Genomic DNA, 144,179 nt, shown 5'->3' with positions numbered 1-144,179 from the left:
TGGCTGGTACCAGAACAGATATTAAACTGATCCCCCATTTCTTTTGGCAGCTCCCAGTCCCTCTGTTTTTGGTGCCTCCCACCTCCTTCCTTAAATATCCTGTCCTAGCCGCACCCAAAGTCACTTCTGAGACTTCCCCCCGGAACTGCAGACCAAGAGGCCTGAAAGGCGCCCCTCCTACTTGACTCCCTCCAGGAGGAGGGGAGAAAATATGCTCTTGGTCTGGAACAGAAAGGAGGTTCACAGGGAAATAAGAAAGCTGTAATAGAAAAGAAGCGAGCAATGAGAGGCCATTAATAAGGCCTCTTATCTTAGTGCTTGAAAAATTATGAGCCGGGGCACAGCAAGTCCCATTACAATCAGTGGCAGGGTTCAGAGAGGTGCCAATAGACTGACAGGCACCTCTCCTGCCCCACCCCTCCCGCTTTTTGTCTCCTCCGCTGTTAGCTCTTCAGCGCACAATTCACTACACGAAAACCAGATGCACATCACAATCAGAATGATGTCCAGAGGAAGGTGCCATAAACAGCCTTCCCCTCTAGTCTCCCATAGCACTTGTCTCTCTGTTTTCTCTCCTAAATTGTCAACCCTGCTTTCCCTCCTAAACTCTATGCTCCTTGCAGATTGAGACTGTAATGAGAAGACAGCACAGCATACTGTCTGCCATTTCCTGACAGCATCCTAATTTTCACTCAGGTGCTTACTCTCTGGCCTATTAGCTTTGGGGAGAGATGACCCCACCCCCCAGATAAAGAGGTGGGTTTTTATTGCCTAAATGGTATGCCCGTGCTGCTTGCCAAGGCAATTGTCTTAGGCCTGGGTTTCTAAACAGTCAATGCATGACATTTCTTTCCACATGGGGATTGGTTTTGAAAGGAGCATGTGACCCAGGTGGACCAATGAAAAATGAGGTGACCTTTGCTAGGTGCTTCTGGGAAAGAATTGTCTTTGTCTTTCTAAGTGAACCTCCATAGAAGTTTTCCTCTCTTTTGTAAATCCCAGTGTCTAGAAATGCCACTGGCCACAGTCTGGGAAGATAACCCAAAGATGAGGCCAGTAGACAGAAGAGATGACCCAGGAACCACTGAATTAATCCAACCCCGAAGCCTGCCCTACCTCTGAACTTCCAGTTACACAAGCCAAAAAAAATTGCTTATTAAATGGGAGCCTTGTTCTCTGTAACTTGCAACATGAAGAGTCCTAACTGATTACAGGGACTCCATCTTCAACTTTGTCTCCACGGTATCGGTCAGATGTCAGGCGTTCAATAACTGCATGTTGGGTTGGATGAGTCCATGATTCTTTCCTCCTGGCTCCCTGGAGCAATTTTCTCCTCATGAGTCCCCACCAGCTTCCCTCCTCATTTGAGCTTCTAAGAGGCATAGGTTAATTTCTAAAACTGAAACAGAGCTTTCTGAATTGACAGGAACATTCATGTCCATCCAGTCTCACTGTCTCAGAATTTCTCAATGAGCACTGGCAAATCTGAACTCACAGACTCTCCTTTTTCTAGACTTTGGACTGCCACATTTTGGATCGCAATTGTACTTAACATTCCAACACACTTTCATGAAGTTTATATTTTTATTGATTTCAGAGAGGAAGGGAGAGGGAGAAAGAGAGAGAGAGAAACATCAGTGATGAGTGAGAATCATTGATCAGCTGCATCCTGCACACCCCACATTGGGGATGGAGCACGAAATCCGAGTATGTATTTTGACCAGGAATTGAACCTTGACCTCCTGGTTCATAGGTTGACGGTCAACCACTGAGTCATGCCAGCCAGGCATGAAGTTTAAAGCTTATAATTTCCTGGTGATGACTTTGGAATCACCATAATCTAATCAATAAAAATCTGTCTACAAAACACATTTTGGGTGACTGTTATTAAATACTTAATCACCAAGTACTTAAGGTGCAAAGTCCCATACTATAGAATGATAAATATTCTAAGAAGTTTTCTGTTTATTTTCTTCATTTCAAGAGCTTATTGTCAGTGAACAATATTTCTTGACTTGAATGAATATCTTATCCTTTGTCTAATTTCCTCTTGTCTCCATCATTTTTTTAAATGGCACTCACCTATTTTAGGGACAGCATATAAGGCCAAAGTTGGTACTGATCATGAAGGTCCTACTAACTGGATCATCTCTCAGAGATTTTGAATGTGATTTATAGAGAAGAAGGGTTACAAATTGAAGAGTAAAAAAAATTAAGCTAAGCCACATTAAAATTTGGTATTTCTATTCATCAAAAGACCAATTAGAGAGGAAAAAGATAAGCCTGCATGTGGGAGAAAATATTTGCAACATTATGTAAATTATTAATAGTTACATAAAAGAATTACTAAAAATTAATATGAAGGAGACATATTGGCTCTATCCAAAACTTTTGAATAGGCACAAAAGGGAAAATCCAAATGGCCAATGAACTGTATGAAAAGATATTCAGCCTACCTCATTAATAGGGAAATATTAATTAAAACCCCAACAAGACACCATTTATACATCTACCAGATTGGCAAAATTAAAATATCTGAAAATAACTAATGTAGACAAGGTTATAAGTAGATGAGTGGATTAAAAAAAAAAAAGCTCTGGTACGTTTGCACAGTGGACTGCTACTACTAAAAGAAGAAAAATCTTACCTTTTTTGACAGCATGGATGGACCTGGAGATTATTATGCTAAGTGTGAAATAAGCCAGTCAGAGAAAGACAAATACCATTATGATCTCACTTACATGTGGAATCTAATGAAAAAATAGAAACAGAAGCATGGATACATGGAACAGATACATCAGCGGGGAGGGGATTTGTGAGGCTGGATGAAAGAAGGTGAAGGGATTAAACAACAATATATATATATGTATCACATAGACATAGACAACAGTGTGCTGATAGCCAGGGAATGGGGTAGGTGGAGGTGGGAAAGGGGTGGGGGGAATGGAGACGGAAAGAGACTTTGCTTGGGGTGGTGGGCCCATGATACAGTGTGCAGATGATGTTTTGTTGAGTTGTACACTTAAAACCTGTATGGTGTTGTGAACCAATGTCACTGCAATAAATCCATAATAATAATTAAAAATACATTACAGAAGGGACTATAATTGATAAAATTATTTTGAGTTTGGCATTATTGAGTACCTTATGACCCACCAATTGCACCTCAGAGAAATCTGTCCACATGGGCACCAACAAATATGTGAAAGAATGTTTATAACATAACATCAAAAAGACAGAAACAGCCTAAATGACTATAGATGATAGAATGGCTAAATATTTTTGGTATATTCTTTTTACATTGGGATACTCTTGGATAATGAAAATGAATGACCTATGGCTACATGCAACAACACAGTTAATCCAAGTTGGCAGGAAGTGAAAGAGTATGGAAGAGGTATGTCCATAGACCTTCATGGCTAACGCTTTGCCTTCTGAAAGGTTCTCCTTCATCTATGTCCCTCTCTCACAACATTTGAAGTTTAAGCTCTTTTTGGAGCTGTGCAAATTTCATAGCTGGTTCCTTGCTGGTGTAGATGTTGGTGTCTAAGCATTGCCTTATGTCTTAAATCCTTTTTTTAAAAAAAAAACAAAACACAAACCAGGCTTATCATTTCGTTGACAATGTAATTATCTCATAAACTGAGAAAATGTCAGTCAGTTTCATGAGCCAATCACCACTTCTAAAGTTCTTTTCTGAAAATAGTTCCCAAAGCTGCTTTATGTCTTTGCTTCCTCCATCAACCAATGATTCGCTCTCTCTCATTTTAGCGTGGCTATCTGGATTCCATCTGAAATGATAGGCTTCAAAGCTAATCCTTAGACCCCGAGGCACATCTTAGCCACAGACCTGGCTTTTAGTTTGGCTTCGTTTTCATGGGACTTTGAAAAACGCTTTGAGTAACTATAGTGTGTGTTTTTTTCCCTTTGGGATAAAGAAGCAATTGATTTTTCTAACTCTCTGTAAAAATCCAAATTTCCAGACGTCCCCTGCAATCTGACCAGTTCTTGCCTGCCTTCTGTTGTAATGACTTGCTAAAAAGCGAGAAGAGGCTAGTAGACACTAATAATGTGGTTTTACACAAGTACTTCATCTAGAGTTTGGGACTTAATAGGCAAGTAGTCTCCTTCAAATCATTGCAGATGACAATCTCACCAAATGTTTTTTTCCTCAACATAACAGAGTCACTGGCTTTCCAGTAAACAATACCAACTTTCTTATCTTCCAGCTACTAAGCCAATGGCACATGTTCTGGATGTTTGTAAAAGCAATACCATATTTTAGTACAATTTTCTTCATTAGTAAGATGCTCTAACAAAAAGACCCGTCAATAATCTCACCTTAAAGAACACAAGTTTAGTTCTTTCTCAGATAACAGTCCAGGGTGCGTGTTCCAGGCAGTGGCTGGTTCTGCCTCTCCATAGCATTCAGGGATCCAAGTTTTTTTCCCACCTCGTTGCTCCTCTATCCCCTAGGCCTCAATGTTGTCTGCATAGTCAAAGTTAAGTCATTGCCTATGACTGGGTCCCATTGTGTGGCAAGAAGGAGGAGACACACCCAGGTCTTAAGGTGTAGGCCTGGAAGTGGTATGTAGCTCTTCTGCTCATATTCCTTTGGTGGAAATTTAGCCACTTGGCCATATCTAACTTCAAGGATTCTGGAGATATGACCAGAATATAGGAGAGAACAAATTTTGGTGGACAATTAGAGTTATTATAGTGAGAAGGAAAATAGGGGGACACCTTTGGGGGCTTATAGCCTAGTTTAGTATCTAGTTAAACAGTAATCTTACTTCCCCATTCTAACTGACTTGGGCAGAGCTACAAAGCCCATCCCCTGGGGCCGGCCACAAGAAGACATATATATCAAAACCTCCCCACATTGGCATTTCGGGCTTTGGATCAGAGTCCCCTGGACTAGCAGCGCTGCGTAATAAAGCTTTACTTTCCTGATTCCTCTTGGTGCTGGCTGTTGTTCTCCTGGGTCATTTGCCACAACAATAGGACTCCAGGAACAGAATGAGACTCCGGATATTGGCCATAAAAGTCAGAGCTACATATGAGACCAGAAATACAAGAACAAGTCCTCTTCTCATGTATATTATATGTTAAAAAAAAAAAAAAAAGCCAAGCAATTTCACAAGCATCTTGCTGAAACAGTGGGGCATTGAGATTTTAAACAATTTCTAGCAAGCTAGACCTAGTAAAAGGAAATTAATCATACAGGGCTCTAATTTAAGATATCTAAATTTTCATAGATATGCTCTTTAATTGAAAGTAAGAAAAAAGAAAGGAAAGTAAGAAGGAGGGAAGGAAGGAAGGAAGGAAGGAAGGAAGGAAGGAAGGAAGGAGGAAGGAAAGATCTAGCATAGTTCCTGGCATAAAGTTGGCACTTAAGTGTCAGTTTGCCTCACTTTCAACATATTTATTCCTCTCTGGGGCTGTCCTGGCTCACCTAAAAGAAAGTGATGTGACCCAGGAGAGCAGAGGGAGCTGTTGCTGCCCAGAGAGACCAGACTCAAAGAACAGCACCAAGGTAGCATCCCAGGTTGCCCAGTGGGGAATGGTAACCTGAACACCACGAGGCAGTGATGGCCAGTTTGACACCCAGAGAGCCGCTCTGCTCATCAAGGCCTCTCCTCTCATTGACTGTCTGGTCCAATTCCATCTTGTTGAGCCTCTAACCCTGCCCTGTAGTGGAAAGGAAACCCAGCCTGTAAGAACAGCAGCAGCTGGGGGCAAAGGTAAGATGTGCATGGTCAGGAGGGGGTGGGGTAAGGCTGGGAGTTCACCCATTGCTCCGTGTGCTTCTGCCACCTGACTGGCAGGGACAGTGATAATCTCCCAGTGGCCACTCAGGTTCTTGTTTGTTCTGTTCCGGCATGTGCTGTGACAGATTTTCCCAAGTTCAATCAGGTCAGTTAAACAGATGCCTCTATTTCTGGATATTTGAGTAAATTCCTGTCTGGGCTGCCTAAGCCAAAGGCCACTCACGTTGAATCTAAAGCCCTGTGTTGCTCTATGCCCACTGTCAAGAGATGGCCAGCCACACGGAGAGGAGAAAAAAGGACAAGACAGTAAAGAAATTGCCATCTGAGAAATTCCCTGTGAAAGAGTAAGCATAGGATTATGATTTTGAGCTCTGTACAACAACACACACACAAACACACACACACACTCCCACACATCAACACCAATTGTTTGTAAGGACTTGTGCCAGGTGTGAGAAGGAGAGCAGGAGTAAGGCCTTTGTTTTACAGACCTTCAGGCAGACAAAGGAAAACAGAGAAGACAAAATCATCATAAAAGAAACATTATTAATGAAGTAAAACATAGCATAGTCTGTCCGAGTGAAGAGACAGTGAATGAAATGAATCCGGGAAAGAAAGTAGTTTGTTTCATTATCGTTCATTCATTCACTCACTAGAACTATGTGCCATCCACTGTGGTAGGGACTAGAGACACAAAAACAAAGAGAACACAGCTGCTGCCATGACAGCTATAAGTGGGAGGCAGACAGCTAGGTAAATGAAAGCACCAATTTGTCATCAGAGCTGTGGCAGACATTGGTACAAGGTTCAGGGAGATTCCAAGTAGGTGAGAATGAGTGGGCAGAGGTTTTCAAGAAGGGCAAGGGTGACAGCTCAGATGAGCGAGGGAGCAGCAGTGTGTAAAGAGCAAGCATAGGGTCTGAGGGGCTGTGTAATCTTAGAAACCCAAGCTCTAAAGCAACTGTTTCTGTGGCATGCTTTTTAAACCTGGAAAGCGGCGCCTTTATGGGAAGGGTGTACGTTTTAGGGAGAATGTGTTTATGGGGAACCACTGACCTGTGGTCCCCCATCCGGGCAGCTAGTTATCAGACTGGTGATGTCCAATCAGCACAGGAACCACCCTGAGGAAGCAAAGAGCAAGTGGTCCCACCAACCCTTCTCTTAGGAAATGTTACCCTAGCTTGCCTCTCTGGAGCAGACAGAAAGGAGCCAGGAGGTCCCATGAATGGACTCTGGAGGTAGACAAACCTGAGTGGAACTTAGGTTGCAAGTAATAGACACGTAAGCTAATGTAAGTGAAAAGGGTCCATTTAACATGAAGATATAGGGCTGACTCTTGACCGGAGGGCAGGAAGGCATCCAGGTTCCAAGAAGGACCAGAGCCAGGGAAGTGATTGTCTACTGACCAGGAACCACCTGGAAGCTCCCCTGGTCTCTGCTTATCTCTAGGGATCTGCTTTCTCTGTTTCTCTGTCTCCCCGTCCCTCTCTGTCTCAGCCTAGCAGCATATGGCTTCCTGTGATGACCTTGTTTCCATCTTAGAGCTCCCAGTCCATCTCTCTTTGGACGCAGTTCCAGATGCCTGAGGAGGCTCTGAGTCAGCAGAGGACAGGACAGCAGGGTGGACCAGGGGCAGTTACTACAGTTCTTGTGAATCAGGTAGGCATCCCAAAGGTGGTCAACCATAGTTCTTCACATCTCTGAACCCTGATTCCTGAAGACAACAATAGTCATTGCTTTACCCGTTTATTGAACAGATTTGATGAGTTAATATATAAAACAACTACTATACATAACCAATGGACACAAGACACTGGGGGGGCAGGGGAGGCCGGGGGAAGGTCAAGGGGGAAAAAAAGGAGACATATGTAATACTCTTTGTAATACTTTAAGCAATAAAACAAAATTAAAAAAAAAATAAAACAACTACTATAAAGAGTAGGTCCTTAGAAAATAGAAGTGATTATAATCATTATGCTATTCAATAAAGATAGAATATGACCTATTTTTAAGAAAGCTCAATCCAGGAGACTGGCCTGCAGCCTTCTTCCCTCCACCATAAAGATGTGGGGTGAGGGTTCTTTCTCTTCCTTTGCTTCAGCCCCGCTTCCTCTCACCTCTTATCTCTTAATTACAGCTTAAAGCTCCCACTCCATATGCCCCCGGGCTTTCTTTGCTATTACAAATCAATCATTTACTCTTTGGACCTTTGCCACCCCCAGGTACTCATCTATCATGACTATACTAGGAGTGTTAAGTTTATACAGTAATTATCCGCCTTTCTTCTTTATTAAACTTTAAACCTGTGGGCTGAAAGACCGCATCTTAATACTCAGGACACTGCCATCTATCTAGTGTTCACTTGATAATATTTGTTGGCTCATCATGTTTCCACAGCAAGGGCAATGTCCCTTTATAGACTCATAAAAGGAACCTCAAGAACTCATTTATTTCGGGCTACTGCCTTTAAACAGGATAAGGTTTAAGCTTCCTAAATGAATGACCATGTGTTTTATTTCCACTCTAACATCAGCCTATAGTCATATACCCTGAGGTTTAGAAGGATCCGGATAGGATGTCTAGATCAGGCACCTCTTCCCCCCACCCCCCACCCCCCACCCCTCCAGTCTGGATTCCTGCCCTGAGACATGGGCATCTAGTCTCCACTTGAACAGGAAACTTGCTGTCTTCCTAGGAAGCTCACTCCAGCTTTATTCTTTTACAGTTTAGGGGGTTCTTCTTTGTATGAAGAATCACAAATCTGGCCAGGCCAATGTGGCTCAATGGTTGAGCACTAACCTATCAACCAGGAGGTCACAGTTCAATTTCCCGTTGGGGCACATGCCCAGATTGTGGGCTCGGTCCCCAGTTGGGGGTGTGCAAGTGGCAGCCAACCAATGATTCTCTCTCATCATTGATGTAATCTATCTCTCTCCCCCTCTACCTTCCTCTCCAAAATCAATAAATATATGTATTTTTAAAAAGAATCACAAGTCTGCTTCTGTGTCCCTTCCATTAAATGCTCCTAATTCTGAAGGACCAGAACTAATGCCTCTTCCCCATGGCAGCTTTCTTCACACATGGAGTAAGGGTTGGTTCACTCTATCATGTCCCCTCGAAGCCTCTTCTCTTTTTTTTTTTCTTTAATATTTTTATTGATTTCAGAGAGGAAGGGAGAGAGAGATAGAAACATCAATGATGAGAGAGAATCATTGATTGGCCGCCTCTCCCTACTAGGGATAGAGCCCAGTGACTGGTTGATGAAGAAGTATGAAGACCCAGCCCCCTAGCCTCAAGGTGAACCAATCTGAAGAACCATCCTATGGGATTGACCTGAGACCTCTATTGCGCCTGCATCACAATTCAATGAATCCCTCTGCCCACTTCTACTCCCTTCTCTGGACCACAGGTGTGGATCCCAAGGGCACACTGCTCAGCAAACTTCCTGCACTCAATCTCTATCTCAGTCTCTTTCCTAACAAACTGATTACAATTATTACCCTTTGCTCCTGATATGAATTGAATCCACAGCACAGACTCTCCTTTCAGGACCTTTTCAACTATCCTGGGCTCTCTGTACAGCTTGAAAAGCGTTCTCCTCATGCTCCTCCCATTCATTCTTCATTCACTGAAAAAACTACATGCCAGGGCTTGAGCTCAGCCTGGAGACTCAGAGACTTGCCCACGTCTTCAATTGTGAAAAGAGAACAAGCACTTGGGAGCTGAATGTCTCCTCTGTCACTTCGTCATTTGTTAACACTGGTGAGGCTGTGGGACTAAACCATCTTCTTGCTCTGAACTTAACCCAATGAGCCTTCTTATTGCCCTTGTCATAGTTGGAAAGGCCCCTCTTTGTAGGAGCTTTAACCTTCCTGGCACTATTCTTACGGGTTTGTGTCTCTCTTTGTATTCACTTCTGGGCTCCTCCTCCCAGCTCTTGTAGCCAGGCTCGGCAAGGGCCAACATAAATGTCTCATTCACTCAGGACTCTAGTGTCTATTTCATGGTTACTTGGCTCAGGGTAGTGAAAAATCTGGAGGAAAGGATCTTAAGGCCTCCCAGAAGGGTTAGGGCAGAAATAAGGGATCAGAGTGCAAATTTTCATCCGATAATCTATCTAGGCCCTACCCAACTCAGGCGAAACTGGATTAAATCAACCACATTTGCTGCGGCCACCCCTTTCTTTAATCAACCCCTGCCCCTGCAGGCACTCTTCTGCATGATCTCTCTACTTTCTGTTCTGCACACTCCCCCATCCCTTCCTGCCAATCACTTTCATTCTTACTTGAATGAGACTGAATCATAATGCACTTTTCCAGGAATCATCACATTTTAAGCTTTTTCTTATACCAGATTACAACAGAAAAGGCTTTGCCCAATGGACAAGGACAAGGCAACAATAAACACTGAGAAAACAGAGGGCTTTTTCAGCTCTTTGCAATCACATCATGCCCAAGGGCTCTTCATCGAATCATACAACAATCTAGCACAAGCATTTCAAACTCAAAGACTAACACGGGCCAAATACCAGCAAACAAGGTTTAAGTTTACATGGGCTGCAAAAAAACAAAAGCTTTAATTGTCATAGAAATGTAGGTTTATTTCGATAGAGAGATGCTGGATATATAGGGCTGAAATAAATGGGTAATCGTTCACATAAAATAATAGAACATTTTAATAATAATTAATATTTTTTGCAGGCCTCTTTTACTTGCCACTCCTCCACAGTGGGCAAGACCAAGCAAGCCCCAGGTTCCCTTTTGGATGGATCAGGAACAAAGAACCAGGTTCCAGTCCACACAGTTTTACCACTTACCAGTGGCCTTCCTCCCACAGTTGTGGGGGGATCAGGCAAGCTAGATCACGCAAAATCTCTCTGAACGACGGAGAGCATTGGGCAGACGGAGGAGCTATTTTCCATCTTGCCGGTGCACTGAAATCATTCATGGAGCTTGAAATAGGGGTTTGGGGAGGTAAGAGGTAGGGGAGAAGGAAGGTTTGAGGGTGGGACCTGGTGTTTGGGGAACTTTTTAAAAATCTCCACAGGCGATCTTGGTGCACAGTGAAAACCACTGATGAGACAAGAGAGAGAAATAAATTACACTGTTAATGAAACAGAAGTCTTAGAGTGTGTGCACATTGTAAACTCTGTTTAGAGTGGATAACCAAGGGTCAAACCTGAAGAGCAATCAATTTGAAAAAGGTAAGCAATTGCCTACCTTTTTCAGAGCACACAAACTCCTCATCTCAGGTCCCTTTCCTTCCCCTAGAAAAGATCTGTAATACTTCAGTGACATTTCTTTTACCTCAGGGTACACACACACACACACACACACACACCATGAATCATCTCCACCTCCTTACATGCTGAAGTCAGATTCCAAGTAATGTCTATTCATCTTTGGCTTCTGAGTAATCACTCTGGCCTTAGGAAAACAGATCCAGGAAAACAAGCTGATAAAGCCCTGGAAAATAGATTCCGAGCCCAAACCCAAGTCTCCACAGACTGTCCACATAGTGCCTGGGATATTCTGTTAGAGTTCTAGCTCTCTGTTTTTAAATAGTTGAATGGCCTTAAACAAGATGCTCACTCGCTCTGTGTCTCTGAGATGCTTATTACCAGATCACCCTTTACACAGTATTTCCTTCCATGTTACGGTTCTCTTTGGAATATCAATTAAGTGTGATCAGAAACTTGCTGCAGTGGCCACATCATTAAAGAAAATGCGTAAGAATGAGAAGAGTGAATCTGAGGAATATTCCATTCAGTCCCTGAGACACCAAGATAGACAGCTGTTATTTGTGTTAGCCTAGCACCTCTTTCCCTTCTTTGGGCAACAAAATTTCCTTCCTTGGAAGAACTGCTCCTTTCTTTCTTTCTCCATATGGTTCTGGGCTCCTTACCCTGGTCTGTACCTCTGGGGCCACAGGGGTGGACATGTGACCCTGGCTTAACCATAACATCTTACTCACCTAGTCACAGCAATTGGTCTGGGGATTCATCCAAGGACCAATTGAAAAAAAAGAAAGAAAGAAAGAAAGAAGAAATTAAAGATTTTTTCTAAATAAAGCCGGTGAGGAAAACTATCCTTTCTGGTGAAGTTGCTATAGAACTGTGACATGGAGCTGCCACATGAGAAGACTGGGAGGATGAGGCCACCATCCAGAGACGAGGCTATGAGAGGCAGAGAAGGCAACACGGGAAGAGTATGTTTGATGGTGTCGAGTTCCGAAGGATGGTCCTGGCATGATCCGGAAGCTATTCTTTTGATTCCTTGGGCTACCCTAAGATTTTTTCACCAAAGCCTCTTTTTTTTTTCTTCTTTTTTCTTTTTTACATCAGCCAGTTTGTTTTAGGATTTCTGTCACTTTCAACCCAGGGTCTTGATGAACAGAAACCCTCTGACAAGCTTTCCTCTCTCCCACATGTGTTTTTGAAACTTCAAAAATGTGAGGCTCTGTGTGTGTAAGAACTGAGGGTCTCCCCATCTTCCTCGATCAGAGTGCTGACTTGTCCGATGGTCGCCTTGGTTACTGTATTTCTGAAGTTGCATGAGATGGGGGAGGCAGCAGAGAAGTGGCAGCCATCATGCTCTGAAGGCCACTGCTGGTGGAGCTGGTGGCGGGGAGACACACATATGTAGGCAGGCTCCTGTAGTTCTCACTCTTCCCTGCGCATACTGTTGGCCCTTTGAACCAATAGGGACTCCATGCCCACCATCAGACGCTCTGCTACAGACTCAACATCCTTCAAAGATGCTATATGTGAGCCCCGTGCCAGCAGCCAGAGCTGCCCTGCTTTCTACAAGCTCCACTTGGTGCACCTGCACCAGGGTTTGTTAGTGACTATTCTGTAATCCTTCAGCTCCTCCTCTCAGATGTTCAGATCTGTACTCCTCCTGCTCCTCCCACGATTGTGTAAGATCTGATTCTTACAATAAACTCATTCTGTAATACTCATAGGGGTCTGCTTCCACACTCTGTAACTCTTACTAATACAAGTGGTATTGGGTGGACCCTGACAAAGAAGCTTCCTCCTTCCTTTCTGTGCTTCATGCCCACACCCAGTCCTCCTACCTCTAGAGTTCTCCTCCTCTCTGGTCATTACATCTCCTTCCTCTTTTCATATCGTCTCCATGTGTTCATGGGAAGAATGATCCTATTCCTACTCACCTTACCATTATTCTATTGGCTGTCCTGTCTCCTGCTGTTCTTCTCTCTGACCTCTGCCTGATTCACTTGCACACCATTTCCTAGTCTTCATTCCAATCACATGACTATATCTGGCAGGCAGCCTGGAGGTTTAGCACAGACTGGTGAATGCTGGGATGTCCTGCCCGGAGCTTCCCACTCCTGATTTCCAAATAGGAAATGTCATTAGATTAAAAAAATAAATGTCCTCATAAAGAACTTAATGGGCCTGCAGTGTTGCCTACCGTGTTGCCTACAGTAGATGCCAAATAAATATTTTTAAAAATGAATTAACATACTAAAAATGATTTGAGTTGGAAATCAAGGAACATTTTAAAAATGAACGTATATGCTATGCTGTTGGCCCATTGAACACTGCATTCGTGGGTTTGAAATTTCCACTGGGATGGGCTCAAGGTCTCTTCCAGCTCTGTGATAATGGTTCAAAGGCCAGAGCTATTAATCCCAGCCCGTCATTGCTCAATGTGTGGCCTTGGTTGAGTCAGCTGGGCTCTAGGTTTTAGCTAGTCTATCTGGATCAATGAAATAAACAGAGAAAGATAAAAAAAAAAAAAAAAATTGTGGTATGTCAGGCCTGGAAGCAACCTTAGCAATTATCCCTAATTTGGGAAGCTGACCCTTGTTTACCTCCATCCAAGCCCTCTGGCTTTGTGTGACTCTTCCCTCAGCTGGGGCCCTGGGGCCATATGCCACTCATTACAGGCAGAGGCTGGGGATGATGACTCAGGCCTCTGTTGGGACTCTGTCCAAGAGTTGAAATTTCTACATATAGAATCAGACATCCTAAATTTTAAAAAGGACCCTGTTGCCCAGTTTGACCTGATACATGAACAGCAGAGTATAGCCAGGTAAGGACTGGAAGAACTTGGACATGCAAGAGGAAGAATAATTTATTACAAAGAATAAAGGAAGCAGCTACTGGGATTGGGCATCTAGCACGTGCCCTTTCTCTACCCTCAGCCTTCCTCACTTCCTCGTGTTCCCAACCCCTGGTCTCTGCCCTTTCTGGGACCCCATAGTGGATATAGTGAGTTGTGTTTCAAGACGCAGTTAGGGAAGGGTGAAGAGCAGCGGTTCTCAGCCTGTGGGTCGCGACCCCTTTGGGGGTCGAACGACCCTTTCACAGGGGTTGGCTACGACCATCGGAAAACACATACATAATTACATATTGTTTTTGTGATTAATCACTATGCTTTAATTATGTTCAATTTGTAACAATGAAATTGAGGGTCACTGCAACATGAGGAACTGTATTAAAGGGTTGTGGCATTAGGAAGGTTGAGAACCACTGGTGTGGAGGGTCATCGCAGGGCCTGCCAGCCACAAAGAAGTCCTTGAGCAGATGCTCTCCAGGGCCCTGGCTGATGTTCTGAGCTTTAGAACCAGTTTGTGGGACATAAAGACTTGAGACGCTCAGGGAAGAGCTGAGAATGAGCTGTGGGTAGAAACCTGAACAGAAGATGGTGAGTGAGTGTGGAGGAGGATAGCATGGCCCTGAGGAAACATGCGTAGTCCTTTGGTGACTGTTGATGGGCGAGTAGCCTCCTGGCTGAAGGGTTCGTCAGTTCACTGTGTCGGCCATCTCAACACACCCATAAAGGGACTGGGTAATGGTCTTGGTGGGATGAGGAAAGGTGTAGAGCAGGGGTGGGCAAACTTTTTGACTCGAGGGCCACAATGGGTTCTTAAACTGGACCGGAGGGCCGGAACAAAAGCATGGATGGAGTGTTTGTGTGAACTAATATAAATTCAAAGTAAACATCATTACATAAAAGGGTACGGTCTTTTTTTTTTTTTTTAGTTTTATTCATTTCAAACGGGCCGGATCTGGCCCGCGGGCCATAGTTTGCCCACGGCTGGTGTAGAGTCAAGGCAGTCCCAGAGGCTCAGAGGGTTCAGGGTGTGGAAAGCACCCCTGCGCTCCCAGTCCCTCAGCCAGAGTCCCCCCTTCCTGCCCTCTCAGGGTCTTGCCCTGGTAAACAGCTGTGGAATGTTGACAGAGATGTGCATGTGGGTGCAGCTGAATGACTTGAGCACTGAAGCACCTTTCCTGCCAGAATACTCTCAGAAAGTAGCTGGATCCAGTAAAGAAGGAAATGGGCCCAGAGAGCTTAAAAAAATTTTTTTGTAAACCTGTATTTGCTATACCAAATACTGTTTAAATGTAAATGGCCTGTACTTTGGGGGGTTTCTATTCATGTTTTAAGATTTCAGTGAGGAAGGGATGACTGTAATTTAAGTTTTGGGGGAATCAAGCTATATGTGGATTTTTGACTGTGCAGGGTAGGGGGGTCAGTCAGCATCCTTTAAAAAGTTTTAATTTGTGCTTCTGTTGAATATTAAAATCACATTTCTAACATGTGAAGGACATACAGATGAATAAGGTCTCTGTGACTCTACCACCTGGCTTAAGAGCTGGACTGTCACCATTCCCAGGAAGCCCCCACTTTCCAATCTCATCTTTGCCTTCCTCAGAAGAATCCAACTTCCTGAACTGAATCTCCACCAGTCCCTTGCTTCTTTTTAGTTTTACCAGATATGCCTGTATCCCTCGACAATACACTACTCAGTTTTGCATGCTTTTTTCATATAAATGAAATTGCACTTTATACATACTCTTTTATGACTTGATTTTAAAACCGGTTTGTCAATCAATTACATTGCACATACAAAAAAGTGCATATATCACAAGTGTTTATTTTAGCTTGATGAATTTTCTCAGAGTGAACACACCCCTAGATCAAGACACACAATATTGTTAGAACTCTGGAAGCCCTCCTTGGTCCCCTCCCAGTAACGATATTCGGACTTTGAGCATCATAACATTTATATAAATGGAATCAGAATGTCTTTTTTTATACACTCAGCTGTAGGTTCATGCATGTAGCTATAATCACTTGTTAATGCTGTATGGTGTTACATGACTATATTACAATTTATAGATCTATTTGTCTACATTTTATTGATTTTTTTAAAAGAGGAAGGGAGAAGGAAAGAGAGAGAAACATCAATGTGAGAGCAAAACATCCATTAGCTGCTTCCTGCAGAGTCTCTACCAGTGATTGAGCCCGCAACCCGAGCATGTGCCCTGACTGGGAATCAAACTGGCCGTCTTTCAGTGGGATACCTAACCAACTGAGCCACACAGGCCAGGGCTATCTATTTGTCTATTGATGGATATTTGGGTTCCTTCCAACATTTGCTATTACAAACAGGGATATTATAAACATTCTCAAATGGGTCTTCTTATGACCAAACGCAAAGCTTTCTTTAGGAGAAATTAGGGATGGGATTTCAGGGTCATAGAATATAGTTATTGTTAGCTTTACTAGGTAATTCCAAATGTGAAATCACCACTTACCACTGAAAGTAAAAGTCGCTGCCAATATCATAGGTAAAATTTAAGTCTCATTGTTTAAATTTGCATTTCTTTTCTTACATTTATTTCATTATTACGTTTTTTTAAAAGCTGTTCATTGGCCATTTGTAGTTTTTCTTTCTTGGATTCTCTGTATCCTCAACTCATTTTTTATGGGTTTGCTGGTATTTTTCTTAAGGACTTTAAGAAACCTTTATATATTAAGGATAGTACTTGTACAAATATATTCCCTCCATTCTTAAATTGAGATATAATTGACATAGAACATTATATTAGTTTTGGGTATGCAACACAATTTGATATTTGTATATATTGTGAAATGTTCACTACAATGTCTGGTTAACATATGTCACCATACATAGTTACAGGTTTTTTTCTTGTGATTAGAACTTCTAAGATCTACTTTTTGCAACTTTCAAATATATAATACAGTATTATAAACTATAGCCACATTACATCCCCAGGACTTATTTCTTTTATAACTGGAAGTTTGTACCATTTGATCCTCTTCACCAATTTCACCCACCTCTGGCAACCACCAATGTATTCTCTGTATCTATCTCCCCTCCCCCATATTCCATATATAAGTGAGATCATACAGTATTTGCCTTTCTCTGACTTATTTCACTTAACATAATGCTTAGCATGATGTCTTTTTTTATCTTATAGTTTGATTTGCAATGATTTTTGTCATTTGGAACTTAAAATTTAAAAAAATATATATATTTGTATTGAAATATATATTTCAGAGAGGAAAGGAGAGAGAGAGAGAGAGAGAGAGAGAGAGAGAGAGAGAGAGACATCAATGTTGAGAGAGACTCATTGATGGGCTGCTTCCTGCAGGCCCCTTACTGGGGATCGAGCCACAACCCGGGCATGTAGCCTTGACCAGAATCGAACCTGGGACCCTTCAGTCCACAGGCTGACGCTCTATGCACTGAGCCAAACCAGCTAGAGCTTCTACATTTTTATGCAGTCAGAGCCACCATTCTTCTTCTTTGCAGATTCTGCCCTTTCTGCTGTCAGAGCCATGCTTAAACATAGTTTTCCACTCCAGGATGACTGTTTGCTAAGGTGACTTTATTTTTCAGACACTCTGCACCTTGTGGTTTTCCAAAGTTGCTGACCAGAGGTAGTAATGGCTGGGTCGGGGTGTGACCCAGATGATATTTCTGCTATGCAGATTTTAGAAGCAAAAGTGGTGATGACGTTTTTTATTATCTGGACACTTGTCTTCATCCTTCAGAGAATAAAAAGTGAACTGAGCTGTGCTGAGGCCAATTCGTTGCTTCTTCTACAAGGAGGTAGAAGTAATGGTGTCTGCTCCCCAGACCCCAGCAAATAGGCTGGGCCCATTATAGCAGGGAAATTTCACCAAAGTGAGAATACCTGAGGGACGTGAGTGGCCTGCCAACCAGGAAGAAAGGAACTCTCCAGCAATAACCTGGCATGGGCTCCCCTCCCACAGGGGCTGTTGACTGCTCAGGCTTTTACAATTCTCAGCCCTGTTCCAAGGAGCTTTTGTGGTTTAAATCAATGTGCTTCTGGGAATAAGTGCCCTTATTATTCCTAGTTTAAATTGTGCTCTTCCACCACCGTGACATAATGCCCTTTGTGCCGCTGCACAATAGCATTCCTTTCAGGAATCTCTAAGAGCTCTCTAATTAGGACCCACGGCCACATGACAGATGTAGAAACAGAAGCCTGGGGACAGAGATGACAAAGCTTCACCTTGGTCACCAGGGAGCCAAGCCCAGGTCTGACTCCTCCTGGGAGACTGCAGGGTCTGGCTACACCGCTGTCTAGGAGCGGACCCCAGCGGTGGCTGCAGTATTGTTAGGCTGCCCGAGCTCATGGCGGGGAGTGCTGGGCCCTTGCAGTACTGCGTGGACGTACCTTAGCAGTTGAGCTATCGGGTTGAGGACTGAGAACTGGAAATTCCCAGCGCTGGCTGAGCAATAGCTCTTGAGTTTATCATCAATGCTCCCTCCGTGACTAAGTTTCTAGGACGAGGAACTGTATTAAGTAAGGCGAGGTCACTTGAAACTGAATTCTGTATTAAGTAATTAAACCTGATTGACTGCCTACTATGTGCAAAGATGAACTCCCAGTCCCTGCTGTGGATGTTCACATCCTAACGGGGAAGAGGAGACAGATATGCAAGCAAGGAGTTACAAGAAGCTGAGTGCTTGCAGAGAGAGCAGACCAGAAGGTTAGGGCCACACCCAGCTCTGTGGGGCTTTCTGGAAAGCTCCTTGGAGAGGAGGACTTTAATCTGGGCAAGTTTTCAGAGGTGGATGGCGCCTGCTACTCAGAGCCATGGGGAGGAGAGCATTGCATGCTGACGGCCAAGCATGTGCCGAGGCCTGGAGGTGTGCAATGCACTGGGGATCAGAGAACAAGAGGATGTCAGCATGTCTAAGGTGGCCATTGTTATCCCATGACTCTTCCATTTTTATAGCCAAAACGCTGTCCCTTTTAATTCTCAATATCTTTATTTTGGATGTTGAACAGATGGAGCTTGTTTTTCTGCCTTTGTATTATTGCTTTAACCCTCACTTCTCAGGGCGCTGTGGGTGCCTCTGATTAGGGAAAGATCATGTGTTGGGGAGTGTCCCCAAAGAAAAGCACAGAGATGAATATTTCACTTCAGTATAAAGGAACCTTGGGCACAAAATCAGCAGGGCTGTTTTTCTTTACCATCCATATAGCAAAAACATGGCCGTGGCTGACTCCCGCGGTTACCTGTTACAGGTCCAGCTCCCAGAGGGAGGCCCTGTGGTCTAAAGCTTGAGGAGTAGAAGCCGAAGCCGTAGCTGAAATCAGGTGGAGGTGGGGGTGTGAGAGGAAACGTGAGCTGGCCAGCAATCTCACAGATGATGACCCACACAGGAGTGAGAGCCTGGATTTGAGCTCTGTGCGTCTGAGTGGCAGCTGGCTCTGGAGTTGGGCTGGATCGGGGCGGCCACCCCTGGCTTCCTCTCCTTGCCTTTCTTTTCCTTGGTATCTTTTGTTGCCCACCCCACCTCCCACAGGGTCTAAGGGGAGCACTTTGCAAACCTCCTCAATGAGAATAATAATATAGTGTTCCCCTCAGGTCTCACCCCAGTGCAATTTTGGTATCTCTGCTCGCACTTGGCACTACAGACAAACACTGATCTATGTGACATATGTGACAATCGCTGACCAAAGCTTCCTGGGAGTAGGGACTCTACCTGCTGCAGGGCCTTACCTACAACAGATGCAATTGCACCATGAAAAAGAAAGGCAGAGAGAGAGAGGAAGGAAAGAAGGAAATAAGGATAAGCAGGGAAGAGCCCAAATCACTCAAAGCAACAACATATTCTAAATTCTGACCAGGAGAAGGCTGTTGCTGGAGGAGAGTGTAGATGAAGTTTGTCAAACTCAAAGGCTAACACAGGCCAAATAAACGAGGCATGTGGCCCATGGGCCATGAGTTTGACATGCTTGGTGTAGATGATGCTAAGGAAGGAGACTGATGGATGGTCCTTTTTTTCTTTTCTTTTTTACTTCCTTACAAGCTCTCAGCACTGGTCCACTCCCTCCTGTCTCATACCTCAGATCAGAGCCTGAGCTGCACTCTGGACCCCCCACTGCGCCTCACACCACCAGTGGGCTGTGCTCCACTGCATGGAGGCTTGCTTTACACCTCTTGTCTCCAAAGTGAACATCAGGTCAGCGGGCAGATCAGCCAGGACTGCCCCCTGCAGGGATGTGAACCAGGGCAGGAGGCCAAAGAATAATTAGAGGCTGATGGGGGTGGGGGGTGGGGGGCGAGGGGAGGAAGACAGTGGAGGGAGCTGTTTGTTCTCATCAGTAGCACGTGGTAGCACCATGTGTCCACCTTTATGCTGACTGGGAGGGCCATGCAGCCTGACTGCTTCAGGCAAGATTGAATATGATACAGGCTGGGGGGAATCCTGATATTGGTCCGGGAGAGAGTCAGGATGTGGAGAGACAGGCAGGATTTTCAGTGAAGGAGAGGAGTAGTCAGGTGGAGGGGAAATAAGAACAAAGCCAGTGACGGTGAGAATGTGCAAACAGAGCTCATGGGACGCCCAGGAAGTAGCAGAGGGGTGGCGAGAGGCGGGGCTTGGTGCAAGGCTGGAGTCACATTGTGGAGGGTCTTCAATGAAAGACCGAACCAAGCACCTAAACCCAAGAACTGCTGTTTGTCATGGCCGCAGTTTAAACAGTTTAAGCACGACAGCAAGCAGATCCCGTTGCTTTTGGTGGCTGTGCCCCTCAAAGTGAATTGGGAAAAAAAGGAAAAATAAAGGGGATTGTGGGGGGGAGAAATAAAAGGGGAGAGAGATGGAAGAATCTGGAATGTACTGGGAACCCAATGGGAACAGGGTTCCCACTGGACGAGATGAGTGAATTGGAAAGCTGTGGGAAGAAAGGATTACTCAGAGGAGACAGGGACTAGCAGCAAGGAAAACGGGAAGCGAAAGTGATAGTCCAGGAAGATATTATGAGGTTGTGAACTAGGATGACGGTAGTGGGAACAGAAGGGGAGAAACACCGCCATGGACACCCCTCACCCCCCACCCCCGCCTTCCTCAAAAATAGGACAGCTCTTCTCTCTGTGTAGACACATCTCTCATAAACATACAGACACACTTAGGAGGTGAGAGAAAACATAACCTCTTCACTCTCAGCTCTTTACTCAGCTGTCAAGCCCAGGGGGCTCTCCCTCCGGGAGCCCTCCCTCCCTCCACTTCTTCCCCAATGGCCAGAGGCATTTGCTCTAAGGACAGAGAGTCACGAGGGGGTTATTTATATCTGCAGCTGAGCTGCCTGAGCCCTCTGTCTGGAGGGCATGTGGTGGATAGGGAGCAGGGCTACACCCCATCTCCCAGGCACAGCCCTTAGCAGGAAGTCTGCCCTGCACAAGTCCTGCTGATGGAATGGGGCCAAGGGATCAGAGAGGCTGTTGGCAAAAACGATCAGATCCCTGTGGTTGGACAGAATAGCTCACACAGGCCATATGCCACCTTCCTTCAGTATTTAATTATTTTCACAGTTCACGAAGTTCTTACTTACGCCCAACCTAAAGTTCTTACTGCAATTTTGTCTTCATGCTCTGTTTGGGGGAGATAGCAAACTCTCTAAAACCTTTCAGCAGGAAAATAGTTCTGCTCAGTCAGGTAGATAGCGTCCACTGAATCATGGGGCTTGTGTCCAATAGATTTCATGGCAAGAACTAACTTTGGATACAAGCCCATTTACTTTGCAGTTGCTAAATAACTCAGAAAGAATGACAGAGAAGCCTGGGTTGACTCATTGAACTGGTGACACTTCTTTTTTACACCCCCCCACCCCCCACCCCCTTAGGGCTCAAGGCTTGTGCGGACAGGAAAGCTCACAGATATAAATGCCCTCCTTCCGAAGGAAAAGAATACATTTCTCTTGAGTCTAAGAAATTTTAGTCCCTTTAGGTTCTCAGATGACCTGGAACATCACTTTCCTCTAAGGCAGAGATGATCTGCAGCATAACTGCAGAGGCAACCAATACTTGGTGGGCCCCTGCCAAGTAGCAGGCTTTGTGCATGTGTTGTTACATTAAATCTTCACAACAGGGCGGTTGCTAGCCTCATTTTACGGAGGAAGAAGCCAAGGCTCACAAAAATGTTATGAGGGGGCGCTGATGTGGAGGCTGGTATGGTGGAGGGAGCTGCTCGTTCCCATTACCAGGACATGGTAACTGCAGCCACCATTTATCCACATTTACGGCAACCCCAAGGGTCAGGCAGTGGATCATGTCTAAGACTGGGTTGACACTGGTCACAAAGGGACCAGTATAAAGTGTCAAGTCTGGTGGGAGGAATTGGGGGCGAGTGTGTTTCTGCCGGGTCTGGAGGGACAAGTATGTTTTTCAATATGAAGTAGTTGGGGTCGGAGAAGACTGCATTCTGATTAGTACTATTTCCCTGGGGGCAAGGTTTTGGGGAGTTTGCCATCTCCCTCAAACACAAAGAATTGAAGCAGGATGTTAAGATCACCCTAAGGGCTTTAGGTTGGATATTAGTGAAAGGTGAAGATGGTTAGCTACCGAAGGGGCAAACGCTCAGGCTGACAGCTTTTCCGAAGGGCCACACAGGAAACGGCAGGACCTGGATAGACCTGTGCAAACTCGTTCCTCTCCCCTTTCACAGGAGGAAATGATCAACCACCAAGGAAGCTCAGGCCCACCCAGCATGGTCCCAGCCTTCCCTCTCCCATGGTCTGTGCAAAAACAAGCAGTGGCATAGCCGTGAACCCAAGGAGCTGGCCCATCATTGCATTCCCAGTTCCTGGCACCCTGCGTGTGTTCGATAAACATTTGGTGAGTAAATAAAAGGTCACCTGTTTTCAAAATTGTTTGTGTCCTTGTTGGCTGGGCCGTCGGCATAGATCTGGGAAGTGTGCTCCAGTTCACAAACTCCTGCTCAGACAAAAGCTGACTGAGCTATAGTGCCCTGTGGTCCCAGTGGAGTTACTTCCAGTGCTCAGGGTGGAGGAAAAATGCTTCCCATCAGCTACTCCTGGTCAGCCACGTGGCTGAGGGGCAGGGGGTTGGGAGTGCTTAGGGCCGACTCATAGGCCTCTCCTGTGTCAAGGGCCCTCCAGGAGGTTCCAGATGTGCTGAGACAGTTCTAGCCACGGCTAATATGCTCTTGAACATCCCAGGGGACACTGCGACACTAAGTAGGACAGATCTGATGTTGCTTAAGTGATTCTGTGATTACAGTCATTTCTCCCTAATGCCCTGGTAACTTGAAATGTAACATTGATGGGTTCATGTCATCCAACAACCTGGCCAGAAGCAGCAGTAGCTTCTGCAACACAAGAAAGACAATATTTACTTCTTTTGCATGTCAGCTCATCTCCTTGAGGCTAAATATTGACTTTATACTTTAGGGGTGAACCTTTTTTCCAAATGTTCTTTCTGTTCAGTTCTGGCTTTAAAAGTAGTAGGTACCATTTGTCTCTGATTATATCAGGAGGAGGTTCTCTGAGCAGGAGGAACACTTGCCTTCCAAGAGCAGCAAAAGGAGAAAATGCGAAATGATGGCCAGTTTTAATCACCCTAGAGCCTGTCCTGACTGCTATGTATAAGGGGAGATACTACTGGAATTTCAGAGATGGCATCTTTTTTTGCTGTTAACAGCTTTGATAAAGCCCTTTTCACACTCTCTGAAGACAGAGGTCCTATACTCTCAATTGAGGGCTCTGTCCATTTCATTTGTACTTCCCACTGCCAGCTCAGGGCCTGGCATGGTGTGGGCTCGCCCCTGGAGAGGCCGTCTCCCCTACTTGCATTATTTAGTAGGCATTTTATCTACATCTCCTGCCATGTGGGGAGAACTTCAGGGCTGGCCCTCCTGATCACATGCTGCCTGCCTTTGCTGGTGGGTGGGCGTGGGGAAGGGAAAACACGGTGGGGGGTACAAGTGTTAACAATTTACCATCACTTTGCTCATCTCCTCAAGGTGAGAGGACACATAAACAAAAAGAATCATTAGCTTCACTATTTCCAATGGTGGGATGAAAGTCTTGAGGCAACACAGCCTACTTTCACCTTCTATGGTGTTGGGAAACAGAACTAGACATTAATATCTTCTCATAATTCCTCAGTCTCATTCAGTCCTAGTCCTCCATTTTAAAGGGCATATGCCTGGGTTTCAGCCCAGTGTGGGGTGTGCAGGAGGCAGCTGATCAATGATTCTCTCTCATCATTGATGTTTCTATCTCTCTCCCTCACCCCTACTCTCCGAAATCAATAAAAATATATATTTAAAAAACCCACAAATAAAACCTCCCAAGAAAACCAAAAGATGAACTATGAATTATTTCTTCTCTGCATACAATCTGTTTTTCTTTTCTTTTTTTTTCCAATCTGTTTTTCTTGAACTCATCCTGACTCTTGAGGATGCTGATTGGGTAAGAGGCTCATCTTCCTGATCGTTCTGATTCATTTGATATTATCTCACCTTCATAATTTTACTAAAAAAAATACCTGGAAACAACAACAAAACTACTTTTTAGTCAGGTATCACTAAACAAAAGCTACACCTGTAGACATGATCTATAAGGAAGATAATGCCCAAACATTTCATCAGGTTTCAATCTCTAACCAGACCTAAACAATAAGCAAAGAGGGCAAATGGCACAACAAGCTTGACGGTGCAGGAGAGAAATGCACTGGGAAAAGGTACATACTGAAAAATGCTTTGTAACTGTAATAGGTTTGAAAAATGTTTAGCATTCTTCAATAGAATGTGGAAATCAATGGCTCCAGGTCTTGGTATGTCATTAAGGAAAACACATGACTCACTCTATTTAAATCCCAATTACAATTAAAAATTAAATTGCTCATAGAATGAGTACTTTAGACTGCATACCACAGGATAATGGACGAGCTCCAGCCAAGCCAATAAAACATAAAGCATAGCCCATGAGGTTGAAAGGTCTTTGTGTTCTTGGGTAAGAAATGGAAAGACCATAACCGCCTGGAGTGCTGCTGTTAGGCGATCCAACCCAACTCACCAGACTTTCTGACTTCTCAATACATCCCATCATACTTTTAATGTTGGTGACAGAGGCTAACTACATCACATTACATTATGTACATTATGGGTACAACTGGGCCACTTATAAACAGATATAATCTACAGTGGCCACTATAGATTTACGTTTTATGACAATGATCTGGCCGTTGGCAGTGAAATGTGTTGTGCTGCAAATATAGCTCATGATCTTAAAGGGACCTGAGTTGTCAATAACTTCTCACCCGTAAAAGCCAGATGACAAGGGAAAAAAAAACACACACTTTGTTTTCCCCTTTAAACTCAACCCCTCCTTTGAGCCAATGTCAACTTTCAAAGAGAAAAGGCCAAACACAAGCAAAGAAATGGAGATATTTATTTTAAAAAGAAATTTCCAAGGAATGTGCCTGCTTCATCTTAGGAGCTACTCCGAACCCAACTGCCCATATCATCAATCTCTGCAATGCTGTGATCCCCAATGTTCAGAAATCATGATCCCAAAGAACTGAATGATCCCAAATCCAGAAAGAACAATTAATTATATCTAGTATACTGTGTTAAGACAAGAAAGTATATCAGTATTAGATTTTATAATGTTTTTAACCAGTATTGAAATAGAAAAAAAGGGGTTTTCTGACTAACCAGAAAACTTCTATTCCCTGAGCATCCCATCTAATTGGGGTTGTGTTAAAAAGAGACTGTTCTTTCTAGGCAGTCAAGTCTAGCATTACATAGCATGCCAAGAAACTAAACCGAAGATCTGCCCTCCTACCTTAAAACATTAAGATATTAAATGTGAGTGATTTTTTTCACTCTTAGAAACAATGTAAAAAGTCTACACAATCACACACATATTAGAAAAAACAAATTATTAATCTCCAATATGTCTATGTAATTTTTAGCTGCACTTTGGTTCAATTAAATACTAAAACAATAAATTAAGTTTGCTTTAGCACAGGACAGATAAGGAGTTGAAATAATATAGCAGGATGTGTCTACGCTGTTTGTCTGCCTGCTCTCATTTTCCAGAAGACTGATGGTTCAGGAGACACTTCCAGGTCCATCGATGGGAGGACTACGTTTTACCACCACGGGTCAGTCCTGGTCAGAACTTCCCAAGGCGTAGCTCAGAATCACAGGCAGCTAGTGATATATTTTGGCAGAGAAGCAGTCAAATTTACTAATTCAATGATCCCAATATGTGACTTAAAAGAAAAAGAAAAGGCTCAGCCACACTAAAAAGAATAATAAAAGAATGAAAATGGTAATTATGAGATAAGGGACCTGGTCAAAGGAACAAGGAAAAAAATCTTTCTGGTTAGGAACCCAATTTTTCTCAAATGAGAAATTTGTAAGGGAGAAAAAAATACCCCTATATTTTTTAGAATATTACATTACAGAAACCAAGGAGTAAATGAACTCCACATTATAACTTTCATATCTGAACCCATATGAAAATGCTGAGCATTTCTGCTAATTTAATCAATCCCTGTAAAGTCTGTAGTGCATTCGTCACATGGTTAAAACCGCGTGTAGGCATTTCGTTGTTGCTGCTGCTGTAATGGTTGCTGGGCTTGCTGCTGTTGCAGGCGAATTTGCTGGGAATACGGGTCTTCCAAGGATTTTACAAATATGGTAGTTCTGGGACCAGTCTTCCATACGATACCATTGGCGTCTTTCACTGAAGATTCCACAGTAATGTTGTGTGTTCCAAGGATAGCAAAGTTCAAAAGAAATTGTGTACTAAAGTAGTCGTTATGGGGCTCAACCCTCTGCTCCATCTCATTGGTCATATTGTCAATGGGTATCTGGAATAAAAAAATTGTTAGGTAGTAACAATAGCTAACATTTACTGAGTGCTTACTATGAGCTAGGTCCTGCCCACGTGCTTATTTAATCCATGCAAACAACCAAGAGGTAGGTACAATTATTATGCTTGCTTTATAGAGGAGAAAACTGAGTTAGAGAGGTTAAGTAATTTCTCCAAGGTCACACAGCTGAGTGGTGGAGCTAGCCTCTGAACCTTGGTAGGCTAACTGCAGCGCCTATACTCTTAGTTATGGATTGATCTGACTCCTTACTATCCTTAAAGAATGAGCCCCCAAAGCCTTTCTCAGCCCCTTCATATGCTGGCCTCTCCTCCTGGCGAAGGAGTTCAGGGCACACCACCCCATACGTGCTGCTTTGGCATCCTGACTATTTTGAGCTAAAGGCACTAGAGAAACAACAGATGCAGGAGGGGCTCGCTGATCTGCCCCCTTTTACCTAAAACAGGCCATAAAATTTCCTACAAGAAAGGTAGCCTCCCTATACCAAGAAGAGAACAACATCCTTATCACCAGAGACTGGCCATCGATGCTGAAATGGACCTGTACAGACAAACCTACTAAAATATCCCCTATCGTCTATGGTCTTCCCCACTGCCCCAACATTCCCCCACAATTTACTGCCCCAAGTCCAAATCCCCGTGTCTTGTCATTTCGTCATGAACTTATCATTTCTGTGTATAAAGGTATATAAGCTTTCTGTTCTGGCCACTTCTTTGGGTCTTCATTCTCTTGTGAAGATTCCTACATGTGAAATTCTAATAACACTGGTAGGTTTTTCTCCTATTAATCTGCCTTAATGTCAGTTTACCCTTAGGCCTGACTGGAGATCTACAGAAAGCAGAAAAGACATTTTTCCTTCCCTACACTTGCTTACCCAACCTCAATTCCAATTCCCATCTTTCTTCAGTCTTTGAAGAGACATTCTGAAGAAATAGGGTGCAACCACCTGCTTCAATGGTTTTAAAATATAAAAGACTGAAAAAGGACATAAAACTATGTTTATATGTGAGTTTTCTTCCTCCTAGCTAGTCTGATTTTATATTCCTTAATATGATTCCTCCCTGCTTTAGTATTAGCTTCAGCATTAAATTAACTTCAGAACTTGTACATCACTCACTTAATCAGTGTTTTGTTCAGATTGGCAGTACAATATACTTCAAAACACAGATTTATGGGCTCATTCATTTATTTAGCTAGACAAACACTCAGGCCGTTGTTCTTCAGTAACAGAATAACACCTGCTGAAGTACCCCGACCTCTACTCATGAGGAAGTATGTCAGAGAGACCCTTTTTCTGACAATGCATATACAGGTAATCTTAATGAGCGTTTGACTAGATTGATCTACATTTATGTGTGTTTCTGTTGTATAATTAATTATATAAATGTGCCCTGAGCTTGTCTCAATAAGCAGTTAGCATGAGGTCAATTTTCCAGAGTCATTTACCTGTAACATTAATGAAGTCATCAATTCAAGATCTTAGAATTACTTGTAGGTATTTTTTTGTTTGCATAGTCAACTTTTGTAGGGTTTTTATATTCCTAAAGAGTATGCCTATTAAACAAGAACTTCCTTAAAGAGATCAGAAAAGGACCTGATGACTCTAAATGGATGATGCATTTTAAGTTGCAAACTCCCTGCAAGTAACATGATGAAGTGATCATGTACAGCAAGCATGTCAAACTTGCAGCCCACAGGCCGCATGCCTCATTTATTTGGCCCGTGTTAGCCTTTGAGTTTGACATGCTTGATGTACAGTGTGGCTTATTATAGCAGCTTCCTGACTTCAGTCAATGTCTCCCAAGAGGCAAGTCAGCAAGCAGGAGACCAGTACTTCTCAGTTTGAATGTTTTTCTTCTTAATAGTAGAAATCATTTTATACAAGGAGCAAAGAGAACCATGGTTACGGTTCTTTCAAACTCTAAGTGAGGAGAGAGCTGCAGACAGTTAACTATGTAAATTCTCACTATGATCTTCTGTGTCATCAGAGATCACCCAAACATAATAGTTGTGCTCTAACTACTGATTTTTTTTTTCATCAGTCACCAAATAGCTAGTGAGTGGCTACATAAGGCACCATGCTTTGGGTCATGAAAATAAAAAGAGAGGAAGTGAAGAGAATGAAGTCTGAGCCTTACCAGATGGGTGAAGAGTGCGAGAGAGAGTAAGCTATCAAAGCAAAGAAAGTGATGATGGCTCAAACCAGAACTCCCCTTGGCTTTTTTAGCCGAACACCAAAGAGACTAGAACGCTCTTTCTATCTTTACTAATACCCCTTTTCTTGCTATGAACCACAGTTCAGGCATGCCCCCAATCAACCTGGATACCAGCAATCTGGGCATTTGAACAACTCTATCATACAGCTGTGTACCCGATCCCTTGCTCCATTTACTTTGAATAAACTGCCACAGAACTGGAAAGAGATGTCTAAAGGAAGGAACATTCTACACTTGGAAGATTGGCGTTTCATGGGCATGAATTCAGAATCTTAGCTTTGGCTAACAAAGCAAGCATGGTTTTGGTTAACTGGTCTCATGATTCTCAAAGCAGTAAATTCCTAGGGTTATACTCATAAGGAAAGATTTTTACTTTAACCATTGCTATGTCAATGCTATATACTTTCCTTTTGAAAAGTTACTTAAAATAGAGAAAAATAAACAGATGTGCTCTTTTGGGGGCAGGGGGCATAGGGAGACACTCATCCCCCACTTCTGATGTTCCCTCCGCGTGGAAGGACCTTTCATCAGATGAACAGTACTGGTCTGCAGAGGAGATGCATCACACTGGCTAAGTTTCGGGGGAGGAGCTGGGCATCGGGAGCTAAGCATCTTCTCTTTCCCTTCTTTTTTGAGCTTCGGGTGCTCCTTCCTGCCATGTTTTATGGGGGCAGGCTTTGTGTGTATTGGCTGAAGCTAGATGGGAAAATTCATGTCAGAGGTACAGGGCTAGAAGTCCTTGCCGCCAGGCACCTGAGCGGGGTTCCTCCCTGGCTTTAACAGTAATAACACTCATAGTCTGATCTCCATCTATCAAATGTTCAGGCAGGAAAAAGAGAAGTGTTGTTATCAACCGCTCACACCCCAATATGTGCTTTTAACTCATGTCCATCTGATCGCTGGGGAGATAGAACTGCAATGTACTTACCCATGAAAAACATGGGAAAACTTCCATCACCTAAAATCGCATCACAATTCTGCCTCTTTTGTAAATTACCTTGTACTCTTGTCCAGATTTACTTTGTAGCGTAGAAGAAACATTCAGACAGACAGACTGAATTTTGCGAAACAGTCCTGGTTTAGATCCGTGCTGAACCACTCCCTCCACCTTCAGCGCCAGCTGCTGGTTATTCTGGACAGCGATGGGCTCTGCAGGGTTCCGGGGGGATGGCGACAGAGCAAGCTGGAACAACAACATCAAATAAACACTAACAACCAAGAGCAAGCCTCCTTCCAACAAACATGTCTGCTAACTGCTGGTTATGGGTTAAAATGTTTCTTACCCTTCTTCCCCCTGACCCACACACATACAACCTGACTATGCTGCGACAACCAGATAGATGTACCTTTAAAGTCAAGAGTTCCTTATTTCTAATGTCTCCTTTTAAATACCCATTTGTTTTTTTAACCCCAAGCCCCAGCACTGTTTGAGGGTAAGAGAGAATAGTAGAGGTACTGCTCTCCCAATTTTTGTGGGGAGGCACTTCTTTGATAACGAACCAATTCTAGTAGGGAAATCCACTACGTAAATTTTCATGTCCAGCAGCTGTCTCTTTGGTTTTAGATAATTTTAAATGGACTAAATTCAAATGCAAATGAATTTAAAATTCTAGGATTACAAACATCACCAAGTCACCATGGTATAAAAGTCAACTTCCACAAATGAACCAAATGACATTTTTAACCTCTCATTAGAGTAATTTTTCTTTAAAAACATGGAAAAGATGGAAAAAATTGTTTTTTATAATGCTGTTGAACCATTGAACTAATCAACTCTGGAGACCTACTACCTTAGGACTTATCTATATAATACATTTTCCTTATTAACCAGGTCATTTGTCATAGCCTACTTTGTTATTTGCAATCAAAAGCATTTGGACCGATGCCAAAACATACTAGACATTTTTACTGACAGGGATTATCCAAGTAATCTCTCAGAAGTGACGATTTCCCCCATTCCCAACAATTCCATTCCTTGAACAAGAACAGCTTTTGAATTCTGAGTAGTTTAAATATTTTAAAATACTAATTCTATTAATTGGCCAGGTCCCCAAAGCTTGTTATTCAAAGATAAAAGTGCTTTTGAGGTAGGACTGGTGATGTCATACTGGACCTGTTTCATTTGAAGTTGGGTCTGAATAGGCTGACCAGAGGTGGACTCAGCTCAACATCCTTGTAGGCTACTATGATGAAAACCACTCGACTTATTCTTGGAGTAGGGAGCCAAGGTACAGAGCTCCCGGTAGCCAAACACCTGTCTCACTGCATTTGGTACTGACAGGTATCCATTTTCTTCACCAAACCAGTTGGTAAAGGCAGGAAAGGCTTATAACTAAAGAGCATAAGTTTTATTAAAACCAAAGGTAAGTTGCCGAAACCGGTTTGGCTCAGTGGATAGAGCGTCGGCCTGCGGACTGAAAGGTCCCAGGTTCGATTCCGGTCAAGGGCATGTACCTTGGTTGCGGGCATATCCCCAGTAGGAGATGTGCAGGAGGCAGCTGATCGATGTTTCTCTCTCATCGATGTTTCTAACTCTCTATCTCTCTCCCTTCCTCTCTGTAAAAAATCAATAAAATATATTTAAAAAAAAACCAAAAAAAAAAACAAAGGTAAGTTCCTGAAGCAGAGCTATGTCCCGCTTAATCTGTAGGGGATAACTGAGCTTTTAATCCATATTAACCTTATCATTCTTCCGATATTACCTTAATGCTGGTGGATTGCAGTTTCTGGAAAAAATACCTCTGAAATGAAAGAGGAACTTTCAGCAAAGCAATGATGGCATTGCAGAGGCATGCTGTATGCTGGAGGGGAAAGAAACAGAATCAAATAAAAATGAATTTCAAAATTTCATCAACAAATGGTACTTTCAGGAGAAGTTTAAAAACTACAAATGCTCACATAAATTATTACAAAAACAACAATAATAACACCACCAATCAAGAAATAGTAAAAAAATACAACAACCCACGAACTGTGCACATTTCCCAAGTAACTCACGTTAAGGAGTACAATTACAGATTTATACTTTATTGTAAAGGAGTACATTCCATAAAAAACAAATGAGAGAAGAGAGAAAATCCACATTGCTCAAGGCAAGCAATACGTAAACTGTGCATTTCTAAAGAGCTTCCAGCTAGTAGACATATTATGACACTAAACTACAGAGTAACTGCCAGTTTGATAAAGTTTGGCAAAGTATGATAAAGAGTACATGGTAAAGAAGCTGGAGCAGTATATTGACATCCCGGGGCTGACACTAATCCCATGTGGAACTTCGGCTTAGAGTTGCCTCATTCTGTCAACCCATCCCCACTAGGCAGCTTCCCTGACCCTATGGCCATGAGGCCTCAGGGAGAGAGTAATGGTGAAAGCTTACTGGAATTCAGATTAAGAATGACTATATAGTCCAACTCTAGGGAATTATGAAACTTTAATAAATGCTTTGAGTCTTAGTGAAAAGGATCATAGAACCAGAATTTAAGAGTTCCAAGATTATTTATTTAATTTAAAACCACTCTATTGATACACAATGACATACAAAAAGCTGTACATATTTAACATATACCACTTGATGGGCATGCAGGTAACCATACACCCATGAAACCATCAAAGCTATTTAAAGATCATCCCAATTTAAAAAAATTCTTTATTGCTGAGAGTATTACAGATATCCCCTACTTTCTCCTCATTACCTCCCTCAATCCGGTTCCCGTCCTGCCCCAGTCCTTCACCACCCCATTGTCTGTGTCCTAAGTAATGCACATATGCCTATGTTCTTTAGTTAATCTCTTCTGCACCCCCTTTCCCCCTCTGAGATTCGTCAGTCTGTTCCATGTTTCTGGTTCTATTTTATTCATCAGTTTATTTTGTTTATCAGATTTCTTGTTCTTTATTTTGATTTTTAGATTTAAATGTTGATAACTATGTATTTATTGCCATTTTATTCATATTTTTAATCTTTTTTTCTTCTTCTTCTTAAAGGATACCCTTCAAAAAGCTTCACAGATAAAGATCATCTCAATTCTGATGACGACATGGGTCATCTAGACAGCTAATGGAACAAGCTGGAACTAGAACCAAGATTGCCTAATCCTTACTTAGTTCAGTGATTTTTGTTCCACTTCACCAACGATTTGCAAACAATAGGAGGAGAAAAAAAGTTACAGCACTATCAGAACACTTAATCTTTGGGGCACCCAGAACCATTCCAACTTGGTCTACCATTCCTGCCTCAGTCTACTCCCCTCTCAGTGGTCCCTCCAAAGTACCACAGGTTGAAAACCACTCCACTATACACTATGCTGTCTGTCCGTCTAAGCTCCTGCTTTCAAGTAAACTGTCACCTAGTTGCCTACCCTGTAAACATTTTTTAAGAGTTGGGCAATGAGGCAGAAAGCCAGAAGAAACTACTTGTCACTGGGTTCAGACTACTGAATATTTTGTACCCAACAGACTAGCAGTAATACAAATGCCAGGTCAATTACTTGAGAGAATAATAACTCAGATTTAAAGACATCAGGCCTATTTCTCCAGGTTTAACTGCTGAAACATCACTATCCATCTTCCTGCAAGGAACCTGGGAAGCATTTGCAGGGACATTCTACTTGTGGTGGAATCTTTGATGTCACAATTGTGTTTCAGGAGAGAAACATCTTTAAAGGAGGGACTCAGAGGACCCCAAGTGACCTCAGGCTGTTCCCGGGCAAAAAGGCACCGGTCTCCCTTTTATAAGAAGAAATTCAGATTTTACAACCCCCACTGGGAAAGCAGGACTGCCTCTGAGGCCACCAGCCCCCGGGACACACCTTCCCAGGTACATTAGTAGCAATTTACTATTAAAGTTAACAGTCTGGAGGTGTGAAGTCACATATCATGGTTCCTAAACCAACACCCTTCATTGCCAAATCCAATGCTTTTCAGTCTTTGTGCTTTTTGCAATACTGTGACACCTGAGAAGTCTCTTTTTCCAAGGAATTCCACTTAGGGCCCCGGTCCTCACTTTTTCTGATCCTCCCCCTCTCCATCTTCTTTCCTAAGATTCTCTTCCTTTGTTTCTTTCTTAAATGTTGACACTCTCGTTAGTCCATATGTTCCTAAGAGGCAATGTTCTCTACTCCCGTGACTTTAAGAACCTCTACGTTCAAAACCATCTTACATGCATTCCAGCCCGACTCCTTCCAACACTAGACCTATTTTCCAACTGCCTGTAAAACAGCCACACGTTAAAAATGAAACGTTCACCTTCTTCCACCATCCCTTTATATTCTCTGTCTCAGTGAAGGATCAACCACTTGTGCACTTGGTAACGTGGAAACCTGGAGGTCATGTCTCCATCCTCTCATATTTAATAAACACACACACACACACACACACACACACACGACACAAAAACCCAAGCCTTGAAAATACTGCCCCTAAGTATCTTTCTTATGTATCTGTTCTTCTCATTCTAATTCCTATTCATTAGGCCCTTACCTTGGATTATGAGAGAAGCCTTGTAACCACAGAACAGCCATTACATGTTCTGTGCCTACAGAACAATAAAGTACAATCTTAACCACTTCTTTCCTCTACCCATTAAAAATTCCTAAAAAAACCCCCAGTGCCTATAGGATAAAGTCCAAACTCCCTAACACTGTGTTCAAAGCCTTTTGTCACCTGACCTCTACCTACCTCTCCAGCCCCCACCTGTACACTCTGCTGTAACAACAGTAGCAAACTGTCCCCAGAAGACACATGCCATTTCACGCCTCTGCTTTCAAACGTGTTGTTCTCTGCCTGAAATTCTCTACCCTCATCTCCCTGTAAAACTCATATGCAAACACATCTTCTGAGTTACACCCTTGACCCACTCACCTATCCTGTGACATGCATTACTTTCTCTTTTGTGCTACATCTGTACCTCAGGAAGAGCTCTATTTCTGCATACACATAGGTTTGTTTATAAAATCTTCATTTCTTATTAGACTACAGGCAACTCGAAGGACGATCCTGTGTCTTGGTCATTTTTCTATTCCTAGGACCCAATAAACACCTGTGGAGCTGAATTTGGGGTTCAGATAATATTAAAGCTATAAAATACAACGTGGAGAGAAGAAAATGAACATTTACTAATCACTCCTTATGCACTATGCCAGGTACTGTGCTAGGCAATACACATTATTTCATTTAATGTTCACAGTAACTCTATGAGGTAGATTTTTTTTTCCATATCATAGGAAAGGATTTTAGTAATTTGTTTAAAATCACAGACCCGCTGAGTGGCAGAGGAGGGGTTTGAACCTAGAACTTTTCTCTGTACTGTCGCCTACTGAGCAGAAATTTCCCCTTCTTTCCATTATATTCAGTGGGTTCAATTCCATTAAACTGAAGTACTGTTTGGTATCTACTTAACTTCTTAGGGTGCAGCTTAGAGGAAATATGAAATAATGAATGTCTCAGAGATGTGTGTGTTTACTTCAAAGATAATTTTTACAATCTCTCTTAGCAACCAATCTCAGTGTCAAACCCGTGTCAGTTCGAATCAGCAAATATGTACTGATGATCTCATGTGGAAAGCTGTATATCTGTCCTTAATATCTAACCTAACCCTTTAACAATGCATCCTGCCAATTTCTTCTAAAATACTTGATAAATAGTAAGAGTACAGAACAGGAAGAGCAGGAACCAGAAGAGAGCTACATGAAATATCTGATGTGTGGGCAGGGCAAAAGCTCTCCAAGGAGTAAAGTCCAAAGACAGGGTGTTATGGACTGAATGTGTGTGTCTTCTCCAGCTTCATATGGAAAAGCCCTAATTCTCATGTGTTGGTATCTGGAGATGGGGCCTCTCGAAGGTAACTAGGTTTAGAGGAGGTACTGAGGATGTGCCCCCTATAATGGAATTAGTGTCCTTATAAAAAGAGAGAGACCAGAGCTCTGCAGAACATGTGAGGACACAGTAAGAAAGAGCCAATTTGCAAGCTAGAAAAAGGGCCCTTACCAGTTAACTTGTTAAAAAAGTGATCCTAGCCCTGACCGGTTTGGCTCAGTGGATAGAGCGTCGGCCTGTGGACTCAAAGGTCCCAGGTTCGATTCCAGTCAAGGGCATGTACCTTGGTTTCAGGCACATCCCCAGTAGGGAGTGTGCAGGAGGCAGCTGATCGATGTTTCTCTCTCATCGATGTTTCTAACTCTCTATCCCTCTCATCTTCCTGTCTGTAAAAAATCAGTAAAATATATTTTTTTTTTAAAAAAAGTGATCCTAGACCAGCCGTGGGCAAACTACGGCCCGCGGGCCGGATCCAGCCCGTTTGAAATGAATAAAACTAAAAGAAAAAGACCGTACCCTTTTATGTAATGATGTTTACTTTGAATTTATATTAGTTCACACAAACACTCTATCCATGCTTTTGTTCCGGCCCTCCGGTCCAGTTTAAGAACCCATTGTGGCCCTCGAGTCAAAAAGTTTGCCCACCCCTGTCCTAGACTTTCCAGCTTCCCAAACTGTGAGAAATAAATGTTTAAGCCACCAAGTCTATAGTATTCTGCTACAGGAGCCTGAGCTAATTAAGACACTGGAGACAGGCCAGACATAGAGGAGAGAATTTGGGTGAGAGTGTCTCCATCTGTCCTGTGGCTGGGAAGTCAGGGGACAAGACTGAATAAAGAGCGAGTGCTCAACAGTGCCAAAGGCAGCAGATTCAGCAGACGAAATTGGACAAGTACACTAAAAAGTATCAATGGCATCACCTCGCAGGAACTGATTTAGTGCCAGTCAGATAACAAGCCCAGTTCTTTCTGCCTCAAGTGGCCAGTGGTTCTCAACCCTGGTGGCATGACAGAATCACCTGGGAGCTTCTAAAAATACGAATGCCCAGGCCTCGACTGCACAGATACAGTTACCTGCTCTGGGGTGGGGCCTGAATACTGATGCATTTTTTAAAAAAGTTTTCAAAGTGATTCTAATGTAATAGCCAGGGTTGAGAACAACTGCAACTTCAGTTAACTTGTTAAAAAAAAAGTTTTATCTGCATTCTGGTAGAGCAGATTTGACATGTTAATGTGACTACTGGTATGCAGCAGCTACAGAAGTGCCACGTGCTTTCATGAATCATCTCATTTCATCCTCATAACAATGCTGTGAGGCGCGTACTATAGTAACCCGGCTACAAAACAGCCACAAAGGGAAACAGGCACAGAGAGGTTGAAGTCACACAGTAAGTGCCAGAGATGAGTAAAAACCATTTGCACATAATAAAAACTCAATAAAACAAATGCCACTTGCCATATAAGAAACAGGGGTATATTTCCGATTGAGTGATTCCACCTCCTCCAAGACATGATTATATACAGACATCATTCTTCTCTCATATTCACTATCAGCATGGGCTGCTCCTAGAGATCCATATTCCTGGGAACTGAAGTTAAAATCAGTATCGATTAAAACCACAACAGTAACAATTTTAATGTCTCAATGCATCAGGCACTTTCCACACATTCTCATTTAATCTTTAAAATGATGAAGTGCCTGCTGTTATTTCCATTTTACAGATGAGGAAACTGAGGCTTGGAGAAGTTAAGTGATTTGCCTTCAGTCTCATGTGACAAGCTGGAATTCAAACCTCGATTTGACTTCACTCAATCACTCTGGTTGTTGGGTAGTATAAACCTTGTCCCTAGTCATTCCCTTATTTTCTAGGCTGTAGAAATAAAGGTTAAGTATAAAGGAATCATGACAGACTGAATAAGAAGCTAGAATAGAAAAATGAAATGCACAAGCATTTAAAAATATTTTTTCCTGGTAATCCTGAAAAGTTGGTATGAGGTAGATAATAACATTCATGATTATAAACATCTCCCCATCCTATCCCACATTTACTGATACACTGGCATAGGTATTATGTTAGCTGCTAGAGATACAGAGTTGAATGAAACAAGATCTTCCCTCACCTCCCCAATCCTGCTAGGCTGTGAAAGAAATACACAGATTTCTGTAAAAAATTCAGTGAAATATCAATGTCATGCCTCACTCTCTTGAGGTTCTTTTCAGCAATAGGTTTCTCTTTACTTGGAAGGCACAAAATATATACTACCAAGAAGAGAAGTTTTAGAAGGAATCTACTCCTTGCAATTACACACTATTGCAAATAAAACTCAAAGAACTCTCCCTCAAGATACATGCTTTCTTTTCCAGTTTTTCATTATTATGAAGGACAAAGATTAGGGGAATGGGTTTGAAGGATGAAAGGTGATGGAGAAGAGTGAAGAAAAGTGATAGGAAGGGGGGAGGGTCAGAGAGCAGCATGTGCGAGCTGGCTAGGTAACTCCCTTCACCCCATCTCCGCTGACAATGTGCCTATCTCTCTGTTAAAAGTTAAGCAAGGCCAAAACCGGTTTGGCTCAGTGGATAGAGCATCGGCTTGCGGACTGAAGGGTCCCAGGTTCGATTCCGGTCAAGGGCATGTACCTGGGTTGCGGGCACATCCCCAGTGGGAGATGTGCAGGAGGCAGCTGATCGATGTTTCTCTCTCATCGATGTTTCTAACTCTCTATCTCTCTCCCTTCCTCTCTGTAAAAAATCAATAAAATATATTAAAAAAAAAAAAAGTTAAGCAAGAAAAACACTAATTTCTATTATGTCGACCAACAGTACAATGACATGTGTTGTAAGCAGTTAAATGAGTATTGCCCAATGAGAAATGATGTGAGCATGAAGTATCAATTAGTTGGCAAAAACTGAAAATTATGGCAGTTTAAGAACATCTTCAAATTTTAAAGGGAGAAGCTTGTTTTAAAAATAAATATATAAGTAAATAAAAATTAAAAAAAAAAGCAAGTCAAACATTGCAAACTAGGGAAAATAAACATAAATAAGGTAAGGATAAGTAGAAAAATAAGTAAAGGTTAGCATGTTACCAAAATATTAAAATGGATCAGATGAGTGGGGAAAATTTTGCCAAGTAGAGTAATCTGAGAGTAGGTAGTACTTTAAAAGAGAAGACAAGGAACTTGGTATTGCCCTGTAAAGAAACGTGAGTCAACACTTTAGGGCAGTGGTTGCCAACCTTTCAGACCTCACAGACCACCAGTGGTCCGCAGACCACCGGTTGGCAACTACTGCTTTAGGGTACAGAAATTTAAAATGCATTATTGAGTCCTGGAGTGGAGTGCCAAGTGGTTAGAGCATCAGTCCTTACGTTGAAGAGTTATAGGTTTGATTCCCTGTGAGAGGCAACCAATCAATGTTTCTCTCTCTCTCCCCCGCCTCCTTCCTTCCTTCCCACTCTCTCTAAAAATCAATGGGGAAAATGTCCTTGGGTGAAGATTAACAAAAAAAAAAACAAAACAAAAAAATGCATTGCCCATTATATTCTCTTTGTGGAGGAAGTTGATCTTGGAATCATAGGTCTTACTAGATTGAAAATTATAGTTAAAAATTCATATTCCAAAATAGAATACTATTGTAGGAAAAACCAATGGTCATTCTTTTATAAAAATACTAGAGGCTGGTGGAGTCCCTCGGCCTGGCCTGCGGGCATCGGGCCAAAACCGGCAGGGTGCACGGATTCGTCCATGGAGTGTCCGGCCTCTCTCGCCCAGTCCTGATTGGGGTGATCAGGGCGGCTGGCCGGGGAAGGGACCATGGGAGGTTGGCCAGCCAGGGAGGGACCGTCAGAGGGCTCCAGGGCATGTCCGGCCCATCTCACCCAGTCCTGATTGGGCCATCTTGCCCACTCCTTATCGGGGCCAGCCAGGAGGGCTCCAGGGTGTGTCCAGCCCATCTCGCCCAGTCCCAATCAGCTGGGCCCCAGCAGCAGCTAACCTACCAGTCAGAGCATCTTCCCCCTGGTGGTCAGTGCACGTCATAGCGACTGGTCAAATGGTTGAATGAACAGTTGGACACTTAGCATATTAGGCTTTTATTATATAGGATTTTGAAAAATTAATTAGTTAATGGGGGAGGGAAGAATAATTTCTAACAAAGCAAAAACAGGAATACTTTTTGTTTGGGAAACCCAAAGAAAAAAATTTCAAGTACAAGTTTAGTTATATTATTAACTTAATTAAAAAAATATATTTTTTAATTGATTTCAAAGAGGAAGGGAAAGGGAGAGAGACAGAAACATCTATGATGAAAGAAAATCATTGATCAGCTGCCTCCTGCATGCCCCCCACTAGAGATCAAGCCCACAGCCTGAGCATGTGCCCTTGAGCAGAATCAAACCTGGGACCCTTCAGTCCGCAGGCTGACGCTTTCTCCACTGAGCCAAACCTGCTAGGGCTAACTTAATTTTTCATACCAAAGTTTAGTTACAATATGTAAGAAGAAAATGTTCAAATTCAAGGAATTTTTCCCAGTTAATTTGCCAAGTCAATGTTGAGAAAACGGGAGGCAGGAGGTAAGTAAACAACAGTCAGAAAATCCAGGTTTCATCACTAGCTATGTGATCTTAGGCAAATGCTGGAGAAATTCTTCCTCTATTTGTTTTGTGTTTTTCTACAATTCCTCTTCTAAAACACTGTTGTGATGATTAGGTTAGATAGCATAGTTGAAAGCATTATTTAATGTAAAGTATTATTAGAAATACCTTGCAGATTCTGGATCTAAAATAAGAGCTTCTATTGCGTGAGACATCAGTAAACAGCTCTGCTGCTGTCTGGATTAATGTTAAGGTTATACCTAAAAATAAAGAAATCTACTACAGACTTTATATTATTTGAATATTAAATAAGTCAAGGTGAGGATCGTATTTTTAGTGAAGGTAACCATATATTATCGACTCAAATAGTCTGGGGCTTTATTTTTTTTCTTTTAAGGAATATATGGTGTCTGAAATAGTGATTCTCAAATTCTTTATCAGGAAGGATAGTTCAAAGGGGGTGAGGGAGGGGGACCAAGCAACAGGCTCTGTGATTCGATCTGTGTTATGTTTACAACCTGTTTTCCTAGAGGTGGAGAAAGACCACCATTGAGTCACCGCTTATTTAAAAAGCCTGGTTTAAGTCAAAAAGTAAAATTATATTGCTTATACTAGATTTCAAAGTAGAAATTATTAATCGTAATAAATTTATAGGCTTATCTAATATATTAGTCAAGCATACCAGTATTTATGTTTAAACAAGTATTTATGTTTAAAAGAATACTTCAAAAGAACAAGATATATCGGGGCAAGTTTAGGATACAGCTCTACATTCCTCAAAGTTGCCGAATCAGCATCAAAAGATGCCTGATAAAGATCCCCATATCGGGAAGCAAGGCTTCGGAATTCTTCCATAGATTGTTTCATCTACAAAGAAGGAAAAATATTAATTATGATAAACATGCTATCATTATTGTATAAACACAAAAATCAAAACAGTCAAACAAAAATATGTAAAAAATACTTTAACTCATTTTCATTCCATTCATTTTTATAAATCTTGTTAAATAAAATTAACAGAAGGCAAATAAAAATACAAATGTGCACAAGATTATGGTAATGTATATCTGATGTATGGAAACAAAAAGTTTTGCATTTTTAGCTTCTTTTAAGTTCTACTAAAAAAGTTAATATAGTTATTGACACCCCAAAGTTTCTTTAAAATTTATGTCCTTTTTCTTTATATAAATATGTAGCTTTAAGTGAGATGTCATTAATCACTTTGTCATTCTAATAAGACATCAGTCTATTTTTGGCAAGACAGATGAGTTAATAAGCATTTCATATTGAATGTCCATGAGTCAGACCACTGATTTATAAATTTCAGGATTTTTCATCTCAAACTAACCTCAAAAACTTCTAAAGTGTAAACAAAAACTACACTGAAAATAGGCTGACACATGCCTGATTAGAGATGCGACCACACCTCTGAAGTTCATTTCCTAAAGTCATGGCGATTGTTGTGGCGATTGCAGGAGGGGGGCTTGTCTTTAGACTGTTACAAGTACAGATAAGTTGAGAGAAGGCTTGCAGAAGGTCAATCCTGAGTTTTACAAATTCACACTGAAAACTTAAAGGATTCAGTGGTGTACTGGCAGCCTGGGGGGAAAAAAGATATATTTAAGACAAAATAAATATGTCAGCAAAATGGTGCAATACACAAATTTTAAAGGCAATGATAATGCCCTATTTCCTAAACTGGGATATGTTATATTTTTTTATATACCCCACATAAAAACATGTAGATGTTATACCTATTCAATAATTAATAAAGAGAAAAATCAAAATAAATTAAAATTCCACCACTGCAGGCGGAATACTAAAATGGCTTGTAAGTCACACCCCCGGTACCGTGGTATCCACACCATGTGTAATCTCCCCTCTCTGAGTGTGGGTGGAACCTGTAACTTGCTTCTTACTAATGAAATATGGCAAAGGTAATGAATGAATTTTGAGGATGTAATTTAGGTCCCTAATGAAGTAAGTTCACATTACTGAAAAGGGAGATCATTCTGGATGGATTTCCCCTAATCTGGTGAGCCCATGAAAAGGGTGTTGGAGGTGAGCAATTCTCCTGTTGGCCTCAAAGCTTCCACAGGTTCTAGAACTGTGAGGAAATAAACTCTACCAACAACTCCATGAGTTCAGAAGAGGACCCTAAGCCTCTGTGAGCCTCATTGAGACTGGCCCTGGCTGACACCTTGGTTGGAACTTTGTGACAACATGAGTTAAGCCGTACCTAGACTTCTGACTCATGGAAACTGAAACACTAAGCAGGTGCTGCTTTAAGCCACTAAATTTGTGGTAACTTGTTACATACCACAGAAAATAAATACAAACACTTTTTACAATTTTTATTCCTGAGAAACAAGGTGAGTCTCTCATTAATCACTGTGTTGGGAAATTAGAAACCCAACATTGCTATCGGATCCCCGTAAGCAGAGAATTTTGAACTTCTCCTGTTTAGTTTGGTTGAAGCAGGTAAAAAGCATAATCCTCATAGCTGTACTATCTCAGGTTAGACCACTCATGTGTCAGGGAGTGTAAAGGGCAGCCCATGTTCATGTTCTCTCAGTTACAAAGACAGACAGCTAGTGTCAGATCCACACTTGCCAAATGAATAGATTACAAATAAATCTTTTTAAAACGGAGCAAGTGCTTATAGTCTGTTGAATAAAGGAACTCCAGTTCACCCTAACCAGTTGCTCAATGGTTAGAGCATCAGCCTTTGGAATGAAGGGTCCTGGGTTCAATTCTGGTCAAGGGCACATGCCCGGGTTGCAGGCTCGATTCCCCGTAGAGGGCATGCAGAAAGCAGCTGATCAATGATTTTCTCTCATCATTGGTGTTTCTGTCTCTCCCTCTCCCTTCCTCTCTAAAATCAATAAAAATATATTTTTAAAATTTTTAAATAGTAATAATTAAAGAAAAGAACTCCATTTCAAAAGGAGATGGTCTGAGGTTCAAAAACTTGCTTAGGTCACAATTTGTTAATGGCAGAGTAAAGACTAAGAAAAGTAAAGACAGGGCCTTCTGTCTGTCAACTGAGTACTTTTTTAATTACTGCCAAACCTCATTAAATACACATACCACAAAAGTCATTAAAAGACTATTAAATATATATATACATATATAATGTCAGATGTTTCAAGGTAGTTAAAATAGGCTAATAAAAAGAAAGGGGGGCCATTCTCACACATGTCATCATCATCAAAGGAGAATTAAGAGGACTTACTGTTAAGGATGCAATCCCTTTGTGGTAGAATTTTAAAGACTCAGCAATGCAAGAAAGTGCTGAACTGTAATTCTCTTCTTGCAACCCAGTGAGACACTGTTCTGCATGTGAGAACTCCTTCAAACTATTCAGCCAGAAGTAGAAGTGTTCTGAAGCAACCTGAGTCAGCAAACTCTGATAGAGCTCTCTGGCCATGTCATGGTTACCCTAAAAAAAAATCATGGCACATGATGAAGTTCTTACAATTGAATTAGCAGTTAAAAGACAAACTGAAATCTTGGATAACCATAACAATCATTCTTTGTATTATATAATTCTTTGAGATTCAGTATTTTCTCAGACAACATATGCTGAGTTGCTTTTATGTAACCTAATGCCCACAGTTCTTTACTAAGACAGTTCCAAAGAGAAAATAAAGGAATTAACTATAACCTGAGTCTAGAATTTCAGTTCCAAATATGGAAAGTATAAATACTTATCACATGTCATTCGGTATGAGCTATTTAGTGGGGGTGGGGGGAAACTCCAGTAAGCTCTATTACGTGACTATCAAGAAAAGTATTGTGCTTGCCTCTGGAAATGACTGGGGGGAAGGGTGTTGGTTGGGGGGAGTGTGAATGTCATTTAACTGCTGTGGTCAGGGATGCTCAGTGCCCTGTCGTGCTTGGATGCTTGGGACAGTCGGGTATATAATAAAGAATCCTGTTCTGTCAGTAGTGGTCCTCCTCCCATTTGAGAAACAATAAGAACATGTGCTCTAATCCCCTAGAATAATGCCTTTCCAACTTTGCTTTCTGGACTTAAGGTTTCTATACTATCCAAAGCTCTGTATTTCTTTCCTCTCAAACAAAATTAATGAAAATTGTTGGGCTTTGCATGTGGCTGAGAAGAGAACAGCATACTAAAACTTTCTTGTTTCTACACAAGAATGATAAGTTCTGAGAGAGAAAGGGAATAAACAATGGTGTATTGACAAAGGGGGGCAGAAATGGTGGGTGGGAGGTGACTGTGGTTATGAAAGTATCAGGCGAAATGAAACTGGTACTAACAACCTGCTGCCAGAAAGAGCTCAGGTTTTCGGAATTCACATGGGACTTTCCCATAACATATATGGATCACACATACCATTCTGGATGCCTGTCTGGCAATTCGGTACACAGTCCATCCATTAGAGACGCTTTCAAGCTGCTGCTTAATGACTGCCTTTATTTCAGCAGATAGTGCTTTCTGACTGGCGACAAAAATCACAGTGGCCAAACTCACCTAACATTGAGCAAGAAGACAGACAATGAAAAAAATCACGTAATTCTACTCAATGTCACAGATAGCTTTACCCAAAAGGAAGGAAAACTAATGCCAGTCCATCAGATAAGCACAAAACTTGTTCTCCTTTAACATTTACTAATTTTTCACTTGGAAGTTATAGAGCAATTTGTTCAGACAATTGTTTATAATTCCCATCAATATGGATAAATTATAAAATCACAATGAAATGCTATGCAGCAGTGAAATGAGTAAACTAGAGATACACTTTTCAATATAGATGGTTTAAACAAAATAGGAAAAATACAAAAGATTACATGCAGTATGGTAGCATTTATATAAAGTTAAAAATATGCAAAATAATAGTGCATGCTACTTTGTATATATACTATAGTAGTGAATATATAACAAATACACGGGAGTGATAAACACCAAATTCAGGATAGTGGTTACCTCCAGAAGGGAGGTGCACAGGGAAGTACAAATCAACTGTACTGGTAATGTTTTTTTTCTTAAGCTAGGCGATGGATGCAAGGGTTTTCAACATATCATTCTTTACATTTTTTGAATATTATGTTTCATAATTTAAAATGGCTTTAAAGTAATACTAACAAAAAAGGGATAAAGAACATTGGTTGAAAATGCTGCTTCAATAAAAAACAAACTTGGCCAATTGCTTCTTAGTATTCCAAAGCTGACATAAACAAAGGACCATATATATTGTGGTAACTGCATGATGTCATTACCATGACCAGTGCCACTTGGACCTCAGGGTAACCCCTTTTCTGATAGCAAATAATGAACTGGGGTAATCTTTTACAGAATATGCCCTGGAGCAGCAGTCGCCAACCGGTGGTCTGCAGACCGTGAGGTCCGAAGGGTTGGCGACCGCTGACTTGGAAGATTAAATATAAAATAGGTTTGAGTAAGCAATTTCATTAAGCTTTTCCCACTCCCTAAATTCAGATGAACAGAAACATTATGGAGTGGCCAACTTAAGGCTTACATCTAATTTATGCCTATTTAGCATGTAGCCTACTCTCAGTCTGGTAGAACTTTCAGCTAGACAATATGATCACTTCCATGGCTTCTGTTTTTGAACAAGCACACACCTTTCCCAACTCCAGGATTACACTGAAACCTGAATTGGATCCTAAACAGCTACAGAAATCCTGGGTTGGAAAAGAGGAATCTGTGCTAATCTATGGTTGCTATTATCATCAGGTCTTTAACTTAGATTTTTGGAAGTACAAAACAGGGTTTAGTTCATTATTTGCTTCATATAAAAAAGAAAAATCCATTATCATTTTGTCCTTTGTAATAGAACAAACACATCAAATTGAAGGCTTTGGCTACACTAAGCTGACTTGACAGGGCGTAGGAAGAAAGAACTTTTAGATCTGAACTAAATAGGACTTTCTAAATCAAAAGTAGAAATCGTAAAAAGCTCATGGTTCCAATTCTATTTTGACTTCAGCATTCCCTTGGTCTTAGATAATTAGTTTAACCTGTTGTTTGTTTTGCTTTGTAAGTAAAGTTAACTACTTAAAGTAATTCTCACTAGACCAGATCTTATTCACCATCAAAAGGTGACTCTTTACCAGAAGTTCCTGCTGCTTGTCCGTGGCTGATCGCCCGATAACCTTGTAGAGCTCCATGAGGTCGCCCAGCATTCCATCGCCCAGCACTGGCAGCTGCATGGCAATGGCAGCCAGGCAATGGCACATGAGGATCCGGGCAGCGTCCTGAGCACTATGCAACTGAGTCAACAGGGTCTCAACCACGGACTGGCTAAGATGGGGTCTGCCCTTGGCCAACTTCACCATACACTTCAGAGCAATCTGCACATTGGAAACAAAATAGGCCACTTACATTTTGAAGGTATTAAGTAAAGCTTTAAAAAAAAAGAGCTTTGTTTAAGTTACTGGGAAAAATCAAGGAAAAGGTGTTTTTTTGTAGGCATAACATTTTTCTTCATAAGAAACACATGACATAATGGATCCCATGTTAGGATATGCAAAATGTACCATGTTTAATAGCAAATAACAAGTCAGGACTGCACATTAATCACTTATTGCAATCTAAGACTATTAAGAAAATGAGATGAAAATCATAAAAAGCAATGCTGAGAAGGCAAAATATATGCCAAACTGAATGTCATCATTTTTATGCTTTCATTACTTATAAGAAATGCCTCTAAAATGTGGTTTGAAAATTTATCAATGCCATCATCTTCCTATGCTGCTAAACATATAGATTCCTGGGTCCTACCCATCCCAAACTTAGTGGATTAACTGTGTGTGCACATACCCTGGTCAGTGGTCGGCAAACTGCGGCTCGTGAGCCACATGCGGCTCTTTGGCCCCTTGAGTGTGGCTCTTCCACAAAATACCACATGCGGGCGCGCACGTACAGTGCGATTGAAACTTCGTGGCCCATGCGCAGAAGTCGGTATTTTGTGGAAGAGCCACACTCAAGGGGCCAAAGAGCCGCAGTTTGCTGACCACTGCCCTAGGTGACTCTTAAGCACAATGAAAGGAGAAGAGGCTTCTAATTTTCTCTTATTTCTGAGGTGAAACAAAAACCAACTGGCTGTAGAGCTTCTATTCAGGGCAGTTAGCGGCATCACTAACATTCAGTAATCAAAATTAGAAGCCCAGAAGTCCTCTCACTGTTACAGAGCCAACTAATCACTAAATCCAGTAATTTCCACTTTTGTCAAGTCTCTAACACAGGGGTGGGCAAACTTTTTGACTCGAGAGCCACAATGGGTTCTTAAACTGGACCGGAGGGCCGGAACAAAAGCATGGATGGAGTGTTTGTGTGAACTAATATAAATTCAAAGTAAACATCATTACATAAAAGGGTACGGTCTTTTTTTTTTTTTTTAATTTTATTCATTTCAAACGGGCTGGATCCGGCCCGCAGGCCATAGTTTGCCCACGGCTGCTCTAACACCTACCTCTTTTTAAAAAAAAAAAAAAAAAAGTTTTTATGCCCTGACTGGTTTGGCTCAGTGGATAGAGCGTCGGCCTGTGGACTGAAGAGTCCCAGGTTTGATTCCGGTCAAGGGCATGTGCCTTCGTTGTGGGCACATCCCCAGTGGGAGGTGTGCAGGAGGCAGCTGTTTCTCTCTCATCGATGTTTCTAACTCTCTATCCCTCTCCCTTCCTCTCTGTAAAAAATTCAATATGTATTAAAAAAATAATTTTAAAAAAAAGTTTTTAAATTGATTTTTTAGAGAGAGAGGGAGAGAGAAACATTGAAGTGAGAGCGAAACACTGATTAGCTGCCTCCTGCATGCTCCCTATTGGGGATCAAGTATGCAAGTCGGGCATGTGCCCTGACTGAGAATCTAACCGGCAACCATATAAATGTCAGTCAGTGTCCTCTAGATGGCTCGCTCCTTTAACATGGGAACTGTTCTTGACCATCTATGAGGCTAATGTTTTACTGACATCCACACTTAGAGGAAAAATAATTTGGTTTTCTTCTTTAAAAACACACACACAAACTTTTACATACTGTGGTTTCAAAGGGACTTGGGATGAATCACGGGTTGCTTACTTCCTTTACATGAACACTTCTTGATTATCAGCTTTTACTTAATTGTACTAATATCTTTATACCCTCAAACCATACCTCAGACAAGCTATAAATCTAATATTCTTCAATTCTACTTAACAGCATTTGCTGCTATTGACCCTGCTTTTCTTATTTTGTACCATCACAAATTACATTTCACGTTTTATTCCAAAAAGAGGAGTCTCATTTCACATTTTAAAAAATCTTAAATATATCTAATATAATTTCTATAATTAAGTGAAAGTGAAATTTTTCATAGTTCCTCATTTTGCTTAAAAGCTAGGGTGTCTATACTCAGGAAATTAATACAAACCTATGTATAAAGAGTTTGGCTGCAGTTAATCAGCTTTTTGTGATCTTATCAGTGTTACCTCAGATTATAAATTTCGGAGAGTGCAGGAGCTCTATTTAACTTTGCTTTACACTGTCTGCGACCATTACTAGTATATGTATCTACTACAACTTAATAAATACCGTCAACAATGGCAAACCAGGTCAAAGCTCAGGTTTTTATTTTCTCTCTCTTTTGAAACATCAATGGTAAAAATGTCTATTTTGAGAGTGAAGACCAAGGAAAATGTTCCTTTAAGCCAGGAGTTAATAAATTATTGCAGCGATTTTCAACCAGTATGGTGTGGAATTTTTAAAACATGCAATACCTGACTATTTAGTTAGGAACACTGGTCTCTTTTCCTTAGATTGTCAAATAAAAAAAAATGATAACAGCCAACAGAAAAAGAGCTGTACACTATGAATGAATCAATATTATACCTTTTTTGTGTCAGACTGGCAAAAAATATATTCTTTGGTGTGCTGCAGAATTTTAGTAATTAGTCTGTATGTGTCATTAGATGAAAAAGGTTGAAAATCACTGAACTACTGTCCTGGGGCCAACTCCTGGTCTGTTTTTTTTTTGGAAACAACACACACCCCTTTTTTGTACATAATGTCCATGGCTCTCTGTTCTACAAAGGTAGAAATGAGTAGTTGGAACAAAGAGTGTATAGAGTGTATAACCTGCAAAATGTATTTACTATCTGACCTTTTATAGAGAGATTGTCAATTCCTAGCTTAGGCAATGAAAATAGCATTATATTAAAATAAGTGATGTTTTCACCTTTAAAGTGGCTTGAGCACCTGGACTATCATCTTGACTACAAAGTACCAGAAGGGATTCCAGGCCAAAAACAGCATCTTGCTCCAGTGCTAATAGGTCTAGAGGAAAAACACTAAGTTTTATAGCAGTCAAGTAGCAAAGATTAAATACACACACACATCCATGAAAAACATCAAGGAAGCTAAGATACAGGAAATACCTCAATAAGCAAAGCTAACCTTCCTGAAAAAGTAATCTGGCAATATTTCTGAAATGTAAAGGCTATTTTCAGACTTCTGTATTTTTACTACTTTATAGAAGGTTATAAAAATATGCACATTAAAAGAAAAGCTAAAGACACAAAGGTTTAAATAACTCATAACTGAAATACTGTCACCAGATTGGCTGAGGGAAATACTAGAGAAAGCAAACCATGTAGTATGTGTTAAACTTTCTAATCAGATATAAATTATGCAGATATATTTTCATATAGAATGTTACAATTTTCAGTTCCTAATGAAAGCTGAACCACTTATTTATTTATTTATTATTTTTCTGCATCCGATGTACATGACCTTGACTGGGAATCAAACCTGCGACCTGTAGGCCGGCGTTCTAACCACTGAGCTTCCGGCCAGGGCACTGAGCCACTTTTAGAAAGTAATGAGGACCCCATATAATCATATTAATGTTTTAAGTTGGACCATAAAGAACAAATCCCTTATATGTCTAACGTAATAGCAGTTTTTCAGCAATTTTCACTACCTTAGAGCTAAAATTTCTCCAGAGGTTCTAGAAAGTTCTAAATACATTAGCTAACTATATTTAGGTTAATATATGTCAGCTTTAAGAACATATTGCAGTTTTCTATGTTACATATTAGAAAATAATCATTACTATGCCAAAAATAAAACAGGTTTAAGTATTCAAATCGGAATCAATATAAATAACTTAAAGAAATGTCTCCTGAGTTAGTATAGGGCTTGGCAAAGAGTGTAAAGGCTGGTGAAGGTTAGGGTATTATAAAAAAAGTCAGTACCAGGAACAAGCAGTGAAGGCACTAAGCTTATGATCCTTACTAAAGATTAAAACAAACACTGAAACAGGTGGAATGTCCAAAATGCATTTCCTGTTTTTGAACACCAATCTAAACTTCTCCAAGCCTTTTGGTCAAAAGATATTAGGAAAACAATAAAATATATGCATTATTTTCTATTCTTAATTATACAAATCAGTTTAATGCTCTAGATACCTAGAAATAAATTCTATGAAAATTTAATTCACATTGCTCTGTTAATTCACTTGCCTCTAGATGAAACTATTTGTTAATTAAGCCTCTTGATAACTTAAGATATTTTTTACTAAATTTTCCAGATTTTTGTACAGCTGAACAACTTGCTTTATACCAAGGGTAGTCAGTCATAAGCAGTCCCTATCCACAGAACCATATATGTAAAGGTAAACAGTGGAAGGAAATAGGAAATAGTCCACACAACCTTTCAATTCCACAATCCCAATTCCAAGGTCCTCATATCTTAAAAACTATTTTGAAGGATTAAGTAGCTTTGAGAAAACTTGCTCTAAGAATCCTTCAGAAGGAGGCAACTAGTAGATCTAAGCACACTGGTTAAAAATAATAAGGGATTAAGAAACCAAACACATACAGAAATCTGCCCAAGCTTTAATCCAAAAATGTGTACATATCGGTTCTGATCAAGCTTACCTTTTTCTTGACAAGAGACGGTTATATTAGTCAGGACTCTGACCCCATGAGCTCCAATGCCTCTGTTATTATGGTAACAGCACTCTTGGGCTAATTTGACTAAATCAGAGGATCTGGGGGAAGAACCCACATTTCCTAAACAAGCAGAGAAAAGTAGTACAGACTTTTATTTCATGTGAACATTACCTAGTCTAGTTACTTATGCCTTTTGTTTAATTGCACATATAACCTGCAATTTAATAAAATTCAATAAAAAGACAAAACATCTAGAACGAAAAATGCTTGACTATTATAACCTGACACAATGCTTACAAAATGTCTTTGGAATTAAAAAATAAAGAAAAAGAAAGTCATCTTGCATCAGATCAGTTTACTATAAAAAAGAATCCCCGCTGAAACCGGTTTGGCTCAGTGGAGAGCGTCGGCCTGCGGAATGAGAGGTCCCAGGTTCGATTCCGGTCGAGGGCATGTACCTGGGTTGCGGGCATATCCCCAGTGGGAGATGTGCAGGAGGCAGCTGATCGATGGTTCTCTCTCATCAATGTTTCTAACTCTCTATCTCTCTCCCTTCCTCTCTGTAAAAAATCAATAAAATATATTTAAAAAAAAAAAAAAAAGAATCCTAAGTCAGAATCCCTAGGCTCAAGCCTAGCTTAAGCACTTCATAAGTGACTGTGAACATATCAAAACATTTTAAGCCACAGTTTCAAAACATACAAACTCCCTTGCATGTGCCTCACTACAGAAGCAATGAGACCTTGTATGGAAAGGCTCTTACAAATTATAAGATGCGATTAATATTCTGTCTTGCAGCTCTTTCAAAGTGTGATGTCAATCAAAAATATTAAATAACTGCAAGCTAAGAAATTGAGAATGGTTGACTTGTGCAGATTGTTGATAAAGACTGTGACAATCTCTCCTAGCCCTTGTAGGTACGCACCATTGCAATATAATCTTCCAATTCCTCACATCAAGAGGTGTTTATTTCTCCACCTATTTGGGCTTGGCCATGTGATTTGCTTTGGCCAATGAGATATTAAAAAAATAAGTGTAAGCAAAAAGCTAAAAAGTGCTTGTGTGTTGTTCTGCCTTCTTTCGGCTGCTGCTATAATCCTGAGAACATGCTATAACCCAAGCAAGCCTGCTGAGAGTCACAAGGTGGAGAGAACCAAGGTGCCTCAGCTAAAAGCCATTCAACCTCTAGCAGGTGAATGAGGCCATCGTAGACCATCCAGTCTGATCAAGGTTCCAGATGACTGCAGTCGTATGAGTGAGCTAAAGTGAGACCAGCAGAACTGCCCAGCTGAGACCAGTCAAAATTACTGACTTGCAGACGCAGAGCAAATGAGATGGTCATGGCTTTAGGCCACTATGTTTTGAGGTGATCTGTTCTGTAGCAACAGATAACTGATACAGAGCACCTCACAAAATTACTAGAAAGACTGGAAAACTAAGCTTGGAAAAAAGGAAAGGCGAGAGACCAACCAAGATCACAGCCCAAACTATCCATGGAATTAGTTCCAGTGAAGACATTAATGCCACTGTTACTGACATCGATGTCACAGCTTACAATACTGCCAAAGGTACAAGACATAGCAAACAACCACTGCCACAGTGTACCCTGGAAACCAGATGTTGCTGTGGTCAGTGCTCGAACACCAGAATGGATTCTTCCACATCACAACTCTTTGGTATGCAAATGACTAGTAAGTCCAGGGCACATGTGTGCACCCTAGTGGCAGGAAGGCTTGGCAATAGACTATCAGGTCTTTGCAGCTTCCTATCAGGACTTATGTGTCAGGGAATTCTCTTTACCCAGAAAGTCCATATGCAGTGAAACCATAAAAAGGAACAATGTGCATTACAGTTCTTTGATTAATTCAATTCAAATTAATTGACTACAAAAGGAAGCAATAAAGATTCCACAAAATTTGCATTAAAACAAAACAACGAAACACTTTAGCCTGAAGTCTGTTAGGTAAGTAAACTCCTTACTGGGCATTATTAAAGGTGTTGTGGAGTTAATTCATCTTGAATGAGGCAACCAGGAAAGCATTACTGAATTGGGGTAAAGTTTTATTTTAATCATTTTCCACAGTGATAACATACACCTAAAAGTAGCATGACATTTGCTTTTAAAATTCACCATCACTTGGCCTTTGAAATGTACTTAAATTCGAAGGGCACTTGGAGTCACAGACATACAAAAGCAAACCAGCTATATTAAGCATCCTCATAAATATTGTTGCACCCACATATAATTCAAAAACGAACAAATATAGAAAAGCAGTATCCTTGAGTTAAGATCAAGGATGCAAGATTTTATTACCAGAGGCAGTAGTTGAGAAAATTTTCAAATAAATTACTACCATATAACAAGGCAGGAGACTGAAACCTTTCCCGAATCTAAAGCTTGATAAAAGAAACCACCTGAAACATCAACATGAATCAAGGGACTAGCACACCACCCATATATCTTCTCCTTACCTGAAGCTATGCTGAAATAGTGCTTGACAGCAATGGTCCCTGAGAGCGTGGACAGGACAGACAACATCCCCAGCTTCAAGCTGTCATAAGGAGTCTGGAGGGCACATTCACAGAGGGCCTGAAACGCAGAAGAAAAGGAACACAAAACACAAGATGCTAGTTTCAATATATTTCACAACTGTCTACTCATTTTAAATTTTCTAGCTTTTTGAAAAATTATGTATTAATGTCTTTTTTCCATTATAAAAAACTTAAGTCAAACTGCCATAGCCAAGAGGAGCCTAAGGAGGCATGTTAACTAAATATAATGCATTATCTTGGGTGGGATCGTGGAACAGAAAAAGGACAAAAGGTAAAAATTAAAGAAACCTGAATAAAGTATGAAGCTTGGTTAATAATGATAATGTATCAATACTGGTAAATTCTAACAAATGTACCACATTCATATAAAATATCAATAACAGGGAAGTGGGTATGGGGTGTGTAGAAATCCTCTGTACTACCGTCTCCATTTTTCTGTAAATCCATACCTGTTCTAAAACATAAAGACTATTTCTTAGAAAGTAATGTTTACTGTTTAGTCTTCACAAGCAGAACATCCACCATATTTTGTTTACCTAAGAGATATGTATGTATTTTTTAAAATAGTAGAGAGTGTGACATCCTATCTAGTTTATGAGTGAGCTCTCTACCCTCCTCCCATTTCAGGACATTTCCTCTACTCTGCTCCTCACTCAGGTGGTCTGAAGTGTTACCAAAAACAAGATGCTAGTTTTCTTTCAATGCAGTGAGCTATAAACATATGTTCAGCCTCATTCTGTATTTTTACTCTCAGAACTCTGACAAGACTGCATGTGATATAAATGGTCAAATAGCTAATTACCTATTAAACTGAACTAATTGCCATTCTCTCACAAAGTTTCAGAAAGTGAATAAAACTTAAAGACTAGGGGGAAAATTAAAAATAAAATTTCAGAAAAGTTAAATTAAACAATAAATGTAATATGACCCAAATATAAAACTGACAAAATTGGGGAGGGGAGGTGGATAATCTGCTTCTAAAGATCCAGAGAAATTCTGACAAAGTATAATGAGGGACCTAAAAAACAAGCCCTATTAAATATTAAAATATATAATAAATCCATAGAAATAAAAAGTTTTTTTCCTACTCATGAACACAGAAATCAATTAAAGAGACCTTCCCAGAAACAGATTCAAATACACACTAGAATTTAATACACAATAATGGCATTTCAAATCAAAGGGACTATTCAATAAACAAAGTAGAAATGCCCAGTCATCTCAGTAAATCAAACTAGATCCTTATTTCTTTTTTATGGCAAATTAAAAAAAAAAAAAAAAAAAAAGCCCAGCTGGTGTGGCTCAGTGGTTGAGCATTGACCTATAAACAGGAGGTCACAGTTCAATTCCCGGCAGGGTACATGCCTGGGTTGTGAGCTCAATCCCCAGTGAGGTGCGTGTGCAGGAGGCAGTTGATCAATGATGCTCTCTTATCATTGATGTTTCTATCTCTTTCTCCATCTCCCTTCCTGTCTTAAATCACATATATTTTTAAAGTTAAAAACTACAAAAAGCACGAAGAGTTGACATGGGAAAATAAAAAATAAAAAGACAATTGATAAAACTGGAAAAAGTATTTATATCATTTACATCATTAAGGCCCAATAACTTAATACATCAAAAGTTATTAGTAATAAGTAGGCAAAAAATCCAATAGAGAAGTCAGTACTTCATAGATATTAAACAAATCACTTTTAAATATAAGATGTTGAACCTCACTTATAATCTGAAAATGTAAATTAAAATAAGAGAGTTGCTTTACACCGGCCAGATTGGCCAAGATTAAATTTAATGATACACAGCACTGAAAACAGTGTGGGGAAATAGGCATAGTTATACCCTATTGACAGATGCATAACATGGTGTAAACTTCATTGTGGGAATAAATCTCAAAAATTTAAATGTGTGTAACATTAGACCTCCAAATTCTTCTTTTAGAAATATATGTTCACAAAGGTGATTTTTTTGTTTGTTTTTTCACAAACTAGTCAATGTAGCAACGTAAACAATAGCAGTAAAAGTACTGGAAACTAATGTCCTCGGGGAGAACTGGGAATACAACGGGAGCATCACACAGCTGGTAAAAGAATGCAGAACTACCTGCTTATATGAAAAGTTCCCCCACGGTGCACTGTTAAGTGATAAGAGGTTCGGAACATGCATATTGTGTATTTTCATATGTATAGAAAAAAGAAAAATACACATCCTCGCATCTGGGTGAAAAATTCAGTAAGGACACATGAGAAACTAGCAATGGTGATCACCCTGCAGAGTGGACTTGAGGGAAGACTTGGAACAGACTTATAGTTCACAGTTAGCAACCAATGACCATCTCAGTTTAGAGCAGAACTCATTTAAGAACATGTCCATGCTCACTGTCTCTAATATGTTTCTTCTTTTTCTCCATTCTAATCAGTCTTTTATCCACAATGCTCCAATAAAATTGCTCTCGTAAAGGACATTAAAGATTTCCTATTGCTAAGTGCACACGTGAATTATCAGTCCTCATCTTGGAGAATATAGTGCAGTGTCTCACATGGATGATCACAGCCTTCTTCCTGTAAAACAATCGTGTTTCTGATCAGGCTCCTTTGCCGGTTCTTTTTTATCACTTCCTAAGTCTCCTCAATCTATACTCTCTCCCAAAGTGACTCATCCAGTCTCATGCCGTTATATACCACCTATATAAACTGATGTGTATTATGTTGAGTTGGCTCTGGCCTAGTGAGCCATGAGTGATGCCCACCACAATTCTTCTCCTAAATTGACTACAGAAAACAAGAATACAATAAACAATTTAATTGGGCTTCTCAACTAGCCTTAGTGCTGCTTATGGAAAAATTAATAAGAAACTGAGAGGCAAGTTTAATTCACTAAAACAAACTTTAAATAACCGAAGTTTTATGTATTTACTCTGCCACTTATAAAAGAACTTCTGCAAACTCAACAATGCTCTTAGGAATTTTTCATATTCAAACACTTAGAACAATGACAGAGATGATATAAAAATGTAAAGCAAAACAATGTTTATGGTATTATATTATTTTTCTATATAAATTATTAATGTTCAAAGTTATTATTGTTCAAACATACCTGAATGTTTTCCCTACTCCAAGTGTGTGGTGTTTTATTGGCAAGTAATTTCAGATCTTGAATAGCAAGTCTCTTTACTGCTTTTCTGGGGTCATTCTTCAAATACTGTAAGAGAAGCTGGATCTATAAAAGAACGTCACTCAGTTAACAATACTGTCACTGAAACTATCTTTATGGATGCAATGTAGTTTAGCAAAACTTTTAGATTTGAGACAGGACTCATTTCAAATTGCAGCTCTGTCATTTACCAGCTATGTGCCCATGTTTAGTGCCAGAAGCCAATTCCAGCATGTCATAATTACAAGAGTTTCATCAAAAGGTTGATGGAACTTGGGGACTCAACAAGGGCTGAGTCATATATGTTGTCTGTCACCTGTTGGGAATGGCTGAGGGCATTTCCCCAAACCTGAAAAAGGGATGATTGTTTGCTGCCAGACAGCTCAGGGCATCTTAATCTACATGTTATTGACTCCTACTTGCCAAACACCTGAACAGCCGTAGGCTAATTCTCCCCATTCCAACTATGAACCCTGTATACCCTGACCCTTTGAAGTGTATATCTCCACCTCATCTCAGGACAATTTGTGTTAATAAAAAGCATGGGATCCTGAGAGGAAGGGATCTTAGTTTCTTTAACTAGGCTCCTCTGACTCCCAAATGCCTTTCAAAATTATGCTTCGTCTCTGGACTCTTACTTAAGTTACACCAGCCCCTTTTCCAGATTGCTGAATCCTTCTTAATGCTGGAACAAGAACCCCGGCAGTTTAGGCCTCTTTCTGTTTGTGTATAAAATGATACTATCATTTAACTTGTACAGTTCCAGCACAGCACCTGGCCTTTAACACTCAATCCTCTCTTTTCTTTATGCTCCATGCTCTGCCATGTACCCACCTCTACCTCATTTCCTCAAGAGATCCCCCAAATTAGTATTGTGAATACAGAGAAGGAAAAAATAGGCAAAAGGTAATTAAACAGATCTTTATATTAGAGAAAGAGAATCTTAATAACATTAAAATTTATGGGTTACTTATTTTTTTAATCATATATTTAATATGAAAATTTAGTGAAGAAAAGACAGTTTAAAGAAAACTGAAATCACCTGCTTAGGTGTATCCACCAAAGATGACGCTGCCAGCAGAGTAAAAGTGTGCAGAGAAACAATCACCATTTTGGTGGAAGGATAGGATGTGACCAGCTGCTGTAGAAGCTGACGAGCGCTGGAGGCCAGGATGGCATCATGGTGCATGTGCTGCAGGATTGGGATTAACTTCAGCTTCAGGTCGACTGGTGTGGCTAAGCCTAGATGCAAAAAGGATTCTTAAGATTTCTGACCATCATCCTTGCTAATAGTTCACATTTAAAAGGTCTGAATCGGCACAATATCCATTTAAAAACAAATAGTGTACTAATGCTATGTTTATAACATTAAAGATAATTATGAGAGATAACTCATCAGTGCAATAGTTTTTCCCAAAAGTATTTATCTTAACATTAATTTTTCAGTGACTATAAAACTACATCCAATAGAAAATGCTTTTAAAAGGCACAGTGGAAAGCAGTCATTTTGCTGCCTACTTCTTCTCAGAGCATACTAAAAAGCATCTATATATACACACACATACTCAGTGCTACTTTTTCTCCATAGCACTGAGTATGTCATATTTTTATTTGTCTATTGCCACCCCTCCTCCTTCCACCACTAGAATGCAGGTTTATGTGAGGGCATGGACTTTGTTTTATTCACTATGGTATCCTAAGCACCTAGGACAGTTCTGGCATTTAGAAGATACTTAATAAGTATTATTTGAATGAATAAATGAATGACTAGTGACTAGCACATAATAAGTACTTAATAAATGTTAGCTATTTTTAATATACTAGTAAATCCCATTAAGTCACTTCATAATACTAAATAAAACATACACACCTTGAATCATTTCACTGATTTTGTTACAGATTCCCACAGCAAAATCCCTTTGGAAAGAGAGAACAGAAAAAAATTTAAAACCAAATAATTAAATTAAGCTTTTCTAAGGACTTAAAAGGAACACAACACAATCAACACAGGAGAAATGCCAACACGTACTCCAAAATATAACTAATATTCCAAAGGTCAGGTGCTGGGGGTGGGGTAAGAAATGAAACTGAAACCAAAACTCCAACCGGCAAAGGGGGTCCTGCCAACACTGTTCTCACTTGGTATTCAAGGAAAGATGCTCTGATTTACGAGTGCTGTTGCAATTCGCCTCACTGAGTGATACCGTCTGAAAGATTCCAGGCCACTATCTCAGTCTATTATGTTTTAGGATATATTTTAAATTAAGAAAAGCTCTTAATATACAAGCTGATTACATAAGCAATAAAAACTATTTCTAATATTCTGAATTTTAGAAAAACAAATAGAAATACCGTAGGAAATATGAATAGACTCTTACTATAAAAGCCAAACTAAAGTTAGCTATGTATTTTTAGCATTATATGTGTTAAGTATTTTATAAGGTGCTGCTTTTGATTCACAGAATGTTGCAAAAGTATTAATAACATGAATATAAGATAAAATATAATATATAAAGAAACATGATAGAGTAATAGATTCAAACCTGGCTTATTTAGCCATAATAAATGATACATCAGACATAAACTACTTCTCCTCTAAACTAATTCAATGGATGTCTAAATAAAATATTTCCTGCTATTAAGATATGATTTGTCATTTTAAATTTCATTCTCACAAGTGAACAGTAGAGTTTTTCAGAGGCTACATAATATATGATATCATCTATTGACAACTAATGGACTGCATGATTGTATATTCATTTGTTTTCTAGAATTTTCTCTGGTAGTTTAGTGTATAATTGTGTTTTCTGAAATTAATTCAGTTTGTTCTCAATTATTCTATTGTGCTCTTACTCTCTTTAACTACATGCATTATCTCTGTAACCGTATTATCATTCAGTATATCATAATTCTGAAATCTTGAAGTTTTCCTTATGTCTATACAGAAAAATATCAAGATTATACTTTGTTGTGCTTTCCAGTAAAATTTTTGAAAGGTTTTTATAAAATTTCTTTTGTCAATAACAATATATTTTTAAAAAATAAAATTGCTTTTGTTTTAGAATTTAGAATGTTTAATTCTAAAATGAAATTCATTTGCAAATTATTTTTCTTACTCTTAAGAGTTGACTTGAGAGATTAGAAGACATTTTCTCAACTGAATGCAACTAAGTTCATCACAGTTGCCACTAGAGGGCACTTCTCTCATTGACAATGCTCCCCAGGCCCCTGAAAGCGATTGGGCTTGCATGCAACTCCTGTTTTATGACTTGGACTAGCTCTTTAAAAGTATAAATCTTAACCTTTTTGAGAACAAGTCAGATGTGGTTATGGTAGTAGACAGGGGGAGAATAGAATTAAATTCTCAAGGTCTTATTTGGCCAGTTACTCTTATTTATTTAAGATCCAAAATTGGTAAATTGAAATACTAAGATAAAAATACATCATATTAGTTGAGATATCTGATCTTCCGCCAGGTCATCTTTCTCTGGAGAAAGAGGTAACTATAATCTTAAAAAGATACATTTTGTTAATTTCACATACATGTAGCTAGGTGCTTTAGGCTTTCTAATGAACTAATTTGGTATTTTTAGTATTACAAATTATAAGTGTATACCGAAGCCTGGTATGTTAAAAACTGCTTCTACATAACTGTTAATTTAAATGTCATCAATTCTTTAAATGAATCTTGCTGTTTCTGTTAGTCTTAATCATTTCACAACACAGATCAGAAATTCCACAGCTGAAAAAATTACCTTCTGATAACAGAAGGAAAAAAGTGAATCAAAAATGATTCTCAAAAATAAAATCTAATCCCTACATTATAAACTTATCATTTAGAAACTACATTTGAAAAACTACTTTTGGAGTCACTGGAAGTTTATATTTAATCTGACATTATAAAATACTGAGACCTTTATAGTGCTAATCAGGTGTTAACAACTCATTAGATAATATCTCTGATCTTAAAAGCAAATTTTAAAAAGCTCTCCATATCAATGATTTTTCTCAATAATAAAAACATCTGCCAATTTTCAAAAGCACCAATAGGAACTGTATTTATTCAGATATTTCTTTTCTTCATTACTGCCATTCCTACTAATTTACAGCAGTAAATTAAAAATTATATGCTTTCTATTCTCTATTTTCCTTTTCCAATGAGTGATCTTGAACTTCTAAAGGTTTGAAAAAGCAGCTGAAGAGAATATGCACATACTTAAAAGCTGAAGAAAGAAAATTGATTATTTCAGTTACCCAAATATAGCACAAGCTCTTAATAGAAATACTAATTTTTATTTTAAAAAATAACATTTATTATTCACTCGATTATAAAACTAAAACTTGCTCATAGCAGGAGACAGAAATTTATAAAAAGGAAAATAAAAATTTAGAATCTTACCAACCCAGAGACAATGTTTTGAAATACTATATCCTTCTAGCTTTTTTCTATTCCATATATACATTGTGTTTTATTAAATAAATTTAATATCACATAAGTTATTATATAATCTGTTTCCAAATACAATTCTAAAATACAGTTGTTAAAAGTTGATGTACTATTCCATAGTACAACCATATTTACCAAACACACTGGTTGGAATTTAGGTTGCTACTAACATTATTTTTTGTTATTATAACACTATAGCTAGTATCCTTGCAAATAAATATCAGTACACATTGCTGATTTCTTAAGATTAGTTCTAAGTGGATTTTCTAGGTCAAAGGGACATCTGGCAAAATACTTATTATCAAATGCCCTCCAGAAAGCAATGTTACTTTTGTTATCAGTCACTAGAGGGGATAACATATTAGTACTTTTTGCAAAGAGTAATAAGTAAACAAGTCAAACACAGTAATAAAACCACGATCAACATTTCAAACCGCCACGCCCCCCCAAAAAACCTGTTCTGTAAGAACATGACTTCCCAAATAGGTGAAAATTGGTTTTAACTCAAGTTATTACTGTCTTTGTCAAACCATGTACAGCTCTAATGCCGTGATTTGAGAAGACAGTAAGAAAGCAGCAATTTCATATTAGGGCTGTGTGTGTCTAGGGGAGGCTCCTCAAGAAACAAAGCTCTGCTCCCAGTGAAGCCTTCCCTAACCACTGTGCTGATCCTGCCCTTCTGGAAACTCTTAGTATTTCATTTATAGTTAATGCCAACATTTGTACTTAACTCTTCTGTTCTATGTATTTAAGTTTTGCTTCTCAATGTGATATAAACCCATATAGAGAATATGCACATACTTAAAAGCTGCACATAATATGCACATACTTAAAAACATCCCTTGCCATTTACATTTTCCTGTATTGCTCAGTATTTATAGATATTGCTGAGTTATTCCTTCAAAACCTCTTTTTGGGAATCCAAATGATTCATTTGAAAAGCGTATGCTTACTTTGACTGTGCAGAAAAGTTGGCAGCAGCAAACACAGCAGCTTCAACTTCTACATTATCATGTGAATCCAGACTCTGACGAATGCTATGGTGAGCATTCTTCCTCTCAGGAATTATTGATGCCAGACTCCCCAACATCCTACAGAAACAGAGAAACCAGGAGAAACGCAAAAACAATACACTCGAGGTCAGAAGCAAGGCAAAGCTAGTTAATCAAAACTGAAATTTGTAGGTAATTCCATAATCCCAGGTTAATAAAGCATTAATTTTAGGAAACAAGCAGTGACTGACAATCTAACCACTTTTCCATATTTTAGCATGTCAGAAAAATTAAATGGATTATCTAATACAAGCAAAATTTTAAAAAATAATCTTGAAGTACATCCCAGGTACCAAACACAGCCCAGCAAAGAAATTTTTGAATTATTAAAGCATTAAAATATCAATTTTCCAATGTTGCATAGAGAAGTCCAATTTAGCAAAGCATTAAGAGTTTAACATTTTTGGTATTAAGCATAGCCACATCAGTAAATATTGGTACCATGATTTTCAAATTCATCCTCAAAATCAAAAGAAGAGATGCACAGAATGCCCCCTGATAGTCATATCAGAATCTGCAAGGGTGAGGAACGTATAATTTGAAAAAACACAGTCCACTCTATAATAAAATTATAAATTCAGGAAAGGGAAAAAAAACCCTATTATTTGTAACATAAACTACAGAAAGTAAAGCTTGAAAAATCTTTTCAGCAGAAAGGCATGAATTTTAGAAGGCTGTAAAACATTTCAATAAACAAAACAGAGTTCCTACAATGATAACCTTCCTCAAAGTCAATGTCCTAAGTTACCTTGCTACCTGACATATCATCTCCCAATTATCTTATGGAGATATAATCGATTGGACACAAGTAGTAGAGTTCTTAGAAACAAGGTATTAAAATGGACTAAATAGGTAATTTAATTTCAATTAGAAAAAAAGTTCTAAAATTATTTAAATTTTTCCCAAAATATGTAAATAAAAAATAACCATTAATCTAATATTTTATACAAGAAAAGATTAGGCTGATATTGACATATCTTGATTAGCAGTTTGTTACTATGTAATATAAAAGGGCAAAAAATGCATAATCCCATGATTCTACTTTCTGAAATATTTCTGGTAATATTATAATTTGTAGCACTACATTTCAAATGCAGTGAGTATCTCCCAGCTTCTTCCACCATTTGTTGTTGTAATTTATAAGTCTAAAGTAATGGGTAAAAAAAAAAAATCTTCAAAATATGAATGACAAAAGCACTTAATTATGAATAAGAGGGAAGAACCAGTTCCAGGTGTGAAAATATGGAAACATAGGGAAGAAGTGATATCCTAGACTTCATAGTTAAAAAGAGCAAGTCAGAAATGAATCCTATAATTTAGAAAAGTGAATTTTTTTAAAAATCCCATAATTATACAAGTGATTCCATAGACAGCAGCGCTAAAAAAAAAGAACATGGTTCAAGCTGGAGATAAGGCTTATAAATTTTTTTTATAGACTAATAAAATTTTAAAAAAATGTTTTTAGTGGCAAGAAACAAAAGGGTGATGAAACTTCAGTGGTTATATCTGGCATTCTCCAAGGAGTTCAAATACAAATTATTGCATGCAAAAATGAGTACATAACTAAGGATGAATAAAGAAAATTAACACAAAACAGTAAGAAGAAGGTCAGGAAGTTCAAAATGAGCTGAAGCTAAGCTACATTCAGATCCTAGTTATTTGATCAGAACATTTACCTACAGAAAGGAATGTTTCAAAAACAAGTCAGGTGACAATATACAACCAAAACAGTATCATAGATGAAAAACAAAAGTATTTACAGGTAAGTACAGTTACCATATTTTTACACTGAGTCTCAGTTGAAAAAACAAAAGTAAATTTTTAATTTTTAATAATCAAAATGAAAAAGTAAGTATATTGCCTTTTCTGGTTACATAATTACAACTCAAACAATCTTGTGGTGAATCATTACAGCAATGCAGTATACCGGAGTGTGATGGCTCTTGCTACAGGATCATTACTATGAATCACAGAGAAAATTCTCTTCACAAATTCATCCACATTTAGAATCTTCTCCAAATGCTTCTCACTTTGTTGAGTAACTTTAAGAACACAGAGCCTCAGGAAATTGTTTCTACGAAAAACCAGGGATAGAATAAATTAGGCCACTTTAGAAAAGTAATATTTAATTAGGGATCAAAATTACACTATTAATATTAAATTGTAGCAACAGGGAAATGTTTTTCAATCTTATTATTTGTGTCCTCGTTGGGAGTTAAAATCTACAGTACTTTAGGTGGGCATTCAGCATAAGCAGTTAGCAATGCCTGCAGTCCTGCCGCCAGACACCAAAATGGCAGTGACACAAGGAGAAGCCCTGAGGCAGAACTGAATCTCATCAAATAATAACCAAGGCCAAGAGGTCAGATGGTCTTCCTCCCCTCTAGAGCTACTTCTACAACATCTTTTCCCCTTCAAGTCTGATTTGGTGTGTGCATAAGTACATGAGAGCTTGAAGAATGGTAGTAAGAAATGGGAGAAAGGCCGGTGGGGAAAAAAAATAAATGGGTTTTTTAAGTCAGTGCTTACATGCTTCAGGCACTTCGCAATAACATGTTAGCTCATGTTATAAAATAAGCTTTTAATTCCAAAACTGCTCAGAACAATCAGTACAAAGCCACAGGTATTTTCCAAAACATACCCTATCTAATAAAGAGGGAAAATGATAATTGACCCTCACACCATCGCAAAGATGGTGACACCCACAGCCAATAAAGGGGGAATATGCTAATTGACTACCCCGCCCTCAAACATGGCAGCACCCACAGAAAATAAGGAGGGAATATGCTAATTGACTGCCACACCCTCAAAGATGGAGGCACCCAGTCTCCTCAGACCTGCCAGGGCACCTGCCTCTAGAGTCCCCCAGTCCCCTCAGCCCCCCAGCCGCCCAGGGCTGGCCCAAGGTGTAGGCAAGCATCGGATGGTGGCTGCCCAGCCGCCCAGGACCGCCCGAGGCTCAGGTAACCAGGGCCAGCCGAAGCTTGCGCTGCTTGAGTGGCAGCGGCAGAGGTGTGATGGGGCGTCGCCTTCCCCTGATCACCGTGTCACCTCCCGCCCCTGAGGGCTCGAGACTGTGAGAGGGGGCAGGCTGGGCTGAGGGACCCCCCTCCAGTGCATGAATTTTCATGCACCGGGCCTTTAGTACTAATATATCAAGGTTGCCTTAATTTGATTTATCCTATTACACAAAGAAATAAGTACTCTCTAATTTATACTCTTCATTTTTGCTTAAAACACCACTAAATCTCTCACGAAAAGGTATTAGATACTCTGTGTCCATTAAAATGGTAACCAACCATATGGAAGTTCTAAAAGTCAAAAAGAATAAAGACCACAATATAAAACAGAGATATGAACAAAGTGCTTCAGGACACCAAGGCTTTCAAAAGACTTACCCAACCCTGAAAACATCAGCTAACTTTAGGAATGCAGAATTGATGAGAATAGGGAATGGATACTTCTGAAAGAGCCTGGGAAAGCGAACAACTGCTTCACATTGTTCACCAAGTTTGCCAGATCTTAGACCTATGAAAAACATAAAAAGACAACAGCTTACACACTTGTGGCTACAATAAGGCAAAACATAGCAAATGTCTTTAGAATTGGTAAGAATATTATATATCTGGACCTGCAACTCTCCCTGGGGAATAAGCAAGGAATTATCAGAACGGGGAGGAAAAGATTATGTAGTTTTTATTTATTTATTTTTTTAGTAAGAAAACATTTATCTATAAAATCACAGAGGTAGAAGAAATAATTTGTAGAAAAAGTGGGCTTAGGAAACAAGCTATAGAGGTGAAGGACGGTCCCTTGGAGGTTGGGAGTGAGAAAGCTAACAGTAACATGCCTGGGACAGGGATGGGCAAGGGAAAGGGAGAGGCATGCTTCCTGGAGGGAGAGCCAAGATTGTACAGTTTTTAAAAAACAGTGTTATGATTTTATACTTCAGAAGGGGAAAAGCCCTATAGCTTTGGAAAGAGAAAGCAGAGCTCACATTATTTTCTTTTTTGTTGTTATTAATCCTCACCTGAGGATGTTTCTTCCATTGATTTTTAGAGAGAGTGGAAGGGAGGGGGAGAGACAGGGAGAGAGAAACATCGATGTGAGACACATCAGCTAGGGCTCACATTATTTTTTGACTGGTGGGGATGCACTAAAGATTCTGGGACTCAACCAAAAGAATATTGAATTGGAGTGCTGTGACATTTTTTTGTTGATCAAAAGGAGTTAAAGGCTTAAATGTCTGAGAAATTCTTTTTTAAAAGTCTGAGAAACTGCCCTAGTTGGTTTAGCTCAGTGGATAGAGCAGCCGGCAGACTGAAGGGCCCTGGGTTGGATTCCCATCAAGGGCACATACAGCTGTAGGCTCAATCCGGGCGCATGTAGGAGGCAACCAATGATATATCTCTCTCACATCATCAATGTTTCTCTCTGTCTCTCCCCTGCCCTTTCACTCTCTCTAAAGATCATTGGAAAACTATTCTCGGGTGAGGGTTACCAACAACAACAAAATTTTTTTTTTTTAAAGGCTGAGGAACTCTTATCTATCTAGACCAGGGGTCCTCAAACTACGGCCCGCGGACCACATGCAAATACAAATATTGTATTTGTTCCTGTTTTGTTTTTTTTACTTCAAAATAAGATATGTGCAGTGTGCATAGGAATTTGTTCATAGTTTTTTTTTAAACTATAGTCCGGTCCTCCAACGGTCTGAGGGACAGTGAACTGGCCCGCTGTTTAAAAAGTTTGAGGACCCCTGATCTAGACCAACCTACTAAAAATGTTTACAGTTTAAAAAAGAAACACACACTCACAAAAAAAAGTCCTCCCAAAGTTAACAGAGTATCCACGTCAGAGATCTGGGAAATGGTTCATAGTAGACTTAGATTCTTCTAACCTTTAGTCCGGTTCTGAATACACTATACATTAACTACAGTTAATTAAGAATTATCTGTGACAGGCAGATGTGGCTCAGTTGACTTGTGAGCCAGGAGGTCACATTTACTAGATTCCTGGTCAGGGCACATGCTTGGGTTGTGGGGCGTTCAGGAGGCAGCCAATCGATGTTTCTCATCACTGATGTTTCCATCCCTCTCTCCCTCTCCCTCCCTCTCTCTGAAATAAATATATATAGCAAGTGACAAAATACTTTCCTCATTCAATAAAAATCCTTGAAGTACATTGAAACAAAAATTTCATTTTAATACTTGAGTTCTATACTGACATATTCCATATTCATACCTAAGAAGAAGACATCTCTTTTTAGCACTTAATAAAGGCTTCTTTTGCCTGCCATTATATCACTTAGTCTATTTTTGTTCCATAAATTCTATTTTATATCACTTGATATTTACAACAATCTTGTCAGCTCAATGGTTCTGTACCCACTTTGCAGACAAAAAACCGAGGTTCGGTGGTTAGGTGACTTGTCCATGATAATAAATCAGTGCAATTGGAATTCAACTCAATCTAACTTCAAAGTTCGTTCTACTACACCAAATGCCCACTCCCCGTCCTCGTAAGGAAATAAGACTCTAGGAATTGTCTGCAGAGAAGGAGCAGGGGATGGTTTTCGGATGGTCTCAGCTGTATTTAACCTGTCCAGTAACCTGCAAGTAACAGCTACAGAACAAAAAAAATCGCTATAAAGTCGGTGCACGATTATTAATCATCTTTTGGTGAAAACCTGTTCTCAATTGAACGTTCTGAAAAATAATTTTTCAATTAAAAAAAAAAACACCTGCTTGGAAAATCGGGGTACTTGTGCCCCCAAGTGGTCAAAAACGGGCCCATCACCAGAGCTCGCTATGAGCTCGATTTGTGCAAGGCCAATTGAGCAACGCGGCAATTTCCCTGCAATTCACCAAAAGCACAGGCGCCCGCCCCCCCGCCTAGGGAAGCAACGCGCATGCCCGAGGCTACCACCGCCTGGTGGCGCCACTTCCCCCACATCCATCACACCCGGTCAGCCCGCTCTTTTGAATACCTTTGTCTAATTCCATAAGGGCAGAGTTAGCATCCAGCTCCTGTTCACCATAGCCGGCATCTGCCAAGAAAGACTTAGTTGAGTTTGACGCCATGGCCCCAATAGTTACTGGACTATCCTATTCAGAAATATTGCAAACTCGGCCCCATCACCGCCATCTTCTTCCACCACCTTCTCGCGGATTTTTCCTCCGCGCTCTGTCAAATTGTGGTACGCATGCGCCCTGGTCACCACGCCGTTCGCCAGCACCTCAGCACCGCCCCGCGCAGGCGCCCTGGGAGCTCCAGAACCCCAGGTTCCCGCGGCTGGGAGAAAAGGAGGCGGGGATTCGTAGAGGGAAGTGAATCGACGGCGCCCGGACGCCGCGGTGAGAGCCAATCAGAGGGCGTGACGTCAGTTTGGCGGGGAGTTTGGTGGCCGGGGCTTACAGTGGCGGGAGTTGGAGGCTATAACTAGTCCTCTTCTCAAGGACCCAAGTTGCGACTTCTGCTGAACCGGTGGCGTCTGGACGACTTTCCTCTCCGTTGTGCCTTCCCCCCTGGCCCAGATGCTCTTCAATTCGGTGCTCCGACAGCCCCAGTTTGGCGTCCCGAGACATGGTGAGTAACGGCCCTAACCGCTGCCTGTTGCTGGCGGGATTCGCCTCCCCCGAAACCACACCTCGGACCAAGGCCGAATCCAGTTGTTTCCCAGCTCCAGCCCCGAGTTCTCCTTCGGCCGGACGACTGAAGAGAGCTGCGCTTTCATGCCCTCGGGACACTTTTAATCGGAGTCTCCATTTTTAAAACTAAAATGTAGGCGGGCGGAGGGAGCGAAGTTAACTTAAATGGCCTCCTTTACGGCTTGTGCCTATAGTACACTTTTAGTGGAAAACGCGTGCATGTGCGTGCGTGTGAGCGTGTCTGTGTGTTTCTCGTCAGCTGTGTGAGATCGAGGAGGCTCGTATGCATTGATTAATTTGTTGTGGAATCCTAGTGAGCCCTAATGTTTATTATTATAGCACTTCAGAGAATCTGACCCGCTGTTCAGGAACTCCGTCGAGCGGAGAAGACAGAACATCTGCTTCTAGCATGGCCAAGAAGGCTTTTTTTCTCCCTGATTACTTCATATGCATAAACATTTGAAATTATAGAGTGAAAAGTGCCCATAACCACAGACCCCAGAGAATACCACTATTAAATAGATTGAACTATATTTTTCCAACATGTTTTTTCAATGCCAGGGGTAGTATGTGTTGGTATTTACAGAGGTGATATCAAAGTGTTTTGTTTTGTTTTTCACTCTAACGGTGTAACTTGGGAATATTTCCCTATTGGTATGCAGAAGTCTCACTTATTCTCTAGAGTTCTTGAGGTTCCTTTAGTTAAAACCTTGGCAGTAAGAATTTTGAGCCTGAGTTTGAGTGTCATCGACCTGAAACTTTCTGATAAGGACGTTACTGCTGGGACTCAGCTTGGATAGAAATGCAGGATAGGTCTTCTTTCTCTTTAAAACCACGTGCGGGGGGGAAAAAAGAAAAGAATTTGAGAGGGGAGCTTTTTATAGTTAAGGCATAGGTCTAGGACAATGATTTTAAACCGGTGTGCTGCAAAAAAATAAAATAAAAATTAAAACATGCAATACCTGACTATTTAGTCGGGGCACTGACCTCTTTTCCCTTAGATTGTCAAATAAGGACATGACAACAGCCAACACAACAATAGCTGTCCGGTGTGAACGAATCAAAATTATACCTTTTTATTTTTTGTCAGATTGGCAAAAAAAAAATACATATTTTGGTGTGCTTCAGAAACTTTCTGACAAGGATGTTACTATCTAGACTAAGCTTGGATAGAAATGAAATTTCATTCCTTTAAAGAAGGATGAGTCTTCTTTCTCTTTAAAACCACGTGGGGGAAAAATCACGTGGAAAACAAAAAGAAAAGAATCTGAGAAGGGAACTTTTTACATTTAAGGCATAGGTCTAGGATAACGATTTTCAACGGGTGTGCTGCAAAAAAATAAAATTTAAAACATGCGATACCTGACTATTTAGTCAGGGCACTGACCTCTTTTCCCTTAGATTGTCAAGTAAGAAAATGACAACAGCCAACACAACAGTAGCCGTCCGGTGTGAACGAATCAAAATTACACCTTTTTATTTTTTGTCGGATTGGCAAAAAAATATGTATTTTGGTGTGCTGCGGAATTTTAGTAATTAGTTTATGTGTGCCATGAGATGAAAAAGGTTGAAAATCGCTGGTCTTTTAGGAAAAGGATATTGAGAAGGAGACTGAGTAGTCCCTCAACTTTCTGCCACCAACCTAAAACTTTATATCATCCTGACCTACTTCCCTCTTGCATAATATTTTAAATCATACTTTAAATACCCCCTCTTTTTGTCTATCCAGGGACCTTGCTTGAGTAACTTCTCTATCTGTCAGTGGTTAAGAGCTTTGGCTTTGGAGATAAAATGCGTGCGTTCTTTGTTGTTTTTTAATGCCTGAGTTTTAAATCCAGTTTTACTCTTATCTGTATGACCCGAGGCAAACTCTAGCCTTGATTTTGTAACACATTTTCTCCTAATTCTCCAATTTATCCTCTACATCTCCCTTTCTCTCTCATAAATTCTCATTCATTGTTATGTGTTAGGCTTTGAAATTCATTCATCCTTATATATTATGCACTGAACATGATAGGACCATTTTCTCTTTTCCCCTTCCTGTCGGTGTTCCATCCTAGGCCCCCTTTCTCCTCCTATCCATTCCCATTGATGATCAGAGTCTTCACCAGGGCTTCTTCCACTGCCACCTGCAACCTTCCTTTCCCAAGACTGTTACATCCAGTCATAAAAGTTGTGTGAGTATCTTTATCCAGATGGTCAGTGCCATAGGCATCTCAAACTCAAATACCTAAATTGAACTGACTTTTCCCCTAAACCTGCTATATTACCTATTTTGGCAGTGGTTCCATTATTTTAAACTAGTCTGCCCAGCCAGAAACCTGAGCTAATCAGAATTTCTCCATTTTCCTCAAGTTACACATCCAGAAAGTTTCCTTATGATATCTTGACTCTAACCTTTCTTTCCCCGCTGATTTTGCATCTTCACCATATCTTGGATCTGTTCTATGTTTACCATTCCGTTTCCTTAGTTTGGGCCCTGATACCTTCTGGTCTGGACTATAACAGGTCTCCCAAGTGGCCTCTCTCTAGTTTATTCTCCACATTGTTGCCAATGATATTTCTAAAATAGAAATCTGATTACTCTTCTGTGTATTTTAAAAATTGGTACCTAAAAGTTTTTATCGTATGTTTAAATAAATATAAAGAATTTAATTTCTGGCCATATTATAAATATTGACTTATTTTAAGCTTGAAAATTGGATTGATCACCCTTTTTTTTTTGTAAAAAAAAATACATTTGAATTAATATTATCTGTGATTGTAAGGCTCTGTGTGTTAAAAGTTCATCTGGATTGACTTACCATTGCAATTATTAGTTTGCAATTAATCAAAACAATATATATACATATTTTTTTACAATATATATTTTTAATTTTGATAAGGAATCACTAAGCAAAAAGTTAAAATTTTATTGGAAGTGTATTTTTTCAAGCAATGGATTTGTGTGTTCATTATGCCTTCACTAAAGGGAGTATCTGGTTGTCTCTCATTTGGGACCCCAAAAGTTTTTACATCTTGGGGTACCGCAAGGTGTAAAATTGGGGCATGGAAATACCTTTCTTTTGAAAGTGGAAGACAGTGATAAAGGGAGAGGAGAAAAAAGCCTCAACCTTTTCAGACGATCACTTTTAGAAATGTTTATACATGGAATTTGAGTATCAGGAAATTGATTCTCTGAAAACTCTCATGTTCTCAGATACTCTTTGAAAAATCTGCATGTAATTTTAAATTGTACATTGGGTAAGTAATAGGCTTTTCAAATGAGTGTTGTGGGGGAAAGCATTACAAGTTCATGTTGGGAACAGCATAACACACTAATCTAAAAGTAGTTTAAGGGTCTGGTCCAAAAATGGAGGGGACTAGTTACTAAGTCGTGTTAGGCCATTTATTAATATTTGGATATTAGTCTGTAGGTTATGAGGCAAAGTTGACAGGAGTCAATGTTTAATTGTAAAGAATTAGATCTCCATAGCATACATATTATCTTCAATTCCACCTAAATTATTTAAGATTCAGTTCTTGCCGAAACTGGTTTGGCTCAGTGGATAGAGCGTCGGCCTGCGGACTCAAGGGTCCTGGGTTTGATTCCGGTCAAGGGCATGTACCTGGGTTGCGGGCACATCCCCAGTAGGAGATGTGCAGGAGGCAGCTGATCGATGTTTCTCTCTCATCGATGTTTCTAACTCTCTGTCTCTCTCCCTTCCTCTCTGTAAAAAATCAATAAAATATATTTAAAAAAAAAAAAGATTCAGTTCTTTTGAATTAGTGTGAAGTCATTAAATTTTTTTGAAAAATCCTAAACCGCAAGTGTGCATTTCTATAACTTTTTAAAGTATATATTTTTATTGATTTAAAAAATAATAATTCTTTATTGTTGAAAGTATTATGTATGTTCTCCCCCCCCCCCCCTTCACCCCCTCCAGTCCACCCCTCCCACCCCAGGCCTTCAGCACCATTTGTGTCCACAGGTTATGCATATATGCATATAAGGTCCTTGGTTGATTACCTCTCACCCACTCTCCCTCCCCTGCCTTCCCTCTTAGATTCCGCACTCTGTTCCATGCTTCCATGTCTCCAATCCACTCCGTTCATCAGTTTATTTTGTTACTTAGATTCCACATGATTGCGATCATGTGATACTTGTCTTTCTCTGACTGACTTATTTCACTTAGCATGATACTCTCCAGATCCCTCCATGCTGTCTCAAAGGGTAAGAGATTCTTTTTTACTGTTGTATAGTATATATTTTTGTTGATTTCAGAGAGGAAGGGAGAGGGAGAGAGAGACATCAATGATGAGAATCATTGATCAGCTGCCTCCTGCATGCCCTCTACTGGGGATTGAGCCCACATCCCGGGCATGTGCCCTTGACCAGAATCAAACTAGGGACCTTTCCATCCACAGGCTGATTGATGCTCTATCCAGTGAGCCAAACCAGCTAGGGACATTTATATAACATTAGAACAGAAACTTTTGTTTTTAAATTCTTTCTGTGGGTGGATATTTTTTTAGCTCTACAACATAACTAATTACTGTATTCTTTTGGTGGTCTTTAATGGCTAATTTATTTATTTTTTATTTTTTATTTTTTTTTATTGCTTAAAGTATTACAAAGGGTATTACATATGTGTCCCTTTTTTCCCCCCGCCCTTGACAATCCCCTGGCCTCCCCTACCCCCCAGTGTCTTATGTCCATTGGTTAGGCTTATATGCATGCATACAAGTCCTTTGGTTGATCTCTTACCCCCCTCCCTCCTGCCCCCCAACCCTCCCCGGCCTTCCCGCTGCAGTTTGACAATCTGTTTGAGGCAGCTCTGCCTCTGTATCTATTATTATTCAAAAGTTTATAATGGTCTTTATTATCCATGAATGAGTGAGATCATGTGGTATTTTTCCTTCATTGACTGGCTTATTTCACTTAGCATAATGCTCTCCAGTTCCATCCATGCCATCGCAAATGGTAAGAGTTCCTTCTTTTTTACAGCAGCATAGTATTCCATCGTGTAGATGTACCACAGTTTTCTAATCCTTTAATGGCTAATTTATAATGATATCTGACCTTGAGATAAAATCCTCAGGAATAATTACTAAATCTGGATTGAATTGCCTCCTTTGTTCTGGTTCCCTTAGGTTATCTCTATGAACATGAGGTTATGTCAGGCTTAGCTGTCTTCTCCAGTTTTGTTTTTTAATGAAAAGTGAGAATTGAAAGTACCTTAAAATGTGAGAGTTTGTTAATTATTTAGACAGCTCTCAATATAAAGTATAATTTCATTGTTTCCTCCTATATTTAATAAAGTCTGATTTTAATAACTATTTATTGAATCAATGTTCCTTTTATATATATTTAAAATGTTTTGACCCACATATAAAAATGGTAGATCTTTGAAGATGTTTTACTTTTTAGACTATAGTACAAATTAGGTTTCTGACCCAAGCAGAGTAAACTCTTCCTCCACCCTGAAATTCTTCCCCTGTCTTGTATATTCAATGAAAACATATTCATCTTTCAAGATTTGTGTTTCATTTCTCCTCCTCTAAAGACTTCCCTGACCCTCCTACTATGCCAGGACTAACTGCTTGTACTCTAGGGGTAGGTACATAATGCTTTACTTTAAAATTACTTTAATATACTTCAAGATACTATGACTGAATTTCAGCACTGGAAAGGAAAAAGGAAGTGAAATTAATAATCAACTTGTGAATATGTTAGTCGCTACAGTAGGCATATTTGACATAAATTATTTCCTTTAATTCTATGACCATTGGATTATGTATGATGCTGCTAGTAACTTATGAGTTTGCAGTAATGTTGCATTAGAACCTCTAAAAACAGTCTCCAAAGGGTTGGAGAAGATCTTTTTTAATGTGTAAAGGCCATTTGTTTTTTTTTGTTTTTTTGCAATCTTAAATGTACTAGCAAGAGTCTCTATTTAGATGAAAAGCCCAAAGACTATACCTTATCAGAATTTGGGAGTGCTCATTCATTCTTTCTTAGGAAAATACCAAAAACTGTGTTATAGAGGATTATAGGTAATGACTGGGTCTATATTAGATATATAAAGCTTATTTATTTATTTATTTATTTATTTATTTTTAATTATTTATCTTTGGTTGATCCTCACCTGAGGATATTTTTCCATTGATTTTTAGAGAGAGAGACAGACAGAGATAGAAACATTGATGTGAGAGAGACATCGATTGGTTGCCTCCTGCACGTACCCTGACTAGGGCCGGGGAACCTGCAACCAAGGCAGGTGCCCTTGCTTGGAATCGAATCCGGGACCCTTCAGTCCATGGGCTGACGTTCTAGCCACTGAGCCAGCTAAGGTTTTTTAAAACAAATAATTATTTCTGTATTTGTTAAAAGTACTAAGATGTGACGATATATTGGATTTCTATAAGGAATTGTATCTTATTTTAGGATGGTCTTCACAATACCCTCTACAGTCCCTTCTAACTGGTTATCAGTGCAACTCTAATGATGAGCACACTTCTTATGGAGAAACAGGAGTCCCAGTTCCTCCTTTTGGATGCACTTTCTCTTCTGGTAAGAAAATTACTGTCTAGCTAGGCTTGGTAAAAAAAAAATAATCTGTTTCACACTTAGAGGAAAAATATACAGAGATACCTCCCTTTCAAAAAAAAGTAAGATAGGTGATAGAGTTTTTCTAAGACTGTTCTTCCTGATTCATGAAATAGACTTTTCTTAATCTCTGTGCATAATTATATATATCCTCTAAAGTAGCTGTTCTCAACCTGTGGGTCGCCAACCTGTGGGTAGCGACCCCTTTGGGGGTCGAACGACCCTTTCACAGGGGGTTGCCTAAGACCATCGGAAAACACATATATAATTACATATTGTTTTTGTGATTAATCACTATGCTTTAATTATGTTCAGTTTGTAACAATGAAAATACATCCTGCATATCAGATATTTACATTACGATTCATAACAATAGCAAAATTACAGTTATGAAGTAGCAACGAAAATAATTTTATGGTTGGGGGTCACCACAACATGAGGAACTGTACTAAAGGGTGGTGGCATTAGGAAGGTTGAGAACCACTGCTCTAAAGCATAGGACCTTATAGCACTTTTAAAAAAACTAATATAGGGGAAAAGGTTGCAAAAGTTCAGCCATCATGAAAACTGTTTTGATCTGATTGAATCTATCTTTCTGGAATGCCTTGGGGAACAAAAGAACAGAAATAGAAATACTTTTTACCACTGTTAATATTCTAAAACAGGAAAAGTAAAAGGTTGTGAAAAGGGGATTTTAAACTAATAGACTCAGCCTGCTGGTGGCCAGTGCCACTCTTGTTTTGTTTGAGTACCATTCTTTATTCATCTCTCTCTTAAATGAGAGGTTATCTGAAGATAACTTTGGTGGTTTTAAGTCATTTACTGAATTAGAAAATATGGCAAATTTTAAGTAATTTTTAATTCAAATTACCTCTGGACCATATCAGATGCCATTTGGGTAGAATCATCTTCCCTCTTTTCTAACAGATTCTTTGTGTTTACCTAGTAGCTTTCAATTAATCTATGTTATATATACTTATATATTTATACATATGTATGTAACTTTATAATAAGCTCTAAAATTATGTTACTCTTCATACATTCTATTCTTTATTTTTTATTTAGCTCCAAATATGAAGCATATACTAGCAGTTGCCAATGAAGAAGGCTTCGTTAGATTATATAACACAGAATCACAAACGTATAGAAAGAAGTGTGTTAAAGGTAAGTCTAGGTCAGGGGTGGGCAAACTTTTTGACTCGAGGGCCACAATGGGTTCTTAAACTGGACCGGAGGGTCGGAACAAAAGCATGGATGGAGTGTTTGTGTGAACTAATATAAATTCAAAGTGAACATCATTACATAAAAGGGTACGGTCTTTTTTTTTTTTTTTTTTTTTTAGTTTTATTCATTTCAAACGGGCTGGATCCGGCCCACGGGCCCTAGTTTGCCCATGGCTGGTCTAGGTCTAAGGTTTTTGTTTTACCGTTTTAAATTCATATAGCCTCAAGTAAATTATTATTTGACTACATTCCCAATTATATTCATTTCTGATAAAGTCTGTTTAAGGACCAGGCTATTTCTTTTTTTTTTTTTTTTTTAATATATTTTATTGATATTTTACAGAGAGGAAGAGAGAGAGATAGAGAGTTAGAAACATTGATGAGAGAGAAACATCGATCAGCTGCCTCCTGCACATCCCCCACTGGGGATGCGCCCGCAACCCAGGCACATGCCCCTGACCGGAATCGAACCCGGGACCCTTCAGTCCGCAAGTTGACGCTCTATCCACTGAGCCAAACCGGTTTCGGCCCAGGCTATTTCTTTCAATAGATTTTAATTATGGCATGACTTTACTGAAAATTAAGAAAAATACATTTTAGGATTAAAAACAGTTCTTTTAAAAAGGTTCAATCTTGCCAAAACCGGTTTGGTTCAGTGGATAGAGCGTCGGCCTGCGGACTGAAAGGTCCCGGGTTCGATTCCGGTCAAGGGCATGTACCTGGGTTGCGGGCACATCCCCGGTGGGAGATGTGCAGGAGGCAGCTGATCGATGTTCCTCTCTCATCGATGTTTCTAACTCTCTATCTCTCTCCCTTCCTCTCTGTAAAAAATCAATAAAATATATTTAAAAAAAAAAAAAGGTTCAATCTTTTACACTTAATATCATTGGGAGAAACATTGTTTTAAAATACTTATATTGACCAAGCATCTTTCATATATAAGACAAAGTTCTGTTGACCTTAAAAAGCTGATAATTTGGAACTAATAAGTCAACTGTTGAAATAACTAAAATAAAACAAAGACTGTAAATGATATAGACATACAAAGAAAATGCTATAGAAGTCAAAGAGCAAGTCCTCATGTGATAAAGAAGGGGAGGAAAATTTTTTTGAAGGATAGGATATTTGAGTTGGACTGGTATTTAGACCAATGGCAATAGAATAGGATACTCCCGGTGGAGGGAAAAGCATTAGCAAAGTCCTAGAAATATGAAAGAATAGGATATAATAAGGAAATAGGGTGTAATTCGGTTTCATTTGAATGTGGTATGTAGAGAACAGTGAAAGATAAATCTTGTGATAAAGGACAAAGCCTACAAAACCTTGAGGTGTCAAACTAAAGTACTGTAGACTTCAGAGAGCAGGATGAAGATTTTTGAACTGGAAAATGTTTCAGAAAGATTTCATTTTAGAGAATATATTACTAGTCACCTCATGGAAAGGAATTTGATATCAAATGTTAGTTCTATGTAGTAATGGTGGGGATGTTTTGTATTTTATCACTCTTTAAATCTTCCTTCTCCATTGTAATGCTCTTTGGCCAATGGACCTTAGGGTGCTGACCATTGACTTTTTCACTACAGTTTTCAAAGTATTTAAACTGCTATTGATATGACTACCCCAGAACATAGTCTAGACATTTCACATTCATCATTTTCTTAATTTAGAATGGATGGCTCACTGGAATGCTGTCTTTGACCTCGCCTGGGTCCCAGGTGAATTTAAACTTGTAAGTGGCTTTCATTTTATTTGGGTCTGAGTAGATAATGGTTAAGGGTTGCTTTATTCAATTGTGATAATATTTTTTAAAGGTTACAGCAGCAGGTGATCAATCGGCCAAATTTTGGGATGTAAAAGCTGGCGAGCTGCTGGGAACTTGCAAAGGTCATCAGTGCAGCCTCAAGTCAGTTGCCTTTTCTAAGTTTGAGAAAGGTAGGTTTGTACCTGTCTTCTTTCATCTCCTCACCTCCTTTACAAGGGGGTAATAAGAACTTATAATTGTTTCCTCATTTTCTGCTATCAAAGTTGCTATTTTATGTATGTAGATGATTGAGATTCTAATATGACTGAAAACTTAAATGAAATTAAGTTGGGTTTTAGCCTTATTCTTATGGACATTATCTCCAGCTTGTCCCTGAAAATCAAACATTGTCAGGTAATTTTTTTCTATAACCTTGCCAATAAGGTAAAGATTTGTTAATAGCTACTATACCTCTATTCAATTCTGGGTGTCCTTTAAAGTCTAAACCCTGTACTGGCCACTGATTTGCCTATTCTGCATATTCATATAAATAGGAACTATATAATATGTGGTCTTTTGTGACTGGCTTCTTTCACTTGGTGTAATGTTTAATCTTATTTTTTTTACCTCAAGTTGAATGATTTCTGTTGCTGTATCTTCAAGTTCACTGACTTTTCCTCTGTTCTCATCATTATGCTCTTAAAGTTATCCAGTGAATTTTGTCATTTCAGAAATTGTTTTCTATTCTAAATTTTCCTTTTTTATAAGCTCTCTCTGCTGAGATTTTTCATCTTTTCAATGTAAATGTCTAATTTACCTCATTTGACATAGTTATATTTGCTTTACAATCTTATCTGATAAAGCAACATGTGAGTTATTTCAAGGTTGGCCTCTGTTGATTTCTTTTCCCTTGAGGATGACTCGTTTTTCCAAACTCTTTATATGTCAAATAATTTAGTTATATCCTGGGCATTGTGAATGGTATGTTGGACTCTGGGTTCTGTTATATTGCTTAGGGAAGAGTTGATGTTTTTGTTCTAATGGGCAATTAATTAAGACTCAAGTTACAGACTCAAACCTGCAACAGGGCAGTGGGTTCTATCTCAATTCTGTTCGTTAATTTAAGTCTTAGTTGCAAGCTGCTTTAAGTTTTCCCCTTCATAGATGGTTCAGGGGTCAGCCAGAAACTTATCCTGAGTTAAACACAGAATCAGGCCTTCCCTTGCTCTGGCTTTCTCTAGGGTTTCCCCTTCTCTCTGGCAGCTCTTGTTGCCCAACGTCTCCTTTTCCAGTTTCTCTGGCTTGGAAGATGGCAGGTTTTTCTATTGGCATTTTAGTTGCTTGCCCACTGGCTGCCCTCAAGGTAAAACCACAAAAGACCAGTAACTTAGCCCAAGCCAATCACTTGCTTCAGTTATTGACTCTCCTCCAAAAATTGCATGTTTTTGTTCAGTCTCGATAGAGCCCTCAGGTCATTTTTTATATTTTTTTTCCAGAGTTTAAAAGCTAATGCAAGTGGATTGGTTTGGTAAGTGTACACTCTTCCATACAGAAGCAGAGTTGTTTTGGCTTAATTTTAAAGAATAATACATTGCAGATAAATTGAAGTTCTATGTTTTCTTCTCCAATCCCATTGCCCCCTTCCACCTCTAGAGGCAACCCCTTTCACAAGTTTTGTTTGGATCTGTTCCATGGTTTTCTACTGAGACAGTACAACTTGGAGGTTTGGAGTATGGGCTCTGGATTCCTACTGTCAAGAATACCTTTACAAATTACTCGTTCTCTCTGTGCCTTAGTTTTCTCATTTTCCCAGTAAAATGGGAATAATAATACCCACTAATAGGATTAATAACAAGGATTGAGATAATTTATATAAAGCACTTAGGGCAGTGTATAGCACTTAGTAAGCACTCAATATGTTTGGTTATTGCTTGTTTATCATTCTTACTATAACTTTACCATATATATAGTGTATTATGTGGTTTTAAGAAAATTTACACAGGGATTATTCTGTTGAGTTTTTGTTTAATATTTGACATGTGTTTTGAGTTTTTTGTAATTCTTTATCTTCACAACTTTGTTTTCTCTTACTTGTTGTTGAACCATATATTTTTAATTTTTAATCTCTAGCGCCAATTATAGAAGCTAGCATATAATAGATACTCTAGGAAACGTAAGTTGTAATGTACATGTCATTGACCAGTTTTTCAATTTCTTGATAAACTATTTCCCCACAGCTGTCTTCTGTACAGGTGGAAGAGATGGCAACATTATGGTTTGGGACACCAGGTGTAACAAAAAAGGTAGTTTAGTTCCATTTTAATTTTGATAAATGTGGCCTGTCCCATACTTCATTGTTTTGAATGAAAGGTTTATTGAATTCATCTGTTAACCACTAGGGGGCACAAGTTCATAATCCTTTATTTCTGCTTACTGTTCTAATGCTCATGATCTTAGCGATTGTTGCAAGTATTACCCTCTGTGTTTAAATCATATTGTCTTCTGAACTATATTATTTATCTAAATGATTGATGGAATTGAAATTATTAATTCATTGCTCATTGGTAAAAGATCTTTTATAATTTTTTTGGCTTTAAAGAATTAGGTTAGATTAAATGTAATTATGCTCACCTTGCCCATTGATGCCATTAAGCAGAAACTAATGATCATCTTCCCTTTTTAAAAAAAAAGTTATTTTTAGCCCTAACCAGTTTGGCTCAGTGGATAGAGCGTTGGCCTGCAGACTGAAGGGTCCCAGGTTTGATTCTGGTCAAGGGCATGTACCTTAGTTGTGCGTACATCCCCAGTAGGGGGTGTGTGGGAGGCAGCTGATCGATGTTTCTCTCTTATCGATGTTTCTAACTCTCTATCCTTCTCCCTTCCTCTCTGTAAAAAATCAATAAAATATATTTTTTTAAAAATTATTTTTAACAGACTATTTTATAGAGCAGTTTTAGTTATATAGCAAAATTGAGCAGAAAGTATAGAGCATTCTCTGTGTACTGATATACCCCATCTCACACAGCCTCTTCCACTATCAACATCCACACGAGAGTTAAAAATTTATTACAGCTGATGAACCTACATGGATACATCACTATCACCCTAGGTCTATCTGTACTTTACATTAGGGTTCACTCTTAGTATTGTATATTCTATTGGTTTTGACAAGTATAAAATGACATGTATCTACTATTATAGTATACAGGATAGTTCACTGCTCTAAAAATACTCTCTACTCCACCTATTAATCCTACCCTTCCCCCAATCCTGGCAACCACTGATTTTTTTATTGTCTTCATGGCTTTGCTTTTTTTTCTTTCATGGTTTTGCCTTTCCCAGAATGTCATAATTACAGTATGTAGCCTTTTCACATTGGCTTTTCTTAATTAGTAATATGCATTTAAGGTTCTTCTGTGTCTTTTTATGGCGTGGAAGCTCACTTTGTAGCACTGGATAATATGTCATTGTCTGGATGTACTACAGTTTATTCATACATTCAAATACTGAAGTACATCTTGGTTGTTTCCAAATTCTGGCAATTATGAATAAAGCTGCTATAAACATCTTTGTGCTTATTCCTTTTTATCCATTATAATCTCAACACAAAAGATGTAATGTGGTAGCACTGCTGGCTTTGAATTTCAATAATCTAATAAAGAATGTAATTAATCTTGAAATCTTATATATAAACTAGAGGCCCGGTGCACAAATTTGTGCACGGGTGGGATCCCTTGGCCTGGTCGGCCTGATTGGCCTGATCAGCGCCGTCTTGCCCAGTCCCAATCAGGGACGATGGGGGCCAGCTAGCTGGGGAAGGACTGTGGGAGGGCTCCAGGGCATGTCTGGCCCTCTCACCCAGTCCCGATCGGCCGGACCCCAGCAGCAAGCTAACCTACTGGTTGGAGCATCTGCTCCCTGGTGGTCAGTGTGGGTCATAGCAACTGGTTGAGTGATTCAGTCAATCTATCTGTTGGACACTTAGCATATTATGCTTTTATTATATAGGACGTTACATTCAGCATAAGAATAAGTTCTGAAAACTAAATAAATTTCCTCTGAATATCTTTCAGATGGATTTTATAGGCAAGTGAATCAAATCAGTGGTGCTCACAATACCTTAGACAAGCAAACTCCTTCAAAACCTAAGAAGAAACAGAATTCAAAAGGACTTGCTCCTTCTGTGGTAAGGTTTTATAGCTATATACACGTGTGCAGATCTTAACAGTGGGATAGAATCTCATGTTAAGGAATTTGTTGGGCATAAAAATAGCTATAAATTGAGTGAGAATCTTCATTTCCCCTTGATATCAGTGGGTTTTTTGTTAATGCTAATTGATGGTTTTCAAAACCTAGTTTGCAACAGAGGAACCTGGGAAGCATATTAAAAATTCAGCTTCCTAAGCCTCATCTTTAGGGTTTCCATGCACACAATTACCTACAGCATAATGTGATTCACTAGAAAAGGGGCAGTAGTTTGAAGAAGTATATTAAGTACTATGATAGTTTCTGTTGGGAAGGAATCCCTGTTGTTTTCATATAGTACCTTTCTAGTATCTGATAGTCAAAGCTCAGACAATGCCCAGAATACATCTTCTTTCTCACCATTGCTCTTAATGTGTTTACTTTTCTAGTACTCCTGGTCTGTAGGATCCAACTTAATATTTTGGGGGGAGGTATGGTTGTTAAAACAGAACTTAAAATTGCATACCATGAACAGGACACAAGCAAGAATGGGAACTGGCAGGGTTAGCATGAGGTCTTTGGAGGTTAGATGAAGTTAAAATGAGTAATATATTTCAGACATTTAATCAGATTCTGAGCCAAGAAAACCTGTTAACAGCAATTAGGTAAAAAACTCCGTTGAGCACCTTTAAATTTTTCAGAGCATGTAATAACCCATCTTTGATCGGTAGTTCTTTAGATACTTTTATATGATAGTCTAGGTAAAAATCTAGATAGACGGTGATATTTCATAGATGAAACAGGCATGGGAAATTTAAGTGAATTTCCTAAGGATACACAGCTTATTAGTAGGTCTGATTCTAAGTAGAGTCAGTAGGCTTAAACAAGTTAAATCTTTTAATAACCAATGTTTCTTAAGTGTAAGTCAAAGTGATTCCTAGCTAAAATTACTTCTTGGTCAGCAAGAAGATTTAGTCTAACTCAGAGTTTGGGAGAAAAAAAAGCCATTTTAGTACCAGGTCTCTTGATGGTGAAGATTGCGCTGTCCAAAATAGGATTTACTCCTTTTTTTTTCTTCTTTGTGTTATTAGGATTCCCAGCAGAGTGTTACTGTGGTCCTCTTTCAAGATGAGAATACGTTAGTCTCAGCAGGAGCTGTGGATGGGTAAGAGCTTTATTTCTTGGTTCTTTTGATAAGGTCTCTTTCATGAACTGTGATGGGGAAGTCACCTAGTCCCATTATAATTGAATATGTGCACTTTAACTTTCCAACATAGTGAATACCCAGCTGAGAAGAGGACCTGCAGATCACACTGAAAATATCTAGTTAGGACTCTTGCTCAAATAATTAAGTGAGATAATACATGTGTCACACTTAGCACATTTTCTAGCACATATGAGCAATATTGGCTGCTCCTATTATAGAGAAGCTGGATAGGTAGCTTGTTTATGCAGTATAATTTAGTCAATAATTCTTATTTAAGAAGTAAAATTGCTAGTATCTTAGATTTTATCTTCTCATGGTTTAGTAATAACCTAAAAGAAAAAACCTGATTTGGGCCATTTCTGGGAGTGCTCTAACTAGAATAATAGTAAGTTCTGATGACTTTCAATTCACATACCTGCCATCCATGATTGGTCTGAATTTTTAGCTTCAGATAATTTTGTGGTACTTCTTGATTGGTTGCTTTGTTCAAATATAACTTATTTGAGTATAGGGACTCTTTCATTCTTTTTTTTTAAAGCATGTAGCATAGTGCCTAATACTTATTATTTTTTAATATATTTTATTGATTTCTTACAGAGAGGAAGGGAGAGGAATAGAGAGTTAGAAACATCGATGAGAGAGAAACATCGATCAGCTGCCTCCTGCACACCCCCTACTGGGGATGTGCCCGCAACCAAGGTACATGCCCTTGATTGGAATCAAACCTGGGACCCTTCAGTCCGAAGGCTGACGCTCTATCCATTGAGCCAAACCAGTCAGAGTGGGACTCTTTCTTTTGTAAGCCCCTGTCTTTGTCCCCTTATTTACTCATTATATCTCCCAAGACATCCTCCCTTCAAAAAACAATTTAGCCTGGCCGGTGTGGCTCAGTGGTTGAGTGTCAACCTATGAACCAGGAGGTCATGGTTCGATTCCTGGTCAGGGCGCATGCCGGGGTTTCAGGCTTGATCCCCAGTAGCAGGCATGCAGGAGGCAGCCGATCAATAATTCTCTTTCATCATTTATGTTTCTATTTCTCTCTCCCACTCCCTTCCTCTCTGAAATCAATGAAAATATATTTTTTGAAAAACAATTTAAGAAGATCATGACTTTTAGAATTTCCATTGTGTTTGTTGTCCTCTGGACACTAAAACTTTTTATTTTGTGGACCAAAGTCTGAGGCACAAATGAAGCATTATCTAAAGGTTATCAGTTGTGCTTGTGAATGGATGTGAGAGCTTGCTCTGTTTGTTTCCAAGGATTCTGCCCTGCTACAAGCTTGTGTTTAAGACAATAATCACAATTGATGAAATGAAAAAATACTTTATTTCACAGGAAAATTTGTTTAGATTACTTAAGGAGTTACATATAGAGATATAACCTTATGGACAAAGTTTGTTACTTATGCTGTCAAAGGTTACATGCAGAGTGTTAAAAGCTTAGGAAATGGTTTTGTTTTTTTTTCTGCAAACAATGAAACAATGACCATCAGCAGCTACCCTCATCTTCCTTTTCCGCTCCCTTGATGTAAACTCAAGGTAACCCATTACTGGGTCAGATCACATCTGTTTCCGTTATGCCAGAATTGTAAGCCTGATACTAGAAAAAACAGTATGAGACATTTCATTCTGTTTCCCAATGAGATAACCTAATTGTACCTGGTTCATGTGCCAGAGGTGTTAGATTAAAAGTCATTTTACGTTCATTATAGTTGAAACTGGTTGGGGTTGGAGAAGGACTATCAAATAATTATTTATCTCTTTACATTGATTTTTAGGGTAATTAAAATATGGGATTTACGTAAGAATTATACTGCTTATCGACAAGAACCTATAGCATCCAAGTATTTCCCGTACCCAGGTAGCAGCACTCGAAAATTAGGTAAGCCTTTTTATAGACTGTAGGACTTTTTGGAAGGACTTTTCGGGGAGTGTAAGTTTTTGTTAAAATTTTAAAATAAATATGCTAGTTTTCAGCAACATAGACTTGGAAAACTCTAATATATGTGGTTCTGTCTTTTTGAAGTTCAAAAAATAAAAACAAGAATATTTTTGGTTTGCATATATTTTGGAGAAAATGAATTTTAGTGATTCTTTTTGTAAAATGATCATTTGGCCTCAGCATTTTTATCTCATTTCTATTCATTGTCACCAGTCATGCTAACTAGAGTTTCCTTTTTCCAGGCTACTCCAGTCTGATTTTGGATTCCACTGGCTCTACTTTATTTGCTAACTGCACAGATGACAACATCTACATGTTTAATATGACTGGATTAAAGACTTCTCCTGGTAAGATCTTAGTCATTCAAGTTCTTACCCAGAAAACTAATACAGTCTTTTTTGTTAATGATAATTTGATGTTGGTTCTTTTCCAAGCCAAATTTATTATTAAGACATATGAGAATTTTAGAATCTTTGATTAGTTCTACTGATGAATTATCTTGTGGGACAGAGAAGGATGTTCTGCTCAGGTTTTGTTCTGTTTGGGGGTTGTTCATTAAATTAGTGGGCTGAGTTTTTTAATCCCCCACAATAATTCTTACCAGCCTTCTCAATATTGGACAATTGTTTCTTTTATGTTTTCCTTATCCTCACCTGTTTTATACTTCAAGAAAATTAAAAGTAAAATCTGATATTTAAAGCTGATAAATAACATTTTTAAAAAGAAACCAGTTTCTCAAGCATACACTAAGAGGGTTATTTGGGTTACATAATTTCTAGAACATTATTAATTGCTTAAGCAAGCTACATATTAGTAACCTGCTTTTTCTTACAGACTTTGAATTCTGTAACCAATCCCCATATCTACCCAGTGCCCACTAAAGTAAGATGTGCTGATAAATAAATCTCAAAATAGTATACACTATGCAGGGCTCTTAACAGAAGTTTCCAAAGACTGCCCCCAAAGCCGTTACTAGGATTTCATATCTGTAACAGCATTACAGTTGGTATTTCCAATGCTCTGAAATAGGTCTAAACAAGGACAAGAATATTTGGAAAGGAAAGAGTTTTTGTAACAAATTTTGCTATTTTCCTGAATGGAATTCGAATTTAGACAACTTCTAATTTAGTTATCATTTTGTTATTTATACTGTGGCATGAAAAGAAACCTTCAGTTCAGATTATCCTTCTATTATCAAACAGATATGTCCAAGGCCACTTTACTAACAATTTAGCAACCTTTTTACTGTGTTCCTAAAATAACTTAATTGGCTATCACAAATAGAATGATACAGATATAGATATTATGTTTCTTTAAAATTGAGTGACAGATGTGTGTATGCATGGCACATATGGTAATTGCTTGCTTTTTTCAAAACTTCAGAAAGGGTCTTGGGCTCAATACTTGTTCTCCCATACTTTTTAAAAAATTATTATTATTTTAAATATATTTCTATTGATTTTAGAGGGAGAGGAAGGGAGAGGGATAGAAAAATAGAAACATCAATGGGAAAGAAACATCCATGATCGACTGTCACCTGCACACCCCCTACTGGGGATTGAGCCCACAACCTGGGCATGCGCCCCAGTTGGGAATCAAACCAGTGACCTCTTGGTTCATAGTTCGAAGCTTAATCACTTAGCAACACTGGCCGGGCTACTCTCCCATACTTTTAATTTACAATATTTTATTATACTAAGTGATATTTATAAGGATGACTCTGAAGTACTTTAGTGAGGCATTTTAAGAGCCCAAATCATCAAAGAAAAATTAAATTGACCCCAATATAGGTTTTAGAAGGATTTTTTGCATGGTTTGAAACATTAATAGTGTACGTTATGCTAGCCTTTCTTACACCAGCAGAGGGCAATAAATACTTATAGGTTTAGTGGGAAATTTGGTCTGTAGCAGTGGTTCTCAACCTAATAATGCACGACCCTTTAATACAGTTCCTCATGTTGTGGTGACCCCCAATTTCATTGTTACAAATTGAACATAATTAAAGCATAGTGATTAATCACAAAAACAATATGTAATTATATATGTGTTTTCCAGTGTTCTTAGGCGACCCCTGTGAAAGGGTTGTTCAACCCCCAAAGGGGTCGCGACCCACAGGTTGAGAACCGCTGGTCTGTAGTGTTCTATTCATAGTTTAGAGCTGAAAAAGATGAACAGTTACAGTTTTAAAGTTGTATTCTGAATAAAGGAGCCTGTTTATTTTGTGGGAATTTATTTCTTGTTAAGGAGGTTATTAGGCTGATTTTTGTTTCCCCAAGGGGATTTTATTGGCTTCCATAAAGTCCGTCTTAGTTCCTTAAAACTGTCTGGTCATATCTAAATCTATGCATGTCTCTCTCCAATATGACATTTTAGTCAAATCCTTGGTAATATAGCCAATGTTTCCAATTGTGTCCTGTTACAAAGAGAACAGATTCTTAGAGAATGTATGTAAATAACTATATTGCATGAAAATAAGAATACTCACTAAGATTTTCCAAATTTTGTAGGGATCAGGTAGGAAGAAAAAGACAACTTTCAATTTTGCTTAGAAAGGTATAGTTTACCAAATTGCTATGGGTCATAGGTAGGTCAGGAGGGAAAAAACATGTCCTTATATCTGAAAAACAAAGATGAAAGAACCAATAATATTTCAAATAAAAAATCATGAATATTATCATCTTCATTAGTTCATTTAGTCTCATGTAGTTCTTGTTGATCTTGATCTTTTGTTAGCAGTTTTATGAAGCCATCAATTTCTCCATTAGAAATCTATATATTCTTACTAATTCAATAGCATGATCTGAAAGATATTAGAACCTTGTATTCCAAAGTACTTTCATGAATCTCTTTGAAGATAAAACACATTTTGCAAAAGCATCAGAGTGAAACAATGACTGTAAGTGACAAAAGACTTAAAATATCATGGTTAAAGATCTGATTACCATGCAGTTGACAGGGAAATTTGCTTATTTCTGTAGTACACATTTTAAAGTGCAACTAGAGCTGCACTTTTCCCAAGTAGAATTATGACTGATAAAACCAGGACATTGTTTTAGAAATTACATGTAATTTTTAGAACATTTTTTATATTAATATTCACTTATCCAATATAACTTAAGAAGGCTTACTTAGCATAACTTATTTGGCAATGTTTCCTATATAATTTAACCTGCCAAATAAGCCTAATTAGTTTAATATCTTCCTTTTTATAAAAAGAGAACAAATCTTTTGAAATGTTTTAGAGACCCTCTGAAAAATTAGTTAGTTGAAATAAAAAGATTTCATTTAGAATTTGATTATGGGAAGTTTGTCAAAACTTAAAAGTTTTTAAAATAATCAAATAAGATCACAGGTCACTGTGAAACAATACTTAGCTATTAATTTAACCATAATAACAAAGATTTTGCAGGCAAATTCGGAAAGTTAAATACTTATAAGTAAAACTCAGCTCTTATAATAAAAAAATCTGATAAAACATAGGAGATTATTTAGATAAAACATAAAATTCCTACTTTTTAGGTAGATTATTCAAAGGTAAAAAAAAAAAAAAAGCCATTCGTAATCTCTTTATCAAGAGCAGACCAAACGTCCAATAACACTTCGTTCTTTTAACAGGGAAAATCGAATTCTAATTTTGCATCAGCTTACTTTTGATATTAAAACATTTACTTAATTAAATTTTATCTATATGTTAGCCAGCTTGACCATGCATAAAACTCTTTTCTTTTTTTATTTATTTCAGAGAGGGAGGGAGAGGGAGAGATAGAAATATCATTGATGAAAGAGAATCATTGATCGGCTTCCTCCTGCATGCCCCCTAGTGGGGATCAAACCAACAACCCGGGACCTTTCAGTCCACAGACCAACGCTCTGTCCAGTGAACCAAACCAACTAGGGCAAATTATTTTCTTAAGATTCCTTTCTCACAAACCTTCTATAATTTTCTTTTTTACATTGAAATTTTGCCCTATGCTTTTTCCTCTCTTTTTTTTAACCAGGCTTTAAGATAAAATTACTTTCTTTTCCCTTAACAAAATATATCTTCATTTCTTATACCATGTTTCTTTTTCAACTGAAAACATAAATCTTATTTTTCTTGCATACTAGGATGTTTCCCTTATTTTAGTAACTTTAACTACATATGTTAATTAGAATTTTCAACCCTTAGAAGCCTTAATTTCTAGTGAAAAATAAGAAGTAAGCAATTGTGGACTGTTATAACAGTGTTTTTTGTTAGCAAACTGTGAACCCATTCCATAATTTCTAGAAACGTATTTGTTCATAGTATAGTCTTTTACTAAAGCACAGAAACATAGTTCACTAATAGACCCAGACATAGTAGATCTATAATATGTGTAGCTGAAATGATTCATATCCTGCTTAACTTCACAGTGAAAGTGCTTAATGTAGAGAGTATTTGATATGTAGGCTTTTTCTTGAAAAGGTATAAGTAGAAAAGTATTTTTCTAGTTTTATTCTAGCAAAAGGAAGGGATTTCTGTGAGCACTAAGGGAAGCTGTTTTACTGTGCTGTGACCTGGAGTTTACCATTAAAAGGGTCACCCAAGCAGAGTCATGGAGTTATTTGGTTATTAATGATTGTTGGCACATCCTATGCAATATACCTAAAGATAAAGTTATAGATGGATATGGAGCTTATGTATCATCCATTATCCTGTGTAATCAATAAATGATATACTATCCTCTTGAATGACAACTGTATAAGTTTCTTAATTATTTATTTCCTTCTGTTAGAAGATTGGAGTGGAAATTTGTTTCCTGCCTAAATGTTTTCTTAAATTCTCCAAAACATTTTTTTTCTTTTATTTTCTAATGTTCTGATGCTGGAGACTTCAAATTTTGGTCTCCATAGGTTACATGAACCTATCAAGCACATTATGCTAGACTGGATTACTTGCCCTTGTATCATGTACAGTGAGAAGTCTAAAACTAAAGGTTTAACCTGACCTAGTTGGAGTATCTTACATATGAACATATAGTTTGCCACAATAGCAACTTTTATTCTTCAGCCTATTTCAAGTGCTAGGTTAAAAAGATTCCCTCATCCCAGACAAGCTACCCATAAATCTTTACTCTTTTTACTGATTTTTACCTATTCATGCAACAAATGTTTGAAGGTCTACTCTATTCAAAGCACTGTAAGGATAGTGAGGAAAGAATAAGATATGAAATTGATCCTCAATAGATCAAAAGTCTAAGAGAAAGAAAGATCAGTGTGTTATATAATGGGGAAGGCCATGCCTTGAGGTAGGTAGAGAGGGTCTATAAAGGCACTTAACTGAAAGATTAGACAGTGGCTCTATTTTTGTTCTTTAAGAATGTTTTTCACTACTTCCCTTTAGTCAGCTCCATACCGAGTATTTGGGTTCAAATCATGAGATTGAATCTAATATAATAATGTAATTTCCTTTATTTTCTGACATTGTCCAGTTTTGGTGAATATAGCTTGACCATCTATTTCAATAGTCAAAACACTCATTTTTTTTCCCATTTGGCAGTGGCTGTCTTCAATGGACATCAGAACTCTACCTTTTATATTAAATCCAGTCTTAGTCCAGATGACCAGTTTTTAATTAGTGGCTCAAGTGATGAAGCTGCCTATATCTGGAAGGTAAGTTGCTAAATTTCCCCCACAAATGTGAAAATAAAGTATTCTTGCAAATACTTCTTTTTTTCCAAGATGAGGTAAGTTTATTGTAAACACATAAATGATTAGCCTTTTCTACTTCAGATGTTTAGTAAAAGTTGCTTCTTGCCTTTTAATATAGCCAAAACTTCACTCTGTTGTCACAAAATACATCACACTTTCATGGCCAGAGCTTCTCAGAAATTGACAATCTGTATCCTCCTATAGTTTCAGATTATCCAGAAATTGAGAATTCAGAAAACCCTTTGTTTTCAAACTCTCATTCAACATACATGGAGTATTTTAATCTTTAGGATTCAGTCTATACCCAAATCAGCCATAGAACCTTGCACAAAATACTCAATATTTGTATAGTAATCGTGTTCCTTACTCTCTTCCTAAAAGTGATTTAATCTTCAGGCTACTAAAATAAACGTGGCTTAATAGCATTATTTAAATTTTTTTGGTTTTACAGATTTCTCATTTCTGCTACACAAACATATACATATAAACTAGTATATTACTTTTAAAATATGTGGTTCTAAAATGACTACTGTAAGCTAGGAAATTTAAATCTATTCATTTGAAGTCCAATGGAGAAAATTGAAATGTTACACTCAAATAGCACTTGCTAACCACTGAAAAGTGGCTCTTGTGGTAACAATTAATTATAGAAATGTCTGGGAATTCAAAAGAGAAGAGCATTGAGGCATTGTTTTCCTAGGGCTAGAAATTAATTATCTCCTAGGTTGCCCTGTAATTTCATAAATGTCCTTGACATTGGTGAATTGAATGATCAGAGTTCATACATTTTGGGTTTTAGAGTCATAATGTCTAAAACTTTATAGGTCCATGCCAACCTCTAGGAAGTCATTATCTTTTTTCTTTTAATACAGTGCTAGAATCTTTCAGGTATGAAGCATAAATCTTCAGCTAAATTTCATATGATATTGGGGGGAGTACTAAAAATGATTTTTCTATATATGTAGAGTTGCAAAGATGCAAACACTACCTTATCAAAAGCTTTCAGTAACAATATCCTAGATGGTCACATGGTGGAGATATTGTTCTGTCCAAGATGCTTTTGTATTTGGCTTGTCTCTTTTTCTATAATATATTTCTTTTATTTGTTGTATTTTTTAAAAAATATATTTTATTGATTTTTTACAGAGAGGAAGGGAGAGGGATAGAGAGTTAGAAACATCGATGAGAGAGAAACATCAATCAGCTGCCTCCTGCACATTCCCTACTAGGGATGTGCCCACAACCAAGGTACATGCCCTTGACCGGAATTGAACCTGGGACCCTTGAGTCCACAGGCCAACGCTCTATCCACTAAGCCAAACCGGTTAGGGCTATTTGTTGTATTTTTAAGTGAAAATTTGTTTATGAAACATAAATTTGAGACCCCCATCTTGTGATAAAAGTTTTCACCTAGCTTCTTATCTATAAAACTTTTCAGAAGAGCTTTAAACTTCAACAATATGTGTCACTAGCACTAATATTTCTGTCTTATATTTTAAATTTTGAGTTTCAGATTAGGTCTTATGTGTCTTATTGTACTATCTTTTGGTTTTTCCTTTCACCTTCCCTCCTTACCTACATTTTTTCCTCTAACTTTGGCTCCCAACTTAGCAGTAAGATTTTATTCCTACCAAAATCTTATCTTTTTAAGTTTCTTATTTCTTAAAAAAAAAAAATTTCCGACACACCAAAAAGCATAATAAAAGATTATCCAAAAAATACTTATGCCCTGATTATTTTTAAAAATAATTTTAAATAAGTTTGTTAATTACATACATAATTAGGATACAAATACAGTTTTATTGGCAATTCTTACAAAGTTACTTCCTAGCCCTTTTCACTAGTACAAAGGCCTTTTTGGTGGTGGTGGTTGTTTCAGAGAATGAGGGTTGAGAGATGCTCCCCCCTCTTTAAAGACATGCAATAAAATTATTTGGCTGGTGTTAGTAACCCTAACCCATTTTCAGATATCTAATTAATGGCTATCATATATATGGGTGACTCTGAATTCCTAGGCTGGGTCACATGTTAGTACAGAATGACGTGGGTCAGACATGATGTTCTTCTGCCTGTCCACACATAACTCAGTGTGCAGGCTCTGATATTTGAGATCCTGGCAAGCTTACTGCACCTAAAATTGAATTAGCCTAGTGGGGTGGCTCAGTTTTTCTTTTCCATGATAAAACAAGGCGGTTGAGATTTTAAAAGAAAATTTCACACAAGCCAAGTATCCAGCCTATTTGGTTGTCTATAACTCTGCTACATTTCCAAAAGTCCTAATTCTTTCAAGTGTTGGTATTTTTTCTACACTAAAAATTCCATGGGCATAAGAAGACAGTGAAACAAGGAAGTTTTAGATCTTGAGAGGTAGGAGAATGGCCTTTTCATTCTCACCACTGCTCAGCAAACAGATGTAATATAAACTCTTTGATACTAACATCCAAGACCTAAAAAGATTTAATATTATATTTTTTCTTTGTAATTTCCTACCCCTTGTCCCACCGTCACCCTTATTCCCTCCTTCCCTGGTTCATTTCTGATGTAACGACTGAATAGTATTGAAGTGGTTATAAATAAACTGATTTGGCACAGTCATTGTACCGCTGACTGGTGAAACATTGAGCCTGACACTTTAGGAAGTGTAAATGATCTCATGGCAGAAATAAAGATTATATTTGGTTTCTCACTGGGCAGAGTAAGGAGATTTTTTGAGGAAGGGTGCTGATCTTTTTGCATGTTTAAGTAGATAAATGTTTTACAAGGTCTGTAGGTTAGAGCCAGTTACTACTAGAAGTACCTTTGTAGTTCTGGGAGTTTAACTTTGGGATTCTTATGTTTTGAATTAAAGTCTTTATAACAAGTGGAATATGTAAGAGGACTATTTTCTGTGTTTTGACCATCCCAGAATGCATAGATGTAAATGTTTCTTGGACTTAATGGTCTCCTCTTTATAAAAGTAGAGGAAGGCTTAAAAAAAAATAATGTAATTATGGTAATTTTTTATAATAATGAAATGACAATAAATAAAAATTTATTTGAATAAAAATGAAGGATTTAAAAGCCACCTGAGTTTCATTCGAGGAAACTAATCTTCCTTGAAGCATACCATACTAGGATAGTCTTAACCTGCATTCATAAATACTTATTGGACATTAGTTCTTATTTCAATTCACAACATGCCCTTCCCTCCACTTTTGTTATTTAAATAGACTTCATGTAAAATAACCTATGTTAGTCATTTTATTGTGTACATTTCAGTGATTTTGAGTATAATCACAATACTATGCAACTGTCACCACCATCTCATTTCCAAACGTTTTTATAACTCCAGAAAGAAACTCTGTACCCTTTAATACTCACCTGCCCCTGGCAACCACTAACCTATGTTCTGTCTATGGATTTACCTATTCTGGACATCCTATCTAATAAAAGAGACACATGGTAATTGGCGTACGACCACTACCCTTCTCATTGGCTAATCAGTGAGATATGCAAGTTAACTGTCAGCCAAGATGGTGGCCGGCAGCCAGGCAGCTTAAAGCGAACATGAGGCTTGCTTGCTTCAGTGATGGAGGACTCCAACGTTCCCCGCCTGCCGCTGCAGGCCTCTGAGCTGGCAGTTTGAAACATAGTTACAAAAATAGAAGCTAAACAAAACCCCAGAAACCAGCTTTCAGCTAGCCGGGATCTCAGACCTGGAGTTGATACAGAGTTTCGATTGTAGAACCGAAACAAACCAGATACCTGCTTTCAGAAGCGGAGGCCTAAGAGCTGGAGCCTCAGAGCTAAAGCTGGCCCAGAATTAAAAAAAAAGAAAAAAAGGAGCAGTTGGGAGCTTCAGTCACCCCCAGCCTGAAAACAGCCCTCAGCCCCTCACCCAGACTGTCCAGGCACCCCAGTGGGGACCCCCACCCTGAAGGGTGTGTGACCAGCTGCAAACAGCCATCATCCCCTTATCCAGGCTGGCCAGGCACCGCAGTGGGGACCCCCACCCTGATCCGGGACACCCTTCAGGGCAAACCAGCCAGGCCCCACCCATGCACCAGGCCTCTATTCTATATAATAAAAGGGTAATATGCCTCCCAGCACCGGGATCAGCGGAGCCGCGAGGTCTCCCGGCACCGGGATCAGCATGACAGGGGGCAGTGCCCAAACCCCCTGATCACCCTGTGGCTCTGTGTGTGACAGGAGTCGGGGCCACAACCTCCCTATCGGCCCTGCTCTGTTCCTGACAGGGGAAGGCGCCCCAACCCCCTGATCGGCCCTGCTCTGTGCCTGATGGGGGGAGCTTCCCAATCTGATCGCCCTGCGGCTCTGTGTGTGACAGGGTGCGGCGCCCCAACCCCCCCACCCCACGGGCCCTGCTCTGTGTGTGACGGGGTAGAGCCATAACCTCCCCATCGGCCCTGCCCTGAGTGTGAGAGTGGCGGCGCCCCAACCCCCTGATTGGCCCTGCTCTGTGGGTGATAGAGGGCGGCGTCCTAACCCCCTGATCCGCCCTGCTCTGCGTGACAGGGTGGAGCTCCCCAACCCCCTGATGGGCCCTGCTCTGTGCGTGACAGGGGGGAGCTCCCCAACCCCCTGATGGGCCCTGCTCTGTGCGTGACAGGGGGTGGCGCCGCAATCTCCCCATCGACCCTGCCTTGAATGTGACAGGGGGCGGTGCCCCAACCCCCCAATCAGCCCTACCCTGAGCGTGACTGAGGGTGGCATCGCAACCTCCCGATCCGCCCTGCTCTGTGTATGACAGGGCGCAGCGCCCCAATTCCCCAATCGGCCCTGCTCTGAGCCCGACCAGGGGCTGCACCTAGGGATTAGGCCTGCCCTCTGCCACCCAGGAGCAGGCCTAAGCCAGCAGGTCGTTATCTCCCGAGGGGTCCCAGACTGCAAGAGGGCACAGGCCAGGCTGAGGGACCCCACCCTTCCCCCCCGAGTGCACAAATTTCTGTGCACCGGGCCTGTAGTTTCATATAAATGGAATCATACAATATGTGATCTTTTATATCTGAGTTTTTTCACTTAACACATTCTTTTTCTAAATATATTTTTATTGATTTCAGAGAAGAAGGGAGAGGGAGAGAGAAATAGAAACGTCAATGATGAAAGAATCATTGGCTGCCTCCTGCACACCCCACACTGGGGATTAAGCCTGCAACCCCAAATTAAACCCAGGACCCTTTGGTCCTCAGACCAATGCTCTAGCCACTGAGCCAAACCAACTGGGGTTCATTTAACATGTTTTTAAGATTTATTATTATTATTGCATGTATCAGTACTTCATTCCTTTTCATGGCTGAATATTTCATTGTATAGCTAGTAAACATTTTGTTTATCCATTCATCTATTGGTCGACATTGGACTTATTCTACTCTGGCTTTCTGAATAAAACTATGAATATTCATGTACAGGTTTTTTGTTTGAACACTAGAGGCCCGATGCACGAAGATTCGTGCAAGAATGGGCCTTTCTTCCCCTGGCTGCCAGCACCGCCTTCACTCTGGCCCAGAGCTGCCTTTCTGCCTTCATTCCGGCCTGGAGCTGCCCAGAGGCCTGGAGCGGCTGGGGTGTTGCGGAACGCCATGGCAACGATGCAGGCGTCCCGCCCCACCCCACCCCCACTGCTTGGCGCCTGCATATGCAAATTAACCTGCCATCTTTGTTGGGATGATTTGCATGCTCACTCCTGATTGGCTGGTGGGTGTCATGAAGGTATGGTCAATTTGCATCTTTCTCTTTTATTAGTGTAGACTAGAGGTTCGGTGCACAAAAATTTGTGTACTGGGGGGTGGGGGGGGTGTCCCTCAGCTCGGCCTGTGCCCTCTCGCAGTCTGGGACCCCTTGGGGGATGACCACCTGCTGGCTTAGGCCCACTCCCCAGGGAATTGGGCCTAAGATGGCAATCAGACATCCCTCTGGCAGCCCGGCAGCCCTCGGGGGATGTCCACTTGCCAGCGGGGAGCAGGCCTAAACTGCAGTTGGACATCCTTAGCGCTGCTGAGGAGGCAGTAGAGGCTCCCACCACCACCGCTGTACTGGTGGCCATCAGCCTGGCTTGTGGCTGAGCAGAGCTCCTCCCATGTGAGAGCGACCTGACCACCAGAGGGCAGCTCCTGCATTGAGAGTCTGCCCCCTGGTGGTCAGTGTGTGTCATAGTGACCAGTCATTCCCAGTCTTTCTGCTGTTAGGATCAGTTTTTCATATTACCCTTTTAATATATAGGATAGAGGCCTGTTGCACGGGTGGGGGCCGGCTGGTTTGCCCTGAAGGGTGTCCTGGATCAGGGTGAGGGGCCTGGATGAGGGGATGATGGCTGTTTGCAGCTGGTCACATACCCTTCAGGGTGGGGGTCCCCACTGGGGTACCTGGCCAGTCTGGGTGAGGGGCTGAGATCCGTTTTCAGGCTGGCGGGTGACTGGGGCTCCCAACCTCTCCTTTTTTTCTTTTATTCTGGGATTTATTTACCTTCTATGGCTGTCACTGGAGCTGAGAGCCAGCTTTAGCTCTGAGGCTTGGCTCCAGCTCTGAGACCTTGGCTGCTGAAAGCAGGTATCTGGGTTTGTTTGGGTTCTATAATTGTAACACTGTTGCGGTCCTGCTCACTCCAGCTCTGAGCTCCAGCTCTGACGGCTGAAAGCAGGTTTCTGGGGTTTATTTAGCTTCTATAATTGCAACATCGTTTCTTAGAGTTGCAGCTCTGAGGCCGGCAGCGGCAGGCGGGGAACGTTGGCTTCCTCCATTACTGGAACAGGCAAGCCTCCTGTTCGCTTCAGCTGAGTGGCTGCCGGCCGCTATCTTGGTTGGCAGTTAATTTGCTTATCTTGCTGATTAGCCAATGGGAAGGGTAGCGAAGTTACGGTTAATTACCATGTTTCTCTATTATTAGATAGGATGTTTTCAATTCTCCTGGGAGAATATACCTAAGAGTAGAATTGTTGGGCCATATGGTAATTCTGTTTCGCTTTTTGATGTTTTCATTTTTAATTCTGTGTAAAGTGCCTATGGTAATTATTCAACAAATGCTGGCTTTTATTATCATTATTATTCCTACCTTATTATGAAATTGTAAAAAGTTTTTCTAGGGGATCTAGCCTTTGTTTTTTCTCTTAGATCCTATAGATAAATGCAGTAATGTACATACATTCTACTGGTAGATGTTTGATTTTCTTTTGGAAATTTATTTTGATCTTTGAGTACACGTTTAGGTTCTTCTAGGTATTATAATACCTGGAAACTGAGGAAGGGGTTGTATCATGAAATGAAAAGCTAGAGGCAACAAGCAGAGTAAACCAGTGCAGAATAATACGTTTCTACCAGGGAGGGTCAAGAGGGCATGAGGATTTCCTTTTCCTTTAAATTTGCTGCTATCAGACCTGCTGGTGATTAGAAACTTAATGGGCTGGGACCCATTAGTAGAAGAGGAAGGAGAATTTCTGTAGCTATTCAGATAGTTAAAGACTATCTTGAAATATGCTAACTCGTAGGAGAATAAGTTATTGTTGTCTGTGACATTGTAGGAGTAGGCAGTAAGTGAAATCCTTTCAGATAGTACTCAGAAAAAGCTTCCTTTCTGTTAAACTTTTATTGACACAGCAAGGCAAAGTAGACTCTTCTTTGTCTTCTTTTGCTCTTTGAATCATTATATATGTGCCATTTAACTAACCCAAGAGAGGAGTAGTAATAAGTTGGGTAACCTTATGATTTGGTGTGTCAAGTCTTTTCACTACAATCTGAGGAATCTATTAAGTTTTCTTAGCCATATTCACAAATACTCTTTCCAAAGTTGCTTCCACTTTTTCTATAAAAATGAGCAATGATTCAGAGCCTCAGGAAACTGATGAGAATAATTTCTCTTTTTCAAACAAACGTGCTAATAATTATTATGTGAGTTTGTTCTTCATATTGTGCTGGTCAATTCCTGTGGCCTCTGAAAGAGATTAATAGCTCTTGAATCAGACAGCTGTCAAATAGATATTACTATTGGTATCCAATGAGGGGGGAAATAGGATTCTTAATCACATGTGTAATACTTCACAGTGTGACCTTTTTTATACATTAAATTGTGGCAATACTTACTTGAAAACTCAAGGTTTCTTTAAGCAAATTAACTGAAATAAAATTTTGGAGGAGTTTTTCTTCCAAAAATGATATCGAAGGGCCATGTAAAATAGAGTTTATATCCTTCAAAATGAAGGGACATAACTTGAGACTTCGGTAAAAGTCAGTCAGTCTTCTTTGGAAGAAAGACGATCCTCTTATCCCAAGAATGTTAATAGCTTGTCTCAGGTACCTTAAGGAAATATATAGTTCATATAGTATTCCCGGAGGTAGCTGGCTAGAGAAGATCTAAAAATGTCTAGGGTATGTAAAAGCAGGATTCTACTTGAAGTGCACTACCTAGCAGATGAACCACATCCTTCCATAAAGTTTACCAGCTTAGTAAGGGACAATACCATTTTGAGTTTTAGTCAAAATATATAGATATATATATAAAATATAGATAATCCTGATTAGAAATAAGACCTATACTGGTATCTAAACTCATTATTTACTTATTTGGCTGTTTTATCAGATCAATGATGAAAATACTTTGATTGCCCATTGGGACTCTTTTTCTAAGCTATAACTAAAACATGTCTAGGGGCCTTTGGTAGCAACCCTAAACATCTCTATGGTACAAATATGAAAAGAGTCAAAGCCTTTATGTGGGAGTCCTAACACTGTTCTGCTGACATTTCTTTTTGATGGTCTGCTAGGTGTCCACACCCTGGCATCCTCCAACTCTGCTCCTGGGTCATTCTCAAGAGGTCACATCTGTGTGCTGGTGTCCATCAGATTTCACAAAGGTTTGTAAACAAATCTCCATAGTTGGATTAAAAAATAGATCATAGATTTGTATGTTTTCTCAAGGTTTAGTTTGAGTTACATAGATTTTCATGCTTAAATATTTAAAAGATCTAGAGGCCAACCAGTGTTTATATCAGCATCAGAGTTATTCCTTTCCTAAACATAGAATTACGTTTTTAACATAATTAAAATTAAATTTTATAAGGTAAAAAAATCTAAGGTGAGAACTTGTTTGTTTGTTTTTAACTTTTCTACATATAAATGTGGTAACATCTTCTCTATTCTTCACATGCCTAAAAAATGCTTAGTGTGAAGTTTTACCATGTTAGGTTATCTGTGATTAAACTACACAAGAAGTAGTTCCAAAATGTTCAGACACTGGAAAAAAGAAAATACTCTCAGTTAAATTGTTTTAATAGTGAATACAAATTTTAAAACCCTGAAAGATAGAAAGGCCAGAAACAAACAAATCCCTATGAGTATATGTAGGGATTTTATATAATACTAGCCCCAGTTCCACTCACTCTTCTACCCTCTACTTCCTCTAGTCTTTGGGTTATTCTAGGTTTATAGGAAATCTCAATTATGTAGAGATCTCTACTTTCTCATTTTGACATTTGCCTATTTTACCATCTGTTTTTTATGTTCTGGGAACTTTTCATGGTCTAGTTTACTCCTGGCATCCCTCCTAGTAGCCCTGTATGACCATTTCTGTGGTCAGCTTCCTGATGGACCTTTTTTTGAAATCATTACTTTAATTACCAATAATTACATTGACATTACACTAGTGACATTTGTCCTTTGAGATTCCATTCTTACAGTAAAATATCTCCTTTTAACTGAAGTTCTGTGTCATCTTAGAACTTAGATGGTTTTTAAATTATTCAGTTATGTCATCTCTTTGCAACCATCATATGTTGCCCTTATCTCTACACACAGAAGGGATTCAAAAAAGTGGCAGGGTAGTTTACCAATACTAATCTAATAACCTCCTTTTTAAAAAGTTTGAAATAATTTTATCCCTGGCATAGAGTTAGGAGGGTAAAATATGGTTTTAAAAATAAAAAGGTCTTGCCTTTAAAATTGGAAAAATTTGTATCTAGATCTGCCACTCAATTATGGTGATCTTTGGCAAATAATTTTATTCCTATTTTGTAGATGAGATTATTTAAGTACAAGTATTTTTATATTGTGAAAATTAAATAAGATAAAGAATGCAAATTGTCAAACACACGGTAGGTGCCCTGTAAATAATAACTCTTGTTAACAGACTGTAGAGTAACTGGAGATTCCAGGCATTTTTTGTTGAGCAGTTAAAATATGTGTGTCTTCTTTTGGCCTCCCATTAAGGAAAGGAAAAAGCTGCCAGTCTCTTGGGGCCAAGACTTAAGAGAACGTGTGTTCTTTTTTTTTCTATCTCTTTAGTGACTGAAATAGAGAAATTATATAAACAAATGCTCTGGTACCAGTGGCCATTTGCCACAAGCTCTTCTAGTTGGACTTTCTCTGCCATAAAAGGCTTGGGACCAAGATCAGGAATGGTCAGATATTTTTAAAGGGGCAAAGGTTATTTTTAACTTCTTTCAGCCCAGTGAACTTGTTTTCCCAGATTGCTCCTTTACCTATCTGAAGAAAAATCAAAAGATTGGTTTCATTCAGCTTATCACAGCCTACTAGAGTCATGTACTAAGTCTGATCTTGGAAATTATCCCGTTACTTTGGCAATAAGCCAGAACATGCAGATTTCAGAAGAAAGTCATTGAAATTGAATGTTGGGGGCATACACTGATTGATCATTTAAGAGAAAGAGAAAGCAAAAAGAATATCTTAATTAAATATTTCATAGTTGCATGGAAGTGATAAAGATAGTGACTTGCCCAACTTCTTGAGAATAAAATGCACCTGGTTTATAGTAGAGCTTTAGGTTAATAAGAAATGACTGGTAACAAAAGACATACCAGCAGAATGTATATTAAAATGAAACTTGAGAATTGACTTTGGAAATCTGCAATGATTCCTCAAAGCAAGGAAGAGGAATATATGATCTTTCAGATGCCATTTTCTATATCCTATTATATCAAACAAAATAATTTTCCAGTCATGATGAGCCTTTAGACATACCTACTACTTTTTACTTTGTTGTGAATCTTTCATTAAAATGTCTTAACTCCCTTTCTGATTCTTAGATTGCTACCTGCTCTGATGACAATACACTGAAAATCTGGCGCTTAAATAGAGGCTTAGAGGAGAAATCAGGAGATAAATTGTCCACAGTGGGTTGGGCCTCTCAGAAGAAAAAAGAGGCGAGAGCTGACCCAGGTAAGGATCCTGTACATTTTTCCTACATGTTTTATGGTTTGATTGGTTTAGTTCTGCAGTACAGAGTATTAAGCTAGAATTGATGTTTGGTGTATATATATATATATATATATATATATATATATTTAAATATATATTTTATTGATTTTTTACAGAGAGGAAGGGAGAGGAATAGAGAGTTAGAAACATCGATGAGAGAGAAACATTGATCAGCTGCCTCCTGCACACTGCCTACTGGGGATGTGCCTGCAACCAAGGTACATGCCCTTGACTGGACTCAAACCTGGGACCCTTGAGTCTGCAGGCTGACACTCTATCCACTGAGCCAAACCAGTTAGGACTTGGTATATTTTTAAAGAAAAGCATCTTCTTGACATTCTTTTCAATAACTATTTTCTGAGTACTACTGTTTATCATCTATATAAGATACTTCAATACAGTGGTGGTTTTATTTGTAAAATATCTATTGAACACTTGCTAGGCACTGTTCTAAGTTGAACAAAAGAGTCGCGAATATAAAAAATTCTAATGAAGGTTACATGTTAGTGTGAAAGGCAATAAACAAGTTAAAGAAGTAAATTATGTACTATGTCAGGTCACAGTAGTGCTTAGGAAAAATGAAAGCAAGGAAGGGAGATTGGCAAAGTGTGCTATTAAAATTTTAAATTAGGTGCCCAGGGAAACCTCAGTGAAAGATGGTATTTAAGTGAAGGAAGTAACCTCGCCCATGCTGCTCAGTGGTTGAACCAGGAGGTCACTGTTTGATTCCCAGTTAGGGCACATTGCCCAGGTTGTGGGCTCAATCCCCAGTAGAGGGTATATAGGAGGCAACAGATCAATGATTCTCATCATTGATGTTTCTATCCCTTTCTCCCTTTTCCTACCTCTCTCTGAAATCAATAAAAACATTTTTTTTTAAAAAAAGAAGTAAAATAGTGGACCATGTGGATATTTTGTCAGGCATAACAGCAAATACAAAGGCCCTGAAGCAGGAGCAGGCCTGGCATACAGGTTAGGGCAAAAGTAGGTTTACAGTTGTGAGTATGAAAAATACAAAGTTTATTCTTATATTATTATTTATTAATTGTATTGTTTTCCATACAGACAACTGTAAGCCTACTTTTACTCACCCTATATTAACATACATAAATGCACCCATTTAAAGTCTATAGTTTAGTGGTCTTTAATATATCAGAGTTGGGCAGTCATCAGCACAGTCTAATTTTAGGGTATTTCAACACCTGAAATGAGGGCTACAATTTCTTCATATTTTTACTAACATTTGTTTTTGTTCATCTGTTTGATTTTAACTGTCCTTGTGAGTTCAGTGAAGTGGTATCCCATTGCCGTTTTGATTTGTATTTCCCTGATGGCTGATGATGATGAACATCTTTATGTGCTTTTGTATATTTTTATATTTTGTACTAGAGGCCTGGTGCACAAAAATTTGTGCACTCGGGGTGGGGGGGAAGGGGGGGTCCCTCAGCCCGGCCTGTGCCCTCTCGCAGTCTGGGACCCCTCGGGAGATAACTCCCTGCTGGCTTAGGCCTGTTCCAGGGTGGCAGAGGGCAGGCCCAATCCCTAGGTGCAGCCCCTGGTCGGGCTCAGAGCAGGGCCGATTGGGGAGTTGGGGCACCGCCCCCTGTCATGCACAGAGCAGGGCGGATCGGGAGGTTGCGATGCCACCCTCAGTCACGCTCAGGGTAGGGCCATTTGGGGGGTTGGGGCACTACCCCCTGTCACACTCAAGGCAGGGTCGATGGGGAGGTTGCGGCGCCACCCCCTGTCACGCACAGAGCAGGGCCAATCAGGGGGTTGGGGCGCTGCCCCCTGTCACGCACAGAGCAGGGCCAATTGGGGTTGGGGCGCCTTCCCCTTGTCACAAACAGAGCAGGGCGGATAGGGAGGTTGTGGCCCCGCCCCCTGTCACACACAGAGCCGCAGGGTGATCAGGGGGTTTTGGCGCTGCCCCCTGTCATGCTGATCCCTGTGCCGGGAGGCCTCGCGGCTCCGCTGATCCCGGTGCTGAGAGGCATATTACCCTTTTACTATTTAGGATAGAGGCCTGGTGCATGGGTGGGGGCTGGCTGGTTTGCCCTGAAGGGTGTCCTGGATCAGGGTCGGGGTCCCCACTGGAGTGCCTGGCCAGCCTGGATGAGGGGATGATGGCTGTTTGCAGCTGGTCACACACCCTTCAGGGTGGGGGTCCCCACTGGAGTGCCTGGCCAGCCTGGATAAGGGGATGATGGCTGTTTGCAGCTGGTCACACACCCTTCAGGTTGGGGGTCCCCACTGGGGTGCCTGGCCAGTCTGGGTGAAGGGCTGAGGGCTGTTTTCAGGCTGGGGGTGACTGAAGCTCCCAATTGCTCCTTTTTTTCTTTTTTCTTTTTTAAATTCTGGGCCAGCTTTAGCTCTGGCTCCAGCTCTGAGGCCTCTGCTGCTGAAAGCAGGTATTTGGTTTGTTTGGGTTCTATAATCGAGACACTGTATCAACTCCAGCTCTGAGATCCCGGCCAGCCGGCTCAAAGCGGGTTTCTGGGGTTTTGTTTAGCTTCTATATTTGTTACAATGTTTCAAACTGCAAGCTCAGAGGCCTGCAGCGGCAGGCGGGGAACGTTGGAGTCCTCCATCACTGAAGCAAGCAAGCCTCATGTTCGCTTTAAGCTGCCTGGCTGTCGGCTGCCATCTTGGCTGGCAGTTAATTTGCATATTGCCCTGATTAGCCAGTGGGAAGGGTAGCGGTCGTACGCTAATTACCATGTTTCTCTTTTATTAGATAGGATATTTTCTTCGGAGAAATAACCTGTGTAGATCCTTTGCCCATATTTTAGTTGGGTTATTTCTCTTTTTATTGTTGAGTTGTAAGCATTCTTTATATATTATGGGCATATTCCTTGTCATATAATAATTTTCAAATACATTTTTCTTATTCTGTAGGTTGTTGTTTTTCCTTCACTTTATTGGTGGTGTCCTTCGACACACAAAAATTTCTAACTTTGATGAAGTACAATTTATCTCTCTCTTGTCATTGTGTTTTTGATGCTGTATTCAAGAAGCCATTGCCTATCCTAAGTTCACAAAGATTTACTTCTTATTTTTTCTTCTAGCTAAGAGTTGTTTTATTTTAAAACTAGTCCATTTTGTATTATTTTTATCTACAATGTGAGGCAAGGATCCAAATTCATTCTTTTCTTGTGGATATCTAGTTTTTTCTCAGTATCGTTTATTTTGAAGAGACTATTCATTACCCCATTGAATTGTTTTTCCATCCTTGCCAAAAATCAAATGACTATAAATGTAAGGCTTTGTTTCTGGACTCTCAATTCTGTTTCATTGATCTATATGTCTGTTCTTATGCCAGTACCACATTGTCTTGATTACTATAGCTTTGTAGTAGGTTTTGAAATTGGAAAGTCTGAGTCTCCAATTTTCTTCTTTTTCAAGATTTTTTTTTACTATTATGGGTCTCTCTTATTTCTATACAAATTTTAGGACCATTTTGTCAATTTCTGCAAAATAGCTCTCTGGGCCCTAGCCAGTTTGGCTCAGTGGATAGAGCGTCGGCCTGTGGACCAAAGGGTCCCAGGTTTGATTCCCGTCAAGGGAACATAACTTTATTGCAGGCTCCTCCCTGGCCCAGGCCCTAGTCCGGACTCGTGCAGGAGGCAACCAATCAATGTGTTTCTCTCACATTGATATTTCTCTCTGTTTCCCTCTCTCTTCCACACTCCTAAAATCAATGAAAAAATATCCTTGGGTTTGGAGTAACAAAAAAAAACCCAACATGTCAAGGGCGAGGAAAAAAGGAGACATATGTAATACTCTTTGCAATACTTTAAGCAATAAAACAATAAAAAAATAAAAATAAAATTAAAACAACAACAACAACAAAAATAGCTCTCTGGGATTTTTTGATAGGGATTGCGTTGAATGTGTAGATCAGTTTTATTCGTACTGTCATGTTAATAATGTTGTCTTCTGATCCATGTATATGGGATGTCTGGCTGCTGCCTTGTCTTTATATGGACTTTTCTCTCCCTAATTTTAGAAAACATAAAAGAAGAATCATATGAGGAAAGGGCTATTAGTATTTCTACCATTCATATATAATTTTAACAATTTGAGGGTTTTTCCAATTTTTTTCCTTTATCCACAGAGATTCTTAACCGACTCATAGTAATATCATATATACATTTGCATTTCTTGGGGATTTTTTCCACTGAACATGCTCTTCTAAGCACCTTCTGTTATTTTTTTAACAAAACGTGTAAAATAGTCCATTCTTCTCTTGTAGTTGGACATTTTGTTCCAAATATTCTGTGAAATTTTTTTCTGAATTTAGGGTCCCCCCTTCCATTAAAATGAATTCCCAGTGGTGGAATTTTATGTCAATGGCTATAACCATTTTAAGATTTCAGATGAAAAGTATGTTGCTTTTAATGTTAATATTTAGTGTGTCATTAATTCTTCTTACTTTTGGAAGCCAAGTCACACAAAAAGTTCCTCATATGGACCAAATTTGGACCATCATAATAACAACATATAGCCATTATTGAGTACTAGCACCATTGTTTTAAGGACCTACTTGGATTATTTAATTCCCAAAATAACTGAAACTGAAGCTCAAGGAAGTTAGATTTGTCTAAGATCACACAGCTGTGAAGTTGAAGTACAACCAGAGTTCAAAGCTTGCAGTCTGATTCTAGGGCATATACTTGGGAACACTGCAGTATTGCCTTCTTTAGAAACCCACACAGCAAAGCTAAGTTCAAGTTGAGACCAGGACTTATACCTAGATTTCTCTCTTATTTCTGGGCGATGCTGGAGTCATTCTGAAGAGCACTATAGGGTAACAACCTGACATGAGTGCCAAAGGCTGGCACACTGGCCATTAAATCCTGTAAGCCACCGTCCAGCGGCAGACTGGCTGCTGCTAATCACACTGCCATTTTGAGAATTATGTTCCTCTGCTTTCCCAAGCTTCTAATGGCCACCCCAACTTCTCTTGCTTGTCCTGGACTGCATATCTTCTCTCTGGCCCTTTTAACACACCAGCTGAAAGGCTTTAAATCCCAAAACCCTCTGCCCTACTTTTCCTAGCCAATACCTGCTCTGTGGCTATTATTTCACTATTTCAGCCAGAGATCTGACAAGGCCAATGGTTCTCAACCCTGGCTGTGCATCAGAACCACTTGTGGAGTTTTTTTAAACATTTGAGCGTCCCAGAGATTGTTCAGTAGGTCTGGGGTGGAAGCCAAGTACCTGTATTTTTATAAAACTCCAAGTCTGGTATGCAGCCAGGATTGAGAACCTCTGGTCTAGGCATTATTGAGTACAAAAATGATTACCCTTATCTTGAAGAGAAGGAAACCTTACCTGTTCTATCTTAAGTGCTTGCTGCGGTCTCAAAAGTCAGAATACTTACAAAGACTTTTTTTTCTTAATGCCTGGAACCTCACCCTCATCCCTCTCAGCAATCCTGAGATTTAACAAACATTGTTTAATAATTCCTGACTAGCCACATTTTAGGCACTGGACCTAAAAATGACTAAAGCATCATCACCTGCCCTCTAGGTGCTTGCAATTTAGTCCCGGAGGCAGATTTAAAAGAAAGAACAAAAAAAGCTATATAGTACATTCTAAACATCACTCCTAGCTGTATAAACAAAAGGCTCTGAAAACGCATTTCCTATGGGAGAGAAGGAAAGAAGTTTGTGAATTCTATGCAGTTGTCATCAGAGCCTGGAAACGTGAGGAGAATTTTTGCCTGGCAAAAAAGGGGCAGAGTTGGCAAGAAAACCACATAAATAAAGACGGAGATGTGACAGTACACAGCTTGTTCAGGAAGCAGTGAGTAGTCCGTCTCCTGTAACAGGATCCTAAAGTAGCATAGTTCGTGATAAGGTTGAAAAAGTAGAGTCAGGCCAGATGGCACACCCTTATGTAGCAAGAAACTACAAATTAACTGATTGTTGTAAGCTTTTCCATAATTTCTCGAAGGAACTAACTTTTAGGAAGCCTTTAGAGCAATAACCCAGTCTATACTGTGTCATCAGACCTCTTGTAGTGTTTAAGGTTAATAGGGGTTGATTCACTTAAGTAGATGAAGTACTAAATTTTATTTGAATCTATATGCCAATAAGGTGACATACTATCCAGCTGTAAAAAATAAAAAAGAGTAGTATTTCTAAGTGTACTTTCAGGAAACGATATAAAGAGAAAAAGATATACTGTTCAGAGAAAAGAGCAAACTGCAGAGCATGTGTGTTTAATAATCCATTGTGGTCTTTTTAAGGTATATACATATTCCTTTATTTGTGCTAGTAATAAGCACATAAAAAGTTGAGGAATGCACATAAGAGAGAAATGAGAAGGTTGAAGAGAAGACTTTTATAATCTCATTATAGTTAAAAGTAAAGGATTTGAATTTGACCCAGAGTTTAAGCTCTGTTAAGCTTCAAAGTTAACAAAAACTTATCTTTGACCCCCATGGTTTACTCCTTTCTTCATTATAACATCTTGAAGGAAAAAGTAATGCTCCAGTTTTCCACCACATCAGATTTCCCGCTGACCTTTAATAAACACTTCAGGTGTCTGCCACTTAAGTAACAGAAACTTACACACCTGCTTTACCCCTGGCCCAGCTTTTCCTTCTCCCCTAATCCTGCCTATGAATCTTCGTGTTGTAAGACTCATACTATTTTAGGACTTTCTGCCCTAAACGTACACTTCATCCCATTTTAATGACACTAATGACTGCCGGGGTTGTGCAGTGACTGTTGACTTGCACTGAGAAGTGAAGCAAATGAAAAATTTCTTTCCTTTTAAATAATGACTGTAATCAAGCTCTAGAGCAGGAATGTGAGACCTGTCATCAGTAGCTTCATGGACAGGTCCCTATCTCTAGTTCCCCTTGTATAGTACATTATAACAAAATGGGGTTTTCTAGTAATGATCTTTATTGAAGGTGCAGTATCATTTTGGCCATTTCTGAACACATAGTTGATGAGAAAAGTTTAGGCAAAATTCAGTTTGTAGAATTTCTCTACCTTAAGACATTGAGACAGATCACAAGAATTCTAGCTTCATATTACAGTGTTTTACAAAGCATCATACTTTAAGAAGATATTAGTTTGTAAGAATATGTAATAAATAACTTCAAAATGCACTGGGTATTTAATTTTAAAGCGTGCCTTTAACATTTATGTAAAATGTTTTCTGTACTCATTCAATAGAAACTTGAACTATGTGGCCACTGGGTAAAGCTGGCAATAAAACTGCTGGTCTGCAATGTGTTAAGGCAAGGCATATTGAGAAGTGAAAAGCACACGTAAAATGCACAGAGTAACTAAATGACTGAAATTAGTAAAGTTTTATTCCAAATAAAAGATTGTATTTTTATGTCAGCCCATTCTAAATTCAATTGCATATAAATGGAATTCAATAATTAAACTAAGTTAAATATCAGAGTTATAATTTAAAGACTTAGTGACTGAGAAATAGGTGACCTTATTATTTGAAGACAGAAACACTACACTAGAAATCTAGAAAGTTCAGGGGAAATTTGAGAAAATATAGTGTTGTCTGTGGTGAGGCCTAGGGGGAAGAAATGTGAAGTTTATAAGAATTTGCCTGAAATACTTGCCATTGCCTGTAAACAAGTGCCAGGACATATAGAAAAGAGTTCTCTTCACTGCTTCATGTGCGTTAAGAGAGCAAGCATTGAGTTTCTGAAATGTTCTTTGGCATATTTTGGCTTGTGGAGTAGAGTAGCCATGTGTAAATTAAGGTGGAAAACCACATGAGGCCTGGTAACCTTAAGTAATTGATGGAATTCTTGTGGAAATTAAAAACATCTCTAGCTCTGGCTGGATAGCTCAGTTGGTTAGGGCACAGTTCCCATATGCCAAGGCAGAAGGTTCAATCCCCGGGTATAGCACATATAAGAGTCAGTCAATGAATGCATAAATACGAAGAACAACACATCGATGTCTGTCAATCTCCCTCCTCCTCCCTCCCTTCCTCTCTTTAAAATCAATAAAAAAATTTTTTTAATTATTTTTTTAAAACTATGTTTTAACCTAAGGACACTGAGGCAGCGGAGTAAGGGGTTGTTTCTCAAGTCACATAGTAAATGATTGTGCCTGATTTTATTTTTATTTATTTTTTTAAATATATTTTATTGATTCTTTACAGAGAGGAAGGGAGAGGGATAGAGAGTTAGAAACATCGATGAGAGGGAAACATCAATCAGCTGCCTCCTGCACACTCCCCACTGGGTATGTGCCTGCAACCAAGGTACATGCCCTTGACCAGAATCGAACCTGGGACCCCTGCATCCGCAGGCCCACGCTCTATCCACTGAGCCAAACCGGTTCGGGTGATTGTGCCTGATTTTAGACCTGTGCGCTCTTATTTGACAGCTCCTCTCTGCCCTAACATTGCTCAGAAGTATATATAGAAATGCTAATGGCAGCTTTCCTTATGAAGACAAAATATCATTAGCAACCAAAATGTTTTACTGTTACCTAAGAATACTTTGTAGCTTCTAAAAGTTATATAAGTCTGTATTAATGTGGGAAATGTTCATACTGTTAAGAAGCAGGTTACTAAATAGTATATACATTAGTCCCATTTTCTAGAGAGAAAAATTTAAAGTGTATAATATATATTACATGAACAAGTAAAGGAAAAAAACACTAAAAGTGGTTCACCTAAATGCTTTTAATCTAATTTCTGAATTTTCTAGATTTTTACAAATATATGTTTTACCATGGGGTGGTTGGGAGGCTGGCAGTTAGGAAAGGGGAAGGAAAATGCTAAGAGGATGTGGTAAGAATCAAATGATTTATGTGATCAACTCACTGGGAAATCAACCCCTGGATGATTAAGTTAGCTGTAATTTTCTTTGATACTAATTCAGGGATTTTCTTTGGCTTTCACTTCTGATTTTTGTGACCCTCTTTTCTTTTTCAGTAACAGTGACAAATAGCCAGAGTACTCCTGCCAAAGCCCCCAGAGTAAAGAGCAGTCCATCTAGTTCCTCCCCTTCCTCAGCATCTTGTGCTCCAAGCTGTGCTGGAGACCTCCCTCTTCCTTCAAATACTCCCACATTTTCTATTAAAACCTCTCCTGGCAAGGCCCGGTCTCCAATTAGCAGAAGAGGCTCCATCTCCTCCATCTCTCCCAAGCCACCTTCATCTTTCAAGATGTCCATTAGACATTGGATCACCCAAACACCTTCCTCATCACCACCCATCACTCCACCTGCTTCTGAGACGAAGATCACATCTCCAAGAAAAGCCCTCATTCCTGTAAGCCTGAAATCATCCCAAGCGGTGGCTTGCTCTGAGTCTAGAAATAGGGTAAAGAGGAGGCTAGACTCAAGTTGTCTGGAGAATGTGAAGCAAAAGTGTGTGAAGAGTTGCAGCTGTGTGACTGAGCTTGATGACCCAGTTGAAAAGCTTCATTTGGATCTGTGCTGCCTTACTGGTAACCAGGAAGACCTTGGTAAAGACTCTCTAGGTCCTACCAAATCAAGCAAGATTGAAGGAGCCAGTATGAGTGTCTCAGAGCCTCCTTCTCCTGCCAGTCCTTATGCTTCAGAAGGCTGTGGGACACTGCCTCTTCCTTTGGGATCTTGTGGAGAAGGGTCTGAATTGGTGGGCAAAGAGAATAGCTCCCCAGAGAATAAAAACTGGTTATTGGCCATGGCAGCCAAACGGAAGGCTGAAAATTCGTCACCACGAAGTCCATCATCCCAGACTTCAAATTCCAGGAGACAGAGCGGAAAGACTTCTCCAGGCCCGGTAAGCAGCAGAGGGAAGATGCATTTCCTAATTTGAACAGGGCAGGTACAGATTCCTTCTCAGAAATCAGGATGCTTTTTTTTTTTTTTTTTTTAAGCTAGTTATTTTAGGGTTGCTAGACTTAGCATATATAAGTATACAGGACAAATTCATACTAAATTTGTACATATTTATACTAAAAAATTATTTGTTGTTTGTTTGAAATTCAAATGTAACTGGGTGTGTGCTGTATTTTTATCTGGTAACCCTATTTATTCCCATGAAATCACTTCTGTCAAGGTCCATGCCCCTCAACCCTGTTGCCTGATTCATCAAAGCCTCCTCATCCTCCAGGATATCAATTCAAAAATATCTTCCCTGTCCTTTGACATTATTTCCTCCCTGTCCCCTTTTTTGCTTATCTTCCCCCCACCCCAAGCCCTTGGCAACCCCTTTTTGTAGACACCCTCCCGGTTTTACAGATAAAGCTGTACTTCATGGGCAAGTTGCCAATATCCATAAATAGATTAACAGTTTGTAATTAGTTTATGATTATTTAAAATAAAGTCAAACTTAGGTATCTGCAAAGCAATTTTAAGTGCAGAATCCTTTTAGATTATCCCTAATCTCTTATAGTCATCTTGCTCACGTCAATGTTTGGCAACTCATATGTATCTATAGTTTTTTAAACATTCAGCTTAGCTTTACTTATCTCTTTAGGGCGCATATTTAATTGGTTGATATACTATTTAAGTTAGATAATTTCAAAAACAGATACTGCTGGTTTATGAACCTTAAAAAGCAAGTGACTCATAACGGTGGAGGCAGAAGTAGCTGTGAGCATTAGGTGAGCTGTGGGCACCAATCAAAGGGAATAAAGATTCTGTTAATCAGTTTGTAAGTTAAGGGGAGGTGAGTTAAAGAATTTTCTGCCGTACATGGGAGCTCTTGCTCTGTGTTAAGAAGGTGTGGTAGAATGATTAAAATCCAATCCAGGAATCATGATCAGCAACATCTGCCCTTTCATTATTTTGTATTATTATTTTGTTAATCCACACTCGAGGATATGTCTATCAATTTTAAGGGAGGGGGAGAAAGAAAAAGAAACATCAATCAGTTGCCTCTTGTACATGCCCCAACTGGGAATCAAACCCGCAACCTTTGGTGTACAGGACAGTGCTCCAACCCACAGAGCCACCCAGCTGGGTGTCAATCTGCCCTTTAAAAGATAGAAGCTGGATAACTTGGGCCAGGTCAGTAAATGTTTATACCACCCACCTTCTGTCATGAAGCCTATCCCATGTTTTAGGAGTAAACTAGAAATATTTTAAAGATTCTTTGAACACAAACTCCAATTAAACCTTGCAACAGAACAGGTTTTTTTAATGCTATAAGGAGTCTTTCCTTCTCAGTATCATCACTGTATCTGTTCTTTGCCCCTAGCCAAAATTTCTGTTAAGACAGAAAGGGGGAGGGAAAGGAAAATTAAAAGAATGAATTATTTCAGGCAAGGTCACCTTTCCTAAGGAGAAGACAGGGGGTCTATCAAGCAGATTGCCTCACTGGTACTGATCAGGAAATTCCAGATTGACTGGTTAAAGGTACATTCCTGGGAGAGGCTGAAACTGCAAATAGGTTATGTATTGCTAGTTGTAGTTTGCTGTGGTGGAGCTTAGCACATGTGACTCCATTTTGGGCCAGTTGTCTCTTTAACACTGTTTTTATTTTTTTTAATCTTTGAAGCTAAAGGTTCTTTAAAAGATTTTTCTTTATGTACATGACAATAATGTAGACTTCTTTAAACGAGAGTAGCAGCTGTCATTTGCATACCTGTCTAGTTTGTACGTTTGGGAGGGTCATTTACTCATTTCAAAGAGGATGGTTAATTTTAATCTCTTTGGTTCCTATTAGGAGGTTTAACTGGTAAATATTTTCTGTTCACAAGAAAAGCCCGTGCCTTTATTCCTTGCATACTGTCTATTAAATTTTTACTATATTCAGTACTAATCAACCAAAAGATTAGTTGTCATCCAAGTATTTGGATCAAATTTCTAGGCATCCTAACTTTTAAAATAGCTGTTCATGATAACTTGCTTGAGTAACAGCTGGGCTTTATCTTAGAAAATGTCTGAAATTTAAACTTTCTTCTTCTAGGTCACTATTACTCCCAACTCTATGAGGAAAATTTGTACATACTTCCATAGAAAGTCCCAAGATGACTACTGTAGTCCTGAACGGTCAACAGAATTATAGATCCTAATCTGAGTAAGTTAACTGAACTTTGGCCCATTAAAACAAGACAAAAATACAACAGAGTGACTCTATAACTCTGGTCTTTAAGAAAACTACCTTTTTTTTTTTTCATTTTTAGAGACAATCCTTTTAACTGAAATTTACCTAGTCTGGTTCTACTGCCATAATGTATATGCAGCTTCCTCACGATGAATGCTGTGTTTAAATTTCATAAACATTTTCAATAAGTAGTCTTCACTTTTTTAATTATGCATCTTCTCTACAATAATGACATCCCAGACTATAGAGATGAAAAACAAGACTTGTCTCTTGTTACTCTGAGACTTTATATCCATAGTTTAAAGTATCTGCTGGCCATAGCAGGAAGCCTGTCTATGAAGGCCCACTGCTAAAGAAGTCTTCTTTTGAAGACCCCTGGATCTGTACTGCCTCAAGCTAATATACTTGCATTTAAAATATGTAATCTTTTCACTATACTTTTGGGTTTTTTAAGTATGTGTAAAAATGTTATGTTCAGATAAGTACATTTACGTTGATTTAGCACGTGATTCAATGATACAGTCCCTGTAGTTAAAATCATCTTTATTTTAAAAACAGCCAACTCTTTGGAGAAAGTAGAAAAACACTAGAAACTTTGTCTTTTTTCCCCAAAATAGATCTCCTACACAAGATTTAAGTTCCTCATATTTTTGCTACGCAATCTACTATGTTACGAACGCAACATCATGTTCTGTAAGAGGTTGTGATTTTTGCCATTCACAAGAGGAGATGTTTATAAACCTAGTAGTCATACACTGAAGCTGGGGTTTGAATTCAGTCCTCAGTTCTCCAGGTGCTGCAACTTAAAAAAAAAAAAATAGGTCATCAGATTTTAAGAAAAAGTAACAGTTTCTTATTGATACTTTTATAAAAGTAGGTAGCTCTAAGCTGAAAATCCGGAACCTCAAAAATAAATCTTGGCTTTAACTTGCTCTTTTTTGGCTTCTCTTCATATACATAAAAAGCAGTGGCCTTCTAATATAGCCCTGAGTCAAAAAGTTATCAGATTTTTTTGTAGATATTTAATATAGAGTGTATAGACTAACTCTAAGTTATAATGTGCAAAATATTTTGAACATCCCTTCCCTTAATCAACAGTTACATATCGATCATCTTGAGATGAACTGTTGTTTTATATTTTCCCCCATTATAACCTTATAGAAACAAGCTTCATGTACTTTCTATGCGCTGTTGTCCTTGCAAGGGAGTCCCCTTCCAATCATGAAACTTGACTCATTTTATCTATATATCTGAGGACTATGGAGACTTCATTCATATATTTGTGATAATTTTCAAGTCTATTCTTAATGGAAACTCTTTAATTCCTCTGATTCTTATAAGTTAAGCTTGTCACTGCAAAGGTCAGTTAAGCATGGGTTCTCTTGGTTTTATCCGAGGAGAAAAATAAGGGAAGCTATAAAATTGTCACTTCAAAGCAAAGCACATGCTAGTATTAACTGAATATTTAGGAACTCTACATATATTTGTGTTTTCATTTTTGAGTATTAAACTGTGGGAAGGTGTTTATGACCAATACTTGCAGGTAATGCTATCTATCTATCCATCTTTTGATTTGAAAGCCAGTAGGGAAAACAATCCTTGAAAAAGAAAAGGATAACTAAAATAGATGATTTTGTTCTTTGTATCCCTGCACATCTCCTGACAGCTCTGCTGAGTGAAATTGGGGTAAATGTGGCTGTCAGAAGCTATTGAGAAGCTGCTGGGTATAACATGTCTCACTTGGAAAACTAGTACTTCAAATTCGTGCCAAAGGTCAAATGTAATGAGATAATTATCCCTGTTTGTGTCAATGTCATTCTTTGAGCTGATCCTGAATAATAAAGCCTTTTACCTTATCTGATGTCCTCTTCTGAGCTTTTTGCATTAATTTAGAAGCATGCTACACAAAAGAACTATAGTAGTAATCAAGAATCCTTTCTGCTTGTTCATTGAATAAAAGTTATTCAAGGATATGATTTAGGTCAAGCTGAAAGAGGTTTTGTTTTAATAAAATACATTTTGTGCCCTAGCCAGTTTGGCTCAGTAGTTAGAGCATCGGCCCACGGACTGAACTGGGGTTTGATTCTGTGTAGGGGCTCGCGTACCTGGGTTGCAGGCTTGGGAGGCAACCAATGGATGTGTCTCACACTGATGTTTCTCCCACTCCCTTCCACTCTCTCTTAAAAAAAAAGGAAAAAATATCCTTGGGTGAGGATTAACATAATTAAATAAAATAAATAAATAATACATCTTGCTTAATCAGACCTTGAGCACTACCATGGCTTGGATTACTTGATGAAGGAGGATGGAGCGATGTAGTTGTTTTTCTAAACAAGTATTTCCAGCCCAAGCTTTTCCATTTGAATACACTCCAAGTACTATTGCTGCGATGCTGGATTAGTTTCCTTTTGGCTGTTTTAACACAGGCCCTTCATTTACTTTTTGAGGGTTCACTGATTAATCCTTTAAAATGACTCTTGTCGTCTTGGCCGCACATTTAACTGATGATAATCAAGACCATCTGTAGCTAACCCTGTTGGACTGGCAGAGGGTGAGTTCAACCCTTCACCCCCACACTTAGCCTTAATAGCTTAAAACTTCACCAAAGACTTTTGGGACAGCCTGTATAGGAAGCATTTTTTAAAGCCTCCACTGTGTAATATGGATGCCTTTAAGTGTATGTATGTGTGTGTCTATGGCCATGGTCTCTTATAGGTCACATATCAGTTAAATATTTGAGTTTAGAAGCCTATCATGTAACAAACCCACTGCCGCTCTTAGGTCTGTTTTTCTATTTTCCTAGTCCCAAGATGGTCTGAACTTCTTTCACATTCCTCCTTTTTTAAAAAAAATTTTATTGGAGTAACATTGGTTAATAGGGTTATATAGGTTTCAAGTATATATTTCTATGATATATGGTCTGTGTATTGCTTTATGTGTTTATCAGCCAAAGTCAAATCATCTTCTGACACCAAATATTGGGCTCTCTTTACCCCCACCACCATCCCCAACCCTTTCCCTCTGGTAACCACCATACTGTTGTCTGTGTCTATGAGTTTCAGTTTTATATCCCACACATGAGTGAAATCATACAGTTTTTAACTTTTTCTGACTGACTTATTTCACTCAGCATATTTTCAAGGTCCCTCCACGTCAAAGTGGCAGTATTTTGTTGTTTTTTATGGCTGAGTAGTACCTATATGTCCCACATCTTTATTTAATCCTCTATTGAAGGACACTTCGGTTGTCTTCATGTCTTGCCCATGGTGAGTAATGCTGCATTGAATATAGGGGTGCATATATCTTTGTTAATAAATGTATTTTAGTTTCTCTGGTAGATACCCAGGAGAGGGATTGCTGGGTCATATGGTAACTCTATTCTTACTTTTTTTTTAATCCTCACCCGAGGTTATTTTTAATTGATTTCAGAGAGAGAGAAACATTGATTGGTTGCCTCCCTAGGTTGCAGGTTCAATGCGCCCAGACTGGGGATCGAACCTGCAACCTAGATATGTGCCATGACCAGGAATCAAACCCACAACCTTTTGGTGTACAGAACGATGCTCCAACCAACTGAGCCACCCAGCCAGAGCTATTATTAATTTTTTAAGACTTTTTTCTCATCATTTTCCATAGTGGTTGTATCATTCTACATTCCCACCAGCAGTAAATGATGGTTCACTTTTCTCCACTGCCTCTCCAATACTTGTTACTACTTGTCTTGTTGATAATAGCCATTCTAAAAGGTGTAAGGTGGTATCTCATTGTAGTTTTTGATTTGCATTTCCCTAGTAGCTAGTGAGGTTGAATATCTTTTCATATATTTTTGGCCATTTGTATGTCTTCTTGGTAGAAGTATCTATTCAGGTCCTCTGCCCATTTTTGTTATTAGATTGTTTGTTTAGTGTTGAATTGTATGAGTTCTTTATATATTTTGGATAATAATCCCTTGTTGGAGCTATTGTTTGCAAATACTATCTCCTATTTGATTGGTTGCTTTTTTGTTTTGCTGTGGGTTTGTTCACACTGCTCTTTTTTTTTTTAATATATTTTTTATTGATTTTTTACAGAGAGGAAGGGAGAGAGATAGTTAGAAACATCGATGAGAGAGAAACATCGATCAGCTGCCTCCTGCACATCTCCTACTGGGGATGTGCCCGCAACCCAGGTACATGCCCTTGACCGGAATCGAACCTGGGACCTTTCAGTCCACAGGCCGACGCTCTATCCACTGAGCCAAACCGGTTTCGGCCACACTGCTCTTAAAGCAAAGACTCAGTGGTCTCACAGAATCAGTTCCACAACTAGGTAGTGTGGGCAACATTTTACAGACGTGCGAAGAAGAGAGACTGAGTGAGAATGTCATACAGTTGGTTCTCCGTGTCCATGGGTTCAACCAATCTCTGATAGAACAATGTTATGTTGTTGGGGATATGCACTATGTAGTTAGGCCTACTATTAGTGTGTCCATACTCAATATGTACAGTCTTTTTACTCATTATTACTCCTTAAACATACAGTATAACAACTATTTATATAGCATTTCATTGTATTAGGTTTTAGAAGTAATCTAGGGATTTGAGCACCCACAGATTTTGATTGGGGGGGTGTCCTGGAACCAAGTCAATCAAGGGATGACTACTAGAGAAACTGAGTTATTGTCCTCTACGGCAATTAAGCACAGGTGGTTTCTGCTTCACAGTTTTATAAAGCAGCGGTCACCAACCAGTGGTCCATGGGGCCTGAATGTTGGCAACCGCTGTTATAAAGGGCTGAATATAGGCCCAGTTGAGCTCTTGCTTGTCAAATCTCACTGCTTCTCACACAGGTCTCATAGGAGATTCTTTGCCTGGCTAGGTTTAGATCATGCCATATCATGAATTAACCTCAGTTACTCATTACATTCTTGGGAATTATGGGAAAATCTGCATTATTCATTAGGTCCTTAGATATTGGTTGGAAATTATAGGCAGGCCAAACATAGCATTTTGTTGAACATCAGGTTGAGTGTAATACTTCATTAGATCTGATGCCAGGAATTAAGCCCAACTCGTTATAAGGGACCCGTTTTATTGTCTAAAGTGGTAGAAAATCCCATTTTATTTCTGCTACAAAGTGTAGGGGTTGTTAAAGAATGATGTAAGATAAAGTGAGCCTTTTTTTTAAAAATCACCTGAACATATTAAGTAGCTTGTTTAGAACAGTATGCCTATAGCAAGTATGTACAATACAGAGGTATTATACTGTTAAAGAACAGGCTTGTTTCATCCAAAAAGCTCATCCCTCCCACTTCCCTGCTAAGCCAGGAAAGAGGATTTCAAAGATATATAGCCAGGATCTTTATTTTGACTTTGGAAGTTTTAATATTTCACTTGTAACCCCATTTCTCTTTAATTTCCTTAACTTGTCACATGCCCCCTTCCTGTCTGGACATTCTAAATAATTTATACTCAGTCTGTTTTGTGGAATATAAATAGCACATTTCAAAATGCCTTTGATTAGAAAGTACTCATTTCAGCCAGCACTTATTCATCACTTGGGTGCCAAGCCCTGTGTGAGGTACCTGGTCTGCAAAGAGTTCTCCCCTTTATTTCCACTTGTCAAAGGATTCACTTTATCTAGGGCACTTCAGTAGGCTAAGGTCAGCATTTAAGAGCAATGGGTAAAGATCAGATTTGCAAGTCTTTTGAGTGAAGTTGTTTGTGAATAGCTATTATGTAGCAAGTGCTATCTAGATTCTAGATGCAGACTCTTCCCTCCAGAACTTGATTCAGCTGCTATTAAGAGCACCTTTAACTTTTCAAAGTAAAATGCTTTCCTCATGCATATTTTTATTCTTTACAACATTATAAGTAGTATTAAAAGCGAAGCCATCTAGCTTTGAACCCAAGCCCTAACTGTATGACCTTGAGCAAGTTCCTTAACCTCTGTGAATTGGTTTCCTGTTCTGTAAAATGGGATTGGGTGGTTATTACACGTACAACTCTTAGGACAGTTCCTGGTACACAATAACTAACATTTACTAAACAATTATTATTAGAATTATTCTCATAAGGTAGGGAATGCAGGGGTTTTAATAAATAGATGTAAAGGTTTGAGTAACTTTTCAGTTTTCTTAACTCATTCCTGTCTCATTTTTACTGGAATTGTGATCCTCAAAGGTATGTTGCCTGGGCCTCCCAGATGTAGCACTTTTTAAAAGGTCAAGGAAGCCTCTGAGGGGGAAAATCTCCAGGTCCTCAGGTGTTTGAAACTCATGACTCTTTCGCATCAGGTTAACATGAAAAGAAAAGAATAGAAGTTACTTCATATATATGGTCTCAGCCACTGTTTAAAGAGGCTATCATTTGCAAATCTGTATCCTGGACTCTTAAGCAAGCCAAAGCCTTTGCTCCCACAAAGTCCACCCTCCCATTTCCTGGCTGCTGCCTCCAGCTCTCCTACAGTGTCTAAGATGTGTTCACCTTTAGGAAGGAAGCTACAGCTGCCAGGCCTTTAGACCCAGTACTTGATCACTTGTTAGGCTTTTGTGTTCCCTGGCTGTCTGTAGGCAAATAAAATCAAAGAGGAGGTGCTCAGTTAGTAGCTCTGATTTTGTAGGATATGAGGCAAACATTTGATTGAGGAGTATTATGTAGACTCTAGATTCTTTACTTACTTAATGAGATTCTTCCCTGGGCTCCTTTATGATGCCAATAATACTTGTTGCCAGGCCCTGGCCAGGTGGCTTGGTTGGTGTGTTGTCCCATATACTAAAAGATTGTGCGTTCAGTCCCTGGTCAGGGTACATACAAGAATCAATCAATGAATGCATAAATAAGTGGAATGACAAATTGATATCCCCCCCCCCCCACTCATCTCTCTCTAAAAGCAATTTATTTTTAAAAATATTAATAATACTTGTTGCCATTGTCACATCAGTGACAAAATATCAGCCATGTGTTTGACATTTTGGTGGATAAGACTAGCATTGGGGTTTCAATGGCATCTGAGCATCAAATTATGCTGCCACTGCTGCTGTTCAAGAACCTGGCTTCCAGTTTACAGGAACTTAGAGAATGTGGCATTCTCTTATTAGGAGTTGGCATCTGCACCTCTGAAAAACAGTCCCACCATGCTGGATCTCCTTCCTGGGTATTCGCCAAAGTTATTTCGAATGAACATGTTAAGGGGTGATTTTTTTCCTCCTATTAACAGCCTTGCTTTTAAAGCCACAGACTAAAAATAATTATATAAAAAATGAGCCCTTTCCTCTAGCAATGTATTACCAGATAATATGTATTACTGATACTATAAATAAACCACTTGCCTTACTATATTGACATAAAGTTAGCAAATAACCCATCATTCAGCACCAATCTTTCCCTTTTTTTCTTCCACTTTTTCCCCATTATCTGTAATACACTCAAACACAATTTTCCAAGAATTGTATGAAAAGAAACACAATAGGAGGATTTGTTAAGTGTAATTGAAATAACAATAGTGGTACAGGAACTAAAAAAAAATAAAGTTCACTAGGTATTATTGCTTCTGCAATGGGTCAGCAATCAGCCCAACAGTCATGTCAAGTTGGAAATGTTGCTTCCTCAAAAGCCTTAATGGATTTAGAGAGCTTTATGTGAGAGTAAGATCTCAGCGTCCAAAAGCCAATGTCTTCACAAAGGGGTTGACAAGCAGATAAGTTGAAGCGAATAATAATAATTTTAGGTTGGGGGTAGGAAGACGATGGTTATAATTAACTTTTCTTAGCTCCCTAATTAGGTAATTAGGTATTGGCCTTGAAGTGTTGCACATGTAGAATCTGGCCCTAGAATTATACATGCAGTGCCTACAGGATAAGGAAAATTAGAATGTGGTGGGTTTTTTTTTAAGATTAGGAAAAGTTTTGGTCCGAGCCAACTCTCCTGTAAGATAAATTGTACAAAGACAGGATGCCATGTAGAACAGCTTGTTGAGTTGTCCTGTGGTGTTCTCTTGCCTTCTTGTTGACAGCATTTCTAATCCCATTCACTTTCTCCTTTTTGGTTTCATTTTGGCCAGTTGAATAGTCATGAAGCCAGGGTTGTGGGTTTGATTCCCAAATGGGTCAGTTCACTTCACTCTGTGTTCTGTGGCTACACAGGGAGCATTTCACCTGCCTATCCTGGCCAGCCACCCCACAAGAATGTTTAGGCTCAGTGTAAATACAAACTTATAGTATGTATCCTCACTACACAACCTGAAGGCACTATTAATGATTGTCTTTCCTGTCTGAAGACCAAGTTTATAAACCTCTCGATCAAACTTAGAGATCATTACATGTAACACAGACAATAACGCTATAAGTCAGTGGTCTCAACCTTCCTAATACCTCAACCCTTTAACACATTTCGTACCGCTCAGGAGTTTTCTCGTGTTTCGTGCGCCATCTGTTAAGGACCGCTCACGAGTGTTCTCGTTTTTCACGCCCATGGAAAAAGGAGCGAATCTAGATACTTATGTAAATTTTGTTTGGTCCCTCTTCATAGAGGAAAATGTTTTACGCAGTATCATACGTTAAAAAAGTACTAGGAACTTTAATTGTTTGTTTTTGTAAATAAAAATGTTATAATTATTGAAAAACAACACCTAAAGTGCATTATGATGATTTAAATAACGTGCAGTTTGCCCAAAAACGTGCAGTCCCTGGCGTATGTCTTGGAGATTTCTATGCGATATGCAATCAGTTCATGTTGTGGTGACCCCCAACCATAAAATTATTTCCGTTGCTACTTCATAACTGTAATTTTGCTACTGTTATGAATCGTAATGTAAATATCTGATATGCAGGATGTATTTAGGCGACCCCAAAGGGGTCGCCACCCACAGGTTGAGAACCGCTGCAAGTGATATAACTTTTATCCACATTTTGGCAGATAAGGAAACTAAAGCACAAAAGAAGTTAAGGACACACAGCCAACAAGTAGCAGGTTGTGGATTTGGTCTGACTCAAAAGCCTACAGTAGTAATTCCCATAATATAATGCCTTGCAGAAGTCTGTCCCTGGCCCTGTTCTAATCAAATATATGTTTTCTATTTTGTGTACATTTAAAAAAGAACTCTCAAAATGTCCCAAATACATTTGCTACTTGAATAATAAACAAAGAAATTACTTCTTGGGAGAGGAAACCACTCTTAACTACAGGAGGGAGGTGGTATACAGGTCTAGAATCAGTACTGAAACATATTATAGGAACACAAGAAGATTGACAAACACAATCAAAAGTTCAAAAAACAGGGACAAAAACAAAGAAGTTAAAATTCTTTAGAAGAAGAAAAAAGTAAAGACCCACAAATATAATGGGAAAGAATGAAGATGAAGACACACCGTACAACCCAACAGTTCCACCCCAATATCTTAGGGATGTGTGCACATACAGGGATGTTCATAGCATTGTTTGTACAGTACTACCCAAAGGCTGGAAACAGCCCAAATATGCATTCGCAGTAGAATGGATAAACTAAGATACTCAGAGCACCATATAACCATGAAATGAAAAAGAATGAACTAGCTACCACATGACAAAGTAAAATGTTAGAATGTTGAGCAAAAGAAACAAGAATTTATACAGTATGATTTTGTTAACACCATGTGTTAACCAAAAAAAACAGGCAATGCTGAACTAGTATTGAGGAATACATACATAGGTAGTACGAGGCAAAACAAAGATTATTATTACAATAAATCAAGACAGCGCTTATCTCTAGAAAATAGTGCTTTGGAAGTAACACCTGGAGAGCTAACTAGTTTATGGCAGAGTCTGTCTCTCTCTGGTTGTGAATACATTCGTGTTTGCTCTATAATATCTTGCATTTATGTTTTATGCACTTTTCTACATATGTCTCTTAATTCATAGTGCTTTAAAGGTTTTTAAAAAGGAGTGAAAATCAATTCTCTAGAGAAGATGCACAAAGGGTGGATAGGAGAGTTCGAGAAAGGAGAATCCTTTTTTCCCCAAAAGCAGAAGGATGGACCAAATTGCCTTACATATACTGTCATGATTCAGTATGTTCATTCAGTTGGAAAAAGCAGAACTGAGCCTTCAGCAAACCATGTGATGGCTCAGATATGGGGTTGGGACTGAGCCAGATACTTGCAGGTAGCAGGGAGGCCTAACTAGCAATGGGTCCCACAGCATTTAGCCTCTTAAAAGTTTCACACTATATACATTCCTTCCTCTCTCCTTTTCCTCACTCTTGTATTTTATTTCTATTCCCCAAGTCAGTCATCAAATCAAGGCAGAAATGGGCCATAGACATCAAATTCTTATTTTAAAGATGCAGAAACTGGCCTGGAGAAGTTAACCAACTTGAACAGGTTCACAAAAGTATGACAGAATCCATTCTGGTACCCCACATTCTTTGCATCCCAGTCCTGCTGATGTATTGCTATTCCTCTAAATACTGTACTATCCTGTCTTTGTTCAAGGTGTTCCCTCTACCTGGCATAGTTTTTACCCCCTATTATGCCTGCCTTTAAAGTCCTCGCTCTTTAAGGTCCAGTTCAAACTCTCCTCCCTTTGTATGGGAAATACAGATTTTCCTACTTAAGCCTTCATTCCACTCAACCCTGTAGGGCCTCGTTTAAACATTACAATAACGCTATCACATTTGTCTTAGAATTATTTCTATACTAGAGGCTTGGTGTACAGATTTGTGCACTGGTGGGGTCCCTCGGCATGGCCTGTGGAGATTGGGCCAAAACCGGCACTCGGATACCACCTGCCACTCCTGCTCATCCTGGCCCCACTGTGCCTGCTGCTGCCACTCGGTCTCCGTCTGTCCCCTGATGGTCAGTGCACGTCATAGCGACCGGTTGACTGGTTGGTCAGTCGCTTAGGCTTTTATATACATAAATTCCCTTCTGGTTATACCCTCCTAGGTATCAAACTGGTCTTTTTCACTTCTGTCTGTATACCCAGTGATGTGCTGGAGCTGGCTCATATTCATGAAAGCCAGTTATTAAATATTCAGGAATTTTGTGAGCTGGTTAAAATGTTACCCTGAAATCAGTTGTGGTGAGAGTATCTACACCATGGAATAGACAAAAGGTAAAATTAGGAGCCTTCCCCCGCCCCCCCAAAGAGTCAGTTTACCAGCACATTACTGCAGATATCCCACTATCACTACCCGCCCCTGTGCTTACCACGTACCTGGCATAGCAGTTGCAAGAAGCATGAAGAAGAAAGGGAACCAGTGAAAATGCAGACCAGACCAGAAAGTAAAGAGAATTCAAAAAGTGTCAGCTCAGGAGCCCAGGGAAAATAATTTTTTGAGAAACGGGTGTTTCGCTGCTGCAGAGAAATTAAGGAAAATGAGAGCTTAAATAAGGCCTAATTGGTGGGCAGTTGTCCCCAAAGGCTATTTCAGTAGTATGATAGGGGTGAAATATGGCTGGGATGAAGAAATAGGGGTGTTAGGAAATAGGCAGTAAATGCAAATGCCTTTCAAGAAAAGAGAAGGGAGTCTTTCTCTTAGTAAGCAGCTATTTGCTGAGCACTTACTATATGCCAGGATTTCAGTAAACAAAGATAGCATACTGGCCTGTCCTCAAGCTGCTCCCAGGACAAACAAAAGAACAACATGGTGTCCCAGGAGCTCTGTGGGGGCTGTGGGGACACATCAAATAACCTGGGCATCCAGGGAAGGTTTCATACAGAAGCTGACTCACTGAGCCCTAGCAGAAATGCTCCAGACGGGTAAGTGAAAGAAGGGCATTCCTCACAAAGGAAATGGCAAAATAGCATGAACATCCGTGTGGGTGTGAGAAAAAGTGGCCTGTCTATGGTACTCTTAACTCCAGTGTCCCCCTAGGGCCGGAGCAGAGAGAACATGTAAAGAACAGCAGGGGATGAGGGTGCAGAGGCAAGCAGGGGTCAGGGCATAAGGGCACCTGCAGTGTCACCGTGCTGTTTGGACTTTATCTCGAAGTCACTGGACACCCACTGGATGACTAAGCAGGGGACAATTACAGTTAGAGTTTCATTTTAAAAGATGATTGTGATAGCAATGTGGAGCAAAGATTGGAAAGAGACCAGACTTCAGGAAGTTGACCCAATTAGAAGGTAATTGTCATAGTCCAAGCTGTGAAGAGGATGGGCCAGAAGTAGTCATGGCAGTGCAGGTGAGAGATTATTGCCAATTTGAGAGATACTTCTGAAATGACAAACTAGTGGCTTTTTAGGTAGGTAAATGTGAGAGGTGTCAAATGAATCACAGGTACTGGCACTGGACCTGAGTAGATGATATTTTCACTTGGGGAAAGGAGATGACAGAAATGATAGGATTATGGGAGGAGATTCTTTTCCTAGTAGACACCTAATGGATAGCCAGTGGAGATGCCCTATCAGTGATTGATGTATAGGATTGGAGCTCTGGAGAGCACTGGAATGGAAGAAATTTTAAGAGTGTACAGTGTGGGGAGTGTTCAGTGTGAAGCTTAGAGGAGATTGGCCAGGGAGAATGTGTAGCACAGCAGTTCTCCCTGCCAGTTTTTGATTCAGGAAGTCTGCGGTGGAGCTTTAAAATTTGCATTTCTAACAAGTTCCCAGGCAAGGCTAATGCTACTGGTCTGGGAATCACACTTTGAGAGCCAGTCGTGTGGAGAAAAGCCAGCATTTTGGGATGATTAGAGAAAAAAGAGCTTACTGAAGTGATTGAAAAGGAGCCATTTTAGGAAAGGACAGTCTAAGACAGTTTCAGGGAGTAAAATTGAATAAAGCCAGGCAATATGAAGAAAAATCTTGTCAATTGCATTTGACAATTGAGCAGGAGCTCTGATGAAATTCAAACTTTCTACAGATTGTATGATCATCTTAGGATGAGACGTACTATAATGTCCTAAACCAGGTCCCCTAATCTTGACTCTGCCATTTACTAATTCTATGACTTGATACTATTTACATAATCTCTCTGAGCTCTAGTTTCCTCATTTAAAAAAAATGAGAAAAGTAATAACAGTAATTTTCTCATTGCCATGGGAGGGTTCTATGAGTTGGTATATGTAAAGTGCCAGGCATGTACTAAGTTTTAACTTTTATAATTGTTTTGTGGTTTCAGAATTCCTACCTTGAAGAGCAAGTAGTGGTGAAGAGTCAGACATGCATGGTCTTAATGGAATGGCTCGAACACCACAGAAAGCATATAAATTTCCAGCAGAGCTCAGCAATCTGGGAGCAAAAGCAAAGAAAGCTGACTTAGGGATTACCCAAGTTGGGAAGTCAGCAAAGAAGGCCCCAGGGAAGAAGGAATCTATGAGTACTCTGGAAACTGTAGCCCAATGGGTCCAGGCTCAATATGGAGGAAGTAAGAGATTCTGGGAAGAGTGAACAGGTGAGGAAGAAATGCCTCATGTAGAAATACTAGTAAGTACGTTGTGGTCAGAGTAGGATGAGAATTTGAGATGACATGGACCCTTCCAAATGTTGGCATAGTGAGTGACAAGTTGGGCAGAATTTAGGGACATATGTAGTTTTTTTCACAATGATGGTGAAGCCAGGGCATCAGAAGGATCAAAAATAGGCGGCAGGGATGAAGTGGCCAGGAAAGCTGTGAAGCAGGTGCTAAGCTGAGGAGGGTAAGAGAGTGCTGGAGACGAGTAGATCTAAAGGACAGGGCGGCTGTAAGATAGATTGGTGTGCCCAGGAGGGATGGGGGAGCCGTGGCCTGGAGAATGCCAGCCTGTTTTCCTGATCTCAATTGAGAACCAGGGAAGGAAGGAAAGCTGCCTACTCTGGAGAAGGCTGGGCTGGATAACAGGGCAAACTAGGTTTTCATTTAGGATAAGGTGGGAAAAAGTGTGTGTTGAAAGATGGAGAAAGTAGGGAAGTGTGTTTACAGTTAACTGGTGCTGTACAGCCCGGGGGGGGGGGGGGGGGGGAGAGCGGGGCGGGGGGAAGATACTTTCAAAGGCCTAGAAACAGGAGTGAAGCCCTGTCCTGTAATGAGACTGCTGCCTGACAGAAAGTGAGAGTGGGAGGCCAGTTCATGTCCCCAAACAGTTCTGCCTGAACCCACCATCCCAGGACAGGGCCCTGCCAGAGGAAAGAGTGCTAGCCTCCTGGGTCAGTGCACTCGGCCTATTTCTGTACATTCAGGCTGCTGAGTAATGGCTCCAAAGGCAGTGCCAGCATCTTACAGGGCACAAGGGGAAAGTGAGAAGTAGGGCTTGGCACCTTATTTTGGGAGCTGTCGTCAAAGGCCCAGCCCTCTGGTTCTGTGTGCCTGACACTCAGCTCCAGCTCTCGCTGGGAGCCTGGGTAAGTAGTCCTGCAGGCTGTGGCTGAGGTGCCTGGAGAGACGGGCCCTGTGAGAAAGAAGAGCTCTGCGGTTTCCCCGAAGACTGTGAATTCTGAGCACTTCCCGAGGGGGAATCGCCACTCAGTCCAATTGGCCAATCCACTAGGCTAGTGCCTCAGCCTGAAGGGCTCTTAGGAGTGAACCGTGTCTCTTTAAGTTACTGTGCAATGACCATGACATGCAGGATAGGTTCACTCTGCTCTAAACTGAGGTGTTGAGGTATGCAGTTTGAGCTAGTATGTAATTTGAGCCAGTTTCCAAAGGTGGGGAGCTACCTACACTCTCTCACCCAGTCCCCAGTGATGCACATGTGTGATTTCTAGCTGGGGCTAGGGCTCAGTCTAATGTGGAAACAGTCACATGTACACAAAGGTCAAACCTGTGACCCCATGTGCACAGGGCTCTGGCAACTAGAGCCAACTGGCTCTGAGAGCCTTTGGAACAAGCCTGTGGGTGTGTTGCTGCTGACCAGATAGGTCTGAAGACTCGGCCCTGGAGATACTTGTGGATCTTTGATAGTACATCTGGTTTGCCTTTAACCTCTAATAATTTTTAGATCCATTTGAGGCCCTCAAGTCTGGAGTCTGAGTGAATCCTCATTAATACCTCAACTTCCTATATACCTCCCCCTTTTCTTAAAAAGTAAACCTTGTTAATTTCCTGGGATTACCTCTTGGGAATTCAAATTCTCTTTTCTTACCTTAAATACCCTGTGAAATAAGGGAATTGGGATCCTACCACATTGAGTGCTTTGCACTGAATTACAAGAACTCTACAGCACAGCAGTAATGCGAGACCAACGGGGTTTCTGCATCTTTTAGTTGGCCCAGCCTCCACCTGTTTGCCTCTGATTTGTTCGACTGCTGAGAGCCAAACCATTGATGGGTACAGGCCCCTTTTCTATCCCTGCCACCTGTCTCACTGTGACAATCTTGGATATCATTACATCAGGCAGAGATTTTCGTTACACTGGGGAACTTTTCTTACACATACCTCTGTGATAACCTCACCTCGGTGGGATTCTACCCAGCTCAGAGATTACTGTCCTGCTGTTAGGCTCTGGTGGTTCTTTTCTGTCACTGTTCTGTCAAGAGGGTTGCAAACTCACCTGTAGGTAGAATGGCTACCTCAGGCATAGACATGCTCAGTTCTTTGTTCAGAATTCCGTTAGAATTCCATGGTTACAACCAGAACTTATATATCAGATTAAATGCAATAGTGTTGGGAGCATAAATTTCTACACCTCTCTAAAAAATTCAAGGATTTCTTAACCATTTGGGGCTTATCCATGTGTTTTAGAATCTTTGAAATCTAGGGGTACACACCTCAGAAGAAAATCGTAAGATACTTTTACATAAAATGTTGCTTATAAGAGGGTGGGGAGAGGATGCAAGTTTATAGACCCTGTGAAGCCCACTGTGGATATTGGGGTCTCCATTGGTCTATGTTAAGGATGTTGACTCAAGCTACTATAGGGCAGTTTGGCCCCTGCATATTTTTCTCACCACACACAGATATCAATTTAAATGCTGTCCACATTCTAGGTTCCGTGGGCTATGGCTTCAGGGTTTTTTCATGTCATGAATTGATTTGGAGGGAGACAGTTTTAAGGTGCTATACCAGTGAACAAGGTTTCCCTGGGTTTGGTCCCTCTGTGATTGAGTTGACTTTGCACACAAGAGCGTTTATCTCAGAACCACAGAATAATCTCAAAAGTTCAGACCTGGAAGTAAGTTTAGCATGTACTCCATTCAGCCTCTCCTTTTTATAGATTAAAAAGGAAAAAAGAAAATTAGTCTTTCATTTGAAGTCACATAGCTAATTAGTGGCAGGCCTAGAGCCCAAGTCACAACACATAAATACCAAGTGAATGGTCTTTTAATGGTGTATCAGGAATATAACTTTGTATATAGAGGAAAACACATGATTATAGTCTCCTCATTTTTAGACATGAACCAAGATAAACAGCCAACATTCAGTGTCTGCCATACATCTGTTCATTTATTCACTTATCAAAAAACCATATCTAATGTACTCTATGTGCCAAACACTATGCTAAGTACTGTTTACAATAAGGCTCAAACCTTCCTTAACATATTATTAACAAAACACACACACACACAGTTTGGTGCTAGCATCCCCTTTTAAGACACGGCATATTTTCTCACCACACACAGATATCAATTTAAATGCTGTCCACATTCTAGGTTCCGTGAGCTGTGGCTTCAGGGTTTTTTTCATGTCATGAATTGATTTGGAGGGAGACAGTTTTAAGGTGCTATACCAGTGATGGCGAACCTTTTGAGCTCGGTGTGTCAGCATTTTGAAAAACCCTAACTTAACTCTGGTGCCGTGTCACATATAGAAATTTTTTGATATTTGCAACCATAGTAAAACAAAGATTTATATTTTTGATATTTATTTTATATATTTAAATGCCATTTAACAAAGAAAAATCAACCAAAAAAGTGAGTTCACGTGTCACCTCTGACACCCGTGTCATAGGTTCGCCATCACTGTGCTATACCATCTAGGCCAGGCCAATTCCAAACTTGTCTTATGTGGGCATATGACTCTGAAACAGAGAAACTCAAAAAGTTTAAGTAATGTGAAGACTAAACAATTAAACTCAACAAGGGAGACACATCCCCTAATGAGTGCAGGAGAACTAGCTCTTATAAGTGCCTGGAGCAAGCTGCAGGACCCTTTCTGATCCTGCCCTGTGTATCCCACCATCTTGCTCCTCCTTGTTCTCCCTCACTCCTTGACATTCTTTCATTTGCATGCAAACCTCTCATCCTGACTTCACTCCACCTGCACCAGGAGCCTTTTCCTGGAAATGTAAGCATCACTTTTAGACCTAGACAATGGTCTATGCTTGTACTCCTGCCACTGCAGGTTCTGTGTACACACAGACTTTCAATTGGGTGATCTTGCATTAAGCCAGGGTCATATCAGTTCAGGCCAGCTGTCCTGAGCCCTTCCTAATCTGGAGTCACATTCCCACAGCTGGGCTTCTTTAGGATCACTTTGCAGCACTATGCTAAATACCTTACATAGATAATCTCACTAATATTTGTCACTTGTTTAGATGATAACTTTTTGTTTCAAATTAAAAACTTTTTTTCTTGTTGATAAAAAGAGGAATGCCTTTTCATTAGAAGGTATGTTATAATTTAATGTACATTCTTTTTCTTTAATTTCAGCTTTATTGAGGTATAAGTAGATCTCATATTACAGTTGAAACTTTATACCTTTTTACCAACCTCTCCCTATTAGATCCTGGCAACCTCCTTTCTACCCTCTGTTTCTATGAGTTTAACTTATTTTTTTTAGATTTCACATATAAGTGATACCATGCAGCATTTGTCTTTCTCTGTCTGGCTTATTTCACCTAGCACAATGCCTCAAGTTTCATCTATGTTGTTTCAAAAGCAGGATTTCCTTCTTTGCCATGGCTGAATAATATTTCATTCTGTATATACCACATCTTCTTTAGTTATTCATCCATTGATGGCTTTGGGAACAGGCTGACCTTGGAAAGAAACCCATCCCTCACTATCACCCCAACATATATACTCCAACCAACCAGGGAAATGCCAACCTCATTTTTCTGCGTGTCTTTCCTTCCTCTGGGCAGGGAACCCAATTTAAATGATGAGCCAATGGCCAGTTGACAAAAACTGGTACACTTGCCATCTCTTGGCCTGTTACTTCATCTAGACCAGTGATAGCGAACCTATGACACGCGAACTCATTCTTTTGGTTGATTTTTCTTTGTTAAATGGCATTTAAATATATAAAATAAATATCAAAAATATAAATCTTTGTTTTACTATGGTTGCAAATATCAAAAAATTTCTTTTTTTTTAATTAAATCTTTATTGTTCAGATTATTACATTTGTTCCTCTTTCCCCCCCCCCCCCATAACTCCCCTCCTCCCAGTTCCCGCCCCACCCTCCGCCCTCACTCCCCACCCACTGTCCTCATCCATAGGTGCACGATTTTTGTCCAGCCTCTTCCCGCATCTCCCACACCCCTTTCCCCCCCAAGAATAGTCCATTCCCTTTCTATGTCCCTGATTCTATTATAATCACCAGTTCATTCTGTTCATCAGATTATTTATTCACTTGATTCTTAGATTCACTTGTTGATAGATACATATTTGTTGTTCATAATTTGTATCTTTACCTTTTTCTTCCTCTTACTCTTCTTAAAGGATACCTTTCAGCATTTCATATAATCCTGGTTTGGTGGTGATGAACTCCTTTAGCTTTTCCTTATCTGTGAAGCTCTTTATCTGACCTTCAATTCTGAATGATAGCTTTGCTGGATAAAGTAATCTTGGTTGTAGGTTCTTGGTATTCATCACTTTGAATATTTCTTGCCACTCCCTTCTGGCCTGCAAAGTTTCTGTTGAGAAATCAGCTGACAGTCGTATGGGTATTCCCTTGTAGGTAACTGAGTCTCTTTCTCTTGCTGTTTTTAAGATTCTCTCTTTGTCTTTTGCTCTTGGCATTTTAATTATGATGTGTCTTGGTGTGGTCCTCTTTGGATTCCTTTTGTTTGGGGTTCTCCGCGCTTCTTGGACCTGTAAGACCATTTCTTTCACCAGGTGGGGGAAGTTTTCTGTCATTATTTCTTCAAATAGGTTTTCAATATCTTGCTCTCTCTCATCTTCTGGCACCCCTATAATTCTGATGTTGGTACGCTTGAAGCTGTCCCAGAGGCTCCTTACACTATCCTCGCATTTTTGGATTCTTTTTTCATTTTGCTTTTCCGGTTGGGTGTTTTTTGCTTCCTCGCATTTCAAATCATTGACTTGATTCTTGCGCTCCTCTGGTCTGCTGTCGGGAGTCTGTATAATATTCGTTATTTCAGTCCGTGTATGCTTAATTTCTAGTTGGTTCCCCAATATAACATCGAGGGTCTCATTAGTTTTCTTGTAGATCTCATTAAGTTTATCAGCGGCTTCTAAACAGTTCTTGAGAGACCTTAAAAGTGTGGTTCTGAACTCTATATCTTCCACTGACAATTTTGTCCTGTTTCTTTGTCTCCGCATTTTGTTATGCTTCCTTGGTGCACCCCCTAGTGGTCTTTGTGCGCAGTCTTATAGTTAAACCTTGATTGTTGTAGCTAATACCAGGGAGGGTTTGACCTCCAGGCCAAGTGGCTATGAGAATCAGCTGTGTCTGCAGTGAGAGAACTTCTGTCCTCTAGGGAGGTGCTAATCTAGCCTTTGCCTGAGGCTATCCAGCAAATGCCTCTGTGCAGGGCTTGGGCGGGGCGGGTCGCACAGGATCAACAGGGTGGGCCGGAGAGAACAGTTATGGCGGCTCTCAGTCCTGTCCCCAGGGGCTCTGCCTCTCTGAGTCCCAGCACCCGCTGCAAAGCTCGGAGAGAAAGCTGCACTCGCTCTGACTGAAGCCAGACAGTCCCGCTTCTCCCGTTTGAGTCTGGGTCCCTAAAGACTCTCCCGTATCTGGAGCTCAGAGTCTGCGACTCCCTCCTGATTGAAAACGCCAACTGCGCCCTCCGCCGCCAGCCCGCTCCGCGCACTCCGCACCTCAGAATTTGACTTCAGCACTGCGCCTCCTCTTGAGTGTCCGTATGCATTTCTCTTTCCTCCTAGTTGTAGGACTTCCACTCAGCCAGCGTTCCTGTGGTTCTGGGTGATGTCCCTTCCGTTTTTTAGTTTCACTTTTGAAGTAGTTGTTCAAGGCAGCAAACTCCGGCGTTAACCTATGCCGCCATCTTGGTTCTCATCAAAAAATTTCTATATGTGACGGCACCAGAGTTAAGTTAGGGTTTTTCAAAATGCTGACACACTGAGCTCAAAAGGTTTGCCATCACTGATCTAGACCCTAAGAGTTGAACAGGATGATTTCCAAGGCCTGATTGGGGAACATTATTCACACATCAGTTGAGCCAACAGTGGCTCACCCCTTTGTTCACTCTGTCTTTCCTCTGTTCTCTAGTAGAAGTTGTGGCTGAGGCTTATGCCTGAGCTGGAACCTGATTTCATTACTCCTTTCATCCTCCTCCACCAGCCCTTCCCTCCCAAAGCCAACTCTAGCCCAGTGACCAAGTTAGGAATGTCACACTTGCACAAATTATAACTTGGCTGCCCTGTTTCTCCTCCTTGGATAAAAAGCCCAGAGCAGAGCTGAGGACAATAAGTGTCTCCATTCTTTGTTGCTTTTTACAGAAGCCAAGAGCCAATGGAAAGTGAAGTCCCGTTGCTTCTTAGGCAGTCTTGGCACCGGAGTATCAAGTGAGTTGGAGCATTAAAGAAGGCTGTTTTGTCCCCAGTAGATGTTAACAGTGAGGTCAAGCCCTGTCCCTCCTGTGTACTCACAGGCACAGTATGGATCAAGAAGCAGCACATATAAAAAGACCTTTCTGAAGACTGAAAGGGATTGTTCCTGACAAGTCAGCAGGAAAAGCAACCCGCTTATGGGTAACTGAGTTCTAGTGGGGAATGTGTCAGGCTAACAAAGGGCCAGCTCTCCCAGGGACAGGAAGTTTGGAAGGTGAATTGCAGGGAAACTCATTTACTGGGGACAGAGGAACCACCCTCTTCCTTTTTCCCTCTGGCTGTGCTTCCATAGAAGAGCCAGGCAGCTTGCTAATCCCCAGCCCTGAAAGCAAGTGGGAGAAATTTTTCGTCTCCCCTGTATGGCTAAATTCCAACCCCAGATGAATCAACCTATCTGCTTCCTTATTTCTTGCACCCAAACAACCACATACTACTAAAGGAAGTCTCACTATCACGCAGTTTGCTTCCAGAACAATTCAGGATCACCAACCCCACATGGAACCAAAGGATGGCTGAAAATTTTACATTTCTCTGGTCAGCTTGCACTCCTACCCATCAATAGCTGTTTCCAGCCTTCTCCACTTTCCTGCTCTCCTAAGGCCTCTGGGACTCCCACCTCACTCTCCACACATCTTTGAGTTCTTCCTTTATGCTACCAAATGTTTCAAACCTACTTATACCTTTACTTTTTCTTTAAAAAAAAATTATTTTTCAATTGCTGTTTACAGACAATATTATTTTATATTAGTTTCAGGTATACAGCATAGTGGTTAGTTAGATATACACAGGTGTCCCCCCAAAAGGTATATACAGTTTGAATAATTATAAAGACAGTTTATTAAAATACATGTCATTTTCAAAATGTAGTAGAATCAGCTGTTAAATTGTATATACATTTTTGGGACACCCTGTATTTTACAAAGTATTCCCCTCAATATTCCCAGTACCCACCTGGCACCATACATAATTATTACAATGTTATTGACGTTGTACTTTACATGCCTGTGACTATTCTGTAACTACCACTTTGTATTTTTTAATTCCTTCATCTTTTTCACCCAGTTCCCCAACCCTTCTCCCTTCTGGCAACCATCAGTCTGTTCTCTGTATCTATGAGTCTGTTTTAAATTTGTTTATTTTGTTCTTTAGATTCCATATATGTGGCCTTCTTCCACATATAAGTGAAATCATATGGTATTTGCCTTTCTCTGACTACTTATTTCACTTAGCACAATACCCTATAAGTCCATCCATATTGTGGCAAATGGTAAGCTTTTATTCTTTTTAATGGCCGAGTAATATTTAATTGTACATATGTACCACAATCTTTTATCCACTCATCTATTGCTGGGCACTTGTCATCCTTTCTTCTTGCTTCCTGTTACAAATGAAGAGTTTTTCTTCTTACTAACCAAGAACAATTCCACCACTGTATTTTATAGCCTATCCTCCCCCAACTTTCCTGAACCTTATCTGTAATTTATCCAATTTCTCTCTTGTGTATCCAGTCTCTCCCTCTCTACTGGATCCATCTTATGGTTATTTAAATAAATTCATATCTCTCTCAATAATAAAAGAATACCTGACATACATCCTCTATCTGTTGCCTTCTTTCTCTCTTTCTCTACATAATGTAATTCCTCAAAATAGTTCCACTTTCTCACCTCCCATTTACCCAATCTGGCTCTTGCTCTCATTGTTCTACTGAAACAACTCTTGCCATGGCCATCAGTGATATCCATGGTTAATACAGTGGTCATCTTTCAGTCCTCATCTTGCCTCTTCAGCATTTGATTCTGTTGAATTGTTAAATGATCATTCCCTCTTAAAAAAAAAAAAATCTCCCCTTGGTTTCTGTGTTTCAACATGCTTCTTGTGTAATTTCTATATCTTCGTCACTCTTTCTCAGTCTCCTGTGCAGGCCATCCATCTCCACCTAGCCATTAATGTTAGAATTCAAGATACAGCGTTCTCTTTAAGTTTGTTTATTTTAAAGTGCTATAAACACTATACTCTGTCCTGCCTTGTTAAGATGTTTAAATCATCAGTATATTATGAACATCTGCAAAATTATTTCAGTGAGTGTATATTATGGATGTACCATGACTTATTTACTCAATCGCCTATTGTTGATCATGTGGGTCATTTCTAATATTTTTACTTTTATAAATAGTACAATGTTCAACATCTTTATACAATCCTTTTCCCATGTGACTACATGAATGATGCTAATATTAATTACTACTATTCAGTCAATAATAAATTGCTATGAGGAAACTGGAGGTCAGTAACATAGAGGACAATTACCAAGGTTGCGCACACAGCAGTGCTGTGCAGGACTGAATCTTAGGCAGAAGAAACTGGCATCTTCTAAAGAGATGTATCTGCTATATCCCTGTTCAGAGCACTCAACCTGGGAGGTACCACCACAGATGATAAGGATTCTGGCCAAGGCACTGTTCACTCTGGAAGCCATGAGCCATTTGCCTTATTCCCACCCTATACTTTGGCAGAAGAGTCAGTCCTGATGGTGCCAGATGGATCTCAAATGACTCCAGAGGACTGTGAGGACATGGACTGGCTAAAACAGCTTCCAAGGCCTCAGGGCAGTCCTGGAACTGCTCTGTTAGGGCTAGACTTGGATGGCCACAGGACAAAACAGGTCAGCAGAAGTCTCTGCCAGAAAAGTGTCAAGAGTAGGCTGGTTGAGCAGACAGAATGGGGCATAGTCATGGGAGTGAGAAAATTGTGTGGATGGGGGAGAGGGAGAGGTGGCACAAACAACTCAAGGGTTCCTCTTCATCTCCCCAAATGTTAATATTGGAGTGCCCCAGGGCTCAGTCTCTGGACTTCTCTTTTCTGTCTACACTCATTTCTTCAGTTATCTCATTCAGACTCATGGCTTCGAACACAATCTATACAGGGACAGTTCCCAATTTTATATTTCTAGCCTGATCTCCAGCTTGATCACCTGACTCATATATTTAACTGAAAAGTTGATATATCCTCACTTGGATGTCTAACAGACATCTCAAATTTAACATTTTAAAAACTAAACCCCTAATTTTATCTCGCTCCCACTCCCCAATTGTGATCTAACTGCACATAATGGCAAGAACTCCCTTCTAGTTTCAGGCCAAAAACTTGAAGTCATCCTCAGCGTCTCTTTTTTTCTGACAACCTACTTTCTGAACTCAATCAAATCCTGTTGGCTTTCTCTTAAAATATATTCAGGGTGTGCTTCCACCCATGAAAACCAAGACTTACTCTCTCACCATAAACAATGGAAAAACTGGATCGAAGATACGAAACTATTTCCAGACGTTGGATGAGAGGCAGTACAGGACAGAGATCCCTAAGGGAAAGGAAACAAATGAGGTGAGCCCTCAACTGTGGAAGCAATTTTCAGATTGCTCAGCCCCCAATATGGCACCATTGCAATTTTACATTTTGTTTAGGAAAAACCCTAACAGAGCCCAGTGGTCTTGCTGAGTTGAAGAGAAAGAGATTACAGTTTGGGGAAGCTGAGTTGGCTAGAATTCACTATATAAATGCCAAAAGGGATGGAGCTACACAGAGGAAGAACTTCATATAAGAAGTTGAGTCTTTGGCTGAATACAGTCTGCATGCATAAGGTGACACTTCACAAGGTCAAGCCAAAGAACAACTGCTGGGAAAGAACAGTTACTAGGGAGCTGGGAGCTGAAAAATTCCTAGAGTTCATGTAGGGCTGGGAATCATTCAAGTTCTCACCAGCCAGAGCAGAGAAATCTTGTGGCAGATTGTATTTCCCAAAGATGACTCAGTATTTCCCACATACTCTTCTACGGTGTGACCCTGCCATTCACACATCAAGAGGTAGAGTCTGGTCCTGATCAGGTAGTTCAGTTGGTTAGAGCATCATCTGCCAAGGTTGCAGGTTCAACCCCAGTCAGGGCACATAAAGAATCAATCAATAAATGCATAAATAAGTGGAACAACAAATCTCTCTCAAAATCAAACAAATTTTTTAAGGTAGAGTTTGATTCTCTTGGAAGGCTTGTGACTGCTTCTACAAATTGAATATGGCAGTACTGCCATGTTAACTTGGAGGCTAGGTTGGAAATGCTCTGTAGCTTCCAGACACCCTTGTCATCTATACCACCTCTCCCTCAGCTCACACTTGTAGCCTCATGAGCCTTATGATCAACTGACAGAAGAGGATAAAGCCACACTTGCTTTATGGATGGGTCAAGCCACAAATGGACTGCTTCATTATAGCCCATCCAGGGGTGGCTGTGAAAAACGGGTGAGGCAATGCCCTAGCTGGTTTGGCTGAGTGGATAGAGTGTCGGCCTGTGGACTGAAGGGTCCCAGGTTCAATTCTGGCCAAGGGCACATGCCTGGGTTGCGGGCTTGATTCCCAGTAGGGGCCATGCAGGAGGCAGCCAATCAATGATTCTCTCTCATTATTGATGTTTCTCTCTCTCTCTCTCTCTCTCTCTCTCTCTCTCTCTCTCTCTCTCTCTCTTTTAAATCAATAAAGAAATTTTTTTTTTAAAGAAAAAAAAAGGAAAACGGATGAGGTGAAATCTTCATGGTAGAGCATTCATGTATCTGTCATTCTCCTGTGAGCCAAGAGAAATAACCTAAGGTAAGGAATATAAAAGGACTCACAGGTGGTGGTGAATGGCCTGGCTCTATCTGGGAAGGAAAAAGAAGATAAGGGACAAGGAGGCCTGGAGGAGAGGCATGTGGATAGACCTATGGAAGTGGGCATGAAGCATGAAGACTTTTTTACTACATATCAATGACCACCAGAGAGCAGCTGCCAATAAACGCCCACATAGACAGAATGACTCAACCAGTTGATGTCAGATAGTTTTTGTCATTGGCCACTTCAATGCAAACTCCCAATCACAAAGGCTAGTCCATCTACTTTCACCACAGATGACCAACATGATAAGAACAGAAACTGATGCTCAGCACCCCATGTGGCCCCATTCTTCAATTTGTGGCAAGTTGATTACACTGGGCCTTTTCACCCTGGAAGAGGAAACAGTTTATCTTGACTAGGATTAAAACATTTTATTGACTCAAAATGGATCGTGGACTTACATGTAACATTTAAAGCAATAAAACTTTTAGGAAACAAAACAGGAAAAAATATTTGGGATCTAGGGCTAGGCAAAGAATTCTTTGACTTCACACTAAAAGCATGATCCATACAAGGGAAAATTGATAGATTTGATCTCGGCAAAATTAAAAATTTCATTCTGTGGAAGACCCTGTGAAAAGGATGAAAAGACCAAGTACAATTGGGAGAAAATATAAGCGAGGCACATATCTGACAAAGGATTAGTATCCAAAATATATAAAGAACTCTTAGCACTCACTAGAAAAAATAATCCAATTAGAAAATGGTAAAAGATATGAGCATACATTTTACTGAAGAATATATATAGATGGCAAATAAGTACATGGAAAGGTGTTCAATATCATTAGCCATTAGAGATACAAACTAAAGTTACAATGAGATATCACTACACACTAAAATAAAAAGTAGTTGCCTGGCTCAGTGGTTGAGCGTTGACCTATGAACCGGGAGGTCATGGTTCATTCCGGATCAGGGCACATGCCCAGGTTGTGGGCTCAATCCCCAGTGTAGCGCGTGCAGGAGGCAGCCGATCAATGATTCTGTCTCATCATTGATGTTTCTCTCTCCCCCTCTCCCTTCCTCTCTGAAGTAAATAAATTTTAAAAATTGTGACAACATCAAATGCTGATGAAGATATGAAAAACTGGATCACTCACATGTTGATGGGACTGTAAATTGATACAGCTGCACTAGAAAAAAAAAATTGGCAGTTTTTTTTTTACAAAACTGAATGTACAATTACCATATGACCCAGCAATTGCACTCTTGGGCATTTCTCCCAGAGCAGTTAAGACTTATGTTCACACTGAAACCTGTACACAGATGTTTATAGAAGCTTTATTCACTTTGGCCAAAAAAACTGGAAGCAGCCCCAGATGTCCTTCAAACTGGTACATTCATACTCCGTAGTAAAAAGTATGAGCTATTGATGAACACAACTCGGATGAATCTTCAGGGAATTTATACTGAATTTAATAAACCAATTCCAAAGGTTACATACTATATGATTCTGTTTCTAAAACATCTTTGAAATGAAAAATATTTAGAATGGAAAACAGATTAATGGTTGTCATGGGTTAAGAATGGGAGAAGGGAGAGGCGAGTGTGGTTATAAAAGGCCAACACAGGAATTCTTGTAGGGATGGAACTATTCTGTATCTTGACTGTGGTGGTAGATACCTACACAATAAAAATTGTATAGAACTAAGCACATGTGCGTGCACACACACACAAATGAGTACATTGTATTCATGTTCATATCCTGGTTGTGACACTACTATAGTTTTGCTGATGTACCATTGAGAGAAACTGGGTAAAAGAGTACATGGGATTTTTGTTTTAATTTTTACAACTGCATGCGCATTCACAATTACCAAATAAAGATTTAATAAAAACAACATATGCCTGGTTAATATTCCAGATTTGGATTTGCCTTTCCAACTTGCAGAGCCTTGGTCAACACCACAATCCAGAGGCTTACTGAGCATTAGATCCGCTGACATGGGGCCAAGCATAACCTTGCTTTGGACCATGTGCCTCACTTTTGAGCAAAGAAGGTGTGGAGTGGTCACATGACCATGGTATCCCCTAATCCTACCTCATGCCCAGAAGTTGCTGGCGTGATAGAGTGGTGAAGTGGCTGCTTACAGATGCAGTTGCGGCACCAACATGGAGTTGATATCCTGCAAAGTTGAGGTCTTGTTCTCTAGGATGTGGTCTCACCCTAACCAGCAACCATTATGTGGTACTGTGTCTCCAATAAGCAGAATACATAGGTCCAGGAACCAGGAAGTGGGCCCGCTCACCATCATTCCAATGACCTCCTGGTTGCCAAAGAAAGACTGCTTCTACCAGGATGAGGTATAATAGGATTTCCAGTAAGCTAGAAGCCATTGGCTGCTGCCTGGTCACTTCAGAATCCTAATGCCAAGAGACGGACAGAAAAGGAAAGGCTTACCGCAAGGCCGAGGTCATTGACCTGTTCATCAGGATGTGATAGCCTGTGTTACCCTGTGGGGACAAGGAAGAATATTGGCACTCATGTGATCCACTGGGATATCTCCTAACACTCCCCTTCCTGATTAAAAAGGTAAATGGAAATGTGCAGCAGCTTTGATCTGAGAAGGAAAGGCATGGTGACCCACTGCTCAGATCCTTAGGGATGAGAATCTGGATCACACCAGCAGGTAAGCCACTTGGAACAGTGGAGGTGCCCACCAAGGATGAGGGGACTCTGGAATGGGTAGTATAGGAGGGAGGTTATCAGTATTGGTTGGGGCCTCAAGACTAGCTGCAGTAGTGGAGATAGAAGTAGGAATGACTAGTTCATGCCACTAACCTTTCATAAGTTTCCCAAGCAAACAGACCAACCAGAATCCTGGAGAATCTGTTCCCAGGTGGAATGGATTTGAATGGCACGAGAGGTGGTTGGTAGTGGATATTATGGTGTGTCATCCAGGCCCCCCCCCCCCCACCCTTCAGGACTAAGACACACTTCCCCACAACTTCGAGTAGAGTTGCCAATTGATGGCTCACAGCTGTATCCCTCTCTGGGCAATGCTGTCAACTGAGGGAGCTTCCTTGACTGACTTCTACACCCCCCCACTGGGGGCAGCCCACATCCAAAAACGAGTCATTGTGGGGCTAGTGCTTCCATTTGGGACATATCTACTAAGCATCTCAGAATTAACTTGTTCAAAACCAAACTCGTGGAGTCCTCACTAAACCTGTCTCCTTTCTCCATTTCCATAAGTGCCAATTCCATGCTTCAGTAATTCAGTCCAAAATCTGGGGTCTTCTCTGACTCCTCTCTTTATCTGGTTACCTGGACATCTAATATGCCAGTGATCTTGTTGGCTCTACCTCCATATCCACAATTTGACCACTTCTCAGCACCACAACTGCTAACCCTCTGGTACAAATCCCTAAAGGCTCTCACCTGGAACACACTGTAGCCTCCTAACTGGCCTCCCTGCTTTTGCGCTTGACTCCTGTCTATTCCATGCAAGTTGCCAAGTGATCTAAGAGCTGAGTCAGATCATCACTCTAACAAATTCTTCTAGTGGCTTCTCATCACACTTGGACTACAAGCTAAAACCTTTACAACAAAGCCCTGCATGATCTGGCCCTGTGCCACCTGTCTGACCTCATCTCCTGCCCCTCTGCCACTCCCGGTCCCTGCCCAGCCTCTGGTCTGCGGTTCTTCAAGCACCCCAAGGATGCTGCTGCCTCGTGGTCTCTGTACTAGCCTCACCTCCTGCCTGGAATGCTGTTCCCTGAGATGACCGCATGGCTCCATCCCTCACTTCCTTTGGGGCTCTGCTCCAATATCATCTCAAAGACATGTTTCCTGACCATGTTATAAGTAATGGCAAACTCCATTCCCACCTTATCACCACCTGCTCTCCCTACCCACTTACCAACTGACATAATTTTTTGGTTTCTTGTCTATTTCCCTCCACTAGAACATAAGCTACAA

The 144,179-nt window shown here is 39.8% G+C and overlaps 2 protein-coding genes across 2 annotated transcripts; one reads left to right on the top strand and one right to left on the bottom strand.

Annotated features, from left to right (window-relative positions):
• Positions 1 to 25,271: 25,271 nt before the first annotated feature.
• INTS7 (integrator complex subunit 7) lies at positions 25,272 to 68,670 on the bottom strand. The gene is made up of 20 exons (XM_081112518.1): positions 68,469 to 68,670; positions 65,878 to 66,007; positions 64,407 to 64,553; positions 62,381 to 62,518; positions 58,851 to 58,897; positions 58,023 to 58,222; positions 56,924 to 57,046; positions 53,750 to 53,867; positions 51,263 to 51,397; positions 49,561 to 49,658; positions 46,460 to 46,699; positions 44,721 to 44,858; positions 43,596 to 43,802; positions 41,765 to 41,959; positions 41,124 to 41,227; positions 40,529 to 40,597; positions 37,225 to 37,357; positions 31,662 to 31,760; positions 29,957 to 30,142; positions 25,272 to 26,722 (listed from the first exon to the last, which is right to left on the bottom strand). The coding sequence occupies exons 1-20, from the start codon at positions 68,560 to 68,562 to the stop codon at positions 26,435 to 26,437; spliced, it is 2,889 nt and encodes a 962-aa protein (XP_080968644.1). The 5' UTR covers positions 68,563 to 68,670; the 3' UTR covers positions 25,272 to 26,434.
• Positions 68,671 to 69,015: 345 nt separating this feature from the next.
• Positions 69,016 to 116,783, top strand: DTL (denticleless E3 ubiquitin protein ligase homolog; the record flags this gene model as incomplete). The annotated part of the gene is made up of 16 exons (XM_081113127.1): positions 69,016 to 69,067; positions 75,557 to 75,682; positions 76,784 to 76,882; positions 78,609 to 78,670; positions 78,753 to 78,873; positions 80,920 to 80,985; positions 82,756 to 82,868; positions 83,959 to 84,032; positions 85,852 to 85,955; positions 86,258 to 86,362; positions 91,534 to 91,646; positions 100,439 to 100,528; positions 102,716 to 102,848; positions 111,825 to 112,657; positions 114,791 to 114,901; positions 116,595 to 116,783. 15 exons carry the CDS (start codon positions 69,016 to 69,018, stop codon positions 114,887 to 114,889), a joined length of 2,190 nt encoding a protein of 729 aa, XP_080969253.1. The 3' UTR covers positions 114,890 to 114,901; positions 116,595 to 116,783.
• Between the last annotated feature and the right edge of the window lie 27,396 nt (positions 116,784 to 144,179).

This window comes from Myotis nattereri, assembly GCF_964212035.1.
Source record: "Myotis nattereri genome assembly, chromosome: 18".
NCBI classification, from domain to species: domain Eukaryota; kingdom Metazoa; phylum Chordata; class Mammalia; order Chiroptera; family Vespertilionidae; genus Myotis; species Myotis nattereri.
Note: the sequence above shows the minus strand (reverse complement) of the source record. Positions and strands in the feature narration are given on the sequence as shown.

Bases quoted from the DNA above. Each gene is read 5' to 3' on its own strand.
- INTS7 (XM_081112518.1), bottom strand. From the start codon at position 68,562: ATGGCGTCAAACTCAACTAAGTCTTTCTTGGCAGATGCCGGCTATGGT. The intron at 51,398-53,749 runs GTAAGGAGAAGA...CTGCTTGTTTAG, and splicing joins CTATTTCAGCATAGCTTCAG to GAAATGTGGGTTCTTCCCCC. The intron at 40,598-41,123 runs GTATCCTAAACT...ACATTAATCCAG, and splicing joins ACTTTGAGGAATGTAGAGCT to ACAGCAGCAGAGCTGTTTAC.